Source organism: Ostrinia furnacalis, unplaced genomic scaffold, assembly GCF_004193835.3.
Source record: "Ostrinia furnacalis isolate ACB-3 unplaced genomic scaffold, ASM419383v2 OfSCF7044, whole genome shotgun sequence".
NCBI lineage: Eukaryota > Metazoa > Arthropoda > Insecta > Lepidoptera > Crambidae > Ostrinia > Ostrinia furnacalis.
In genome coordinates, this window is record NW_021137283.1 from 2,075 (window position 1) to 146,253 (window position 144,179).

Below are 144,179 nucleotides of genomic sequence, written 5' to 3' on the forward strand. Positions count from 1 at the left end.
ACGTTCCCATTTTATGCATTGAGCATACTCATTTTCTTTCATCAGAATTGTAATAAATTGAAAACCGATAATCAAAACAAATTTATACCCTTCCAGTTTTTAATTTACTTTTAAATTATAAGTAAATATCTTGTATTTTGTTAAATGAAACGGTTGTCATAATTAAAGGCACTAATTAAAAATTATACATAAGAAACTGATTCCTCAATTACAAGAACAACGGAAATTGTGTCTTTTTGTTATTTTATGATAAAAATGTTATAATTCACATTTTCAGCTCAGAGCTTTTCTCACACCTAATTAGCATACGTAAATAATCAATATTAAATATTAAATTCCACCTAAAAAAATGTTCAATGAAAATTTTATCACTTTGTATATTGGGGTATGATTGGATGAAAATAAAAATAGTTTGATTAGTTAATAATTAACAAAAGGACGCTGGTAGGTCAGTTCAGTAGGTAGTTAATCAAAGATTGTACAATTAAATAAATGATTCAGTATGAATTTAGTATCAGGGGGCTTAGTGCGAGTTTACATACAACGTATTCGCTAGTGACTGCGTAAAAAATTACATTAAATGTATGACGAATCGAATTGTACAGCGTCCCTAGCGGATACATTCAAGAACTAAAATCTTCATAGATTTTTTGACGCACTCACTAACGACGACGTTCAATTCAAACTCGAACTAGGCACACAGCAGGTAGGTAGAAAATACAGTGTGAAAAACAATTCTTATGAATTACATAAACACAGTACCTACATTTTATGCGTTTTAGTATTTTTATGTAGAGTTTTTGTTTGTAGTCGTTTTACTTTATTGTTTATCAATTAACTGGCTGTTCTTTTTGGCTTATGACGACACTGAAATATCGTGCCGTGTAGGTATTCAAGGTAACACTTGTAATATTGAGTGTATTAATTTCTACCGACGGCAAAGGAAATAGAGTTTTATTGGAAAACCTAGACATAACGTTTATAGTCTAGGTGTTCCTAGGCTAGGTTAAATATTAAATAGTGGTTGTAAGACTGCCAGCGGACTACAACTTTTAGTCGGCCGATAGTTGGAATAATCCACTAGCTATTATTCACCTAGGTGAAGATAATGGAATTTTAAGTGTTCTTATTTCACCTCGGAACCATTTCATCCAGGTGATATCGCCCAGGTGGATTGATTCCACTAAAGCAGTCGCCTTTGCTCACCTAGAAATTGATTCACCCAGGTCTTCATATCAGCTATTAACAAGGGTAATTAATTCCTAGATGAACAAAGGCGACCGCTTTAGTTGACTCAATTCACCTGGAAAATAAAGCTAGCCCAGGTGATCAAAGTAGAATAATCCGGGATACTATATGAAAGAGCGCACAGTACACCGATTTGGTATCGGCCGATTCTTCATACAAATTGGAAGCCGATCCAACTATCGGCCAACTGAAATTGTGTAGTCTGTGTCGCTTTTTAACTACAACGCGAAAGCTCTTGGCATGCATCTCACCTGATGAGAAAGATAGAACACTTTACGTCACATTTCACTTAAAAATTCATAAATTTAAAGAAACTGTAGGATTGGTAATCGAACTTGGCTATGCCTGAGCAATGAATTATAACTCTTTTCAACTGAAAGTCGAACCATTGCTGCACAAAAGCCTTCCTATTTATTACTTCTTTTATCGGAAAGCAATTCACTTTAATGAAAAACGCGTAAACTAGTCCACAACATAAACTAGGCCGTAAAATGACCATTAATGATTTATCCCAGTTAGTTTTCTTGGAACGTTTTATATCTTTCTTTTATGGTGTTTACCACACATGTGCTAGAAGTAAGTAAGTATTGGGAAAATATACACATAGCTGGGCATTAACTCGTTAATCCGTTAATCGTTAATTAACGAAGTTAACATTTCTATTAACGGATTAACATTTAAGTTAACTTTAAAAAATGTTAACGGACTCGTTAACTTCCGTTAAATTATCCTAAGTCCGTTAATCGTTAATCCAGTACCTACTATTTACCAAAAAGATACAGCAGGCACGCTGAAAAACACTAGAATAAAAATTAGCCAAGTGCGTGTCGTGCCATGCGCAGTGTAGGGTTACGTAGTTGTCCGTCATTAACACAGTATATTTCAGAAGCAAGCAATTACTTCATCTAAAGTAACTTTTAATATTTTCTTCTAAGGAATTGTCACTAGTTAAGGAGTTTTATAATACATGAGTTAAATGACTATTACTCTTAATCTAACTGATGTATCTTAACCGCTACAGTTTTCCTTGAAAGTTCATAAAAAGCAGTATATCTTTACGAATTTTACTAGATTTTTAAAGCCAACAGTTTAGTTTTTAAAGGGGGGGGGGGACGTCCTACTCGAACAAAAATTGGCACTTTAAACTTAAATATTTTGCAAACCGATCCCTAAAACGAAAAATAGTCTTAGAAACCCCTTAGTCATTTTTTGACCTATCCAACGATACCCCACACAATGGGGTAGAAGATGAAAAAAAAAATCATCCCCATTTCACATGTAGGGGAGCTACACCAAAAAAATTTTTTTTTTCAAAATTTTATTTTACCGTTTTGTCGGCGTGATTAATATACATACCTCCACAAAATTACAGCTCTCAAGTGACAATAGTTTCCAAGCAAACCCTCGGATAGACAGACAGACATATCGAAACTATAAGGGTTCCTTGTCAGGACTACGGAACCCTAAAATCGCGTTCTGACAAGTACGTTCGAGCTTCCAGAACTTCCAGAACCCAAAAAAACAGTACGAAACGATATAAAAAATGCATTTTTTTATTTATTTACAAGCTTTATATTGACTTCACTTGTTAGTATGATGTGTGGGACAAATCCTGCAACTGATTCTAAGACCAGTTCTCAACCGATAGAGCTGAAATTTGGTACACTTATGTAAGTACGATGAAAATGCAATGTTATGGTACCATTAAGCTGGTCTGATGATCGAGTCAGGAGGTGGGCATAGGAACTCCTAAATGAAACGAATTTGGGTTCGTTGGATTTGTCTTTTCGAGCACTTTAGTACTACATAGATGATGTCCAGGGTCCTGATGATGGAGTCCTGAAGTGGCCATAGGAATTCCTAAACGAAACGGTGGAAACTTATCGAGTTTGGGTTTGTTGGATTTGTCTTTTAAATTGTATTGTAATTAAACCAAGGCTCTGATATTAAGATACTATAGACTAAGAGCTGGTGAAGGCCAGACCTACGTCATTTTATAAAAGCTGAAATTTTGTCAGCGTATGCTCCCAATACAGGTTAGAATGTTGGTGGATTATGAAGTTTGGGTCATCGTTGCTTTGGCAGCTATCCTAAAAAAACTGTCTGGCATGGAGTTGGAACTGTCAAAACTGTGTGGCTGATGAACTTCTAATCATTGCCCAAATATTATACATAAAAATCAGAATTTATGGTAAGGTACCTATAACGTAAGTAGAATTACAGTCTATTGAATATACAGAAAAAGCCACCGTATAAGTTAGGCTTACGTTATACCATAAAAGCTTATTTGCTTTCGAAATGATTTGAACCTTGCATACAAATACTTTTTTCGTTTTAAACATGTGTTAACGGATTAACGATTAACGTTAACTTGCGTTAAATCTTACTAAATGTAACGTTTTAACGTTTAACGAAGTTAATTTTTTTATTAACGGTTTAACGATTAACGAAGTTAACTATTTGATTAACGGTGCCCAGCTATGAATATACACTAGAATAATCTAAGTCTAAGGGTGGATTCGACCAAAGAAGAATAAATATTATTCTCAGAATAAATTGCCAGTTATTTTGACATATTTCCTATACTGAAACTGTCAATGTGCCAGTTATACCAGGAGTTATTCTTGGATTAAAGTTTGGTGGAATCGGGCTTAGACATATTAGTTATCTAGCTGACACTGCTGGGTAGGCGGGCAGGATAAAATTAATTTATGTTGCCTTTTATGAATGTAGGATACGGGACTATTCCCACCGCTGCAACTCCTGTGTAGCCAGGATCTACAGCTTGACGGCCAATAAAAAACCAACCAGTGAAGGTCAAGTTTGTGGAGGAGGAAAGCTAAACTGTCATTGGACCCGCAAGGAATTAATCAGAAGAACATAATGCAGGATAGTGATCCATAAGTTTTGTAAGGGATGCGTATATCGACACTAGTTTGCAAACTCAACTATTTATTTATTTCAAATCCATAAAGTATCTATACGAGTAAAAGCTAAAAACTTTTCAAGAGCTAGAATGAAGTGTTTTTAATCCATTCATGTCTTGGAATCGTAGGAAAATGGTGTCAACAACCCAATGAGGGTTTTCGCGATTGAAAAATGCGCCAGATGGCAATACGTAGACGGGAGGTCCAAATGCTGCATGATTGGTTATTTTTGACATGAAATTGACAGATATGTCAAAATCCACACAATTGGGTTACAATGAGGGTTTTCGCGATTGAAAAATCCGCCAGATAGTAATACGTAGATGCGAGGTCCAAATGCTGCATGATTGGTGGATTTTGACATATCTGTCAATTTCATGTCAAAAATAACCAATCATGCAGCATTTGGACCTCGCATCTACGTATTACTATCTGGCGGATTTTTCAATCGCGAAAACCCTCATTGTAACCCAATTGTGTAAAAACCTACACATTTTGCGGTAAGTATAATAAGTTCTTGTCCACGTTAATGAATAACCAACTACACTATTACTTAGCCGCTGCTATGAATATTCAATAGGACATGCCCCACTAATTAATGGTTAGTTACATTTTATGTTACTAGAGCAAAATCTAGGGTAGTTAGCTAGTAGCTACCTACGTATAATGGACGATGTAATAATATAACTGAAAAAATGGACTCACTTTAGTTGTTATTTCAAGTATAGTTCTTGAACCTCACGAATGCGAGTGAGCTTAACTTGTATGTGTACGTGTACATGCACATAACGATAGTGTAATGTCTGTCAAAACTTTTGAAAAACTAACAGTAGCGAGCCACCACACATGTAAGAGTAGGCGCACACCGTTGATTTTTCGTTGTACCACAGCGTTGAATAGAGCTCTGTGATTGGTTCGTGTGTGTCACACCGCCACTCAAGTATTGTCTATAAATAGGTTTTAATTTAGTTGCGGGTCAAATGACAGTTTAACTTTCCCTCGGGACAAACTTGACCTTCACTGGTAGACATGCTGGCTACACAGGAGTTGCAGCGGTGGGAACGAGAGGTGGGAATAGTCCCGTTTAGCTGACTAAGGTTAAGAGAAAACAACGTAGTTAATGGTTTTAGTGATTGATAACTACCATGTGCTCGCCTTCATTTGTTTCCCATGACGTCTAGACAAATGAATTTACCCAGACGAGTTAGAGACAACTTTTATTTGCGTCGTACAGTTAGATAGTACGAGTATCTCTCAGACATTGGGTCTTTGCCAAAATGGGTAACCTAACCAAAATATTTTTGGCCAGCCAGCGTGAATATGATGGTCATGTTTAAGTTTTAATACTAACATGTCAGCAACATATCCAGTAAATAAGTTAGATGGCTCAAAATGTGCTGGTTGAGTTAGATAAAAATAATGCCTCTCAGGGAAATGCCATTGCCAGTTCTAATGTAGTTAGTTTGATCCCCATCGACTGCTAAACTATAGTTATAAACTGTGTGAACTCAAGCGTATTTAGCTTAACTACATATAAAAAACAAATTCCTTCGCTGCGTCTGTCTGTTCCAGATAAACTCAAAAACTACTAGACTAATTTTCATGCGGTTTTCGCCAATATGATAGTTTATATCCTACTTTTTATGCGCACGGTGTTCATACTGTGACAGATCGATATTTAAGCGAGGGAAGCCGCAGGAAAAAGCTATATAGTTAGTATAATTCTTTATAAAAAAAAACCATTGCTGCAGGCTACGGAGGACTTAAAACATTTTTATCGTTTCTATCGCGGTAAAAACCCTTTGTTTTGTAGTGGACGCAGTTTTTAATTTATGCTAAGCCTTTTCCCATTTAACCTCTATTACTTTGAACTAGTGGGAGCTTTTAATGCGTGTTTTGTAAAGCAATTAAACTTTGACTAGTTATTACCTGTGACTGTGTCTGCAATCTGCTTGTACTTGTAATGCCCGTATTCACGGACATTACTATGAGGTCTCACAGTGCGCATGGACGCGAACTAATCACAGAGATCTATTCAATGCTATGCGTTCTATATGTTGCTTCACTTAATCAAGCATTGTAAATACGGGCGTAAGAGTAAAAATAGGACACGTGGAAATATAGGGTTACAGATTCATATACTGAATGGGGTTCTATCTGTTTAGGAAAAGACTTGACAACAATCCCCCATATTATAAGTAACTCGGATGACGAAACTATAAATCAGTTTAACACATACATCAAAATAATTACATTAGAACAATGAAGATACACCAAGTAGAGTTAGAGCTTATTTATGTAACACTTAAGTATCGGGGTTTGGGAAAAGTGTACCTAAATCACTGCGTGGTTTAAGTAGCTAGTCATTTGTTAAGGGATTCCTATAACCAAAAGAACTAGGAGTCTCCTTGGACAGACACGGGCACTTACACAGGGTGTGCTTAAAAAGTCACAGAGCTCTATCTCCATTTTTGCTTTATCAAGCCTCTGGATGCGGGCAGCGCAGGACCCGTCTTTGTGGAAATCCTTGGGGGAGGCTTTTGTCCAGCAGTGGACGTCATTCGGCTGAAACGAACAAGCCTCTGTGTAGTACCCTACACTACGATAACTTCGAAATCCTTCTATGTTCTTCTGATTAATTTCGGCGTGGGTCCAATGACAGTTCAACTTTCCCCCGGAACAAACTTGGCCTTCACTGGTTAGGTTTTTATTGGCGGTCAAGCTGTAGACCCTGGCTACACAGGAGTTGCAGCGGTGGGAACGAGAGGTGGGAACAGTCTCTTAATTTGTGATGCGTTCTTTGGTCTTAATGATCCTGGCTACACAGCAGTTGCAGCGGTAGGAACGAGAGATGGGAATTATAGCTCCGTGGTTGGAGATATTCATCCTTTGCCTTTATGGGAAGTGAACCCACTGCGTTTAATTCCATTGCGATGCAAATAATACAGTTTGTCAAGGACCTCTCTACAATAAATCACAAGCCTAGCAATTATAAATACATGATACTGTGTTCAACTAATTGGGGTCAGTTTGCAGTGAAATGTTTCATAATTTCCATAATACCACATGGTGTAGTATGATAATATTGTAATTAGCATTAAAACGGTCGTTGGTATTCAGTACCGCAGAATTGCTAAAATCAAGTGGCAGTGGGCGGGGCACATAGCTCGCAGAGCTGATGGCTGCTGGGATAGAAAAGTTCTCGAGTGGCGACCACGGGCCGGAGGACGTAGTTTAGGCAGGCCCCATTAGGTGGACCGACGATCTGGTGAAGGTCGCGGGAAGTACCTGGATGCGGGCAGCGCAAATCCTTGGGGGAGGCCTTTTTCCAACAGTGGACGTCATTTGGCTGAAACGAACGAATAAAGGCGCTATTTTGCAACAAAATTGTGCAGTTTAAATTGCTGCTGGCTGTTGTACGTTTTGTTAGAACAACGATAAACCTATGTAATAAATTTAGATGAAATACCGTTGCAACATAATCTATGACGCGTAACATGCAACGTCTGTTCTCTAAAAATATACCATCGGAGTTTAATAGTATATTTCATTTATATCGCATGCGCGCGTAAAATACGTGTAAGCTCTATATTTTATTACAATGTTTGGAGTTTCTTATGCTATTTTAGCCTTTTCAGTATTTAGTTAGTATACATCTACTTCATAGTTAGAGAAAGGACAAAGCTAAAGGCTAAGTCCAAACGTATTTGACAACATTATAAGTGTGTAATATTCGCTTTTACTTAATGTAACAAAATGTTAATTATATTAGTTAAGATCACAAGTAACAACAAAATATCACAACGAACTTTTACAATTAGAAGCCACCAAAGTGCGCAGTTGTAAACAATCGTGCGTAGCTTTTGCGTAACCGCTTTCACGCGTGCAAGTTCGAGAACATTCTATGACTCTATTACTTTTTGCATGAATCCACTAGTTAGTGTAACATCACTACTCTGAAGGTAACGGGACGAGTCTAATCTCACCACTGCAACTCCTGTGTAGCCAGGATCTACAGCTTGGCCTCCAATGGAACCCAACCAGTGAAGGTTGAGTAGTCGGGGCATAGCTAACTGTCTTGGAACCCGCAACGCATTTAATCGGAAGAATAACAGGCAGAATTGAAGGTAACACTAGTGGAACATCACCTTGATTTAAGGGATGACGCACACTTAAATTTACATTAACCTCCACCTTAAGGTGGTCTGAAAAGGTTGCTTTTAGCATAGCTTTTAGACCGACAACGTCAGGGTCTCTCATGGACTTTTAAATTTCCCTGAAGAAGAATCTTTTAGTCGAATAAATTGGAAATACCAAAATTTATCAAAACAAAGAGATACGGTTTTTACCGACTCGTTTGCTACGGCTTCCGCACTCGATGAATGTTTAAAAAAAATATCTGCAATGGTACACTATAACGCTATGGGCTTCAGGATAAGAAACCCATGTCTACGTAATACTTTATTAAACTACAGCTAGTTTAACTGTGCCAAGAATGAAATTGATAAAAGGAAGGACAGTTTTTTTGGCATAAAGAATTGGAATAAAAAAAATCTTCGAAGATCTTTCGAAAAGACAATAAAATAAATGTGTACCTATTAAACTTGTAGATAGGTAGTTATTTAAAGAAATATCTGTATTCTTTAGAACAAAACTAGAGGCAATACAAAGAAACAGCATAAACTAAACTTACTCGGAAGCAACAGTTCCATTGTTTCAATCGCACTTAACTTGGTCAACACAGAACTTTATCAACTGCACTTTATTTTAAACCTTTTATTCTTTAGGAAAAACACAAAAACTGCACACTGCACACACACATCTATAAAAATAACTAAATTAATGTCCCCAATTTTAATTAAAAACCTTTTTATTGCACTATTTTGACACAAAATTTTGCACTTTTTGGCGAAACTTGCTTTTTCTCTAAATTGATATCCGAACTTTTTAAAATGGTCTCAGAGATTTTATTATCGTAGTAATATTCCACTGAAAATCAGTTACAGGAGCTTAAAAGCCGTGTTGAGTCTGCGGAATGCCGCAGGCGACTGAAGGAAAGCTGCAAAGCTGAAAGCTTTCGGAAAAGCTCAGGGTTGCCTGCGAGGGGAAAATAATGGGGAGACGGGTAATGTGGGGCAGTAAATAAGCTATAACTTGCGTAGTATAATGGCGTCTTTTGCCGAGGAAAACTACGTGTTTACCATTGTAAATAAACAAGTCAATGTATTGATAACTTTTTATTACTAGAAAGTAGTTACTAACACGCGGTTAATAAATATGCAGTTGTAAGTACGATTTACAAATAAAATATAATGTTATGGTAGTATTATGAGAAATAATACTTACTATGTCCAATGTCCAGTAATTCGATTTTATCAAAGTTAATTATTTTCTGTATAAATGATAAAAAAAAATATAAACAGGTATTAACGCTATTTATATTAATTACTTAAATTATGCAACGTGAATTTTTAAGAAACGTCGGAAAAAATGCAAAATTCCGACTAAAATAGGCGAAGACAACTGAACTGACGCATCCTTTTCATTGCTGTATCGTTGAACCTGTCCATTGGAATAAATAAATAACCATCCTTTTGGCGCAGTCGCTATCCGATAAAAAGTAAGGTAAACTGCATAAAGTAGATGCACACACCTGCATAATACTGCAGGTACTTCCTACACGATTTATGTGACAGCCCTCGAGAGATTCGCTGTTATTTACTATTGTAACCTTGGCTTCATATGTATGTGGTTTGCTACTTAGTTAACGAAGTTGGATTCCATTTTTCGAAGTATGTAGGTATGTAATTCGAATATTTTCTAGATATCTTTTTATCCACAACGGGGAAACTATTACATCTCACCTGATGGTAAGTGATGATCAGACCGAAGGTGGAAGCGAGCTTCACCCGGAATCCTCAACCACGGAGGAACTGGCTATCTTACCTTTAACTGCCGGAACACAACAAGTTATCACGGTTGTTATGGCGAGACTTAGAAAAGATGGTAGTCGCTAGCCAGGCGGACTTAGAAGAAACCCTACCACCAACCAAATCGAGCAGAAAATTTACCCGCTTAGCTCATGGAACGTAAGTGGTCGCAAGAGACCGCTTTCTTTCTAAAGCGCATGGACACAAAAATTATTTTTTTTAAACTGAAAACAAATCAGCTTTTCCTAAGTATCTGGCTATAATTGCTGCGTTTGAAGTTTATTTGTACTTTTTTCGTACATGATCGCTTCGTCTATCTGTAAACAAACTTTTGAAAATAATGACTAGATTTAAAATTTAGAGCACTTTATTTAAAAAAAAATCGGAACTCAAATTTTTTTTCATATTTTTTTAGAGATAGTACATTAGTAGAGCTACCTCCTCTAGCAGTTTGATTCACCCATTCTGGCACACCCTGTATGTTTATCCACAACGGGGAAACTATCTCATCTGATGGAAAGTGATGATCAGGCCGAAAGTGGAAGCGAGTTGTGCTGTACCCGGAATCCTCAACCACAGATGAACTGGCTATCTTACCTCTAACTGCCGGAACACAACAAGTTATCATGATTGTTATGGCGAGACTTAGAAAAGATGGTAGTAGCTAGGCCAGGCGGACTGAGCAAAAACCCTACCACCAACCAAATCGAGCAGAAAATTTACCCGCTTAGCTCATGGAACGTAAGTGGTCGCATGAGACCGCGGTAACAATTGATTTCTTTGGATCGATTCGCTGGTACTTTAAGGGCTACAATCGAACCCGAAACCTCTGGATCTGAGACAGTTAGGGCTATATTTCACCGGGACACCATGGCGGCGCAACCAGTCGCCGGCTACCAACAAAATGTATGCAGCTTTGCGCAACCAAACGGACACCAGGTGAGTAACTCTCCTATAGAGCTGTATACATTTTGTTGGTAGCCGGCGACTGGTTGCGCCGCCATGGTATCCCGGTGAAATATAGCCCTTAGTCTTACCACTAGACCAGAGGTGGTTAAAAGACGAATGGGCGACTAAAGAAGCTATTATAAAACTACCGCCACGTAACGTTCGCCCAACAGGATGGGCACGAATTCAATATGTCGTTTCTTAATGTTAATTTTGGCTCGAGGTGCTGAATATAGATTGTTTTAGGATTAAGTATCTAATCATTGTTTTTTGTTTGGGTGATATAAACTAGTAAACGCTTGCGTTTACTTCTAGGTATCAAATAAGCTACCACCATCATATCAAGTTTGTCGCTATATCGTTTCGGTAGTTGAAGCACAAAATAAGAACCCTAGCGATGCAAAGCGAAGTACTTAATTATGAGTTTACCTTCTGTCTTATTTTGTGGTTGAGGTAAGATAGCCAGTTCCTACATGGCGAGGTTTCCGGGTCAAGCTCGTTTCTATCTTTAGCCTGATCATTACTGCTATGGCTAAAACGATAGCATTATTTTATTTGCTATCTTATTATCGCAAAAGCTTTCGTCAGCGTAAGAATTAAAAGTGGCTTACTCATCATCATCATTTCAGCCATAGGACGTCCACTACTGAACATAGACCTCCCCCAATGCTTTCCACGTTGATCGATTGGTAGCGGCCTGCGTCCAGCGCTTCCCTGCTACCTTTATGATGTCGTCGGTCCATCTCTTCCTCATCGTATTACTCATTTACGTATTTCTTACTCATAGTATTTTCATATTCAAATGTAAGTTTTATCAAAATCGGTCCAATCTTTTAGTGCGAGGGAAAAACAAAATTTCGCGTTTACAATTGAGTTAGTTAGACATAAAAGTATAAAATGTCACCGTAATGTGTCTCCGGTTGTNCTGGTTGTGGTAGGTCGTGGATTCAATTCCCACTTTCAAGTTTTTGACAGTCTCAAATGCTAAGAATTTTAATAACTTTACGTTTAATTTTTAAATGAAATAGATAATTGACAATTTGCTTATAAAATGATAGTTGTTAAAATGTTACGAAGCACGTACGTCCATTCGATCTCTACAAAGAACAGCTGTGACTAAAATTCGCAAAATGCGAGCCAAATTCTTATGCGATGATTTTATTGTTTTTTCACGAGTTGAGAGAACAATTTAGAAGACGAACGAAAAGTTAGTCGATGTTAGTTTTCTGTTAAACATAATACCGCAACTTTTTTAAACTTAACTCCTTTACCTCCTGAAAGATCTAAAATGATATTATTTTTTAACTCAATACTGGCTGGTTACTAAGCTCGCATACGCCATAGAAAAAAAAAGAAATATCTAAATTTTTCGAATGCGTTAAAATCAAAGAGCAGGGTTTATTTTTAATTTGAATTCACGGCTCTGGGTTCGAAGCCTTTTGAGCTACTTGTAGAGTTAGAGCAGGTATAAAACAGTCTAGATTTTTTCAATCTGAAATTGATTGATTAATCTAATTAATTTAACTAAACAATTTAGCAATCGTCCTTTTAGTAATGGATATCAGACCTTTGGAGATTTGCCTATAGGTAATTAATTTAATTGTGACTAAGCTTCGAGATGCTTTTCATTACTTTTAATGTGGCGTCAAAATTGCCTTGATCTTATTATTGTCATTCTAAATCAATCAGCTACCGCCTAGATCATTGACATGTCAGTTTTGATGCATCTAGAATCGGCGCTCTTCCAATTTAAGTATAATTAAACAATTACCTAGGTAACTACCGTATTCCGTTATATAACTAATACATTGTGGCCAGATGTTCTATTTCATGACACACTATACTTTTGGTGCTGGAATTAAAACTGAAAAACTTACCTTACGGAGAAAGCGTTAGAGATGAAAATCGTTAGTGATTAAAAATAATACATACCACATGCGTTTTAACGCACAAACATCCTTTTAACGTTGTACGCACTGATCACACATTTTCTCACAGCACACACGGTAAAAAATACACTTTAGTCTATGGCCTTTCCAGTCGTTGTCGAATTTTGAAAAAAGAACCGATTTAAATTTTCGAATCGGTCCGGCCGCTCGAGCGCCGGACTTGAATATAGCACGAAATCAGTTCGCACGGACGTTAGCTATTTATAATTTCGCTGGGTGAGCCGCGGTGGCCAGCGGTTTGGGAGCTCCTTACAGATAGTGCCCCAAGGATTTAGTGGCGTGAATCTTTGAGATGTAGCTCAAGGTATATTGGCTGGCGGCTTTATATTTTGACTGAGAGGTTACACACACCCGGGCCGACTTTCAGCTTCCTCGATTGTGTCAACGGCCTACTGAATGGAGAAAAAAATTACAAACATATTTTAAATTTTCTCATTGCCAATCTTGTTTACTTGTTATAACTAAAAGCTATAAATATACCGCTAGAATGCCACGTTGCAATGTGATAGGATTTGGGACAGGCAGCAGCTAGAAATAACGTTGATTGACATACAATACTTGCCTATTGTTTATTTCGGTTAATGTTAGGTGGCTCAGCTAATTGCACGGTTTAAGACTAAGAATGTTCTGGGTTTTTTCTTTCGCTGTAAAAGATACAGTGTATGGAGACTGAAACGTTCATCATCATCATCATCATTTCAGCCTGAAACGCTAATTTTGGATAAAGATTCGTTATTATGGTGTACTTTTTAAAGATATTTTAGACTATCTATTGAATATTTAAAACAAGATTGCGTTAGATAAATAATACAAAAACTTCAAGGGTTCAAAATAAATATATTTACTGCAATTATAACAACATGTGATTACAATATGAATTACTGTTCAATATTTTCTATTCTATAACACAATATAGGCACGGCTTACAGACAAGTCGCTTTTATTATTAATGTTCAATTATTAAGGGGTGTAAATGTTTTCTCTATCTCTCTCTTTTTATTTTAAGGTATATCCGTAATCGGTACGTAGATAGAGCGTACGCACTGTCCTGTATTTTTCATACAAATAAAACAGTAAAATTGTGTCTGAACCGCACATGTTAAAGATAATTCTTTTTGGCGATAATTTTATGTTAAATCAAATGATTCTCGCAATAGTATTTTAAGGGTAAGATAAAATTAATTTATGGTGTTTTGAAATAATATTTGAAGACGAATATTGAAAAATATGTGATTATGAAACGCTTTAATTTCAATAGATAAAATTTGAAATCAGTGCCATAAGATAATTAATTAATCATTGAAAGAAAAACCTTTTCCTCTTAATAATAATAATTTTAATTAGGTTCGATACAATTACAAGGATAAATTATAATTATTAACAAATCACAGATCATGCACACAAAATTTGTATTTAAAATTAACCTAAGAAATAAACTAATGAAACGAACATACGCCACGGAAATTATGATGATTGAATATTTTCATTCGATTTTGACCTTATGATAAGCGAATAATGCTCAAAATTCTAATTATGGTGGCAATATTGGGGCAGAGCCGTATAAAGGATAAAATGTGCAGATTTGGAATCAAATCACTTTGAAAAATAAGCTGTGATATTGAAATACAGTGATTTATATGGCGTATGTCACCAACAAACCTACAAGTCGAAATAATTTTAATAATATTCAAGGAACTATAAAGCATTACAACATTTTTTGACCATACAAAAATCAAGAGAAAAGCAGTGTCATACTTGCATTAGAAGGGATATTGAAAGTATGGCCATCTCTTTCTAATATGAAACAAACACAAAATCTGATAATAATGCTAGTACGGTATTGGCATATAAAGAAGAGTGACATTTCAAGTCACTATAATAATATTCATCACAGATGCGTATTATTGATGTTTTATCTAAAGCCCGGTCTCCGAGCACGTAGAATTTTGTCCAATGACCCCAAGCTACCCATCCTTATCGCTCACGCGTAATTATGACGCTGTTGCGCTCGCACACACACTGCGGGCGCCCGTCGCACAGTCGCGACTGCGAGGGATAAGGATGGGTAGCTTGGGGTCATTGGACAAAATTCTACGTGCTCGGCGACCAGACTATAATAATAAATTAGCGTTTGCTATGTTGTCAATAATAATAATGAATTTTCAAATAATTGTTTAAAATATGATTGAAATTGACCCAAACGAAGTGGCGAAACTTAATAATACGATGTCTCTACATAATAAGAATAATAATATGAAAAATCACAGTATTTACAATGCGTGTAACTACGAAAAAATGTCTTAACCCATCAAGATAAATACGTGCAGGGCTAGCTGTTTTCAACCGACTTCAAAAAAGGAGGAGGTTCTCAATTCGACCCGTATGTTTTTTTTTTTCTATGTTTGTTACGCGATAACTCCGCCAATTATGAACCGATTTGAACAAATCTTTTTAAAACGTTAATTTGACACTGACAGTTCTTTGTAGAATCGCCAGTTAGCTTGAGTCCTTTATGTCCTTAGTTTATGGTTGAAAATCAAGTAAAAACAATGAAATGTTGCCTCTTTTGTACTAATGGGGCATGTATTTTTTCTTGATGGACGTTATTTATTATATTATCGATTTGAACTTTTATTCATGACTTATGTGAATAAGTAAGAAAAAATTCAATTAAACATGACGATAGCAGTATTTTTGAGGATTTATTCGAATCATAGGGAAAAGTAATTAATTTAAAATTGATTATTCAAGATACAAGACTTTACACCCTAACCATCAACAATAATTAAAGATTATTTTGTAATCATTATTATGTAATAATTACAAATCATAAAATCGTTGTATCAACATTGTTTTATACAAATTGCAATTACAGAATTTTTAGAAGTCTTTAAACACATAGTTTTATATCAGAAATTTCATTTTTTATAATTAAAAGTGTAATTGATATTGTCTTCGATCCAATTTCTGATATAACACTATTTCTTCCCGAATATTATTTCTCGTCGCCATCTTGTTCAACTGTCAATTGACCCGTATCCAAGATGGCTTCCGCGCTCGGTATGACAATGACATCTGTCACGTTTTTGGCACACACAACGTCACACACGTCTTGATTCTCGCACGTATCGCACGCTACAGTTTCTGTTTCACTTTTTCCTTCAACGCATTTGACCATATTGTCGTTTATGGTCTCCATATGTTTCGCCACATCGAAACCCTCGTGAATATCTCTTATACCACTTGTACTGCAAAAGTTTTCAATTTCTGAGCATATCCTTTTGACACTTTCATCGTGGCACGTCTCACAAACTTCGTCGCCATTGTTGCTTGATATTCTGACCAGCTTTTCTGATTGTAGGTTGATTAATTTTGTATCTTCTCCCAATGTAAATATGACTTTTTCTTCGGAGGTTTCCGAGGGTTTTTCTTCTATGTGTGTTGGTATTTCGGAGTCGGAATTGTGAGTTTTGAGGAGGGAAGGTGGCATATCAGCGCTGTTGGCTTGGGTTAGCTTCATGTTGTAAATGTTGGGCTCACTGCCCATGATCGATGTGGTCGACGCATCCAGATTTGGCGACTCCTGTTAAAAAAGTCGGGTTTAGTTTAGGGTGGAGAAAAATAAGGTCTAACGCAGAATTTGACAACAGAACATCAATATCCTTATTGATTTGAAATTCTTCAATCAACTGACAACTTTTTTCTCTATAGCTTATTTTACTTTGAAATTGTTTTTTTTTCTTCTGGTTATAGCTTTTTATTTTCGTTTCAAATGATCATAATTTAAAAAGCTATTAAAGGTATCCGATTAGGTTTTTGTATTAGTAAGCGTTAGACCTTTTCCCTGAAAATATATACAGGCAATGGCATATAAATAGGCAGTCACGTAAAGCAAGCTAAATAAAACCGTTAAAAAAACATGGAGTTAAAGCAGTTAGTAAAAAGAAGCCCAAAATATAAGAAAAAAACTTACACCAACCAAAAAACCACTGAGCAGCCAAACAAAAAAAAGAAATAATAAAAATATTGCGGAAAAAAAAGTTGATTAAAAACAAATGATAATTTGAACGCCACTGTGTTTTTACGTTTAAGGTTTTTTTTATGTTAGTAACTTTTAGTTGGCAGGCAAATAGGAATGGGCATGGGCTAGGAATCATAATACAAACAGGGCCGTGACGTCACATCTGGAACGGACGGGGTGGACGCGGAAGTCACAACTCCGACTTGTGCGTTCGAGCACAGAATAATAATAAGTACTACGTACAGAAGGTTTACTTCGCGAAGGTATTTAAAAGAAATTATGCTCAATGTCGTTAACAATATGGTGTAATTTACTTGTCTCAAGAGTCAAGCACCATTTTGTTGACAAACGTCAGTGATCGGTACTGCGCCGAAGCCATAGGGCTGACTTCGATAAAATTATGTGTGACGTGAGGTGCCAAACTGCAGAAAATGGCGGAGGAAATACATGATTAGGCATGAATTATCGAATAATATTAACAACTTATTTACCTCTCAGTGTCTTCATGCTACTTAAAAAGTACATTATGTTTTTATTACTGCACAATATTTAGTACACCATTTTCTCTATTTTTTTCCATCATACACAAGAATACGCGTGCGTGAGTCAATGTTTGCTCGTATGTGAGGCCTTGTCGAATAGTAATCCTGTAGGGGGCCATCGGGCGTGTTTTGTTTTCGATGTAAACTCGCGGAGATGAACAGGTCTGATATGAGTGCGAAGGAGAGTCGCATTAAAGCGAGGTACGCAGTAAGACCGATTGGGTTGTAGAAGGACAAGGAATTAATGTAATTGAGAAGGAATTTGGGAAAACAAAGGGATATTTTTATTGAAAATTGACACAACAAATAATCATGCAAAGATGGATTGTGTAACAAACCAGAACCAGACGCTTGTGGAATGAAGATATCGATTAGAAAAGCCGTTTTGGTGTTAAAATATTAATACATCAAATGCAATTTAGTATGTCAAACACACCTAACAATATTGTTAGTTTTCTTATGTTTTCAACTTTTATTAAGACGCATAGTAGAATAGTTTTTTGCAAATGAAAATTGGTGAAATTGAGTAGGAAAAAAAACACAAAGAATTGTTGAGCTACAAAGAAATTATAGAAAAATACTATGTCAATGTTGCCCGTTCTATCAAAATGATAGTTAGTTTTTTAATACTATGTATCAAATAATATCCATATCGATTACTTTTTTGACAGACGACTTTCATCACAGAACTGGAATCAAAAGTTATTATTTATCTGACAGATAAGTTACTATAGTCTATCCAATATAGCTTGATTAGAATGACAGCTGTCATCAAAAGTAACGACATAACTTTGTAGTAGCGATCAATGAGAGCTAAATATTGGCGGACAAGAAATAATTCACGTCTGACCTACAAACAATATTTTCGACGACAGTGCTTCCAATAAAACTGATAATTTCATGTAAATGCAGCGTTAAATTACACCAATAAGTAGTAATTCGAAATCATAAAAATCAAGCTAGAGTATTAACGACGTCTCTACAAGGTTATCTCGAGTTACAAAAATGTTAGTGTTGGGACATATCGACAAATGTCATATAAAATTAAAACTATTCTTTTAACATATTTAACAATTTCTTTTTCTAACTAATTTTTTAACATATTTAAGTCAAGTTATACGTTTTTCTAAATGTTCACTATTAAAAACCAAAAAACATTTCATTCTTAAATAATCAAACATCGGAAATCAATCACCGGTAATTTTTTNCAGAGGGTTTTTCTTCTATGTGTGTTGGTATTTCGGAGTCGGAGTTGTGAGTTTTGAGGAGGGAAGGTGGCATATCAGCGCTGTTGGCTTGGGTTAGCTTCATGTTGTAAATGTTGGGCTCACTGCCCATGATCGATGTGGTCGATGCATCCAGATTTGGCGACTCCTGTTAAAAAAGTCGGGTTTAGTTTAGGGTGGAGAAAAATAAGGTCTAACGCAGAATTTGACATCAAAACATCAATAAGGATGGCTCTGAAATACATCAATCAACTGACTTTTTTTTTCTTTATAGCTTATTTTACTTTTAAATAGCTTTTTCTTCTTCTGATTATAGCTTTTTATTTTCTTATCGAAAGAATAAAATTGATCTAAAAAAATAATAATTAAAAGGTATCCGATTAGGTTTTTGTATTAGTAAGCGTTAGACCTTTTCCATGAAAAATACATACAGGCAATGGCATATAAATAGGCTGTCACGTAAAGCAAGCTAAATAAAACCGTTAAAAACAACATGGAGTTAAAGCAGTTAGTAAAAAGAAGCCCAAAATATAAGAAAAAAACTTACACCAACCAAAAAACCACTGAGCAGCCAAACAAAAAAAAGAAATAATAAAATATTGCATAAAAAAAAGTTTATAAAAAACAAATGATAATTTGAACATCACTGTTTTTCTGTTCAAGGTCTTTTAAACGATGTTAGTAACTTTTAGCTGGCATGCCAGTGGGATAGGAATAGGATCGAAAAAAATACAAGGACAAGGATTTACCATTAAGTAATGGAAAAGGAATTTGGGGCCACAAAGTGATATCTTTATTGAAAATTGACACAACAAATAATCATGCAAAGATGGATTGTGTAACAAACTAGAACCAGACGCTTGTGGAATGAAGATATCGATTAGAAAAGCCGTTTTGGTGTCAAAATATTAATACATCAAATACAATTTAGTATGTCAAACACACTTAACAATATTGTTAGTTTTCTTATGTTTTCAACTTTTATTAAGACGCATAGTAGAATAGTTTGCAAATGAAAATTGATGAAATTGAGTAAAAAAAAAAAAGAACTGTGTAGAGAAAATCATAGAAAAATACTATGTCAATTTTGTCCGTTCTGTCAAAATGATGGGTGGTTTTTTATGTTTTTTTTACCAGACATCTTTTATCACAGAACTGGAAACAAAAGATATTTGTTTATTTAAAACTTTTTTGCACACACAAAAACAGCACAAAAGGCGAACTTAATGTCATATAGCATCTCTCCCAGCTAACCTTAGGCATAAAGTTAGTGTTTATCTGATAGATAAGTTCCTGATAGGTTATCAAGGACTTTGGTAAAGCAGGCCCAGATAATGGCAACAAATGCCACTGCTTTTATACATTGTTACACGTGTTAATGATTTTATCATGACGTGTTAGATCAGTGGTTCTTAACCGGTGGTCCCTGGAGGCATTCCAAGTGGTCCACGAAGACATCGTAATAAACAAGTGATGTGACGCGATCAGTCGAGTCAACATAACGCAAACGGCGCACAGTGGGCGAGAAATCGACCTCCCCTTTCATAGGATTTTGAAAAAAAAAGTGGTGGTGGACTTAAAGGTTAAGAATCACTGTGTTAGATCATACAAAGCATAAAGCCACGCCACGCCACGTCACGTCACGTCACGCCACGCCACGTACCTGGTCATCATGGTAGCTGCCGACGCTCCGCGAGTGCCGGTGCCTCTTCAGAGCCACTTGAGGCGCTTGCCCGTCGACCGCGTCCTGTCAGGACACACAGTAAGACCACCAGGCTCTGGGAACGGGGCTGGGTTACTGTGTTAGTTTGGGGTGTTGTCTTCCGATCAATAGCAACTGGTATACTATGGTGCGTATTAGAGATGTAAGCTCATAACTCAAATTAGACGATTTAAGCCAGACTAGTCGTTCGTTTGCAGTACCACACACGGAAAAATGGTTTGACGCAGACCGTCCCATTCGCAAAATTTTCACATTCAGATAAAAATTAAGCCTACGCATAGACCACCGACTTTTAGTTTGCTGATAGTTGGCTGTTAATCAGTATTACCAGGCCTNAATTTTTTGGGTATTCATAGTACCGTTGCTCTAGAAGAGATGCCCACCGCCCTCTAGCGAGAGGAAAAAACCACTGAAGAACACCGATGATAATGACTACGACTTAGGTTGTACATCTACTTAGGTTTACTGTCTTTAAATTTAAATCATAATTGTCATTTTTATGAATAAAGATATATGAAGATAAATTGGGTGCATTTTTTCATATCATTATTTCGAAAACTTATCGATACATCTATGTGAACCGTACGAAACATACCCATCACTAGTCACATTCGTTTGACAGCCGTCATTCCAATCAAGCTATATTGAATAGACTATAATAGGTTATCAAGAACTTTACCAGCAGCATTTGGTAAAGCAGGCCTAGACAACGGCCTGTTAAAAGTTGCGCTGTTTTATATATTTTAACATGAGTTAACGATTTCAATTTCAACCTGTATAAGACCATACAAAGCATAAAGATCATAACAGACTTATCAACTCGTAAAGGGATCCACACTTTATCGCCTTTCGCGCGTTCTCAACCGCGAGCCGAGGCGTTTACGTTACGGTGCAGATAAGTGTACGGAGTTTCATACAAATAATACTGACCGCCTCGAGTTGATACGGTTACGATCCGTTTCCGGGTTGATAAGTTGATAAGCAGTGGACGTCATTTGGCTGAAACGAACGAACGAACGAACGAAGTATACTGTGTGTGATAAGTGTACGTCGTTCTTTTTTATGCAAGACAAGGCAGTTATTTGACCGCAATCGCATCTGGTGTTAAGTAAGATGCAGTCTAGGATGGTACATATCTGCCCTGTAAGTGCCTATTCACTCTCGCCTTGAATAGTTAGTCCATACTAAGCATAAAGCCACGCCACGTCACGTCACGCCACGCCACGCCTTGCCACGCCACGCCACGTACCTGGTCATCATGGTAGCTGCCGACGCTCCGCGAGTGCCGGTGCCTCTTCAGAGCCACTTGAGGCGCCTGACCGTCGACCGCGTCCTGTCAGGACACACAGTAAGACCACCAGGCTCTGGGAACGGTGCTGGGTTACTGTGTTAGTTTGGGGTGTTGTCTTCCGATCGATATGTAACTCGAAAATGACCCGACTGGTAAACTAAGGGCTGATTTTTAATCGTGAATCGTCTTTTAACTGAAGAATAAACTTGTCATTTTGACATATTTCCCGTACTGAAACTGTCAATGTGCCAAACTTTGACGGTAGAAAAATCAGCCCTAAAAGGCGAAGCTCAAAACTCAATTTGATTTTAAGCATAGGCGAAAGCATGATTGGTTTAATTTGGGTAGTTGACACCAACACTGAACTGGAGGGAAGTTTAACCTTAATTTCGAACTACTCCAATGTTCTTCTGATTAATTTCGTTACGGGTCCAATGACAGTTTAACTTTCCCCCGGGACAAACTTGACCTTCACTGGTTGGGTTTTAAAATTTCAACTCTGTAGGTCATTTAGTTCCGAAGTTAAGCGAAAGCAAAGTTTCGCATTTACGACACTCACTCACTAGTCACACAACATTAACTATAATAATAAAGAACTCGCAGTAAGGAACCATAGACTTGGCACGACTTTGTCTAGATTTCATTACTTTTTAGAGATAAACAAGCAGCTCCATCGAGACTTGGCTAGTTTTTTACAGAATGTTTTTGGTGGGATTTAACATACTGAATATAGCGTAGGACCGGTCGTCGTGGAAATCCTTGGGGGACGCCTTTGTTCAGCAGTGGACGTCATTTGGATGAAATTAACGATCGAACGATGCAATATATGCGAACATCAAGCCTCCTGGGACAAACTTGATTTTCACTGGTTGGGTTTTTATTGGCGGTCAAGCTGTAGATCCTGGCTACACAGGACTTGCAGCGGTGGGAACGAGAGGTGGGAATACATAGTTCCGTTAGTTGACACCAATAACCAATTCCAAGATATGACTTCTTTAAAACAAACACTTAAATCTAGCCCGAAAAATCGAGTTGACTTTAATTTGGTACTCGATTAGTACAACTCGATTTTAGTTGCTTTTAAATCAATAAATTGTTATCAATTGAGTTCGCGAACTGATGATGCAGTAATTGATGATTTCCATATAAAATCTGAGGGAGATATGATTTTTGACACCAGTGTCAACCATCCAAACAGACCATAAATGTTACCTGTAAATACTTATAGGACAAAAAGCTGGAAGACGAACACATACCATTACCACACAGTAACACAGCGCCACCGTAAACTTAAGCAGAAATGTATAACAAACACTTTTTAATATAACAGTCAGTTATTCAACCCTGCAAAAAACAGTATAATAAGTCATATAATTTAAGCAAATAGGGGTATTTTCCCTTTTGGTTAAAACGATCGAACTTTTGATCATCATTTCAGAACATAGGCCTCCCCCAATGATTTCCAGACCGCCCGGTTGGTAGCGGCCTGCATCCAGCGCTTGTGGGTGGACATTCTACGATGTATGTACGAAAGAACAAAATTCCTTAATAAACATTAGCGTCTAGTGCTTAAGGCGATTATCACACTGCGCCGCGCTCCGCCGCGGTCCGCATGATTTCATATAAAAAATCCCGCGCGCAGACGCGTTGTCAGTGTGTTGTGCCGCGCGTGTTTTCTATACAAACTGAGGTACTTGCATACAATGATTAAATCTGTCGTCCCGCGTACCGCGGCGCAGTGTGATAATCGCCTAACTCAGTGTCTGGGATATGATAGTGGCACGGGAGGTGATGAGTGATATTGACATATTATTATGACGTACAAAGCAAATAATTTTGAAGGCTATAGGCTCTCCCTAACGTTTGACGTCACAAAAACACCCTCCCCATACCTCAGGCACTAACTCAGCTAAGTACTACCTACAGTTTTGACTAGTATTTACCTTAAACCTGTTGAACTGCCGAAACTTCCCCCTATCGGTAGCCACAAGACTCCTTAGCGATTGCGTCCGTGGACACTGGCTATCGGCCAGCCAGCGATACGTGCCGAATAGTTTCGAAGTGTCGGCGCTGTGGAAACAAAGAAAAGTAGATTATTCAAAGTATAGATGGCATTCATAAGTATTCATGGCATTAAGCTCGCCTGTTGTACCACTGTATTTTTATATGTGCAATAAAGATTTTAAATAAAATAAATAAATAAATAGAATAGAATAATGTTTTATTGAGTGCTTTCACTGAACATAATATCTTACAATCAATGGAAGTTGTGGATTTTATAAAGCTTACTTTTAAAATGTAGGTATTTTGTGTGATTTAAAGTAATTTGTCTTTATTTATGCTACTCGTATGTTACCTTTCAATCTATCATTGCTTGGTTTGGCCCATTTAAGCGATTTTATGAGAGATCTTGTCAGACACTGAGTACCCTACATACAGCCTAAGTTTAAACACATGGTGGCTGATGATTGACTAAATAATCACAAATAAATAGCATCTGCAAGTTAATCCAACATTATTTCAATAGTTTGATATATCTGGACCGCCGCTGGCGCCATCTGTGAAAAGCTTTGCGTAGAACCTTTTTTTTAACTTACAAGTTACTCGGCGTAGTGAGAAGCTTCTGTAGATTGGCCAGAGTCGGTCTCAGGTCTTAGACGTGCATTCCATAGAGCCCATAGAGGCCCCATAGAAGTTGAGCGATGCATTTGTTGAGGAGAAACATCATCTTCATCATTTAACCGCCTCTGTGGTCTAGTAGTAAGACTACCTACTTCAGACGTAGAGGTCCCGGGTTCGATTCCCAATGGGAGCAGATTTTTCTGTTCGGTTTGGTTGGTAGTTGGGCTTGTTCTAAGTCCGCCTGACTAGCTACCACCATCTTACCTAAGTCTGTCGCCATAACAACAATGTTAACAGCATTGTTGTGTTCCGGCAGTTAGAGGTAAGATAGCCTTAGCCAGTTCCTCCGTGATTGAGGATTCCGGGTGAAGCTCGCTTCCACCTTCGGCCTGATCGTCACTTACCATCAGGTGAGATACAGGCCAAGAAACCTCGTTGTGGATAAAAAAATCATAATTTCAGCTATAGGACGTCCACTGCTGAACATAGGTCTCCCTCAATGACTTCCACATCGCCCGGTTGGTAGCGACCTGCGTCCAGCGCCTTCCTGCTACCTTTATGAGGTCATCGGTCCACCTTTTAAGTGGACGTTTCATGCTGCGTTTTCCAATAATGACAGAAATAAACACTTACAAGTTACTCGGCGTAGTGAGAAGTTTCTGTAGATTGGCTAGAGTCGGTCTTAGATCTGAGACGTGCATCCCACGGCCCCATAAAAGTTGAGCGATGCATTTGTTGAGGAGAAACATCGCGTAGAGGAACAGAGTCGAGTCCCCGCCCCGGGCAAATAGGGGTATACTGAAAAATAGGTAATGGTCAAATGTGTTAAAAATACAGTTAATAAACCACTTAGAATAACTAAAGCCTGGTCCGTGAGCACGTAGAATTTTGTCCAATGACCCCAAGCTACCCATCCTTATCGCTCGCGCGTAATTATATTGCTGTCACGACTGTGCGACGGACGCCCGCAGCGAGTGTGCGAGCGCGAGAGCAACATAATTACGCGCGAGCGATAAGGATGGGTAGCTTGGGGTCATTGGACAAAATTCTACGTGCTCACGGACCAGGCTTTAGATCCATGAATAATATGCCTATAGCAACTGCTGTTACAACAGAAAATTATTTTATAATCAATTTGCGTAAATAAACAATATAATTATTTGGTCAACAGCAATGCTTTTTTTTTCATTATTTTCGCAAATCAACAGCAAAATTCTTGTTTATTGTGACAGCAATAGATGCTACGTTGTCATGGCAGTAACAGCTCATGAACCAAACCGTAAGGATTTTCAGCCTTGAGTCTTTTCAGTCCTTTGAATCTTTTCAGTTTTTTTGTTCGTTCTGCATAAAAACTAGTCCCTTTAGTATAAGCCTAGGCGGAAACCACCGATTTTTTAGTCGGCCGATAGTTGAGTCGGGCTTGTAAGTAATCAATATGGAGATGTCGGCCAACTAAAAGTAAGGACTCAAGACTTACAACCTTAATTTCGAACTCCTCCTATGTTCTTCTGATTAATTTCGTTGCGGGTCCAATGACAGTTTAACTTTCCCCCGGGACAAACTTGACCCTCACTGGTTGGGTTTTTGTGGCGGTCAAGCTGTAGATCCTGGCTACACAGCAGTTGCAGTGGTGGGAACGAGAGGTGGGAATAGTCCCGTTTAACATTAATTCCCGCCGTGGCAGACGGCTCGTGGGCTGTTACCAAGTACAAGTGCAGGCAGAGCAGGTAGTAAAGGCGCGCGCGCACGGGTGACTTTTGTCACAGTATGTCAACTACTAATTACTGTCATGGTGACAAAAGTTTCTGTGACTGACTGTACGGTAGTCAGTCACAGAAACTTGAATTTTGGGCACATTAGAATAATAATTTTTAACCAAGGTAGATAAAGTTAAAAACGGGATTACTTCCAAAAAAACAAAAATTGTCGACAAGTACAGCAAAAATTTACCAAGTGTTATACCATTTTGGAATCCTTACTAAATGCGCCAAATTATGACGTCACTTGCCACACTCGCGTAGTACATTTTTTTTTCAGTACAGTCAGTTTAAACTAGGCAAAATTTTTATTTTGAAATTTTTTTTGGGAATAATGTATTTTTTTCATCCAAGCTGGAGCAGCTGGTTTTGTAATTTTGATGACAATTTAGAGAAGCATTATTCAGGGTTACATAACAAAAAAACATTTGGAAAAAGTGAAGATTTGTGGCAACACAAGCAAAAGGACCGACACCTGGAGTAGAATTTTTTGATTTTTTTTAAATGCCTATTATTTTTAAAATATGCCACATAGATTTTTTTTTATATTTTTCTGATAACCAGCACAACTTGCCTCAACACCCAGTTCCGGCTTGACGTTACATTACGGGACACCCTGTACATATAGCTCGCAGAACTAATGACCGTTGGGTCAGAAAAGTTTTTGAGTGGCGGAAAACGTAATGAAGGCAGGCCTTCTACAAGGTGAACCGACGATCTGGTGAAGGTCGCGGGAAGCAAGCTGAGTAAGAAAGAAATAAAAACTTACAAGTTACTCGGCGTAGTGAGAAGTTTCTGTAGATTGGCCAGAGTCGGTCTCAGGTCTGAGACGTGCATCCCACGGCCCCATAGTAGCTGAGCGATGCATTTGTTGAGCAGAAACATCGCGTAGAGGAACAGAGTCGAGTCCCCGCCCCGGGCGAATAGCGGTATACTGAAAAAAATTGTGATGGTCAAACTAATGTTTCTTTATATTTTTTCAAAACTTTCATGGTCACTAACAGAATGTATAATGATTATTGACAGGATTGCTATCATGTACCCGCCAGTTTCCTCAGTTACACCGTGATCGTGGCGCTTGTAACAGTGCCGAAATATCTATGAAATGAATTGCTGTTCGTTAGTCTGATTAAAACTCGAGAACGGCTGGGTAGTAGGGAATTTAGTGCAAGAACCCCTCCACTTTGGTATAGAAGGCTCATTTTTGCAACAGTGGTTCTTTGGGTGCTCCTGAGTGGATTTCCGTCGGTAGACATCGGGAGCCCCCCCTGTGGTAGCAGGGGGAGGGGGGGCAAGTTTCCTTCCGCCGCGCTTCACTTTAAGACCCATATCTTCAAAACTATGGGTATTAGGGCAAGTGTGGTATCATTTTCAGATAATTAAAGGATGGCGAATTCATTTCTAGAACAAACTTTTTGCCTTTTCATACAAATAAATAGAGATATTGAACAAAATTCATAAAAACCAAAAAGTATTTTTTTAAATAAACGTCGTTTACTTTTAAACCACTACAGATAATCTAATAAAAAAAATATGACCTGAAAGCTACATTTATCAGGATTATAAAAATATGACATTGTATGGTACTTTCTTCGCAAAAAGTAGGTGAAAAAAATTTTTTCTTCAGGACACAGCGGGCGAATTTTATTGCGCATCGGAAAAAAATATTTATTTTATCCATGAATTCATACTATTTGGTTCATAAACAAGCAAGGATTATTATTTTAGAATTTATTTAGAGTTGCTGGCACATCAATCTACCATGATTTGTATTTTTTCGTCAATTCATTTTGAACTCTATGTGTGAGACTTAAGGTTGAAAATGCTTTAAATACATTTTAATATCGAAAATATCATAAGAAGAAAGCACTAAATAAAGAACTTTAATTTGTCTAAACGTCTTAATTATTATTATAATTTTAATTAACACTTTTATTTCTACATACTATTGTACCAGTGATTTAACGGAAAGCTAAGTGTGAGGAAAATGACATTTTTAGCACAAAGGTTACGGCTGTGACCGTTTTAGTTGTTTTTTTCAGACAGCACCACACCAGCTACTGCACTACTTCTTGCACTTACATCTCACCATTTCCAGGCAAGCCTCGGCAGCTACGGGCAAACCGGTCCATGTAGGCTCCATGTTGCTATCGACTCTGGTCCAGTCGGGTAAAGGGAAGACTGAGTCGGTTGCTTGCACCGACCAGTCGGGTAAAGGGAAGATACCACCCCCAACCAGTCGGGTAAAGGGAAGACTGAGTCGGTTGCTTGCACCTGATCCTATACGCGAATCCCTTAATATACTGCCAGTAGCCAATGCTGATACAAAGCTGCTGCTGCTGTCTGGGTTATCTTATGTAGGGCCTAAGCTAAGCTAAGCTAGGTCTAAGCGTAGTCCACAGCGACCCATTAGGATCTTTATGCTCCNCTATAGAGCTGTATACATTTTGTTGGTAGCCGGCGACTGGTTGCGCCGCCATGGTATCCCGGTGAAATATAGCCCTTAGTCTTATCACTAGACCAGAGGTGGTTAAAAGACGAATGGGCGACGAAAGAAGCTATTATAAAACTACCGCCACGTAATATCCGCCCAACAGGATGGGCACGAATTCAATAAGTCTCATAGCAATGGCTTCTAAAACGTTAATTTTGGCTCGATGTGCTGAATATAGATGATTTTAGGATTAAGTATCTAATCATTGTTTTTTGTTTGGGTGATTTAAAACTAGTAAAAGCTTGCGTTTACTTCTAGATATCAAGTAAGCTATCACCATCTTATCCTCAGATCATAGAAGGGAATAGATGTGAAACGGGGGCGTGGCGCGTGTCTCCGCGATATGCCCAGAAACGAACATCGGCCGCGTAGCTAGGTTAGTCGCGATTCAGTCGTACTAAGGAAATGTTCTCCGATATTTTGGATAATGCGTCGTTACGTGCAATAAAACAAGTGAAAAGAAGAACTACAGGAACAATGGAGTCATTTATTAAATGTAATTATTGCAAATCCATTGGTATTTTGCTTATAAATAAAAAAAACTAAACATTTTTACGAACGAATTCAGTGCCGTAACAGTTACTGCGATATCGAAATCAGTGGTGATAANGATATATTACCACTTCGTTTACTTTTAAAAAAGGATCCTAATTTTCGATATGGTGATACTTATAGATATCGTGGTAAGTTATTTATATTTATAAATATATTTTTTTACTTATCTATGCCATCTTACAACTTTTGAACGTCATTTGTCACTGTCAGGTAATGTCAAAGTCAACCAAACGGTTTTGGTGTGAAAAATTTCAAGTTTTTAGCGCGCGTTTTTGGTATTTTTGAAACTTTGTTCAACGAAAATTCTGATAAGTGTTTTTTCGATTCAAAATCCTAAACTATAACATTTATTGTATAGTCTCACTTATAGGCAGCGTCTGCAATTGATTTATTCATATAGTTTAGACATTTTAAAGAAGTGGTAAATAGTTTACCACTGTCCGATCCCGTCTTGACAAAAGTTTGATGATATATAAAAATAACTGCTGTTTTTTGTATGTGCATAAATAAAACTAAATAAATATTTGGAGAAATTTTAAGTTATTTTGATAACTGTTTACGCAACGTTTTGACATTACGTAATTAGTGAATTTATTGTTAGTTTCAGACTCAAGGTAAGCATAACAATTATTATAAATAACTAAGTATGTTAATTGTAAGCATAATGACCAATATTAATAAATATTATTTTTATAAAAACAATATTATTTCATTCCCAAAATATTTAATAAAATATAGGTAGAACCAAGAGGAAGTCACTAGTCAAGAACCAAAAAAAAACCAAAACGGACAATGGTAACTATTTTACCATCAACATTGAATAATTTTAAGTCATGAATGGATAATGGTAAATTATTTACCACCCAAAAAACTACCCCTTCCCCTACTTTTTGATAAATTTTGATCAAAAATATGAAATAAGTGACCCACAATTACCCAAAATCCACTTCAACTTTGTAAAAAAAAATGCATACCAGCTCGCATTTGAATAAGGGTTAAAGCATTTAAAATTCAGTGTGAAAATTCGCCATTTTGTAGGTTGATCTGCTGTCGACTGACGTGTATTTATTTGGCTGAAATTCTCGAGATTGCTTTCTTTGATGGCTTGATTGAACGTGTTATAAATGTACAAAAAATATTCAAAATATGTTTTCGTGGGAAAAATGAAAGCTCGACTTTTATGAATGTGTAAAAAGTAAATTTGGTTTGGTAGACAAGTTTTTTTATTAAAATAAAAACTGATTTATTATTTTTTCTTTTAAATTGTTATTTCTTGTTGTACATTTCAGTACAGATATATCAATATAAAAGTATTCATTTATTTTCAGTGTGTAAAGAAACTAGCAGATATTATTAATAGAAAACAATACAGTATATCCTAAGTAGCAGCTTAAAATTCTGACGCCCGTATTCACAAACATTACTACGTGGTCTCACAGTGCGCGAGGACGCACAGGGTGACATACGAACCAATCACAGATCTCTATTCAACGCTGTGCGTTCGATTTGCTGCACTTAAGCAAGCATCGTTCGTTTGTGAATGCGGGCGTAAGAAGCGTTATACATAGATCGCTATGCAAACAGACCTGACCTTTTTGATTTCAGACTAAACCTCGTATTTTTATCGTTTCTTCAAAGGAAGTTATAAATTCTTATTTATTATTCATAACAAAGGAAAGGAAATGACCGCATAAATCTCTCTGGACAAAGTACAGATCGATGTCATGAAAAATAAATCTTTTTACAATATGAATAATGTTGATATCTGTATTTTAAATAATCTGCACCAATGGTTTTGAGAATATTCTATAGATAAGTTTGTCATCAAGTTATATACTGATATCAATCATGTCGTTGTATTGTAATAGGTAAGATTTTGTTTTAGTACAAATAAAACGAAAATTCAACTTTCCTAAAAAAGATATTGTACAAGCACTTTTAATATTGGACACTAAGGGTGGATTCGACCAAACAAGAGTAAATATTATTTTCAGAATAAACTTGTCATTTTGACATATTTCCCGTACTGAAACTGTCAATGTGCCAGTTATACCAGGAGTTATTCTCGGATAAAGTTTGGTCAAGCACCACTTGAACATCTATAAAAGATCGAAAAAATATCGCAACTGGATATATTTTACATGCCTCAGTCGACTAAGACTGAGTTGCATCCTTTACATTTACCGTAATTATAACCGTAACTAAAACGATAACTGGTGTTTTTGTATGGACTTTGACAGACTTATGACGTCTGTTATAGTTAATGTAAGACGGTTAGTTGTTAAAAAACATTGCAATAGAAACACTTTCAAACTCCATTACATGACCCAAGTGTCCAAAGAATGGAAGTTTCCCAACTACGTTTGTATGTATTTGTAAACCAATCATCATACAGAGACCATCAAGGGATACTGAAACATAAATCACCAGAAAATAGAGGCCATTTTACTGCATTCGTTGTTTTCTTAAGCCGTGTTTGCACTAGCCGAGTGAATTTAGTCGGGTGACGAGTGATAGTACCTAAACGTGTTCCAACGTCAAAAAATTTTTCGAGTAGGTTACTAAATTGTTAAATCAAGCCAAAAGTCGAACCTTAACTTCGAACTCTTACACTTACAATTTTTTAAAAAAGACTCTTTATCTGGTCTTAAAACTTAATTAATTTTTAAATGGTTGCACTTTAATTGAAAAAAGTAATTTGAGTTGACAAAATAGTGACGTCACTTGCTTGTATTGCCATACAAAATATATGGGAGAGTATCATTTTGACAGTTTAAAAAGTAACGTCAACGGTGTCAACACGACCCACTACAACGAACTGTCCTATGACATTGACAGGGGCCGCCACCGTCAATACCGGATCGCTGGTTCCGATTTTTGCCACGTTCGCATTGGAAACTTTAGCCCCCCTGCCAATGAGTTTGATGGGACAGTTCAGTGTAGTTTATCTATATTACTCGACTAGTGCGAACAAGGCTTTACACCAATGGAAGGACAAAGTTAGGATCTTGTTGAGACAAGTTCGGCGATAGAATAACTTCCATCGACATGTCACATCAATATTGTTTTTGTGTTATACATTAGCCACTTATCCGAGGCTATGTAGCAGATAATACGACAAATTGGAAGGAAAGATAATTTTCTTTCGCAAGAAGAAGAAAAGAGATAACCAATATCGTAAATGTGAAAAACATGCTTAGTGCTTACAAAGAAAGTACTCGTAATTGATTTGTTAATGAAGTGACTATCGCCCGTATTCACAAACATTACTATGAGGTCTCACAGTGCGCGTGGACGCACAGGGTGACACACGAACCCATCACAGAGCTCTATTCAACGCTGTGCGTTCGATTGGCTGCTTCACTTAAAAGCAAGCATCGTTTGGGAATAGATCATGAATAAAGAATGTCCTACAACTTTACCTTAGGTTTGTTGTTGTATTTTCTTGCACTGCTCAAGTATTCTATTTTGTTAATCGGATCTTAGTAAAGTTAATTTTATACGTCATAAAATAACTTTAAAATATTTATATCGAAAGGCGACTCTTAACGCCAGAAAATTTTATAACTATGGTTCCAATTTAACTGTAATTAAACGAAGGCGTTAAAATCACAAAGTAAGAAAAACTTTTTGCTGAAGTTCACAGACACTATTCAAAAAGTCTCATAAATTCACACTGCCTGTTTCATAGAAACTTTACATGGACTGAATAGAAATTTTCCTCAAATAACATCTTATTTGGCAACTCAGAAGTTCGGTAATGGACCGCCAACGGCGTGAAGGTCGCCAAGTGTTGTCTATGGTAATATAAGTAAGTAAGTAAGAAGACGATTATTTTTAGAATTACATCTAGGTAATTATTTATTACAATGGACATCACACAAATACAGGCAATTACATGACAGTGGCACATAATAAAGGAAAAAATAAATAAAAACAAGAGTAAACTGAGCAGTGCCACCCATTCACAAATAAGATGCCCACTGCAATGGGACCTCACTCATATGCCGTGGCCTACGGTGATAAAGGCCACGGCGCTGGTTTTCAGTGTGCCCCAAGCTGAGTGAGGGTCACGGACCATTTATAAAATAATAATTCAAAATATACTTTTATATAGATCTGAATTGCCTATTATTTTAATCCAAAACAAATTTAGGTAATAGTGTTTACCTATCTGGGGGCACGGCAGTGCCCCCGCCAAGTCGAGCGCGAAGCAAACACTGCCGTACCATCCTTTACTGGAACCATTTCGCCGCATTTTCAGGCCCCTATTTGAGAACCTCTGGATAAGANTAGAACCCTTAGTTTTGCACACAATTGCTTCTACTCTTTCACAGTTTATCGATATCGATAGACTACCACCAACACTAACCTGCTCGATATAGAATATCTGGTGTAACTGAGTCAGCAGATCGCACCGCAAACTTTATTGCTTCTTCTCTTTCACAGTTTATCGATATCGATAGTCAACTACCACCAACACTAACCTGCTCGATATAGAATATCTGATGTAACTGTGTCAGCAGTTCGCAGCGTAAACTGGCCAACGCAGCGTGCGACCGCGCCGCTAATTCCCTTACCGCGGCACAGGATTGCTTCTTGTCTTTCACTGTTTCAGTCCGACGGGATAACGTGTGGTAGTCTTCCATCAGTTCTGACCCTGGAATGGACAGTTGTTGAATTTTGGTATTTTTGAAGGCAGGTCACGGAGGAGCCGAGCAAGGACCTGTTTATCACCAGGACCTCACGAGTAGTCGCAGTAACTGGATCGCGCTGCGCGAGTTCGCGCACTCCTAACACACAATCAGGCGAAGTTACGAGAAGAAGTGATGACATTTATCAACGATAGCAGCCCGACGCGAAGTACCGTATTTGTGGTGTCAAGCCCCAGAAGGGGGAGAATTGACTATGAGAAGGGACATGGATCAGAGTTTGTAGGGAGTCAAGCAAAGCGCCCGGGGAAAGGAGCCCAGAGCAAATACCCGCGCGCTCTCCTGAGATTCGGTTCGTACGCCGTGAGGCAGGAAGAACCATGGGTGGTGGTAGGGCGGTCACGGACTTGTTAAAATGTTTGTGGATAAAGGCTGTGGTGGGAATTTGTTGTACAGTCAACTGTCAACAGCACATAGCTTAGGTAGATCGTTTCATCCACGAAGACGCGCCCCACCAATTTTTGGTCTCGGTCGCGCGGGGTGCGGGGAGTTTGATCCGAGCAATTCGAGCGTCATTATTGTAGTGTGCGTGTGCACTCATGGATAATTTTAGCGTGTACCGATAACACTAAAAAATTCGCGGAAGAGTAGTGGGGCGTGTGTTCGTGGATGAAACGATTTATAATAGACTATACATTTTAAGGCAATAAACGATTGAATATTGAAACTGTCCTCCATTTTGGTCTTTGCAAAATTGTTCAAAAAATAATCGAGACACGCATATGAAAGAACTAGTAGTTCCCGAGATTAGCGCGTTCAAGTAAACAAACAAACAATCAAACAAACTCTTCAGCTTTATAATATTAGTATAGATATAGCATCATCATAAAGGTAGCAGGAAGGCGCTGGATGCAGGCCGCCACCAACTAATCTGGAAATCATTAAAGGAGCCTATTTTCCGCAGTGGACGTCTTATGACGATGAAAGAAAACTTCCAAAAACATCTGTACAAAATTCTTGACAAACATCTTGACAGGCGTCTTTGAGATAAATTACTTAGATACTATTTAATTATGGTTTTGTGCGGTTAACAAAACACTCACCTATGTCTTGGTTCTCCTCAAACAGCTTAGCACGTATTTCTTTCAGTCTTCTAATGTTGGCCAGCTTGCTGTCCCTTTCATCCGAGAGTATTATTCGCTTAAACCTTAATATTTCTAATTGTTTTGTTAGTCTTATATGCTCTGACCTTTGGAAAGGCGAGGGTTTTGACTGAAAGAGAAAGAATATAATGATAACAGTAGTTTAAGGAAAGATTATTATAAAATATTGAGAAAGAAAGTATATTTTTATCTTATCAATAAGTAAGGGAGCGGCGCGATGCGTGTTATTGGGACCATAAGTCAGCAAGACTTCAGGTGTGCTTCAGATAAATTTTTCAAGTCGTATGTCACCCCTCCCGTGCCGCTGCCTATAGCAGAACTCTACTGTTGATTTTTTATGAAGATACACACCTTAAAAGACAGGAGATCATTCAATTTTAACGCTAATCTTGGTCCATTAGAGACTGGAGGTTTCTCCTCCTTAATCCTACCATTTTTGACCGTCAAGTCACTCTGAGACGACGACTTCTGTTTGTCCAAGCCTTCATCATCAGGCGAAAAGAGGTTCTTTTGAGACCTGCTCTTGTATCTTAATCTAATCTCCGACTCATCGGGCTGAGACCAACTGTCATTGGTCACCGCAGACTTCTGGTATATTCTTTCCTTAATTTCCTGAACCGCCTCTTGTCTTTTCTTTATAGAATACTGTAGCAAATGCAACTTTTGCAGCTTTGTTGCGTTATAACTCGGCCGTATCTCAGATTTTAAGAAATTTAAAGCCAAGTATCTGTATTTGGGTGCGCCATCCATTTCGTTCCTCAAATCGTAATTCTCAGCGGTCTCACTCAAGTCGATGTTACTGCCCGCTAATTCTTCTGCAGATGCGTTTTTGGAAAAACCATTAGTCATTTCCTTGACGTCTAAATTCTCTGGAGAATGCTCGTAAATGTAGTTCGGATCGACTTTTTTTGCCTCATTACCATCTCTGCATCTATCAACCCGCTGGCTTGAACCTATGTTCATACTGGCAGAGTTTCTTATCGCCGGAAAATTCTGCTTGAAAGTTCTTTCAACAGGGCTGTTGCTTTTCGAATACTCCTTTTCGTACCGTTTGGAGAATTTGCTCGGCGATACCGACCTTGATTCCTTCAGATATTTATGGTTTTGTATGAACTTGGGTTCTAGCGTCACGCGGGATAGATTCGTTTTGCCTGAAGAATCTGATGACAACGAGCCATGTTCCAATTCATTTTCCGGAGGTATTATATCGAGTTTGAGACTTTTGTACGAGCAGAAATATCCTCCGTGCATTTGGAACACTAGTGTGTTGCTTTTGAAGCAGTCTGAGGTAAAGTTAAGAGCTAGATTTGCTCCTATATACCTTAGACCCGTGAAGTAGACCCCCCATGTTTGAATTACGGTGTCTTGGGTTGGCTCGGTCTGGTCGCTAGGGGGCATGGTGTGACACCATATTCTGATGACGACGTTTGTTGAGGACATGCGGTGGGTTAGTTCTGTAAAAAAAATAGTTTATTCAGTACATAGGCCCTTTCCAGGGCACTTATACACGTCCCAAATAGAGCTTGCCCTACCAACACTTCGGGATAACATATGGGCTGGTGCTGAGAAGAAGTGGCGGGAGAAAGTCACCTTTGTAAAGAAATAAAATTAAAACGATGTTAATTAAAATGATTTAAGTGTTGACTAAAAATAATGGATTGAGTCATAGTTTAGTGATATTTAATATTGACAAGAACATTAGTTGATGTTGAGTTACCTATAAACAAGGAACCATTTTGTGATACAATCTTAATTAATCATACATAAACATGTATGTATGTCATAATAATAAACATTAAAATGATGATGAATTGTTATTCTTTCAAATTATTGGACGGGTGTATTGATACTTTATTGTAATATATCTAATATACCAAATTAATGTGATATTTAAACTTAAAAATAAGTCAGTTAACAAAATATCTCAATAAAGAAAGATTGGTTTTAGACTTCACGAGAACGAAGTCCCATCTGATAGTGAGAGAACATAATCATAATATTATTTAATTACGAATAACAACTGCTTGTTTACAAAAACCGAAAAGTGTTTTTTATCGTGAATGATAAAATGTGTTGGCCACTTTAGATGATAAACATTTGCACTTTAGGAATGCAGCGAGTAAAAATAGATTCTTTAGTATCTTCTTTTGCTTTTATTTTTTCTTTGCCTTATAACAAAATGTATACAGGGTAACTATTACGGTGTATAGAAATTTCATCATCATTTCGGCCACAGGACGTCCATTGCTGAACATAGGCCTCCCCCAATGATTTTTACATTGCCCCGTTGGTAGCGGTCTGCATCCAGTATTGACATTCACAGGGCTTGTAGGTATGTATCTTAGACTGCATCTCACTTAACATCAGGTGTGATTGCAGTAAAAAACCTGCCTTGTTCTGCATAAAAATGAAACAAAGAATTTCAACAATAATAATAATATGTAAAAAAATATGCATTGGCCTAGAAAATTCAAAATTGCTTGTGGACCTAAAGGCAAAGACATAAGACATAATGTCGTATAATTTAGACAAATCAAAGCTGAGTTTTGACTGGAACTAATGCATCACTCAATAGATAAGAACAATAACACGCGTATGAAATAGTACAGTAAACAGACCATAGTTCGAATGGCATATCGAGATACACATGGGCTCTTATACCGTTGTAATAAATGCCAATTTAGAGCAAAAATATAGTATTATTTGCTGTCTGTTGTACTGTAACCCTATTCCAGATGTACTGACACACATTTAAAAGATAACTGGTTTATCTACTAAACAATATGAATCATTGTGAGACAGAAGTTCAGTGTTTTTAGGATAACGGACCACAATGCAGGTTAGTCTCTCAATTAGGTTAGTCTTTTTATCAATTTTGGTTGATGATTTTTCTTTAAGCTGGGTCCAGACAGGTGTAACGCGTAATGGGAATGTGTCGTGTAATGTAATGGAAATAGTAACGGCAGCACGTTACATGTAATTATCGTAGAATTCTTGTTACATTACACGGTGGATTACATTACACATTACACTCGTCTGGACCTGAGTTTAGACCGGTCCTGTGCTGCCCGCATCCAGGCACTTCCCGCGATCTTCACTAGATCGTCGGTCTACCTAGTGGGAGGCCTGCCCATTCTTAGATTTTGCATAACAATAGAAACTTAAGACATCAGTTGTTTGTTTATTGACTTTAGTTGCAATGAATATGGTTTGCAGGGCAGAGATTTTCATTTCTATGACATATGCAATTAAAAAACGTGCTTGCCTATTATAACAAATATCAATATCCGGTAGATGCTAATACCACAGCTAATACTCGTATTTGTCATTAAGTACATTTCTCATTAACTTAAATTTATCACTAACTAGAATTTAAAGAGTAGACACATTAAACATTGATAAATAGCTTTAAAATATACATTCTATGAATGTTATGTAGTATTGTTGGGCATGTATTTAAATGATCTTTTTAAATTAGCAAAAACGGTAGATAAAAAAATCTAAATGGTCATCTATTTTAATGATTGATCCTCTTTCTTTGAGACATAAAATAAATAAAATCGATCGATATTTTAACCTCTATTGAACTACGCAAAAAAAATTGAGATGNCCAGGAGATCTTTAACGTTTTACATAAATATATTGACTTGGCCATCGCATGAAAACACGTGTAAATTTAATTATTTAGTGCGATGGCCAAGTCAATAATTTATATAAAACGTTAAAGATTTCCTGGCCTGGACTTGGTATTACATGGATCTCACAACTTTTTACCGTAGAACAACTGAGTTGCGAGACTTGGTTTTTTTGACAAGTATTGTTTTTGATGGGATAGACATTTACAGGGCAGGTATGTATCCTAGACTGCATCTCACTTAACATCAGGTGTGATTGCAGTCAAAAATCTGCCTTGTTCTGCATAAAAATGTAACAAAGAATTTCAACAATAATAATAAAGTAAAAAAATATGCGTTGGCCTATAAAATTCAAAATTGCTTGTGGACCTAAAGACAAGGAAATAAGACATAATGTCGTATAAGCTGAGTTTTGACTGGAACTAATGCATCACTCAATAGATAAGAACAATAACACGCGTATGAAATAATACAGTAAACAGACCATAGTTCGAATGGCATATCAAGATACACATGGGCTCTTATTCCGTTGTAATGAATGCCAATTTAGAGCAAACATATAGTATTATTTGCTGTCTGTTGTACTGTAACCCTATTCCAGATGTTGATATTTTACGTTACTGACACACATTTAAAAGATAACTGGTTTATCTACTAAACAATATGAATCATCGTGAGACAGAAGTTCAGTGTTTTTAGGATTACGGACTTATTTTAGTGTCTCATTTAGGTTAGTCTTTTTATCAATTTTGGTTGATGATTTTTCTTTAAGCTGGGTCCAGACAGGTGTAACGCGTAATGGAATGTGTCGTGTAATGTAATGGAAATAGTAACGGCAGCGGTATCCTTCCGTTTGGCCAAATTACTTTTCGCCAAATTTCACTTCGCAAACAACTTATCGCCAAACTTTCATTTCCCAAATGAACTTTTAGCAAATGTACTTTTCGCAACTAATTCATTTGTTCAAATTATCATTTGGCAAAATTTTACTTGGCAAATGTTTATATAGCAAATGTTTTACTATGCCAAATATTATATCCCAAATAATTTATTTGGTCAAATTGACACTTCACATGCTTACTCACCGTTACCCACAAATCAAAGCATAAGGCAGATGATCATGGTTTTCACAATAATTTTATGTAAAACAAAGAGATTGCAGAAAATAGTATGGATGCAGAAAGTAGGTATTGCAGAAAATAGTAGGTTAGGTTAGGTTAGAACAGTGACCCTTAACGCGCGAAGGCGAGCGAAGCGTGCCGCGGCAGCGGCCGCCGAGCGCTAGAATCACCTCTATTGTTAATTAATCATTTGGTTTCGATAAAAATAATGAAATATGAAAATTAATTTAGAACAAATTTTATATTAACTACCCAGTAAACAAAATAGTAACCACAAGCTAATTTGTAGGTATTCCATTCTATGCACCAATCAAACTATTTTGTAAATAGTTTATTGTGAAAAATTTTTGCCAAATGAAACATTTGGCAAAACATACTTTGCCAAACAATAATTTGCTAAACAATAATATGCCAAAAACGACATTTGCGAATTAAAAGTTTGCAATAAGTTGTTTTGCCAAATGAGAATTTGCCAAATGAAAATTTGCGAAACGTTGTTTGCGATGTGATAATTTGGGAAACGTTTTTTGGCCAAACATTAGTAATCCAACGGCAGCACGTTACATGTAATTTTACTAATACGTAGGGCTGTGGTCAATCTGGTTGTTTTTACATGACCTAGGTAGGATTAATAATACTAACACACACATGCACATATAAATTACATACGCAACACACACTTGAAGAGCACTGTGTTATTTATTTTTTTGTTTTGTGTAATACTTAAATATTAATTTCTACCCACTTGATATGGTTGCCACAGAATACCAGCGTTATACTCTAGGTCTTGACCTAGGGCATAGCACATGCTGAGTGGCTGCCATTTTGGTTCAAATTTAACTACTTAGTAATTATATTGTTGTAAGTAGTCTAAGGATGTTTGGACTACCTAAATAAAAATATTTTTCTTTCTTTCTTTCTAATTCTCGTAGAATTCGTGTTACATTACACGGTGGATTACATTACACTACACATTACACTCGTCTGGACCTGGGTTTAGACCGGTCCTGTGCTGCCCGCATCCAGGCACTTCCCGCGATCTTCAGCAGATCGTCGGTCTACCTAGTTGGAGGCCTGCCCATTCTTAGATTTTGCATAACAATAGAAACTTAAGACATCAGTTGTTTGTTTATTGACTTTAGTTGCAATGGATATGGTTTGCAGGGCAGAGATTTTAATTTGAATGACTTATGCAATTAAAAAACGTTCTTACCTAATATAACAAATATAAACATCCGGTAGATACTAATACTCGTATTTGTCATTAAGTACATTTCTCATTAACTTAAATTTATCACTAACTAGAATTTAAAGAGTATACACATTAAACATTGATAAATAGCTTTATACATTCTATGAATGTTATGTAGTATTGTTGGCTAACAAAAAATTATCTAAATGTTTGAGTGAGTTCTTTTACAGTTAAATATTGTGTAATATTATGTACTTTATCATTAACTCAAATAACATAAATATTTTTAACTAGCTGACCCGGCGAACTCGGTTCCGCCTTAAAGGCAATAAATAAGCAAATCTTTTCTTATTTGCTCACCGTTTAGACCTACCCTGGACTACGACAAACATTTTAACACCAAAATCAGCTCAATCGGCCCAGCCGTTCTCGAGTTTTAATCAGACTAACGAACATCAATTCATTTTTATTTATATAGATTTAAGGTAGTTGAACTGATTCTTTTTATATGCATGCTGTGCTTATGTCGAGTAGGGTAAATCAGTGTGAATTGATTTTACATTAATTACTTACTTTTGCATGATATTTGATTGTACCCAGTTTTAAATAAAAAAAAAAATAACAACTCCTTAATAAACAATAAATCATACCTGAGTCTATTTCCTTCCACTTAGGGTGTGGAGACGATATCCTCTCACTCGTATAGAACGGTGCTGACATGGTTGTGTGATGCAAGGTGAGATAGAAGCTGCATTGGACAGTGCTTCCCTCTGGTGGACGGATGTTGTAACCGACAATCTGAAAATTACAAATTCGGTTTATCATGCGTTCAACCAACCGTGAAAATGTAAGGTCATGTCAAGGTGGAATTTATTAAGTGATTATTATTTGTTTGGAGATGAATGTGTAAAATGTGTACCAAAACCAGACACATTTTATTTAAGGTCAAACAGTTGTAGTTTTTTTAGTTCATTGTTATTCATTTATGCAGAGAGATTCATGCATTAAAAGAGAAGATTATTTAGTTTTGGATAGACTATGTCTATAAGTTTAAAATTTAAATAGACAATAAGTCTGAGAGACGTAGCTTAACCCAGATACTCCTGAAACATTTTATTATCTCCAAAGTTAATGATCTTTGTATATGAGGCTTAAAAACTGACAAATAACATGGGAAAAATAAGAAAAACAATATTTCCCTCGTGGAAATTCGGAAAAGCGGTGTCGTTTATAAACAACAGTAGTAAAATGCACTACTATGAGGTATGCATTGCATAAAGTAAACCATCCTTTATTTTATTTGGCTTTTGTGACAAAACTGAGTAATATTACTTTTGGTATTATCTTTTGTTTCTTTAATTGTAAAAATGCATAACGTAAGATAGGTAACTCGGTATTTCCCTGCATTGCGCACCTTTTTGAGGGATATCGAACTCGAGTCTATGTCTCTTCGAAAGGATGTGCGATGCCAAAAGCAAGAGCGTCCGAGGAAGACCAGATTCTTGACATATCCTTACGAGAATGTCAGGATAAATGCTGAGTGGGGAGCCTATTGGGGGGGTCATTCCACTTTGTTCACCTAGGTGAAGAAAGTGAAATAGAAATATTTATTTGTCTTTTTAGTGTCCTCATTAGGGCTTGCAATATCGGATAGTTTTCAACTCCGGAACTGATTTCCGATATTGGGCACTCAACTCCGGAATTCCGGTTCTAGTTCCGGAGTTGGTTAAAAAAAGTAAGCGCCTCTCGACAAACANGTATTGTTGGCTAACAAAAAAATATCTAAACGATTGAGTGAGTTCTTTTACAGTTAAATATTGTGTAATATTATGTACTTTATCATTAACTCCAATAACATAAATATTCTTAATTTAAGATGGTTAAACTGATTCTTTTTATATGTGTTACAGGAAATGTATGAATTCTAGGAATTNAAAATGTCAAAACAAGATGACGCGTCTACGTCGCGAAAAAAAGGTGTTAATATGGAAAAAAACAATAAGAAAGCATTCTAGAAACAAGGGTTTATCGTATGTTAATACAAAAAATAAAGAAGTGAGTCAAAAAAGGGAGCCAGGTGAGGTATGTGTGACAAATTTTTTAAATCATTGTTAAAAAATGTAAGCATAGTTTTATCTAAAATATATTACATAAATTTACATTACTTTACCCTTGTTATTATACACATATATTATTTAGTAATAAAATGGTGATAAAAACATTTTATTCGAATTGTAAAATTATTTACTTTGTTGTAGGTTTCTTGCAAATTCTCGTGTACCTGTTTAACATTAGAATGCCGTAAAAAAATATTTCATGAATTCTGGAATCTAGGAGATTATAACGAGTAGCAGATTTACGGAAATTACTCATAAATTTCCTGTAAAAGGTCACACATTTCTCGCATGCGATCGTGATTTTGCGATCATTGAAAAAGCGAAAAAGCGTGCAAAGCCATTGATTCCAAAAGACCTTATTGAAATTATTACAAATGCTTGCAAAAAAAAATCCATGCGTGGTAGTGGATAATAAAACCTTTTTTGGTTGGATGAATCTAGCTAAAAATATGATTAATACCAAAAAGCTACAGATATCTTCGGCAAGGATGATTTTGGTGTCATTTTTACAAAGGAAAGCTATGGAGAATTTGCACCTTGGATATCGACTCCAGTGCTTAAGCCTGGAATTACTAAGGCGAGTTTTGAGAAACTACGAGTTGACATGATCGAGACACCTGTATCTTTATCTGCCGAGAAAAAGAAATACATTAGTGCCATGTTGCCGTATTTAGCCGGAGACAGCAAATTGTTTTATGAAAACATTTTAAAATAAAGATATTTAAAGTTGAGTAATGTGCAAGTACTAAAACACTTACAACGTTATGACTTGCATAAATAATGGCACTTAAAACGTTTTGTTCTTTTATTTTTTTTCAGAATTTAATTAATATTATTTCCTTGTTTTGAAAGAATACAAAAGTTGTGTTAAATTATGAGTAATAAATGATAATTCGATAATACATTCTTTTTTTATGGAAATGCTTTTTCTTTTTCCAAAAAAAATGTTTTTTGTATCTCCTGAAAATTTAACTTTCTGGCACTTGAAACGTTATGGTTTGGCACCCCTCACTTATCTTGAAAAACTCATCGTTGAAAATGGCTAAATAAACTTGTAAATATTAATTATAACCTAATGAATTATTAACATTTGCCACATAGACTAAGTCGACAAAGCCTTCCCCTGTCAAGTAACATAAATAAATAAAAACAGAAGTACCTACATATTCTCCAATATTTTTTGTTTCTACGTGTTGTTTTAAAACGACGGTAGTATAAAGTGGGTTGATGTAGGCAGTACGCACAACCCTAAAGTTTTTTACAGGTTTACTCTAAAAAGTTTTCTCTAAGGCACACTACACCACTGATAAGTCTTATTTTATTAAACAGTCATGAGAAATAGGGACTGTACTCAGTACTTATAAACCATGTTTACTTTAAATGCTTACATCATTTTAGTTGTAGGAAGTAGATGATAACAATCAATACACAACTGTCTGTGGGACCAGTGTGAATTCTTATCATTTGTCCATAGTGACGTGTTGATTTTTCAGGCATAGGATGCACAAAGGTGTCAGGAATCGGGATGTTTCTAGAGATCTAGATAGCAGAGGAGGCGAAGAAAATCGGCAAGACTTGGAGCGAACGAGATAGAGGACTGTTGTGGACGTCCTTTGCCCCATCTAGGGGACATAGGACCTTCAGTCAAGTAGAAATCTACATGAGAATGTTGATAGACGAAGACTGCCGAAATGAATTAGGTTTGTACTATTCTCTACTCTTTTTAGAAATGAGGTGTGATATTAATTTCAGTTTTCGGTGAACTCACACTTATCTTGACTGCAATAAAGATTGAAGCTGATTACTTAGGAATTGTTACTAACTCTTTGACATCAACAAAATAGCTGCTCAACTTTATTTATTAGTAACTTTCACTTCGTAAAATCAAAGAATTGTTTTTTTGATAATAAAATTAACAGACAATAATAATAAACTTCAAAAATAAATTAAATAAATAAATAAGTACCTATTTTTTATACTGAAATAGAAAACAGAAAAATATGTTGTAGTAAATATGTAACTGTTACATTATGTATTATCTTGTATCTTTAATTTTACAGGTCTGTGTGACCTATCAGTATAAACTTATATTTTAAATATAAGTATCGACACAGTAACAGTAATGCCACAGGCATAAAGGTAGTAAAGAATGATACAACAAATGCCTATAGACGTAATAGTTTTTACTCGTTTTACATTGACACTACGCCCATAGGCAATGTATGTGAATAAGTAGTGTCATTTGGGTAGTAATTGTACTGTCCACCAAAGTGTTAACTACACCACACATGTTTGTGAACTACACAGTAAGAATGTAACTGTAAAATACACATAGAATGATGATCGCTGACAACTTGCTATCTGTAGATTAGGCAAAAAATGTGAACTTGACCAATTCCCATGGAATTTTAAGTTTAGCCAATGCTGTTAAATCTTTCCACACTGGACACTAATCCAGGAATTTTATAGCAAGTTTCTATTTTTATAAATAGTGACTAAATGCATTTGTTATCATCAGATGGTTCAATTCTATGTCAACCAATCGTGCACATTCCATGGGACAATCCGAACGAGTTCGGGAAGCATCACGTCATTTTTATTATGACATCCAACCCACACATTTCTGGAGGATGTAGGCGTATGTTAGTAAACCAAAAGTCCTCGGAATTTTTCTACATTACTAAGTTACCTGAATAAGGCTCCTCAAACGAAGTTGCTGCGTTGCAAGAGGCGTCCATTCCCTACACCTCGGTCTACCAAACATCGCTCAAATTCTACAAATCTAACACCAAAAAAAAACTAAACATCCAAACAATGGAATTCTCTTCGCGTACGGTATTTACGACGTTAAACGTGATTCTACATTGAAGTGCTCGCGTAACTGATACTCAGTTATTAACGCACCCTTCCACAACAAATAAAACTGCAATTTTGTTTGAGATTAATAAAAGTAATTAACACTTTTCTGCCTTTTCAGCTGACTCAAACGTCAAATCAAGTCAATCAAGACAAGATCAACGCTAAATCCAGTTGCCAGATTAAAACTTTAAAAACTACTATTTTCTAGTGCAAGTGCAAGCTGTGTGCAAGATAACTTGTAAAAATTCGACAGAATTTGAATCTAAATGAAATTAAAGTGTTGTATGGGTGCAGTTCCTGTATGCAAATATTAAGTCGTCCAGTGTGGTGTGTGAGGAATATACAACCCGGTCGAGTCAACCTGGGCCCCTTTTGCGCTAAAAAAAATTATCTTCAACGCGCCCGGACGACGAACGAATATCAGTTGTTTTGACAAATCCGTATCGCGGTGTCGTTTTGGCAGCTAGTTGAAACGAAGCATAGACGTAATTATCTCATGTAAAAATGAAAATACTAGGAAGGTACGTCCTCTCGCTGCGTGACCGTACGTAAATCTACTAAAATTTGTTTTTTTTTTAGCTAGCAACATTTTCTTTTATTTTTAAAAATTGTAACGGACAAAGAAATCTAATCACATTAATTTGGATTCCTAATTTTTATATTCAGCCAAGAAGTGATGTCTACGGCTGGACATAGGGCCACCCAAAGTCCAACCCTGCTCACATCCAGGTTCTACCCACAACCTTCACCGATCGTCGGTCCACCTACTTAGTGGGAATAGTGGGATGCCTTCCCACACAACTTCCGGCCCGTGATCGCCACTCATGAATCTTTCTGCCCCAATCTCTATTAGCTCTACAAGCTATGTTAGTCTTTGAAAATAAAAAAAAATATATTTATTAACCAACATTTTGTAGAACGCTCATGAGTAAGCAACATTGCTCTTAAAGAATTTTCAGGCGTTACATTAAAATTAACTTTGATTTAAAGAAAACAAGCGATTAATTTATAATATTTCCACAATAATAATGAAAAGGTATATCTTAATATTTCCATAAGTGCATTATTTTGTACTGTTTCTTTTTCCAATATAACATTTTGAATCGTTAGGTATATTGGAAAATGCTCTCTACGAACGTCAACCGAACTTAATGTGATTTATCAATCAAAACTAATAAAAAACAAACCAATTAACTTTTGGTCACACTCGGTTTATTTCTTAATCCAGCAGCAGTCTAGAAAGATGGAGTTAACGTGTACTTTAATATCTATTATGAGTTTTCTTATGATTTTACCAAGGGTAAGTACGAATACCTCGATAATAACACCGTTTTCTACAGGACTCTTATCTTTTTAAATACTTAGAGGTTGGCTTTTTTGTGAGGACCTTAAAATACAAGCGAGCTCAAGTAAAATGGGGTTGTTAATTAGTAAAAGATATTAATTTTCATGATGTCATTTAATAAGTTTACAGAACGTTTTTTCAGCCCTGCATGTCCTATTTTTCTAGCGGGGAAGGTAGTGCTTCCGATGAATTCAAATATAAGCTCCAGAAATTACGGAACGTGAAACCCGTAAGAACATTTTATTCTTATGTCTTACCTACAAACTAGCTTGTCATTTTGCAAAAGGACTATTATCGGTGTCGTCTATTATTCTTTATTCTACCCCTACTTACTCACCTCAGGGGAAGCACCTGAATGCGGGCAGCGCAGGTCCAGTCGTAGTAGACATCCTTGGAGGAGGCCTTTGTCCAGCTGTCTACGTCGTCCTCTGATTGAAACAAACCCCTACTACTTATTTACTACACTTAATCAAAGCATGTAGTGCAGATTCTGCTGAATCATATCGATAGACTTTTTAATGGGACTACTACTAATACCACAGAATAATAATAAGTACTCTAATACTTTATACTATACTATTCCCACCACTACAACTCCCTTAAAGCCAGAATCTACAGCTTGACCGCCAATAAAAACCCAACTAGTGAAGGTCAAAGTTTGTCTCTGGGGAAAGTTAAGCTGTCATTGGACCCGAAACGAACTTGATTAGAAGAGCATAGGAGTTCGAAGTTAGCTTCGACTTGCTCCAGTGAGATATCCATAGACTTAAAAGGCTCAAAGACTTTTTACGTGACCATTTTAGGAGAAACACGACGTACAATATGGACCAGAGAAGAATGCAGGAGACCCTGCCGATGTGTTTGCCTCCAACCCGCACTACAGATATCCTGAATATTACACCGACTTCAGCAGGAGATTTGTCCCCGTATATCCTTATACGGAAGTGAGTAACACCCTTTTACAACCTGATAGTGCTAACTGCGCACCTCGCTGGAATTAGTGTTGCCGATCGAAANAAATATATTCGTCTAATAGGTGTAAGTGCCAAGGTTAAGTACCTGCTTCATTAAAGTTTGAAATTCATCTTAGTTGCGTGTACTATTAATGTAATAACGATTGTAGGTACCTGCCTGTGCAATAAAATGAACGGTAAATAGTTATTAATTTAAATTTATTATAGACGTGTAATGTTAATGTAATGGTGTGAGTAGGTATTATTTTGACGACTTACGAGTAACGTACGCTTAGGGTTAGTGTTGGGCTTCTGGGTTTGGTTGTACACATAATTAATAGTAAACGCGATTAATCCGGTAAAATAAATTGTTTTAATTAATGAATAATTTTATTGTTTTAGGTAAAAAATGTCACAAAAGGAAAGTCATCCGATTTGGCAATTTTTTAAGAAATCTACAGCTGACGTTTCAAAAGCTGTGTAACAGGTCGTTTTCACTTGGTAGCCATGAGCCTAAAAAACAAACCTTGCATGGTCTAAAACAACATTTATCAAAACAGCACGAAGTCGAGCATAGGTAGGTTTTAAAACGACAGTCCGAATTGAACGAAGTAAAAAACGAAGCCAAATTAAAGAAACAAGAACAAAAAATTCCACAAGCATATGCATCGACCTCTAGTTGTGATAATCAAAACCTTGTTCAAAGCACGATTCCAGGTTTAATTTCTAGACCTAAACTGACTCAATGGCCAGATGATCATGAAATTTCTAAAAGGATAGATAAAGCCATAATGGATTTGATAATTGTAGACATGCTTCCATATACGTTGGTTGAAGGTGAAGCATTCCGGCGACTAAATTTTACTGACCCGCACGCTGTTCATAAGTATAGATCAAAATCCGAAAAGTATTTCAGAACATCTTTGATGCCGAAAACGTACGAAAAAATGAAGCTTAAAGTAAATGAATTAGTTGCAAAATGTACTTGGCTTAGTGCTACCACAGATATTTGGAGCAACGAGAGTAAAACCTGTTCACTGCTGAGTTTCACAGCCCATTTTATTCTCGAAGAAAAGCGTCTGAAAGTTATTTTAGGTGCATGTGTGCTAGAACAGAGTCATACGGGTGAATATATTGAACAAAAATTTTCGGAAATGGTTACAAAATGGAACCTGTAAGGAAAAATATTTCTGGTGTTGCGTGACAATGCACCTAATATGAATAGCGCTATGCGTAATAATTACCAATCGATTGGATGTGTATCGCACAGTCTGCAGCTAGTTATTAACAATTCGCTTTTTATTGATGCCTTAGTCAAAAAGACTCCACAGAAGTGTCGAAAGATTGTAGGCCACTTTCACCATAGTGAGCCAGCTACCAAAAAATTGTCTGAATGTCAACATCAATGTGGAACCCCGAAACATGTTTTGGTGCAGGATATCGAGGTAAGATGGATGATGTTAGAGAGGCTGCTAGAGCAAAAAAGTGCAGTGAACTTGTATAGTGTAGAACATGGCAAGATTGAGACGCTAACTTCTGACGAATGGGACCTCATAAAACACCTAACGAATGTGCTGAAATTCTTTTACGAAGCGACACTTGAACTATCATTCGACAACGCCTGCATCTCAATAGTAATCCCTCTGATATCGCTGCTTAATCGAAAATTACAAACACAATCAGAAAATGAAGCAGAAGCGTGCATAAATATGAAGCATGCTCTCCTAGAATCTCTATATAATAGATTTTCTTTTGTGAAAGGACATCCCTTACTAATGGCTGCAACTTTACTTGACCCAAGGTTTAAATCCAAATATATATCCACAGACGAAGTTAACATTGCCACAAATGAGATCGTTAATTTTCTGGTAAGGTACAGCAAAAATACTCACAGTGAGCAAGAGAACGACATAAATGCGACATTGTTCTCTGAAAGTCAAAATATCCATAGCCAAATATAGTCTTTGGGATACACACGACCAGTCAAATATCGAGCAGATGCACACCGATGAAAATCTTGACCCAACAGCGACACTCAGACAGACTCTACAATGTTACCTATCAGAACCCTTATTACAGCGTAATGCTGATATTTACTCCTATTGGAACTCCAGCCCATATCCTTTATTACGAAATGCTGTTCTAAAATACCTGTCAGCACCACCGACAAGTGTACCTAGCGAGCAGTTGTTTAGCGCTGCTGGACAAATATATGCTGATAGGCGAAGTAATCTGCTTGGAGAAAATGCGGAAAAACTATTGTTCTTGGCATATAATACACCGTGTTACTTTGTATTCTTGCCATATTCACAGAGATAAAAGTAGGGAACAATACCTATTATTTAAGATAAACAAGAGACTCCCATAAAGAAAGTACACTAAGATTTTAGTAAATTTGGTTTTGGAATAAACCAATTTTGTCTCGCACGTTCTACAGGTGCAAGTGGAATAAACCTAGTGGGCGTGGCCTAGTTCTTAATTTTATAGCTTTGGGTACCAGCCTTTTTATCCAGTCATAATAACTATTTTAAAATACTCTTCAGTTGATTTCAGATTTTCCTTTCTACTTTACGGGCTTAGGACCGTCAATTAAATTACAACATTGTACCCTATTTTTACAAATTAATAAATTAAGTATGAAATGAAATCACCTCATTCACAATTAATTATTTATTCATAAGTTCCTACTTACAAAGTTTACGTACTGCGAAGCAAGTGTTCAAAGTGTCCTCCGTTCTCATGAAGGCACAGTCTAGGACGGCGAAGCGTAGGTTTTTCGCTTTAGTTTTCGCAACACATAAACGTTTTGTATCACAGTTTCACTAAAACAATCCTTTCATGTAACGCGTTTACACTGGGACCTAATATTTTGAGATGTGCATTTATTGAATGCCTTGTATTCTAGAATACTATTTATGTGATGATTTACCATTTTTGGAATATTATCATATCTGTCTTTAATCAATTTTAATGCCTCCTGATAATTGTCACCATTTAAAGTCAGGTTTTTGACAATATCCAAAGCCTCTCCCATTAAATATGAGCGTAAGTAGTATAATTTTTCGCATGGGGTCAAACTTTGGTTACTGTCAATCACCGATGTGAACATGTTAATAAAAGGATAGTAATCCACAATGTTGGAGCCATTAAAAGGTTTAATATTTATTGGTGGAAGACGACTGTACTCACCTTTTTCTCTTTGTATACCATTATTTTGGCGGTTTAGTCTGGCGTCCAACAACTCCATGCACTCGTAATATACATCCTCAACCTTGCCGACGTCCTCGCTGTCATCGGCATTGGTATACAGGATACTTTTGTTTATTAATTCATATTCTTTAAACAGATTAATTAAACGTTCTCTTTTTAAGCGGAGAGCGTCGACACTTGCGGATTCGAAAGAATCCGAAAAACAAAAGTGTTTTAGGCGTGTGATTCCTGCCTTCACGTACCCCCTTCCTAATGTCTTTTCGGCCATGGCTTGGAAATTGAACCACGACTTTATTTACTAAAATTTTATCCAAAATCCCGAAAAGACAAATTTCTAACGACAAGTTAAAATGAAACGAACGAATGAAAGACAGTTGACAGATCGATGGCTCCTACGTATACTGGCGTAAGTGAAAAAAGTNGCGAGCAACAATACTATCGATAGTATCGATAGTATTGCACATATTCAATAGTATTGCCTCGTTTTGTGCTATCGATAGTATCGATAGTATCGATACTATACATATATAGGCCTATCGATGGAGAAGGCTTTTTTGAATGAAAACTATCGATAGTTCGGCAACACTAGCTGGAATGCGACTCTCCCTGGCACTTCTCATTCGCCCTGTTCTACCAAAGCATCGATGTGACGTCACGGCTACCAGGTGCGCAGCTAGCTTGATCTGGTTGTATTAAAGTAAATTAATCTGGATTATTTTTTACTTATTGTGACCTGGCTCGGTGGATCATGTATGAAAAAAGCAACTGAAACACCCTATAATTATTATTATTTCCCTTGTGTATTTTATTCTGTGGTGATGTTTATCATGTTACTGATGTTTTTGTTACAGAAAAAGCCTTCGAAAACTAACGGGGAATCTCAGGTCAGTACTTAATTTAAGCGTAAGAAGTCACTTAGGTTCATTTATTTGGGCGATCTAACAAGTATGTCTGAAAAATAATTTATTCTTATTCACTTCCACAGGAAAATAGGAATCGGGAAATAATTCCAATAAAAGTAAGAACTAATATCTAGCCTAGTCCCTACCAACTTGCTATTTTGTAAATGGTGCGCTAACCAATGAAACATGTCATTGTCTAGTTACCTAGTTACTTGCGTTCATCATCATTAACCACATACCTCCATAAACCTTCAAATTAATTCATAGTTGATCACAGTTCTGAACATCGGACTTGTCACTGCATCAAGTCCGTTGTGGTAATTTTTTTCAATATTTTCAGTCATCTCCCGAAAAAGTGATCCAAGTGGCGATGCAGTCAGCTTTAGAGGCTGCCTTAAACCCACCCAATGACACTGAGTCAGTCAAGAAAGAGGACATGCTGAGGAGCGGTGTATGTATCTTAATTACTACTAATATTATAAATACTAAAGTAACTCTATCTATCTGTTACTTTCACGCCTAAACCGCTGAAATGATTTTGATGGAGTTTGGTATTAGAGATGTTAGTGTCCCGGGAAAGGACATAATAATATGATAGTTTTTTTAATCCCGGTTTTTGAAACCGGCAAGCGCGCTTCTCGTGGGCCAAAGCTTATTAGGCTACTATAAAATAGAAATGAAACTTAAAAGTAGCAGTAGGGGGTGATAATTATGGAAGACATGCCTATTACTTACGTGGCAGCAGCAGAACTTACGCCCGTATTCACAAACAAACATTACTTTGAGGTCTCACAGTGCGCGTGGACGCACAGAGCATCGTTTGTGAATACGGGCGTTTGATAGATGTTGATCTACCTATTTTTTCAGGATTATTGGAATTCAGTGTGGGTTGAAGAAGTAAATCCCAAAAATGTGTTGAGAACATACCAAAATAAACATTCGGTATGTAATTTTATTAAATGCTTCTCTAAGATGTTTTTATGTCATTGATGCTTCTATCAAATACATTCACTTAAAAGTCATCATCAAAGGATGTATGTACCTACTTGCATCGAATACATAATTATTATTTCTGTTACAGAACCAGGATAAGAAATACAGATCTTCTGTTCCAAAGCTGGTGAGATACTAGAGATTTGATGTTTTACTAATTTGTTCGAAGTAATAGAAGTTTCAAATATGAATTAATATTTTTAGGGATCCGTACGAGCGAAAATAATGCCGGGTTCCAAACTTTACCAGCTAGTGTCAGTTCTGCGGCAGTTCTCGCCGCGGTTACTCTACGTGATCAATACTAACAAATAAATACGTTATTAAATATTTTGTTCTTTTATTCCATAACCCATTTAAGTTTTCAATAACCTCGACAAGGGTTTCCTGCCTTGCGTGCCCAAACAACTGCACGCAGGAAGATTTAATAAAGGCTACTGCAATGATATTAAAGGACTATAGATATGTTACGTTTAGAGATGAAACGGATATCCGGCAACTATCCGGTAGGCCGGATATCCGGCCTAAATTTACTATCCGGCCGGATACCGGATAGTAACTCACTATCCGGCCGGATACCGGATATTAAAAAACTACAACAATTTCCTATTAATGAAATGAAATACTTTAATCTTAGAGGTAAACATCAATAAAATGGCTTACAATAATGACGGCTTTTATTTAAAGTCCAAAAAGTTACAAAAAGCCATAATATTAAGGCCTTTAAAAAAAGTAATTTCTTTTTCTGGGCTATTCACTCTAATGACGAATACATAAATAGTAAATATACAGGGTGGCCAAAACAGTGAGGCCTAAAAGAAAAATTTAGATTCCTTACATCAAGGTGTATCTAAATCACCCCCATGTGTATAATACGATTTTGCTTAGTTTAGGAGATAGAGTTAATTTTGTGATATTTTAAAATTCTATGACCTAGTAGGCTTTAAAAAAAATTATCTTATTTTTGGGTTGATTTTTCTCAGATTTCTTTTTTTTTTGACAGATTCGTTATTAATTGCAGATATTTGAAAAAAATAATCACCTTCCTATCTTTGATGCAAGATACAAAAGTTTTGCTAGAAACATTAAAATTATGCTTTTAGCAGAACACTTAAAAGTTTAAGTAAAAAAAATATTATTCGGAAATAATAGGATTCCCAATATTAATTCACTCTAAGAAAGTCAAATACATGTAACGGAATCTCCGACTTACTACTTTAGTGGAGCGATTACAGGAAATAGTGGCCCATTAAGTACATGTTTTTTTGTATTATTATGAATGTTCAGGAAACGGCGCAGTTTTTGAAATGGTTTTGGACCTATGGAAGTAATTTTTTTTACTTAAGTTGAAAGTTTGACAGTGTTCTGCTAGAAGCATAATTTTAATGTTTCTAGCAAAACTTTTGTATCTTGCATGAAAGATAGGAAGGTGATTATTTTTTCAAATATCTGCAATTAATAACAAACTGTAAAAAAAAGAAATCTGAGAAAAATCAACCCAAAATAAAGATATTTTTTTAAAATAGAATTTTAAAATATCACAAAATTAACTCTATCTTCTAAACTAAGCAAAATCGTATTATACACATGGAGGTGATTTAGATACACCTTGATGTAAGGAATCTAAATTTATCTTTTAGACCTCACTGTTTTGGCCACCCTGTATGTTAAGTAAAAATATTGCCAAATAAAATAGGCGATCATTTTTCACTGATGGTCTGATGTCATGATGATGCAGTTCGTTCAGATTACGCAGCAAGTAAACGAATCACACACTCACGAAGGCAACCGAAATCGCCCGAATTTATCTGCCCCCTAGACAAGTGGCAAAATCTGACATTCTATTCGGACTGATTCGATTTTCGAAAAGTGTGACTAGTCTAGTCTACTAATAGACCCGCTGATCGCGTTCGAAGCACCTGTGCGGCGCTAAACTCGTCACGACATGCAACGAGACAATGGGCCAACTATCCGGCCGCCGGATATCCGGCTATCCGGCCTAGCAGCTGGCCGGATATCCGGTATCCGGTATCCGGCCAAACTACTATCCGTTTCATCTCTAGTTACGTTCATAGAAATTACGATTNGTGCCAGGGTTTTTATGTTCCTGGTCAGGCTATACTGATGTTTTTGTTACAGAAAAAGCCTTCAAAAACTAACGGGGAATCTCAGGTCAGTACCTACTTAAGCGTAAGTAGTTAGGTACTTAGATTCATTTATTTGGGCGATCTAACAAGTATGTCTGAAAAATAATTTAATTCTTATTCACTTCCACAGGAAAATAGGAATCGTGAAATAATTCCAATAAAAGTAAGAACTAATATCTAGCCTAATGGTGCGCTAACCAATGAAACATGTCATTTTCTAGTTACCTACTTGCGTTCATCATCATTAACCACAGACCTCCCATATAAACCTTCACATTAATTCATAGCTAGTTGATCACAGTTCTTATCATCGGTCTTGTCACTTCATCAAGTCCGTGGTGGTAATTTAATTTTAATGTGGTATTTCAATATTTTCAGTCATCTCCCGAAAAAGTGATCCAAGTGGCGATGCAGTCAGCTTTAGAGGCTGCCTTAAACCCACCCAATGACACTGAGTCAGTCAAGAAAGAGGACATGCTGAGGAGCGGTGTATGTATCTTAATTAAGTACTACCATTATTAAGTACACTTACGAATATTATAAATACTAAAGTAACTCTATCTATTTATTTATTTATATAAGGCACAGCTACAGAGAACAAACAATAACAATACAATTAACACAACAACATAGCACAATATTAAGTCTGAACTCCGATTACCTATCCTATCCTATCTATCCTATCTGTTACTTTCACGCCTAAACCGCTGAAATGATTTTGATGGAGTTTGGTATTAGAGATGTTAGTGTCCCGGGAAAGGACATAATAATATGATAGTTTTTTTAATCCCGGTTTTTGAAACCGGCAAGCGCGCTTCTCGCGGGCCAAAGCTTATTAGGCTACTATAAAATAGAAATGAAACTTAAAAGTAGCAGTAGGGGGTCATATTATGGAAGACATGCCTATTACTTACGTGGCAGCAGCAGAACTTACGCCCGTATTCACAAACAAACATTACTTTGAGGTCTCACAGTGCGCGTGGACGCACAGAACATCGTTTGTGAATACGGGCGTTTGATAGATGTTGATCTACCTAATTTTTTCAGGATTATTGGAATTCAGTGTGGGTTGAAGAAGTTGATCCCAAAAATGTGTTGAGAACATACCAAAATAAGCATTCGGTATGTAATTTTATTAAATGCTTCTATCAAGTCATCCATCAAAGGATGTATGTAAGTAGTACCTACTTGCATCGAATACATAATTATTATTTCTATGTTACAGAACCAGGATAAGAAATACAGATCTTCTGTTCCAAAGCTGGTGAGATACTAGAGATCAGATTTGATGTTTTACTAATTTGTTCCAAGTAATAGAAGTTTCAAATATGAATTAATATTTTTAGGGATCCGTACGAGCGAAAATAATGCCGGGTTCCAAGCTCTACCAGCTAGTGTCAGTTCTGCGGCAGTTCTCCCCGCGGTTACTCTACGTGATCAATACTAATAAATGAATATTTTAATAAATATTTTGTTCTTTTATTCTATAACCTAATTTAAGTTTTTAACAATCACCTCGACAAGGGTTTCCTAATGGCGCCACTGGCAAATAAGGTCCTGTCCTTAAGGGGGTAGTGTGAGTTTACGTTACGTCAAACGCCATGGATGTCGACTGCGTAACAAAGTGATACTAAATGTATGACGGTCTGTACAGCGCCCCTAGCGGAAATTTTCATACATTATTTTCAATTAGTCTGAAGTAGGTACACACGGCCACACTGTTCCATTTCCGTTTTTGCTCTCGCTCTCATCATGGTGATTCTTTGCGATAGAACGAGACGACATAACAGGCAATGGATAGTTAACACTGTTGCCGATGGTACATCTAACCCATTAGTCCGTTAGCGCTGCGTCGGTCGCGTCATCCTACTATATAATATTATAAATGCGAAAGTTTGGATGTCATGATGTCTGGATGTTTGGATGTCTGGATGTTTGTTACTCCTTCACGCAAAAACTTCTGAACGGATTTTGTTGAAACTTTACAGTATTACGGTTTATAACCCAGATTAACATATAGGCTATAATTTATGACGATCTGTGACATACCAAATTTCACGCGCGTGAAACCGCGCGCAAAAGCTAGTAAAAAATATATGGAAGACGTCGCTGCGTGCCAGTGACGTAATAAGGCCTCACCCTAAGAGTAGGCGCACACCGTTGATTTTTCGTCGGCCGATAGTTTAGTCGGGCAGTTGATCAGTATGGGCATGTATGGGAGTGCGCACACTACGCCGATTCGATTTGGCCGATTCTTCATACAAATTAAAATCGGGCACAACTATCGGCCAACTAAAAATCAACGGTGTGCGCCTACTCTAAGAAGAAGTCTCTGACGTTTGACGTCACAAAAACTCTCCCATACCTCAGGCACCAAGTTAAGCGCTAGACCTATAGTAGTGTCTAATATCTAATCCACATTTGCCTCTGGTTAATTAGGCTGGTTTTAGAATCACGCTGACGCACGCTGAACCGTCAGCGCCGACAGCCGAAATGTATGAAGCGTCGGCGCCGAGCGATCAGCGTCACTCAGGAACGTTCTTTTTAATTACATACATTTTGATTTGTCAGCGCCGACGATCAGCGAGCGGTCAGCGCGATTCTAAAACCAGCCTTAGAGAAGGCCATGCTTCTGTAGTGGAGTTTCAAATAATGATGATGACGATGGACGAATCAAAATAAAAATTAATTAAATAGAAAAATATTTAGTTACATTTAATCAATTGAACGTCTATGTCCGTCGCATAAGATTTAAAATCAACTGATGAATCTCCCAAAAACTTTTAACTATTATTCTCTATGAATTTCCATTTGTAAGTCTTCGAAACGGGTCTAATTTTTGTGTCCGTCATTAAAGGGGTCTCTGATAGTGTTTATCACAAGATTATTCGTATCATACTGCTTCCAAATATCTCCAGGCTCCTTAGCCTTCCTTTTCCTCATCTCTATATAGCAATCGAGAACTTCTTTCTTCTCTTTCTCACGTCCAGGCAATTCTAGCCACTCTATCATATTCCTTAAGGGCCCTTTCACGCTGCGCTGCTCTTTAATCCTTTTCATTTCCTTGTAAAAATACAGGGTGGTCATCATATGATCCTTCATGAATTCGTTGATTTCCTTCATTCTTTGTTTGTGCTGTTTTCTGACCAATGCCGCTTTTTTCCGTTCTTGTTTGTCTTCCTCTATGGCGTTCAAGGTTCGGGCAATGTTGCGCATTTTGTAGTCGTATTTTCTGTAGTTGCTGGAGTCTACTATGATTATGATCTTGGGGTTTCTCTCACGTCTCATGGATAGACCATAAGATGGCTCGCGGAATTTGCCCGTCACACTGGATAGCAGAATTGTTGTCTGTAAGATCAAATAAAACTACGAGGTTATTTACATCTTTATTTTTAAATACACGATAGCCGAACGGTGAAGGGGTCGGACTGGCCGACTCGTCATCCGATGAACGCGGGTTCGATCTCCGCTCACCCTCGACTATTGTGGTGAGCCCACTCGTACGGTACTATTAGTAGTTTTTGCAAAAACCAAGTGCTAATATTCTTTAAAAAAACCCTGATCTGACGATGATTTATTTTCAGCCAACTGTAGATTATGAGAGCGCTAAATACGCCATTACACTACGCAGCGAGCATTTTCATAAGAATTTTGCGACGGGGATGTATTTTAAAGTAACTGCAACGAATTGTGAGCTATTTTATCGCACAATGTGCGTCGTAACATATACATACATATAATATGTACATTTCAAATAAACAAACTTTTTATAGCAAGATATTTTAATAAATACAACGGACCTACTAAAACTAAATAGCCCAATGGTGAAGGTGTCCAACAGTACAACTGGCCGATTCTAGATAAGATAATACACCTTTTTTCCATACGAGTTAAAGTAATTTGGTTTGAATATAATGTTAACAATGTTAAGTGTGTCAAACTCACCATAATAACATTCCTAAGTAAAAACATTAAATTCATTTTAATTTAATTCCTCATACCGAACGGATACGGTCTTCAAGCTTGTTAAATACAATAACGATTGGATTGTAAAATTGACTTTTTATGGCGTAGATAAAATAAGGTAAGTGTATGACGTAAAGGAAATATTATGAGAATATTGACGACATGGCTTTGCTTGGCAGTTTTTGGATTGATAATAATTTATTTATTAAGATAACTTGTCCCAAAATTGTTTAAATATTATGAAAAAAGAAGAAAAAACATTAAATTTAGTACCAGAAATAAAAGAATACTTTTAAAAGTTATAAATATGATTTTTAATTCCTATTTAATACAAATTTTTTCATGATGTTAGTAGAGATATTTAATTTTGTTAGCTGACATGTTTTAATTAAACAATAATGTTATCCTTTAGTTGCTCAAATAATGTATTTTAAAAAGTACACCCTGTATGTAACTTACTTACAAATTCAAAAACATTGTACATTCATAAATGTATAGTCATTCAGTAATACACTTTACTAGTCAAATAATGATATTTCTCTGTATTTTGACTAACAATGTTTTATTTATTTAATAAATTATTGGTTATCGTTACGCTTTTCAATCAGGTATTTGAGTTTACAAAATTATTAGCTTCGTTGATTTTGATGAAGAAAATGCGTGACTTTTATGAATTTACGTAATATTTTATGTAAGAAGGCTTAGGCCTTTTAGTGTTTTTCCACTGTAATATTTTCCATCGATGCATATTTTTATGGTCAGCTATATCTTCTATAATTTATTATAGCTGATTTAAAAAACAAAGCAAAAATGAAAAATAAATATACATTTAAATGGAATATTTCTCGTTATTCTGTAGTTGTTCATGAACTCTAATTTCATGTACTTGTTTTTAAAGTTCCAAACCTTGTTGTTATTTATTTCTTGTTATCTTTCTTACAGATTTCAGCGTTACTAAGATCTGAAATACCGCCTCAGTTCAGGTTTATCAACTTCCCGGAATACAGATACGAACTACCTAGGACTAGAGCTCCATCAAGACCTCTGTCATCAATGCCGTATAGGAGGAGACTGTGATTTATACAGGAATAGCGCAAAACTATGATATATCATATACATATGAGTATGTTTTTCCTGTAGTGCAGGCACTCTATTCCATCAAAAGGGTGTTTTTGTAATGATCAATGCAGCAAAACCTGAAAGGTGTATGTGATGCAGTGACAGTTTTGTTATGTTAGAAATAACTCATTGCATTGCACCACTAATGCTGGAACCTATTCAGTTATGCACTATTACTGTATTATTAATTATTAATTTATGGCGTTTGATATAGTAAATAAATAATATCTTTTTTAATGTCTTGAGTAGGCTTTACGTAAATAAAAATAAAATGTGTGTCTTATCAATATTTTTTTTGTTATAATATTTTTCTAATTTGTTATTACAAGTAAAAATAATAACAAAAGTTTCATTTACCATCAGGGTTATCCCCATTCTGTAAATTCAGCACTTTTAAAATCGTCCATTTTCATCCTTTTAAGACTTGGAGGCAGATTTTCACCGTAGCTGTCGAATAAATTGTTGTAAGTCCATGGAAGGGAATGCGTTAAGCCATTGCTGTCGTACAATACTGTGGTATTATTGTCCGGTTCGGATTTAGCCTTTTCATCTTGAAGTTTTTGGTATAGGTCATGGAACGATGGTGGAGGCTTGATTCTGTCCATTTTCTTCTTGCATGCAACTGTAAAAATAAGAATTAAATTATTTGTACAAGTTTTCCAGAATTATTGATTGTTAAGGCTTTTCAAACTTTATTGCAATATTCAAATTCAATATTTAACATAATCTATATATATAAAAGAAAGTCGTGTTAGTTACTCCACTTATAACTCAAGAACGGCTGAACCGATTTAGCTGAAAATTGTCAGGGAGGTAGTTTAGAGCCAGGAGAAGGACATAGGATACTTTTTATCCCGTTCGAAATATAAAAAAAAGTCTGCTTATTTATTGCCATTAAGGCGGAACAAAGTTCGCCGGGTCAGCTAGTAAATTATATTATTAACTATCACAGAAGTAGACTTGTTACATTACATCATCAAGCAAGAAGTGTGGTTCTATCAGAGTAGAATAGCACCATCCTCAGTCTTCCCCTGGATGCTTAGTCACCTTACTAAGGCTGAGTTGCACCACCTTATTTTAACCGTAACATTGACAATAACCGGTGATTTTTATATGGATTTTGACAGATTATTGACATTTTGTCAAAGTTAAAGTAAGATGCAGTGTGGTGACGGCAGAGTAGAATACATTTGTCACCAACCCCTACTCTTCCCACGGGTGTCGCAAGAGGCGACTTAGGGCCTACACATAAAGAGAGAACGGGCGACAGCGCTCTCTGAAAAACATCAATCCTTTAAACTGCGATCTCCAGCCCGCCTGCCACGCGTGGGGATTATGGCAAAACCTTCCACTTTAGTGGAGGAGGCTCATAGTCCAGCAGTGGACTGTAAAGGGCTGTTGATGATGATGAAAGTAAGATGGTGCAACTCAACCTATGTAATAAATATGTGAACATTAGGCCATCTCATCTGACTAGCATAGGGAGTTTAGGCCAAATCCTCCATTTGCCTCTAGAAAATTAGAGAGGATTATACTCCTGCAGTGGCTCCTAAATGACCTGATAATAATGAAAAAACTCATATCTAAATATACACCACTAAATTTTAATCACCGAAAAAAAAAATTCTGGGTAATGAGTTATTGATACTGATCCCATTTGTGCAAAAAAAAGAGTAAAATAAAGTGACTCAAAATATTCTCCTAAAATTGGTAATTTATTGACACACGCGTCGCTAGCACTATTTAAGTACGATAATGTAACACTTATTAATTGGTGTTAACTGGTCTAAGTTAGCTAAGTATGTAATAATAACACTGGAAGCGTGGTCGAGGCGTGAGCGAGACAGACAGATCGATGCAACGTGCGAGCGCGTACGACTACTCTAGCGAGCAGCGGAGTGACCCAGCTGTGACGCGTAAAATACGGACTAATTTAATAAAAAAAATTAACTTCATGAAAACCATTTCTTTTTCTTTTGCTTTCAATATTCCACACGTTTCTACATAACCTGTTAAAATTTTTTCGGTGATAAAAATTTAGTGGTGTATATAATAACTCAAAGGTGACTGACTGGCTGACTGATATAGTGATCTATCAACGCACAGCCAAAACTACTGAACGGTCGGGCTGAAATTTGGCATGCAGGTAGATGTTAAGACGTAGACATCCGCTAAGAAAGGATTTTACGAAACTCCACCCCTAAGGTTGTAAAACGAGATCCACGCGTACGAACTCGCAGCCGGCCGCTAGTTTTATGGTAAAATGGAATAAAAAACTTACCATACTCTCTAAGAGCATCTATTTCTTCCCTGGAATAGTGGGAATATCGGCAGATGCCTCCAAATTTGCATTCCCCATTTTGAAACCTAAGACAGGGCTTCTTGAATGCCTCTTCTGATAATATCATTTCTGGATCTGAAATTTTTATAATTAAATTACAACTTTACCATCTTAGCTTTTCATTTTCAACCTTATTATTATTCTGTCTAATGGCTTCAATGGTGCGAATAATTTGAGAAGAAAATAATTATTCAAAATGTGGTAGCATGAAGCTCGATAAGTCCTTATAAAAGTTATTTTGGGTTTGATTAAGCTATTTTTTGTACATACCATTTGAGTAAGTCTATAGTTGAAGGTACCAGACAATATTGGTTCTTTCTAGATAAACAATTAAATCTAAGATACAAACTATCGTAGCGTTAATAAAACAAGTTCGATGAATAGAAATCAGAGATATTTACCTTTGTATTGGTGGTAGTGTTCCCGCACTAACTTTTGATGTAAAACACCATTATTGTGAGTTCTAACAATTGCTGGAGCCGACACCATAGTTTTGTCACAATACTCGCAGTAGTATCTTTTACCCATTGTAGTTTTATTGTTATTAAAATAATAAATAAAAACGAAACAAACTGCAAAGCAGCCAGCAAAACAAACAAAATGTCAATTGATGTCAATGTCGCATTGACTTTGACAAGTTTGACATTTGATTGTGACAATTATTCAGGGTTGCCATAATAAAAAAAGGTAATCAATATGTTTTTTTAAATTTAACGCACTGGGTAAACCGAGATTAACCAATGCTAAAAAACAACCAAAAAAGCTAGTACGCGTATAAAATGTTGAAGCGGACGCGGTCGCTCACGTACTCACACTGACGTAATATGTGTGTTCCTACCACAGATATGGATTGGTTCCTACTCACAACATATAAAGTCATTCAAATTCAAATATCGAATATAGGATTCGAGCTGCGCAGGATCAGTCGTAAAAATCCTTGGGGGAGGCCTTTGTCTAGCAGTGGACACAAGATGCCACAATGATACAAATTCAAGATGCTATAGCATCTTAGAAGCAGTGTCGTCCGTAATATAAAATGAAATACCTTACACTGTTCCAATTGAGGTAAATTACCTCTAGAAGGTTAATAAAATACCATTGTATTTGTACAAATTATACTTTAAAAAACTTTATAACTTACTACAGTTGGTCTATAATTACAAAAAATAATTATAATGTTACAGAGTGTACCGTAGATAGTTGGGCACACTGTAAGTAACCTGTAATGGTTTAAAAAAGTTAGGAAACTGCTGAAGGTTGTCTTGAGGTCTCACCTCTAAAGGTTTGGGCAGTTTATTGAAGAATTCCTCGAAGTGAGGCAAGTTCGACAATGGGCTTACACTTGTTTGGGACGGTTGGAATGGGTAAGAATTGAAGTTATTGAAAGGTTTTTGTTCGTATGAATTCAAAAAGTTTTTCTGTAAAGGTGGGATGTTTGGAATAGGCAACGGGATGGGTCTGAAATTGTTTTGTGTGGTGATTTCGAACATGGGAGGCTGTAATGGCGTTGCAGGCCTCAAAAAGAAGTTTTGCTTGTTCTGTAAGGGTAGAGACATCAGAGGCGGAAGAAGCGTTTGACTCGCAAGATGTCCGAGGCTATCTGAAACAAAAGTCGTGGTTATTCACATAAAATTATTATTATAACAAATTCATAATAACTAATTACTCAACGGCACAACAGAATAATAGCGGAGGGTCTTGCATTGCGTCTAGTTAGCCTGCGTCAAATTTTACATCAGGGAGTTGGACAACTGGACAACTGAAGTAAATATCTTAAAGCTAAAGTTTCAGAGGGTATTGATGTCTGTTTAATTTTTCAGTAAGTTTCAGCTCTTTAGAACAAGCAAAAGAAGCTTATATTATATGGAATGGTCATTTAATGATCCCACCTCTGGGAATTGACAATAGATCAAGCAGTCTACGCTTCAATTGGGTGGGCAGGGAACTGAAACGGGCACTGCCGTTGGAGCGAGACAGCAGATGTAACACCGGATAACGCTCTGGATCTGGAGCAAAGAAGAGCTATTACACAGGCTGATCTTTTTGGGGAAAGAAAACCAATGAATGGTCTATGATTAGCAACTCTGCGATAGAATCCAGAATCGGCCCGGAATAATATCTCCGTGGATAAGTAATGTATGTTCATTTCTTGCCTGTGATGTTAGTATTTTATTGTATAGTTGGAGCTTCAAATTAATTTTGGAATGATTTGGGTGCAAACATATTATTTAAATTAGTTTCATAGTGTTTTATTTGTGTAGGTAGGTAATAATCAAATTTCTTGACCAATTTTGTTTTAGATGTTTGCGGATCTTAAATAGGTACATTTCGTTAAGTAGGTATGTAGTTTGATGGTTTACGTACCAAAAGAGGATCTGAAAGGTTCTGCAGCTTTAGAGAAGTCACCAGACCCAAATATCGCACTCGATTCATCGCTGAAACTTGCTTGACTCCTGGATTTGTCTCCAGCTCTTGCTTTAGTTTCGACAAGCGTTTCTAGTGGGTTCGACATTCTACGCGTAGATAGTTTAAAATCACTTTCACTTTCAGATACTAACGAAGACACATCATCAGATTTAGCAGCTTTCTCCGTATCTTCTATTTTGTCTTCATCTGCACTTTTGACTTTAACCGCCGACTTTTCTTCTGCAGCTGCATCATCAGCTCTTTTAACTTCTGAACCCTTCTTTTCAACTTCTTCACCTTTTTTTGACAAATCATCATCTTCAGATACAGTTTTGGTCTCTGCTTGATCTTCTTCAGCTTTCTTTTCGCTTGCCTTATCAGATTCAGCAGTTTTTACTTCTGCATCTTCTTTCGCAGATTTCGGGGTTTCATCGTTTGATCTCCTGTTGTTAACGTGTTCAGTTTCAGAAAAAAGTTTTTCATCTTCACTCAGTTTTAAGTCTGCATAGTCATCGAAATCTACATCACCTGTAGTGGCTCGTTCAATTCGTTCTTGTTCTTCTTTGTGTTCATCAGCTTTTCTGACAGCTTCGCTTTCAGTTACTGCATCGCCGACTACTTCTACTGGAACTGTGTAAGATTCGGCTTCACGGTTGACTTCTTCTGCTGTTTGAGCGGCTTCTGTATTTGCACTTTTAACTTCTGCTTCTGTAGCGTCCTACAAATTCAAAGAATAACATCACCGAGTGGGCAAACATCTCGTAGTACTGATGGCCATTGGGACAGAAAAGTTTACAAGTGGCGACCAACCACAGACTGGACAATGTAGGCTAGGTACCTCTCAATCAGTGAAGGTCACGGGAAGCACCTGGATGCGGGCAGGACAGGACCGGTCGCTGTGGAAATCCGTGGGGAAGGCCTTTGTTCAGCAGTGGACGGCATTTGGTTAAAACAAAAAATATCACTGGTAGATAGAAGTGTGGCTAGACTCACTTACTTGAGCATCTTTGTCCTCAGCAACCACTTGGCTAATTAACAAAACCGTTAAAGCTAATGTTATTCTCATGATTGCGTAATTGTTCTTTAATTGTGTTAACACAGTGCCACAAAGGCTGCAACTAGATGTAGTCACTGTTGTTCTTATGGTTAGGTGACCGTGAAATCGATTTGGTGGATTGACTTCAAAATGGCACGCGTAAACAATTCAGTAAGTAGTGTTTATTTCAGTTTACTGCTGATTAATGTTTACGCCTATTAGGGCAGTTCAGCGTCGATATGGAAGGATGTGGAGCGAGAGTCGACACAATGGAATATCTATCTTCAATGTAACTGAAATGAATTACCGTAAAGATACTGTTTAGGTATAGGAAACTTAACAATGCCAGTTTCAGATAGGCATCTTTTGAGGCTATATCAAATCCCGTTGTGTAACAAAATTCAAAGAGAAAATTTCTCAATGGCTTAAAATATGGGACAGATTAAGGAGGAGGTAACATTTTCAGACTTTTAAAATTTTAGCTAAGTATTAAACTAATATTTATAGTTAAAATGTCCATTGTTCTAAAGGGACTAGACAGTTAATTTTATTTTCGTTCTAGAGGAAGGTGATTGAAAATTATTGTAATTTAGGCCATAATCTGGCAATCACAAACATCAAAGGAATTGAAAAACCTACAAACATTATTTTGCTCCCGCTAGGATTAGAACTCCCAGCTCTTGTTCTAGTCAGGCACGTGAACCACTAAGCAAGCGGGTGGGGCGTATACAGGGTGACAGGGAAACTCGACCTATTCCTTGAAAGGAATTATACTAGAGGTCATTAGCTACAAATTAAGTCCCGTGAACCAGGGATTTTTTTTAGAAATTACTGATTTTTGCCAAAAACAATTTGACACCATTCCCCAATAATTCGAAATCACAAGTTTTCTAAAAAGACACTTCATTCTGGTCTTAAAAACTTAATTAATTTTAAATTACCTGTAAATTACGATTTTAATTGAGTTGACAAAATAGTGACGTCACTTGCTTGTAGTGCCATACAAAATCAACACGTCTATTGTGAATAAACTACTCCACTCTAAACATTGAATCCCAACGAATAGGTCTAGTTTCCCTACTGTCACTCTGTATTATGGTCTAGTGCCCCCAGGATGTTCGACTACACCGATTCGAAGATGATACATAGCTGTTGTTGAGTACTTATACAGTATATTGGTAATTTGGTACTTATCCATGAGCTGTGATACTAATCGCACCCCCCAAAACTAGTTTTGTATCTGCAAGCGGCTATAAAACTACTTTTACTTTCATGTATCAAAACACGATTTATGAATCACCCTGTATAGAAAAGATAGTGTCCATGTTTTAATTAAAAACTCTAATGCTGGTGAGCAAAAACAGAATAATTTCAACGTCAAGTCATGACAGAAAAGATGATGTTTAGACATTTTTATAAGATGAAGAAAGCGTAGAAAGTTTTATTTTTTGTATCAGTATTTGTAAATATTTTACACACTGATTGGTGCTTAAAAGTACTGGAATGGTATGATTTGATATTGTTGCACATTATTGTTTACTGTCGATAACTCATTAACTACGTTTGTAGCCTACACCCTTCATGTACCAGTAGTAACAAGGCTGTTCGAACAAGTCTATACAACCCGATCAAACTAACTGCGAGCTACAAGGTGGACCGACGACATCGTAAAGGTAGCAGGAAGGCGCTGGACGCAGGCCGCTACCAACCGGGCAACATGGAATGCATTGGGGGAGGCCTATGTTCAGCAGTGGACGTCCTATGGCTGAGATGATGATGATGAAGCTTACGTCGAACATTGCTGGAATGCAACTCTCCCTTACACTCGTATAATTTCCTGCGTTCGCCCCGTCCCGTACCAGAGCGTAGATGTGACGTCACGGCTACCAGGTGCGCTGTTAACTCTTTCGGGTTGTATTGTATCTAACTATAGTTTCTACACGCGTAGCTTTTACCGTGAGAAAAATCAAATCTAAAACGTATGAACTGGACAAATCCAGGCTAAGTACCTAGTTATAGTATGTATAATAACATTTTGTCTAGTCATTAGGTACCTACCTACTGGTCAGAAATGAGTGTATTTGTTAAAATATCGGCGATGGCTCATCACTGCGATCTAAGGTCCTAACAGAGCCATCTGTTAGCTGCGTAGGGAATGTCGGAATGGTTCAAAGAATGCCTTAGAAGAAAGTCACAAACAACCACGAAAGTTCAAGCGATGGTAGCAGTTGTCAATCATCATCATCATTGTCATCGCAAAATTTTGTTAAAGTATGACCTATTTTGATGAAGGTCGCGGAAAGCACTGGTCTCCACAATCCTTGTCCAGTATTGGACGTCTTGGCTGAAACGATGACGATGATCAGACCTATCTTAAAAATGGAACTACAAGATTAGTCCTATTATCAATAACTTCAAGTTAATTATTTATTAAGGCGGATACAAAAGGGGGCGCCACCGGCGGCCGAGGGAACTTCAGGGTGCTGAATCAAACCCAGGCTGAAGAGGATGCTTTCGACTACGTGTCGCTTCGAGACAATCCTCATCCCACCGGGTGAGTTACTAGATTTTTTACAAAAGAAGTTGGAGTGAGGTGCAGGACTCTTTTCGAGGATTGTTTGTCCTTAAGTTCTCATTTTCATCACAAAACAGAAGGTCGTGGCAGAGTAAATACAAATGAGTAGGTTATCTTCACAGAAACGCACCGAGCGCGGTTTGTATGTGAGAGGGCCAATACGTATGCGGCGCGCACGCACACACTGACAAAATTTATCGTGGATTATCGGGGAGTCAGTCGTGGTTGTGGTGGTTGGCCCAAGGTGTACCCTTAGTGCAGCACAAGGTAACAACTGGCGTTAGGACACAAGAGCCATTGAAGCAGGAAAGCCAAGGTCAAACTCCTCCGCAGATTCACATACGCTTCGCGCACTTTCTTTCGGCTCCCTGCAGCTATAGATCGTGTCATCCACGAAGACGCACCCCACCATTCTTCCGCTAATGTTTTGAGTGTTATCGGTACACGCTAATTTATCCATGAGTGCACACGCACACTACAATAATGACGCTAGGATTGCTCGGATCAAACTCCCCGCACCCCGCGCTTCCCTCGACCAAAAATTGGTGGGGCGCGTCTTCGTGGATGAAACGATCTATACTGAATTTTTTTTCTTTTTTCTTTCTGTCATCGTAGGATGGTAGCAGCAATAGCCCACATGGTGAAGGGGGCCCTTGGAGGCGGCATCCTGGGAGGCCACGTGGCTTACTCCAAGGCTGGGCTCTATGTTGCTTTGCCTCTCCATCTCTTCTTTGGGCTGTACATAACCTACTGTCTATACGTAAGTATCCAAAGATTAGTCCCTTACTAATATAACTTAGACGCTCGTTGAAAATGACATTTAGTATGGAAATGCCATTTTAAAACGGTGTTCAACAAGCATATTTTATAACTTTTTATAGTGAAGGGGATAGCATTAACTCTTTTTGTTCTACGAGAAAAAAACATCCTGTGTAGGGCGATCAAAATAGATTTATTGAAGAATAGATTTATTGTTGTTAACTATCTAAGATACAAATAGATTTTTTTTAACCATTCAAAGACTTAAAGATATGCCTTGAAGAGGCTCCGATTGAAATTGGGTAGGACACAAGGAAAGAAGTAGTGAGGGCAGGTCCCCCAATAGGTGGACTGACGATCTGGTGAAGGTCGCAAGAGGTGCCTGTGACCGGTCGTTGTGGAATACCTTTGCGGGAGGCCTTTGTCCAGCTGTGGACGTCATTTGGTTGAAACAAACAATGGCTAAAGAGGAACATGCATTAAGAAGTTTCCAATTTTCAGCTGCTGGTTGAGTCCGCTCAGATACTGTACAAGCGGACGAAGATACCCTCCATGTCTTATCCCGACGTGGGAGAGGCCGCCATGGCCTGTCATCCGAACCCCAAGGTCGCGAGAATGGCGAAATGGTTCAGGTAACTGCAGTAATCTTGAGATGTAACCTAAGGGAGCTCACAGACGAGCGACAGTACCTATATCGGCGACTGCTTGCTAATTAAGTCGGCCAGTCGTCGATATTCAATTAGAAGACCGTCGCCCACGCATCTCGGATACCGCGATGGTATAGATCGTTTCATCCACGAAGACGCGCCCCACCAATTTTTGGTCGAGGGAAGCGCGGGGTGCGGTGAGTTTGATCCGAGCAATCCTAGCGTCATTATTGTAGTGTGCGTGTGCACTCATGGATAATTTAGCGTGTACCGATAATACTCAAACATTAGCGGAAGAATGGTGGGGCGCGTCTTCGTGGATGAAACGATCATACCCGACAGTTGCTGTTGCGCGGAGTGGAGCGGAGAGATGTAGAAAAAATTCAATCTGATGGGTTCAAAACATTTCTCTCGGTCTCATTTCTGTCTTGGTGGAAACTGGGCCTTAGAGTCTGACATTTCCAATCGGTGTCCTCCAAGACATCGCATCACGTAATGCAGTGCGAGACAAATGTGGAACTTGTCATTTTGCAGTATTGGCTTTATCGAGTCATAATAATAATTGTATTTTTAATATAGATATTCGATAGATGCAATCATCTGCCTCGACCTGTTTGGTTCCTGTGCGTGCTACCAGCTCATAATAGCTAAATCTTTGAAGCAACTGGTAGAGAATACTCAGACTACGTCCATGGACGGGATGTCAGCAGGTATGTCATTTTTGTTCGTTTATCCATCCATTACCATTCACGACCTCACCTATATTTACGAGTATAGGGTTGAACACCATACAGATCCTTGTGGGTCGAACTGCTAGAAACTATGCTTAGAAAGGTTGAGTATAAATGAATACATTTTTCAGGTTACCCCTCGTTGCGAGTGTATATGGCAATCATGATCGTGCCTATCATCTTGATCTGCCTTATAAGGCATCTGAAGTGGCTGGCGCCGTTTTCCATTGCAGCCAACCTGTTTATAGGTGAGTAAAGGACCATAGCTGATTGCTAATTTTTACCATTATGAAGCTCCTAACACAATGAGCATTGGGGGAGGCCTATGTTACAGTGGACGACCTATGGCTGAAATGATGATGATGATGATGAACACAATGAGCAGATTTTCAGCGTAACCAACACATTTTAGAGAGTCCCTGCGCTCCCTGCGCGTTCGACCGCGATGTTGAAATTATTGTAACAATTTGAAATAGCAGAATCGACTTCACAAGAAGCCACTTCATCATCATCATCATGTCAGCCATAGGACGTCCACTGCTGAACATAGGCCTCCCCTAATGCTTTCCACGTTGATCGATTGGTAGCGGCCTGCGTCCAGCGTTTCCCTGCTGCCTTTACGATGTCACTTAGTCACCTATTATATTACTGGTGCTAAAATACTTAACATGCCCGTTTTCACCATCTGGAATTCTGTTTTCAAAGGGGTCACTTAAAAATTAGGAATTGATGGGGAAAACGGGCATTTGTAGGTAATCTGCAAAGCCTCAAACCAAGCTTTGGAACTAGGTTAAAGGGTACCTAATTGCATCAACTGTGTTTGAACTGTATTTTAACTTATTTCCCAGTGATTGCTCTCGGCACGGCTGTGTTCTATGCCATCAAAAACAATCCCGGTTTCACTGGAATGAAGCCGTACACGAGCTTCTATAATTCACTGGAGTACACTGGCATGGCCGTGTTCAGTATGTCGTGCGCCGGAGTCGTGATACCTGTGGAGAACAATATGAGAGATCCGAAAAAGTTCAACGTTTCTCTTGTGATCGGTATGTGGTCTTTCTACTTCAAATTCAATTTAAATAGTAACCTGAGCCATGTGGTTACGACAGAGTAGAAAATTACTACCCTTACTCTTCCCGTGGATGTCGTAAGAGGCGACTAAGGCTCCTCGCCCACGGCGACTTTTTGTAGCGATGCAGTAGCGATTCTGTCGCGCGTCTGTCGCGATGCAATACTGTCGCGCTTCTGTCGCGATGCGAACGCGATTCTGTAACCCTCCCTCCGTTCTCTCCCCGATGTCTTCCGACACGGTTGCGCGTTTGCATCGATACAATCGCGCTGCTGTAGCGCGTTAGTATCGCTTTGGCATCGCTTTTCTGTAGTCCGTCGTCCGGGCGTTTTCAAGGCGAGAGTGAATAGGCACTTACAGGGCAGATATGTACAATCCTAGACTGCATCTCACTTAACACCAGGTGCGATTGCGGTCAAATACCTGCCTTGTTTAGCATAAAAAAAAATGCGACTAACGCGCGTTAGTAGCGATGCTGTTGCTTGTTTACGAAACGCACGACAGCATCACTACAAAAAGTCGCCGTGGGCGAGGGGCCTAAGGGAGATATGCGAACATCAGGCCTCCCTAACTCGTGGGGAGTGTAAATGATTTTAGAGAGGATTATCATTCAGTAGTGGAGATTAAAATAATCTGATGATGGTGAAGTAATAACAAATTAGATCATAATATTTTAAGTCCGCCTGGCTAGCTACCACCATCTTACCTAAGTCTGTCGCCATAACAACAATGTTAACAGCATTGTTGTGTTCCGGCAGTTAGAGGTAAGATAGCCAGTTCCTCCGTGGTTGAGGATTCCGGGTGAAGCTCGCTTCCACCTTCGGCCTGATCATCACTTACCGTCAGGTGAGATACAGGCCAAGAGCTTCCTCGTTGTGGATAAAAAAAAAGAAGATTACTTGATATCTACTATACTTCTAGAATGTCTGACTGATTTCTGAAGACCACTGGAAAATTGTGTTTCATCCACGAAGACGCGCCACACCAATTTTTGGTCGAGGAAAGCGTGGGGTGTGGGGGAGTTTGATCCGAGCAATCAAAGCAATCCGAGCGTCATTATTGTAGTGTGCGTGTGCACTCATGGATAATTTAGCGTGTACCGATAACACTCAAACATTAGCGGAAGAATGGTGGGGCGCGTCTTCGTGGATGAAACAATCTAGACGATCTATAGTTGTCTTGTTGTTTACATAGGAATGACTATAATCGTGATTGGAACTGCGACGGTGTCGTTCTTCGGTTATGCTGCATTTTTGGACAAAAGCGAAGCGCCTATTACTGTTAACTTTCCTATGTACTTGTGAGTATTCGCACTAATGTTTTGCTTATTCGCTGTTGGTGTAAAGGAGACTACTTGGTGGGCTGAGTGTGAGTGTGAGCGCGTTTAAAAATGTATGAAAATTTTAGTTTTTGAACGTTTCCCGCTAGGGGCGCTGTACAATCCGTCATCGCACTCACTAGTGAGCGCGTTTGATGTAAATTAGCACTAGGCCCTCAGAATAGTGTAATTTGCGATCTTCTTATTTATTATCATCACGGTATTAATTTGAATAATGATGACAAATTCGTGTACATAGCTGCATGATGATTGTTTGTTAATTTGTCTCTTACTACACTAACGCCCGTATTCACAAATATTACTATGAGGTCTCACAGTGCGTGTGCGTGGATGTACAGGGTGACACACGAACCAATCACAGAGCTCTATTGAACGCTGCGCGCTCGATTTGCTGCTTCACTTAAACAAGCATCGTTTGTGAATACGGGCGTAAGTATTTACAGTAACCTTTACTTGTATCTTCACCAACTTTAAATTTTCAGGTTCCTGAAAATATTGAAGGGTTTGATTGCGGTCATGATTTACGTCACCCACGCTCTGAACTTCTGGGTGCCTTTCAACCTGTGCTTCTATTACATCAAGCCCTGCCACAAACAGGAGAAGATTGTCATGTGGGAGCTGTTCTACAGGGCTATCTTTGTCGTTGTCATTAGTGTAGTGGCGATTATATTCCCGAACATCAACGCCTTGATGGGATTTGTAAGTATTATTAATTGGTATTTTCTTTTTCTTGTGTGACTCATCATCATCATCATCATTTCAGCCACAGGACGTCCACTGCTGAACACAGGCCTCCCCCAATGATTTCCACAAAAGCTCGTTGGTAGCGGCCTGCATTCAACGCCTTCCTACCTTTATGAGGTCGTCGGAAGGTTGTGTGACTCGCAAATGGCAGAAGTTTCATGTCTACCGCGGTCACTATTCTTGATAGTAACTCACGATCCAAAGTCATCTTCTTGAATGAAGCGAGTACGCCAGGCTCGCCTGCTTGCAGAATGATTTCTGAATTTCTGAACTTGAAAGATCAAGGCACTGGTTGGGTTTTATTAGCGGCCAAGCTGTAGATCCTAGCTACACAGGAGTTGCAGTGGGAACGTTAGGTGGGAATAGCCCCGTGAAAGTGATTATGTTGCTGCGCATCAAAGGAGATTGGCCATGTCAGATGTAGTTAATGGTGTATGACTCTTGGAGTTGTTTCTATCAACCCACATGATAGAAGAAAACCAAAATGTGGGAATAGTCCCACCACCACCCATGGTTCTTCCTGCCTCACGGCGTACGAACCGAATCTCGGGAGAGCGCGCAGGTACTTGCTCTGGGCTCCTTTCCCCAAGCGCTTTGCTTGACTCCCTACAAATCTCTGATCCATGTCTCTTAGTCAATTCTTCCCCTTCTGGGGCTTGACACCACAAATACGGTACTTCGCGTCGGGCTGCTATCGTTGATAAATGTCATCACTTTTTCTCAAAACTTCGCCTGATTGTATGCCAGGAGTGCGCGAACTCGCGCAGCGCGATCCAGTTACTGCGACTATTCGTGAGATCCTGGTGATAAAAATGTGGGAATAGTCCCGTTGTAGGATGATTAATTCTGCTAACTAATCATGAATAAACATTTTTTCTTTCTTTCTTTCTAACGTTTTCTTTTTACAGCTGGGAGCCTTTTGCTTATCCAACATGGCGTTTATCTGGCCACTGTTTATCCATCTGCTGGTGATTTGGCATAGACCTGGCCTTGGCAAGTTTCGGTGGAGGCTGTGGAGGTGCGCCGTCTTATTGGTCATCGGATTCTTCCTCCTCTGCTGTGGTAGCATCGTCAACTTATACGAGCTCGTATCTGTATTCAAATAGTCATTCTTAGTCATCATTATTAGGATCGCGATAGAGTGTACAAATCGTTGTGATACTTTTTATCTTTATTAATTTTTCACTTACTTTTGATATATCGGGCGGGTATTTGGACTTGGCGTTTAGTCCGCAAATTATTATTTATAAATTTTTAATGCTGGTGAAGCATTTATAGAAGTACATTGTATTTTTAGTAACTTTACAAGATATTGTTATTATGAATTTTCATTGCGAATTTGGACTGAAATAAAAATTTATTATTTTCTACTTTCCTCTTTTATTTTTCATTTGCTATCTTCGTTATTATGTATTTTATTATTTTTTCTAAGAGGTTAAACGATGGCTTTGCAAAAGAATACGTTTTTAGTGTAAATATTTTATTAACTGGTAAACTTACTTAAGTACTTAAATCACAAATTAGCTATCAATCCCTTAAGGTTAGAATAGGTACCGGCTATAAATAATAAAACTCCTATGAATAAGATGAAAATATTCTTCCACAAGCGCCATTTATATCGTCCAAGTCCTGGAGACTCCCACACCACCAGAAGTTCGATCAGGGATGGGAAAATGAAACCCATGTTTGACAAGCAGAATGCACCAAGCTGGAAAGAAGAATACTATTTTATAAACCTATGTATTAGGTATAAAATAAATAAATAAACAGGTGAAAAATCAGAAACTAAAACCAATATTTTAAAATGTGATCAAATAATCATTGAATTCAAGCTGATTGACCTAAGAAACAAAGAATTTCATACTGCGCACATAAAAGTTCTAATGAAGCAATGTCCAGATGCATGAACGTCAAAATGACGGGACCTCACCAGGATTTATGAGGTCAATAAAGTCCAGGGATTTGAAAAACAACGGTTCATTCCCAGAAGTACCATTTGACAGTTCCAAACAAATTAAGTTGCAGACGAAGTAATCGGAAGAAAAAGTTCCATTGGGATCTTTAGAAGAAAATAATGTCAATTGGTACTTCTGGAAATAAGGGTAACTAAAGATAGAACTACGTTAGAAGACCTTGAAGACTTACCAGTCCCATCAAATTCCCAATATTGGGGAAAGCAATAGCAATAGCCGTGATGATAACGATGAAGGTTGCTCTGTACACCCTCTCCCAAATCCAGTGCTTCTTCGGGTTGTGTTTCTTGGAGATGTAGTGCCAGACCAAGTTGAAAGGCGCCCAGAAGTTTAACGCGAACGTGACGAAGATCATCAGGGCCATGAGACATTTGAGGACCTTGGGAAATCTGAAATGTTAGAGATAGTATCTACATTATTTGAAAATCTGATCAGCGTGATGTTTCACGGAAACAGGAAACCATTAAACATGAAGATGATTAAATTAATAATGTGATTGGAGCTTTATTTCGTGTGGATAAGGGTTAAGTAGCTGCAAGAAGTCTCATCACCGTTTCAGCCATATGACGTCCACTGCTGAACTTAGGCCTCTCCAAAGGCAAGAAGTCTAAGTACCCTGAATTCACTAGTAGATGTAATTGTTATCTTGCGTTATCTTGCAGCTTTTTGTAGCTCTTTGAGTATACTATGCTATAATAAGTTAACTTTCTGTTCAAGTCCATCAACTGGTAGCTTAGTTAATAATTAATCCAATGCTACTCACATCTCTGATGGGAAATTCAAAGTGACTGGAGATATACAATTTTCTCCATAGCCCCAATAGCCGAAGAAACCCACAAGGATGAGGAACGACACCACAATGCACATTGCTGGAAAAGCACATCAAAAATTTAATCAAGAAAAATATCTACAGAATACAAAATCAGATAATTATTCAAGTAGGTATCTTACCAGCACTGAGCACCAAAGGGAATTGCTTGGGGTTCTTCATATTATTTTCTATTGGCAATGAAACCCCTATACCCTCCATACTGAAGATGGCAATGCCGCAGAATTCAAAGAAACCATAAGGGTTCTTCCAAGCTGGCACTTCTGATATCGGCGGAGCTTGCCTTAAGCTGTAGTAGACTGTCGCTACTACGCATGCCACTGTGAAAGAAATTAGTACAACAATTTACAATTTTAACTGGATTAAGTCTTGGAAAAGTACTGCGTTAGAAACGAAGGGCCCTATGAAGATTTCTTTTCGTTGTCATGTACATGTAGATTTATCAGGAGTACGAGTTAATTCCTTTAACTCCTTTTCGGTCAATCTCGTAAGGTTACAGGATAAGCTTCTTGATTTGGCAAGGGTATTGCACTTGCAATGCCCATAACAGTGATTTTATAACAAAAGGCTGCTCAACCTTTTGAAGAGTCGTACCAAACGGTGGATTCAGTCGTAAACGATGGGCCATTTACATTTCATATTTCAGTTACTCTCAGGACGAGCGCAATAAACACTCAATTATTAAGATCAAACCATACTTGCGCGGGTCACTTAAAATTATTTCCGTGGGCCTGGGGTTGAGCAGCCTTTGTAATAACATTATGTTCCAAACCATATGTGTATCAAATAATAAAAAAGAAAACCCCCTGATCAAAAGAACCGAACTCTTAACACTTGACAAAAAAGCAGGACAACAACTTAGTTCCAATATCTGATTCTATAAATAATAGCATCTTACCAATGAAAACGTCCGCCAGCAAAGTGAAAGGCGCCAAATACTTCAGCGTGGTAATCATACACATCAGCAGTATAGGCACCAGGAGTGCCAGCACGTATAACCTCAATGATGCCAGGTCCCCAGAGTCAAACTCTTTGGTGTCTTCCACCATCTGCATGATGGTTTTCGCTATGATGATCTGGTAGACGCAGCAGGCACCGAAGAGGTCTAGGCAGATCGTTGCGTCCACAGCATACCTGGATTTATCATTGTGGAAGAAACATGATGATGAAATATCAGAGAAGAGTTAAGTAAAAAATCTGCATTTTGATAGCTAAGTAAGCAATCGTTATTCAAATATCTTAGCGAATAGAGTCGCTTCTCAAACAAAATTTTAAATGGTTTTAATGGTCAATGGTTCGTGGGTTCGAGTCCCGCCTTAGGCCGGCAATACACGGACAGCTCGAGCAGTTAGTCAGTGATCAACATACACAGACCGCTCTTGCAGTCAAGAGTCAACAGCTTGAAGCTGCCAGTGATAACTGCTCGAGCAGTTGGTATTAACTGCTCAACAAAACACAAGCGCGCGCGCCGTGGAATAATGAAAGTGGGCGGAGGTAACTGCGCGAGAGCTGTCGACAGCTCGAGTAGTCAGTGTATGGCTGGCGACTGCTTGAGCGCACGATGAAAATTCACCGTGCTGTCGACCGCCCGTGGTTCGTGTATGTGCGTCCATAGAACTCTGCAGTTCACTGTGCAGTCGCACCTTGAAGCTGTCGACCCTGACTGCTTCAAGCGTTCCGTGTATTGCCGGCCTAAGGAAGCAGGTCATCGGGGCATTATTGTTGATATCAAGTATGAACTACCTACTACAGATCTAGCGCTTAACTGAGGCAATGTCTGAGGTATGGCGGCTGCACGGGAGGAGTGACATATGACGTCACAGAGCATACAAGTCTGAAGCACATCCCCTTCCATCATCGGGGAACCAGACGCAGGTTAGCGTACCATCCCTATACTGTTGACATTCCACCAGCTCGCACTAAGCGTTTCGATGACTCTTTTATAATGGGAACAGCTAGGGACTGGAATTCGCTGCCTGCTGCTGTCTTTCCCGAAGACTATAATCCGGGCATTTTCAAGGCGAGAGTGAATAGGCACTTACAGGGCAGATTTATGTACCATCCTAGACTGCATCCCACTTAACATCAGGTGCGATTGTGGTCAAATAACTGCCTTGTAATGCATAAAAAAAACAGATGTCTCGCTGAGGTCACTAAACAACCCTACCTCAGGCAACACTCAGCTATGCGCTAAACCTATAAATGAAAGATTTTGTTAAAAAAATATTTGCCATCGTCTTTACAAAGCATGAAAATTGTAAGTTTAAATCCAAAGACATACCTAAACCACTTACTATACTTTCGTAGCTTCGGGAAGGGGCCTACTTCCAAAGACGCTTCGGCCACGTCTGGGTACGACATCACTGGGATATGAAGCCTCTGACATAGCACTTGTGCTGATTTTACTAATAACTGGAATCAGGAAAATTAAAGATAGGTATTGTTGACTAGGATACGGGAGTATTCCTACCTCTCGTTCCCACCACTTTAATGCCTATGCGGATATGCTCCAATAGTTAGTGCGTCTCTCTATTCAGAATTCATCGGTTAAATTCTTCATAAGTTTAAAAAACAAAGTTCCCAATTGTATTATAGAAATAGAAATAAAAAAACTTTTTTGATACAATAGTATTGTTAGGGCATCACAGATTTAAATTAACCTCATTGCGCAAAAATGAATAATGATTCAGTGCTCCTGAAGGCACGATCTGAATGAGCCAAGTCAGACTTCCCCTAATATTTGATATAGATGACCCACGCTGAACTGTCCCACCAAACTCAATGACAGGGGGGCGCTACCATCGTTCAACTATATGGTTTCCAACATGGCAAAAATCGGAACCAGCGATCCGGTATTGACGGTGGCGCCCCACTGTCAATGTCATCGATAGGACAGTCCAGTATTTTGGAACTATACCAACCTTTTTTCTCAGTGGCTACAGACCACATGAGAGAAAAAGTACAACCCGATCGAGGTAACTGCGCACTGTGCACCTATCTGGAATGCGACTCCCTCGCACTCACCTGAACATCTCCCCGCTTTCGCCCCGTCCATACCAGAGCGTCGATGTGACGTCACGGCTGCCAGGTTGCTTCATCATCATCATCATTTCAGCCATAGGACGTCCACTGCTGAACATAGGCCTCACCCAATGCTTTACACGTTGATCGATTGGTAGCGGCCTGCGTCCAGCGTTTCCCTGCTACCTTTACGATGTCGTCGGTCCACCTTGTAGGTGGACGTCCCACGCTGCGTTTTCCGGTACGCGGCCTCCATTCCAGAACCTTGCTGCCCCATCGGCCGTCAGTTCTGCATACTATGTGCCCTGCCCATTGCCACTTTAGCTTGCTAATCCGTCGGGCTATGTCAGCGACTTTAGTTCGTTTATGGATTTCCTCATTTCTGATTCGATCTCGCAAAGAAACAACAAGCAAAGATAGTTGCTTATTGAAGACTTTATGCAGAACAAGAATAGGATAATACTCACATGAACACAATAAGTGATGTAAAACCCGAAGATAATGGTCATGCCCAAGGAGGTCCAGAGCCCGCCCTTCATGAAGGCCTCGTGGATGCCCAGCAGCCCTCCGCCCAGGCATCCTTTGATCAGGTGTCCAGTGGACTCTAGGGCACTGAAAAAATAAAGAAAATCGGTTCAAAATTGATGCAGAAATCGAAGAACATTACAAAGAAATATAATTATATTGGTATAGATCATTGGTTCTCAAGGTGGGGGGCGCGCCCCCCGAGGGAGGCGCAAAGACCAAAGGGGGGGCGCGGGCCATCTGTGTACTTAAGTATAAAAAACCTGTGACCGCTAAGAAAATGCATTCCAGACTGCTCGATACCACCAATAAATAATCTTGACTGGAGAAGGGGGGGCGCGGAATTTTTGTATGGTAGAAAGGAGGCGCGTCCCAAATAAGTTTGGGAACCAATAGTATTANGGTCACTAAACAACCCTACCTCAGGCAACACTCAGCTATGCGCTAAACCTATAAATGAAAGATTTTGTTAAAAAAATATTTGCCATCGTCTTTACAAAGCATGAAAATTGTAAGTTTAAATCCAAAGACATACCTAAACCACTTACTATACTTTCGTAGCTTCGGGAAGGGGCCTACTTCCAAAGACGCTTCGGCCACGTCTGGGTACGACATCACTGGGATATGAAGCCTCTGACATAGCACTTGTGCTGATTTTACTAATAACTGGAATCAGGAAAATTAAAGATAGGTATTGTTGACTAGGATACGGGAGTATTCCTACCTCTCGTTCCCACCACTTTAATGCCTATGCGGATATGCTCCAATAGTTAGTGCGTCTCTCTATTCAGAATTCATCGGTTAAATTCTTCATAAGTTTAAAAAACAAAGTTCCCAATTGTATTATAGAAATAGAAATAAAAAAACTTTTTTGATACAATAGTATTGTTAGGGCATCACAGATTTAAATTAACCTCATTGCGCAAAAATGAATAATGATTCAGTGCTCCTGAAGGCACGATCTGAATGAGCCAAGTCAGACTTCCCCTAATATTTGATATAGATGACCCACGCTGAACTGTCCCACCAAACTCAATGACAGGGGGGCGCTACCATCGTTCAACTATATGGTTTCCAACATGGCAAAAATCGGAACCAGCGATCCGGTATTGACGGTGGCGCCCCACTGTCAATGTCATCGATAGGACAGTCCAGTATTTTGGAACTATACCAACCTTTTTTCTCAGTGGCTACAGACCACATGAGAGAAAAAGTACAACCCGATCGAGGTAACTGCGCACTGTGCACCTATCTGGAATGCGACTCCCTCGCACTCACCTGAACATCTCCCCGCTTTCGCCCCGTCCATACCAGAGCGTCGATGTGACGTCACGGCTGCCAGGTTGCTTCATCATCATCATCATTTCAGCCATAGGACGTCCACTGCTGAACATAGGCCTCACCCAATGCTTTACACGTTGATCGATTGGTAGCGGCCTGCGTCCAGCGTTTCCCTGCTACCTTTACGATGTCGTCGGTCCACCTTGTAGGTGGACGTCCCACGCTGCGTTTTCCGGTACGCGGCCTCCATTCCAGAACCTTGCTGCCCCATCGGCCGTCAGTTCTGCATACTATGTGCCCTGCCCATTGCCACTTTAGCTTGCTAATCCGTCGGGCTATGTCAGCGACTTTAGTTCGTTTATGGATTTCCTCATTTCTGATTCGATCTCGCAAAGAAACAACAAGCAAAGATAGTTGCTTATTGAAGACTTTATGCAGAACAAGAATAGGATAATACTCACATGAACACAATAAGTGATGTAAAACCCGAAGATAATGGTCATGCCCAAGGAGGTCCAGAGCCCGCCCTTCATGAAGGCCTCGTGGATGCCCAGCAGCCCTCCGCCCAGGCATCCTTTGATCAGGTGTCCAGTGGACTCTAGGGCACTGAAAAAATAAAGAAAATCGGTTCAAAATTGATGCAGAAATCGAAGAACATTACAAAGAAATATAATTATATTGGTATAGATCATTGGTTCTCAAGGTGGGGGGCGCGCCCCCCGAGGGAGGCGCAAAGACCAAAGGGGGGGCGCGGGCCATCTGTGTACTTAAGTATAAAAAACCTGTGACCGCTAAGAAAATGCATTCCAGACTGCTCGATACCACCAATAAATAATCTTGACTGGAGAAGGGGGGGCGCGGAATTTTTGTATGGTAGAAAGGAGGCGCGTCCCAAATAAGTTTGGGAACCAATAGTATTAAAGTCGTTAAAGCATTCATTGACTGGACTACTTGGGTACTGGCTGAGTTACTAGACCTATAATTTCTATGTAGGTACCTTTAGATCGTTTCATTCACGAAGACGCGCCCCACCATTCTTCCGCTAATGTTTGAGTGTTATCGGTATACGCCATGAGTGCACACGCACACTACAATAATGCCGCTCGGATTGCTCGGATCAAACTCCCCGCACCCCGCGCTTCCATCGACCAAAAATTGGTGGGGCGCGTCTTCGTGGATGAAACGATCTAAAGGTACCTACATAGAAATTATAGGTCTAGTAACTCAGCCAGTACCCAAGTAGTCCAGTCAATGAATGCTTTAACGACGGTGTAGAGAGAAATCCGTGGAACACAATTTCTGACCTCGGGACTTTATTTAGACTAGTTAGGAGGTGAACATGGCAAAAGTCCCCGCCCTTAGCCCTTAATCCGGCGGGGAGAGGGTAAAGGTTAAAGGTACTACTTTTCGGTTTTTCGCTTAATTCTCGGAAACTATGCGTCCTAGTGACATGACTACTATGAACCAAAAAAAGCTTATTCGATTTGCTACAGGTGAGATAGTCAAGTGAGTTAAGTGCTAGATCTANCGTCACTAAACAACCCTACCCCAGGCAACACTCAGCTATGCGCTAAACCTATAAATGAAAGATTTTGTTAAAAAAAATAATTTGCTATCGTCTTTACAAAGCATGAAAATTATAAGTTTAAATCCAGACATACCTAAACCACTTACTATACTTTCTTAGCTTTGGGAAGGGGCCTACTTCCAAAGACGCTTCGGCCACATCTGGGTACGACATCACTGGGATATGAAGCCTCTGACATAGCACTTGTGCTGATTTTACTAATAACTGGAATCAGGGAAAATAAAGATATTGTTGATTAAGGATACGGGAGTATTCCTACCTCTCGTTCCCACCACTTTAATACCTATGCGGATATGCTCCAATAGTTAGTGCGTAGTTAGATTCTTCATAAGTTTAAAAAACATTGTTCCCAATTGTATTATAGAAATAGAAACAAAAAAAAACTCTTTTGACACAGTAGTATTGTTTCATCACTGGTTGAAATAATTATCCTTATTGCGCAAAAATGAATAATGATTCAGTGCTCCTGAAGGCACGATCTAATGAAGCCAAGTTAAGAAACTATACAGGGTGGAAACGATAAGTGATCTCACTCGATTATTTCTAAACTACACAAGATATCGAAGAACTGGTTACTGATCCTAAAAGTGCTTCATGAGCTCTTTCTAACGGTATCAGTAATAGGTTACAAAATTAACTGGATCTATCCGAAAATTAAATGTTTTTAGCCTCCATACTAAATGTATGCCAGCCACACAATATTAGAAGTGTTATTTTTTTATTAAATAATAAACACTTAAATTGAACTCGTAAATTGCATTCTTATTTAAAATTATTCATGGAAAACTTTGGTTTTAGGCTTTACTTGCTATAATATTATCAAGACATGAGTGCCATGACTGTGGCAGTACTAAATGTATGGAAGCTGGAAACATTGAATTTTTGGATAGATCCAGTTTATTTCGTATCTTATTTTTGGTACCGTTGGATAGATCTCGTGAAGCACTTTCAGGATCAGTAACCAGTTTTTCGATATCTTGTATAGTTTAGAAATAATCGAGTGAGATCACTTATCGTTTCCACCCTGTATACACTACTTACTGGATGCGGGCAGCGCAGGACCTGGTTGTTATGGAAATCCTTGGATGGCCTTTGTCCAGCAGTGAAACGAACGAAGTGCTTATAAGATTGACCTGAACCTTTTGAACCTTTTATCTCGGTGGCTAATGTGGCTATAAACCCCACGAGAGCAGAAGAAGACAACTGCTCATACTGAATGATGACCTACTAATCAAGAATCACTATAAAAAAGTGAAAATAATACTCACATGAACACAATAGGTGATGTAAAACCCGAAGATAATGGTCATGCCCAAGGAGGTCCAGAGCCCGCCCTTCATGAAGGCCTCGTGGATGCCCAGCAGCCCTCCGCCCAGGCATCCCTTGATCAGGTGTCCAGTGGACTCTAGGGCACTGAAAAAATAAAGAAAATCGGTTCAAAATTGATGGAGAAATTGATGAACAATTGAACATACATAGAAAAAACAATTATATTGGCACAGATCGTTTTAGGCGGCTATCACACTGCGCCGCGCTCCGCCGCGGAGCGCGTGATTTCATATGAAAAATCCCGTGCGCGTTGTCAGTGTGAAGTGCCGCGCGTGTTTTCTATACAAACTGAGGTACTTGCATACAATGATTAAATCTGTCGTCCCGCGCTCGCGGCGGAACGCGGCGCAGTGTGATAACCGCCTTATCCACGAAGACGCGCCCCACCATTATTTCGCTAATGTTTGAGTGTTATCGGTACACGCTACATTCACACTACACGCACACTACAATAATGACGCTCGGATTGCTCGGATCAAACTCCCCGCACCCCGCGCTACCCTCGACCAAAAATTGGTGGGACGCGTCTTCGTTGATGAAACGATCTATACATAGAAATTATAAGTCTAGTAACTCAGTCAGTGCCCGTACGGGAGCGGGCACGGGAGGGGTGACATTGACATACTATGACGTAACAGGGCATAAAAATGTCCTTTATTCCATTTAAAGCCTGGTCCGTGAGCACGTAGAATCCCGTCCAATGACCCCAAGCTACTCATCCTTATCGCTCGCGCGTAATTATATTGCTGTCGCGACTGTGCGACGCGCGCCCGCAGTGAGTATGCGAGCGCGACAGCAACATAATTACGTGCGAGCGACAAGGATGAACAGCTTGGGGTCCTTGGACGGGATTCTACGTACTCATGGACCAGGCTTTAGTCCTACCAGTAGTTCGATGGTCGAACTGTTTCGACGTTTGGCCGTCACAAAATCACTCTCCCGTGCCGCTGCCATACTTCAGGCACTGACTGAGTAAAGTCCTAGATCTATAGGTGCTCCTTTTTCGAAGTCGGTTAAAAAGTAGTTCTAATTCATTAGGCTGATATCAGTTAATTGATTAGGTACCAGGCTTTACAAATTATCACGACATGTTTTATTGCTCTTAAGTTTGAAATCGATTAAGCAAGATTAATCAATTTATTGCATTTAGAGTAAATGTAGGGTTCGTAGAGAATGATTCACACAACCTATGATTCACACAGAACTGATAAGAGTTAGGAGCTTGCCTCTACATAAATCAATCTGTGCCCCGATTACGCTAATTTTTAACGTCTCCAATACAGACGCGCTTCTTCGATTCTGCGATACGGATTTGTCAAAACAGCTGAGGTACGGGCACGTTGAAGATGAAAATTTTTAGCGTAATCGGGGCCCTGGTATGTAAAACTTTTTTATGTCAGATTTAATATGTCAGATTTTGGGGTGATGGACTGGGTCTTAGGCTGAGTTGCACCATCTTAATTTAACTTTGACAAACGTCAAAAGTCTGTAAAACTCCATAAAAAACATCGGTAATGTTATAGTCACGGTTAAAGTTAGTTAGTGCAACTCAGCCTTAAAGATCTTTGTTGCTGGTACCTAATTAGGCGAATGGAGATATCGAATTGGACATTCAAATGATATAACCTTCGTTTCTATTGAGTCAAGTGCGCGCGCGCCGAAATTAAGACTAATGATGGTGTAATGTAGCACTAAGAATAATTGTCTGGTTTTAGAAGTAAATAGACGTTGGTTGGTGGTAAGGCTTGTTCTAAGTCCGCGTGGCTAGCTACCACCATCTTATCTAAGTCTGTCGCCATAACAAGAATGTTAACAGCATTCTTGTGTTCCGGCAGTTAGAGGTAAGATAGCCAGTTCCTCCGTGGTTGAGGATTCCGGGTGAAGCTCGCTTCCACCTTCGGCCTGATCATCACTTACCACCAGGTGAGATACAGGCCAAGAGCTTCCTCGTTGTGAATAAGAAGATGATGATGATGATGACGATGAACTTACTTCGTGGGCTTCGGCGTGCATCTGTGGGCTACGAAGTCGTAGGGCTCCTTGTCTGAGTGCAGCACAAATTTCCTCTTGGTGACGCCTGGTGGCGGTTGTGGAGGAGGCTTCAGGTGAGGGTCTTGTGCTTCAGTATCGGTTTTTGTGTGGTTTATCTGCAATTATCGAAGTATGGTTCAGTATACCTATCATCCGCTTTGTATTTGAGGACTTGACGAGACACGGGTCTTAACGCGACTTTAATCTATCCTATGTTCTGCTGATTAATTTGTCCAATGACAGTTTAACTTTCGCCCGGGACAAACTTGACCTTCACTGGTTGGGTTTTTATTGGCGGTTAAGCTGTAGATCCTGGCTACACAGGAGTTGTTAAGAGTGTAACATGTTAATGATATCAATGCCCTACACAGAAAATTCCCTTTACAAAAATGATTCAGTTAATGTTCACGCATACAAACGTTTTTATTGTGCGAGAATCGAACCCGCGACCCTTGGAGTTACATACTTCGGTTCTGAACGAAATCTACATTCAGAACCGAATAAATTATACTTTTATCTAGAGTTAACCAATGAGATATTAAAATAATGATAATTATAAAGAAAACCCCAATCCAGCAAACGCGACTCACTTGGCCTAGGCCCGTGAGTCAGCCGTCAATACCGAAGAATTTATCTTCGAGGTAAATAAAAATAATCTACTATACAATAAGTCGGGTTTTCCTCCCTGACGCTATAACTCCAGAACGCACGAACCGATTTCCACGGTTTTGCATTCGTTGGAAAGGTCTCGGGCTCCGTGAGGTTTATAGCAAAGAAAATTCGGGAAAAGGGGGTAAAACGGGATCCACGCGTACGAAGTCGCGGGCGGCCGCTAGTTACCTATAATAATAAAGACGATTTCTCTGTCAAAAATTCACGTTTTAAACAGCATGAAGTTTCTGATAAGCCAATTAACTAATCACAGAAGATAAAAGATGTTGCTTAGGAGTTTTCCAACATAAATAAATATGATAAGAAGGTAAAATTATACTTTTCAATGAATGCAAAGAATCTTCGCCAATCTGGCTATAAGATTGCGTACAGCAAATATTATAGGTAGGTACCTACCTACCTATTGCTGTATTTACCTAGTAAGTATAAATTATAAATATAATGTTAGTTTCAAACTACATTTGACTCAGTTAAAGGAAGGGATTGTAGGAGAATCGTGTTGCTTCAGGCCTTAGGCCTCAGACTAAGCTTAACGAGTCATCATCATCATCATCATCATCATCATCATCATCATCATCATCATTTCAGCCACAGGACGTCCACTCTCTACTGCTGAACATAGGCGTCCCCAAATGTCTTCCACATCGCACGGTTGGTAGCGGCCTGCATCCAGCGCCTTCCTGCTATCTTTATCAGGTCGTCGGTCCACCTTGTGGCTGCTTAACGAGTAACCAACTGATAAGTACATAGGTATAAGTTAGTCGGAACCAACATAAATAAACTTAAAAGGTATAAATACCTAAATAAAGTCAAATGCCTTGTCTTGCATAAAAATAAACATTTCACGTGCCTTCCAAAGCACGAATATGCTTTTTAAATGCCACTAAAATATGGTCCCCAAGCGGTTTGGCCACCGTGGGTGGTGTACTCAGGCCAAATCTTCCATTTGCCTCTGGTACACCGCCGCTGCCTCTGTGGTCTAGTGGTAAGACCACCTGCTTCAGACGCAGAGGTCCCGGGTTCATTTCCAGCGGAAGAAATTTTTTCTGTTCGGTTTGGTTGGTGGTAGAGCTTGTTCTAAGTCCGCCTGGCTAGCTACCACCATCTTACCTAAGTTTGTAGCCATAACAACAGTGTTAATAGCATTGTTGTGTTCCGGCAGTTAGAGGTAAGATAGCCAGTTCCTCCGTGGTTGAGGATTCCGGGTGAAGCTCGCTTCCACCTTCGGCCTCATCATCACTTACTATCAGGTGAGATACAGGCCAAGAGCTTCTTCGTTGTGGATAAAAAAAAATAGAGAGAGTTGTGCTCATGCAGTGGAGACTAAAATAATGATCTGCTGATGATGATGGTTGAAATGATCATTACATTATAATAAAAGGAGTAATTAATTCCAGTTTTCAATATAATTAATTCCAAGCGGGTCTTCCAAGTCTTTTGACTGTTATTCTTTAGAAACATTAAAGAAACATCTGAAAGGCTGCCATTTAATTAATTATAGGATTAACTTTAACGAAGGTTCAAAAAATATTTTTATAAAGAGCCAATGTGTAACAAGGCCCTAATTAAATTTTAAATTTATACACGAGTCTTGTCCAGTGCCGTTGACTTTTATCTAAATTGTATTTTACATTTACCTTTAATGTGGCAATTAAGTAAATGTTTGTATTAATTTGATAAAACTTTAAATATCATGTCAATAACATTACAAAATTCTTGAAATTATATTCTTTCTTTCTCTTTAATTTTTAAGTAGATTTTTGAAGAACACTTTTACTTATTTCAATTATTTTTGTAACCGTATCACTGCTTCGTTCGTTCGTTTCAGCCGAAAGACGTCCACTGCTGGACAAAGGCCTGCTTCAGGACAATAAAAATACCATCTTCTATGGGCCACTCCTGAAAAGAAGCAGCGTTTTAACTCAGTCACCAAATGTCAGCCTCTTTTTCATAAATTCTATTAACTTTACAAAATTGATAGTTAGCTAGGCAGTTTCAATTGTTTTGTTTTCTAATAAATAATTTATCTACCTCGTATTAAGTAGCCCTTTTTCATTAGGGTTCAATTTCTACGCGAAATACTTATCTGAAAATCGGATTTATTCAATACAATGCTCGATACTTTGAAAGAAACACATTTTGAGCTGTCTACGCCACGTAATTAGTTTGCGGAGATTAATCTATATAAATATTATAAAGCTGAAGAGTGTGTTTGTTTGTTGCTTGAACTCGCTAATCTCAGGAACTACTGGTCCGATTTGAAAAATTCTTTTAATGCTGGATAGCACATTTATCGAGGAAGGTTAGTATCATCCTACAGCCAATAGGGGCGGAGCAGTAAAGAAAAAACGGTGCAAAAAAGTTATTTTCACGCGTACGATGGCGCGGGCACAGCTAGTCTGTGATTCAATGAACCGATTCCCGAAATTTTCTATTTGGGGATCGATTTTATATAATTTACTTAGTAGTACTTATCAGAAACTAATGATCCGTTCCTAGAAATTTTCACTTTGATTCCTAAACTTTGATATTACTGCTACGTTAATGTCTTTACCGAATTATAGATTTTGTTAAGTGCGTACTTACTTGAAATACTTTATTGAAAAGGAATTATTACGTATCTAAAAAGCCTGCTTACCTATATAGCAATAATTTTCACCAATAAAATACCGCACATTTCCATAATGTATAACCAAAAGAAATATTTAAGTATGTTTATATCCGTTGTGTAGTACCCATAGTACAAGCTTTGCTTAGTTTGGGACTAGAATCTTGAGAGAGACGCATGTGATAATTTGTTTTAAAATTTGTTTTTTAATAATAGGCAGGCATTGATTTTTCTACAGCGTTACATCGCGCACCATTGGTAGGAATATTTTTTCAGAATGTGATATATGTATTATTGCTTCTTTTAATTGTTACTCAAAAGAATATTTCGTCGATGACGTAGATTGTTAAAGAACTACGTTTGTGAATTGTTGCAATTCACGAAGAAGGCGAGTGAGTTTTACATGTGTGGTGGCTCGCTACTGTTTGTTTTTCAAAAGTTTTGATAGACATTACACTATCGTTATGTGCATGTACACGTACACACACAAGTAAAGCTCACTCGCCTTCGTCTTCGTGAGTTGCAAGAACTAAAATAACTAACTATCCGTACAGTCACGAGCACGTAGAATGAACACACTTTTTGTTGTAAAATAAGTAGTATGTTTATGACCACTTTGTTTGTCTTTGAATCCTTCTTATCAAGAACCTTACATTTGTTATTATTTACCTCCAAAGCCTAAAAGCCTTATTTATTTATGCTTATCAATAAATTACTTACATGGTTAGAGTTCATTTCCATATTAACTTTCTCACAACACGACTGTTCTGAGCTGCCTTCACTTCACGTATCAATTATAATGAGACAGTCGACCATCTCGCATGATGACCTTGTTGTACACTCAGCATTCATATTCAATATTAAATTCTATTTTTTTTATCCACAACGAGGAAGCTCTTGGCCTGTTATCTCACCTGATGGTAAGTGATGATCCGAAGGTGGAAGCGAGCTTCACCCGGAATCCTCAACCACAGAGGAACTGGCTATCTATTTTTTAATGCAGAATAAAGGTCATTGCAGGTGAAGCTAATCGGTAAGGGATCAACGCCGTGTCACCTTTCGCGAGCGCGAGCTGTCATCGCCTTTCGCGCGCTGTCAACCGCGAGGTGAGGCGGTTACGTTACGGTGCGGATGGGTAAGGCCCAGAACGCAACTGCAACGAAACTGCAACTTTCTGATGATTCTGATGAATGAAACTGAAACTGAAAGTTTCAAACTGGTCGCGTCATGTGTGGTCTCTCAACGGACGCTATGGCAGAAACTTAGATGCAACTCAAAAGTAACTAGCAATTGCAGTTTCGTTGCAGTTGCGTTTCACCGTCTGTTCTGGGCCTAAGTGTGCGTTGCATCGGGGAGTTTCACACAAAGAAAAATGACCGCCTCGAGTGTACTTAAGGCAGGTATTTGACCGCAATCCCACCTGATGTTTAGATGCTGTCTAAGATGGTACATATCTGCCCTGTCAGTGCTTTTTTACTCTTACCTAGAAAAGGCCTAGATTATAGTGTTCTGGAAAGACAGCAGCAGGCAGCGAAATTCAGTCCCTAGCTGTACGCATTATAAAAGAGTTTTGGATATTCATGTTCATGCATAGAAGCGTACTGTGGGCAGGCCCCCCACTAGGTGAACCGACGACCTGATGAAGGTCACGGGGAGAATCGGATGGCGGGCAGCGCAAGACCGTTCGTTATGGAAATCCTCGGGGCCATTGTACAGCAGTGGATCGTCATTTGGCTGAAACGTATTCATGTTCTATAAAATTAGCATATATTTTTTAAAACAAATATAGTTTGTTACATTGTTACAAAAATAATACAAAAAGTCACGTTGTTGTCATTCTTTAGTGAAAAAATTAATGGAACAATATCACAATACCAGAAATGAGTGAAAAAGTCTAGTAAGATATTTTGTACAGTTTTTAGGTTTTTTTTATTTCCATGTTGGCTGGTTAGAAGCGTCCTGCATTTATCGCTTTCCTTTAGGCCCGATTTTTACTAAAAATAGAGGGGAGAGGAGATGTAGAAATAATGAAATCTGCTTTGTTGGAAACCTGACCTATAATTTTATAAGTCTTAAAAAGAAATACCTAAAAATCTTCATTCGATTGACAGGACAGTAAAAATATACCTAATGCATTTTTACTTGACTGTACCTACAGATTTTAAAAACAAATTATAAGTGCATAATCNTTCTCGTGTGACATTGACGTATTGTCAATGTCACTATGACAGCATCTCATTGGCTATAACGATACCGCTATTTTAACGTTTTAGATTTTTCATAATTAACAGTATAAATATAATGTTAGTTTCAAACTACATTTGACTCAGCTAAAGAAAAGGATTGTAGGAGAGTCGTGTTCCTTCAGTCCTTAGGCCTTAGGACTAAGCTTAACGAGTCATCATCATCATCATCATCATCATTTCAGCCACAGGACGTCCACTGCTGAACATAGGCATCCCCCAATGACTTCCACATCGCACGGTTGGTAGCGGCCTGTATCCAGCGCCTTCCTGCTACCTTTATCAGGTCGTCGGTCCACCTTGTGGCTGCTTAACGAGTAACCAACTGATAAGTACATATAAGTTAGTCGGAACCAACATAAATAAACTCAAAAGGTATAAATAAATAAAGTCAAATAACTGCATTGTCTTGTATAAAAAAAAACATTTCACATGCCTTCCAAAGCACGAATATGCTTTTTTTAAATGCCACTAAAATATGGTCCCCAAGCCGTTTGGCCACCGTGGGTGGTATATTTAGGCAAAATCTTCCATTTGCCTCTGGTACACCGCCGCTGCCTCTGTGGTCTAGTGGTAAGACCACCTGCTTCAGACGCAGAGGTCCCGGGTTTGATTCCCAGCGGGGGCAAATTTTTCTGTTCGGTTTGGTTGGTGGTAGAGCTTTTTCTAAGTCCGCCTGGCTAGCTACCACCATCTTACCTAAGTCTGTAGCCATAAAACAATGTTAACAGCATTGTTGTGTTCCGGCAGTTAGAGTAAGATAGCCAGCCAGTTCCTCCGTGGTTGAGGGTTTCGGGTGAAAGCTCGCTTCGCACCTTCGGCCTGATCATCACTTACCATCAGGTGAGATACAGGCCAAGAGCTTCCTCGTTGTGGATAAAAAAAAAATAGAGAGAGTTGTGCTCATGCAGTGGAGAGTAAAATAATGACCTGCTGATGATGATGGTCGAAATGATCATTACATTAATAAAAGAGTAGTTAAGTAATTCCAGTTTTCAATATAATTATTTCCAAGCGGGTCTTCCAAGTCTTTTGACTGTTATTCTTTAGAAACATTAAAGAAACATCTGAAAGGCTGCCATTTAATTAATTGTAGGATTAACTTTAACGAAGGTTCAAAATATATTTTTATATTTTATAAAGAGCCAATGTGTACTTAACAAGGCCCTAATTACGTTTTTTTAATATTATACACGAGTCTTGTCCCGTGCCGTTGACTTTTATCTAAATTGTATTTTACATTTACCTTTAATGTGGCAATTAAGTAAATGTTTGTATCAATTTGATATAACTTTAAATATCATGTCAATAACATTACAAAATTCATTAAATTCCATAAATTCTTTTCTTTCTTTCTCTTTAATTTTTAAGTAGATTTTTGAAGAGCACTCTTACTCGCTCCAATATATTTTTGTAACGGTATCACTGCATCAGGACAATAAAATTACCTTATATGGGCAACTCCTGAAAAGAAGCAGCGCAAGAAACTCAGTCACCCTCTTTTCCATAATTTTATTAACTTTACAAGATTGAATATCTTCCGGTGTTAGCTAGGCAGTTTCAATCACATATTATTATTCTGTTTTCTAATAAATATCATCTACCTCGTATTAAGTAGCCCTTTTTCATTAGGGTTCAATTTCTACGCAAAATTATCTGAAAATAGGATTTATTCAATACAATGCTCGATACTTTGAATGAAACATACATAGATGTATTTTGAGTTGTCTACGCCACGTAATTAGTTTGCGGAGATTAATCTATACTAATATTATAAAGCTGAAGAGTGTGTTTGTTTGTTGCTTGAACTCGCTTATCTCATGAACTACTGGTCCGATTTGGAAAGTTGTTTTTGTGTTGGATAGCCCATTTATCGAGGAAGGCTTAAGCACTTAAGGCTGTTTAACATCACCCTACAGCCAATAGGGGCGGAGCAGTAAAGAAAAACGTTACAAAAAAGTTATTTTCACGCGTACGAAGACGCGGGCACAGCTAGTCTGTGATTCAATGAACCGATTGCCCGAAATTTTCTATTTGGGGATCGAGTTTATATAACTAATTTACTTAGTGGTATTTATCAGAAACTAATGATCCGTTCCTAGAAATTTTCACTTTGATACCCACAAACTTTGATATTACTGCTACTTTAATGTCTTTACCGAATTATAGATTTTGTTAAGTGCGTACTTACTTGAAATACTTTATAGAGAAGGAATTATTACGTACATAACTAAAAAGCTTACCTACCTAGCAATGATTTTCATCAATAAAAAACATACATTTCTATAATGTTAATGGCAGGCATTGATTTTTCTATAGGCTTACACCGCGCGTCACTAGTAGGAAATTCCTACGAGTGACGCGCGCGCGCGGTGCAAAGGAATAGTTTTTCAGGTTGTGCTATATATTTATCATTATTATATGCGTTTATTGCTTCTTTTAATTATTACTCAAAAGAAATTTCGTCGAAGACGTAGATTGTTAAAGAAATACGTTAGTTAATATTAATTATTAGTACCTAGTTGTTGCAATTCAAGAAGGCGTGTGAGCTTTACATGTGTGGTGGCTCGCTACTGTTCGTTTTTCAAAAGTTTTGATAGACATTACACTATCGTTATGTGCATGTACGTACACGCACACACACAAGTAAAGCTCACTCGCAAAATAAGTAATTAGTATCTTTAAGACCACTTAAGACTATAGTTTGTCTTTGAATCCTTCGTCCGATAAAAAAATAACTTCTTATCAAGAATAACAAATGTAAGGTACATTTGTTATTATTTTCCTCCAAAGCCTTATTTATTCATGCTTATCAGTAAATTACTTACATGGTTAGAGTTCATTTCCATATTAACTTTCCCACAACACGACTGTTCTGAGCTGCCTTCACTTCACGTATCAATTATAATGAGACAGTCGACCATCTCGCATGATGACCTTGTTGTACACTCAGCATTCATATTCAATATTCAAATTCTGTTCATTTTTTTATCCACAGCGAGGAAGCTCTTGGCCTGTATCTCACCTGATGGTACCTATAAGTGATGATCAGGCCGAAGGTGGAAGCGAGCTTCACCCGGAATCCTCAACCACAGAGAAATTGGCTATCTATTTTTTAATGCAGAATAAAGGTCATTGCAGGTAAAGCAAATCGATAAGGGATCAACGCCGTGTCACCTTTCGCGAGCGCGAGCTGTCATCGCCCTTCGCGCGCTGTCAACCGCGAGGTGAGGCGGTTACGTTACGGTGCGGATGGGTAAGGCCCAGAACAGACGGTGAAACGCAACTGCAACGAAACTGCAACTTTCTGATGATTCTGATGAATGAAACTGAAACTGAAAGTTTCAAACTGGTCGCGTCATGTGTGGTCTCTCAACGGACGCTATGGCAGAAACTTAGATGCAACTCAAAAGTAACTAGCAGTTGCAGTTTCGTTGAAGTTGCGTTTCACCGTCTGTTCTGGGCCTAAGTGTGCGTTGCATCGGGGAGTTTCATACAAATAATAATGACCGCCTCGAGTGTCCTTAGGGCAGGTATTTGACCTCAATCTCACCTGGTGTTTAGATGCTGTCTAGGATGGTACGTATCTGCCCTGTAAGTGCTTATTCACTCTTACCTAGAAAAGTCCTGGATTATAGTGTTCTGGAAAGACAGCAGCAGGAAGCGAATTTCAGTCCCTAGCTGTACGCATTATAAAAGAGTTTTGGATATTCACGTTCATGCATGGAAGATGTAGTGTGGGCAGGCCTCCCACTAGGTGGACCGACGATCTGATGAAGGTCGCGGGGAGTACCTGGATGGCGGGCAGCGCAAGACCGTTCGTTATGGAAATCCTCGGGGCCATTGTACAGCAGTGGATCGTCATTTGGCTGAAACGAATTCATGTTCCATAAAATCAGTATATTTTTTTAAAACAAATGTAGCTTGTTACATTGTTACAAAAATAATACAAAAAATTGTCACGTTGTTGTCATTCAAATTTAGTGAAAAAATGAATGGAACAATAGGTACCTATTATCACAATACAAGAAACGAGTGAAAAAGTTTAGTAAGATATTTTTTACAGATATTAGGATTTTTTAAATTTTCATGTTAACTGGTTACAACTTAGAAGCCTCCTGCATTCAGCGTCTTCCTTTAGGCCTGATTTCCACCAAAAATAGAGAGATGCAGAAATAACGAAATCTGCTTTGGTGGAAACCTGACCTTAAATTTAATAAGTCTTAAATAATAAGAAATACCTAAAAATCTTCATTTGATTGACTTTTTAAACACAAGGGCCACGACGAAGGACAATAAAAATATAATGTTTTTTTACTTGACTGTACAAATTTTAAAAACAAAATCAACAAAACTGGGCATAATCTTAGTTCGTTGTCCTGATTTTTTTTCTCAGTCCCTCTCGTGTTTTTGCGTGTAAAGGTACGAAATATTTTGGTTGTTGTATTCGCGTGTTAAAGGTCTTTTTGTAGTTTATTTTCTGTCCAGAATTATGTATTATTATGATGCAAAAATAACGTAAATAAAATACTGCAAATTATTATTTTAGAACAGTAACTGGTTTAATTAGGCTGATAGTGATTTTGACCTTTACATCGTTAAAGGTGAGGTAGATCTCTTTAAGACGCAGTAAATACTAATATTCACTAGGTAAACCTAGTAGACAGACGACCTTATAAATTTTCAGCCAAACCAACGCGTGCAGATCGTGTCGGCGATGGCGATCACTGCGCGTGCATAGGTCAATGATAGGACGCGCGACCAATGACAGGACAGGCGACCAATGACAGGACGCGCGACCAATGACAAGACGCGCGACCAATGACAGAACGCGAGACCAATGACTGGACGCGTTTAAGAGTTACAGGAAGGCGCTGGATGTAGGCCGCTATCAACCAATCGCTAAGGCCGCGTCAATCTGCAAATCATTATGGAGGCCTATGTTCAGCAGTGGTCCTGTGGCTAAAATGATGATGATGAAATTTCTAGGACAAGTTTTATTAGGTGAACTGTACTCACTAATACCTTATGTATTTAATACAGTATTTTCTTATCTAAGAGATGTTTTGCATTATCTCAAGATTTGTTTACCTTGTGTATTCCAGTTTGTTCAATATGAAAAAACATCTTAACATCACATTTTATTATTAAAATGTCTTTACACATAAGAAAATCTATATTACCACTATTATCAAAATTAAAAGGAATGTGAGGGAGGTTCTAACTTTCTTGTAATCGACTGGTTTTATCATAAAATATTATTTAGAACCTTAACAGAAAAAGTAGTTAGTTAAATGTCTATTAATTGAACTAATTAAGATATCATAAAGATTGTCTAAAGTCCAAAACTAACACTTCCAATAACCTTAAATGATTAATTATATTAAAAAGGCCTTGCTTTATGAAATTATGTAGTAATTGATATCCTAATTCCTACTTAAACATAACTTTAACGACTTAAATTGTTAGGTATTTGGAGCACAGGTAAGTTATTAAACATTTTAAGTAGGTAACGAGCATTGTTCACTTTGGAAGTCTTTGGAACATCTTTACATCTACTTTGTTCAGAGAGAGCAATACCCTAAGTACCTACCTATAATTTCTAGTTAGGTTTTAGTTAGGCCCTATTGTTTTCGCCGCTACGGTCCATATTCGCTACCATCGATCCCGTTTGGTCGAACACAGAAATAGGCTGATTTTATTGGCAATATTAGTTTGCATAAAGCAGTGATTGACAGAGTGGCACCGAGCCGCTTGTTCATTGTACCAATGACGTCTTATTAGGTTCAGATGATAAGACTGCTGTCTACTGGAGCGAAGCGAGATGGAGGATATCCCTAGTACCTACGTTCGACAACACAGTTGACAAAGGCCTCCCTCAAGGATTTCCATAACGACCGGTTCTGCGCTGTCCGCATCCAGGCCTTCACCAGATCGTCGGTCCACCTAGTGGGGGGCCTGCCCACGCTACGCCGTCCGGCCCGTGGTTGCCACTCAAGAACTTTTCTGCCCCAACGGCCATCATCTCTACGAGCTATGTGCCCCGCCCACTGCCACTTGATTTTAGCAATTCTGCGGGCTAAATCGGATATCAGATCTGGATCAATCTCTTCATTGCTTGGTGCATTAAGTGGACTGTCAGATCATTTCAGCAGTTAGAGTAAGGTAGCCAGTTCCTCTGTTGTCGAGGTTTTCGGGTGAAGTACTCCGGCCTGATCATCACTTTCCACGCGGGATGCACGACAAGTTTTCCCGTTCTGGTTAAAAAGTACGTGGTAAAATTTCGAGAAAAGCTTTTAGTAGCATTTGCTCAGCAGACAGCTCACCTAACTACTTCAAAACTGTATTGATAAAGAAGACATTATTGGAATCATTCTGAATCTCCGACGCAGTATCGTAATGATTTTCTGTTGATGTAATTTATTTAATTCGTGATTACACGTGTCGTCACAGTGTGTGTTTTATGATTGATTTTGAGAAGAGAGAACTACATAGAGCACATCTAGATAAAGGGTACAACTCAAAACAATTATTTTTATAAGAACAGCAAGTGAACGTGGTTTTGACGCTGATTCCGATAAAACCGCAGTAATTTGCTTTTGGATCATTTTCAGTTGTGCCACTCTTTATCTAAATATACAAATTGTGCGATAGGATAGTGGTCTAGGTACAGACGACAGCATATGTATAATACATTTCTGTTTCTAACTTCGAACTGCTCCTATGTTCTTCTGATAAACGTTGCGGGTCCAATGACAGTTTAACTTTCCCTCGGGACAAAGACCTTCATTGGTTCAACTGGTTGGGTTTTATTGGCGGTCAAGCTGTAGATCCTGGCTACAAAGGAGTTGCAGCGGTGGGAAAGAGAGGTGGAACTAGGACTTTATGAGAAACGTCCCTTTTTTGGTTAGTTGGTACTAACATCAATTGACATGTTTTTGCAGTTTTTATGAGCTGTACACGTTTATTATTAACTAGCGGCCGCCTGCGACTTCGTACGCGTGAACCCCGTTTTTCCCCCATAGGGGCTGAATTTAGCAAAATCCCGTCTTAGTAAGCACCTACGTTCTAAAAGGAACCCCCCATGCAAGAGACTCCTAGCACTTGTAGTTTCTGAGATTTTGTGATGAGTGAGTGAGTGAGTTAGTGACCTTTCGCTTTTATAGATATAGACAATAGATAGATTATAATTTAAGCAATTGAATATTGCCAAAACAAAATTAAATGAACATCGCAACAACAAGACGTGATGTCGTGGAAAAAACTAGCTAAAAACCGAAAAAACAAATGAATCAGGAAAAACAAGTAAGATGGATCATGAATGTACAGTCAACGGTACTGCAGTGCAGTCAATTTCTTAATGAATATTTTTGCCACAGGAATCATAACTTTATTTCTTTAGTATTAAAGATTACAAACATTGTATTTGTAACGATTTGCTATTAGGCATTTAATGTGCTGTGGTGTGCATTAATTGATGAAGTGATAATCTTAATTAGGTTTTTCATTATGTCTCTTAAATACTAACCTATACTACTTATTTTTGTGGTCTTGATGATTATTATCATGGCAGAACTTCTTAAGTTCTCAGTATCATCTATACTAATATTATAAAGCTGAAGAGTTTGTTTGTTTACTTCAACGCGCTAATCTCAGGAACTACCGGTCCGATTTGAAAAGTTCTTTCAGTGTTAGATAGCCCATTCATCGAGGAAGGCTATAGGCTGTACCATCACGCTACGAGTAATAGGTGCAAAGCAAAAATGAAAAATGTTGCGAAAACGGGTCTTCACGCGTACGAAGTCGCGGGCACAGCTAGTCCAATAATATGTTGTCTCGAAGTGGTGGTAGGGCAAGCTATAAATGCCCTGAAAAGGGCCCTTATACCTATAGGTCTAGCTTTAAACTCAGTCAATGCCTGAGGTATGGGAGCGGCGGGAGGGGTGACATTGACATTTAATTGTATATAGTTCCAAAATACTGAACTGTCCTATGCATGACATTGACAGTGGGGCGCCACCGTCAATACCGGATCGCTGGTTCCGATTTTTACCATGTTGGAAACCATGTAGTTGAACGATGGTAGCGCCCCCCTGTCATTGAGTTTGGTGGGACAGTTCAGCCCCCCTAGACAAAACGCACTTTTTGATCGAATCGAAAATCGAATCCGTCAAAACTCCATACAAAAAAGGGGCATTTCGACCACTTTTCGACTGGTTTGCGATTATAATTTGCACTTTGTCTAGACCCACAGCGTGGGTCATCTATAACGTGACGCTTAAAAACTTGAAGGAGATCTGAAGTTTCGCTGACGTTACAAAAACACCCTCCCGTGCCGCTTCCATACCTCAGGCACTGACTGAGTTACGAGACCTATACGTATACGGGCCCACAAGGTGGACCGACGACCTGATAAAGGTAGCAGGAAGGCGCTGGATGCAGGCCGCTACCAACCGTGCGATGTGAAAGTCATTGGGGGAGGCCTATGTTCAGCAGTGGAGAGTGGACGTCCTGTGGCTGAAATGATGATGATGATATACGTATACGGGCCCTTTAGACCTTAAAACAGGCAGCAGTAATAACAAAACATGTCATCTATATTCGTAGAATCCATATAAAAACATCGACAAAACCCAACCAGAGCGGATCATTAAAACTTTTAGCCGATTGTCCGCCATTAGGCAAGTCCAGCGGAAAGTCCCGTATGTCAAATAATATTGACCGGCAACCCAGTTTCTATCTTTGAGTGCAATTGATGAGTGGACCGACGACACAGAGCAGATAGAACAGCCACTTCTTGGGACAAAAATAGAATAAAAATTATGAGCATAATGAAACATACATATATAAGTGATATAAAAATGAATCGCAAAATGTGTTGGTAAGCGCATAACTCAACAACGCCTGGACCAATTTTACCAATTCTTTTTTTAAAATGTTTGTTGAAGTCCAAAGATGGTTTTTACAGCGAGAAAAGTTTGAATAATTTCCGGGTAAACCCTGAAAAACTCGAAACTTCACCCCTAAGGGTAAAACGGGTCCACGCGTACGAAGTCGCGGGCGGCCGCTAGTAAGTGATATTTTTAAATAAATAAAACATTTTTGAAGCTTTTTCATTTGAGCCGTTAAATCAATCCCTATTGTTTGATCCATATTTACAGGGACACTGTATAATCCTTAGGCTTTCAAGGTACCTACTGGAGAACAGGAATCGGCTGCCTGAGGTTTTATGTTGTGAAGTTCACTTTAATAGCTCTTAGTTATTTGATGATTTTAAATGCTATAAGCAGTCCGAACAGTCCGTGTATGCCTGGCGATTGCTTGACAACTGCCCAAAGCAGTCACAACTGCTCGAGCGGTTCCGTGTATATGTTACGGTTAATGTGATAAATTGAAAATTATTAATAATAACCGGTTATTATGAATAATTACCGACAGTCGCGGTAAAAGTGATAAATTAATCACATTTAACAGTGATTATTTAATAATTCAACCTTAGTAGGTAACAAATTTCATAAAAGAGAACAACATCTTGTGTACGTGCTGGTGTACAACCAAACTTTTGAACGTTTTGATATCATATATTAATATAATTTGGCATAATGACTTTGGAATGTTTCTTGCATAATATTACTTTTCCATGATGCCCATAACATAATGTTTTGATTTAAAGTGAAAAATAGGTTAAGGTGCGGCGGGGGTGGCCCTTGGGCCACCCCTAAGCCGCCTATTTAGTTTTATACAGACATAAATTACCTCATATTAATCACATTTACCAAATCATGNGATTTGCTATTAGGCATTTAATGTGCTGTGGTGTGCATTAATTGATGAAGTGATAATCTTAATTAGGTTTTTAATTATGTCTCTTACTAACCTATACTACTTATTTTTTTGTTATCTTGATGATTATTATCATGGCAGAACTTCTCAAGTTCTCAGTATTATCCAATAATATGTTGTCCCGAAGTGGCGGTAGGGCAAGCTATAAATGCCCTGAAAAGGGCCCGTATACGTATAGGTCTAGCCTTAAACTCAGTCTATGCCTGAGGTATGGCAGCGGCACGGGAGGGGTGATATTGACATTTATAACGTGACGCTTAAAAACTTGAAGGAGATCTGAAGTTTCGCTGACGTTTGACGTTACAAAAACACCCTCCCATGCCGCTTCCATACCTCAGGCACTGACTGAGTTACGAGACCTATACGTATACGGGCCCACAAGGTGGACCGACGACCTGATAAAGGTAGCAAGAAGGCGCTGGATGCAGGCCGCTACCAACCGTGCGATGTGGAAGTCATTGGGGGAGGCCTATGTTCAGCAGTGGACGTCCTGTGGCTGAAATGATGATGATGATATACGTATACGGACCCTTTAGACCTTAAAACAGGCAGTAGAAATAATAAAACGTCTTTTATATTCGCAGAATCCATATAAAAACATCGACAAAACCCGACCAGAGCGAATCATTAAAACTTTTAGCCGATCGTCCACCATTAGGCAAGTCCAGCGGAAAGTCCCGTATGTCAAATAATATTGACCGGCAACCCAGTTTCTATCTTTGAGTGCAATTGATGAGTGGACCGACGACACAGAGCAGATAGAACAGCCACTTTTGGGACAAAAGTTCAGAATTAAACTAAAATAGAATCAACATTTTTGTAGCTTTTTCATTTGAGCCGTAAAATCAATTCTTATTGTTTAATCCATTACTTATACACAGTATAATCCTAATAATGCCTTCAAGGTACCTACTACGTCAAGGGTTCACTTCAACAGTTCTTTGTTATTTGATAATTTGTATGCTATATCGTAGTAGGTACCTAGCTCAAAGTTGCACAGCGTGCTATGGAGAGGGATATGCTTGGTGTTTCTTTACAAGATCGAATCAGAAATGAGGAGATCCGTAAACGAACGAAGCTGTGGCTAAAGTGGCAATGAGCAGGGCACATAGTACGCAGAACTGGCGTCCGATGGGGCAGCAAGGTTCTGGAGTGGAGGTTGCGTACCGGAAAATGCAGCGTGTGATATCCACCCACAAGGTGGACTGCCGATATCTTATCGGTACCAGGAAGACGCTGGACGCAGGCCATTACCAACAGGGCAACATGGAAAGCATTGGGGAGACCTATGTTCAGCAGTGGACGTCCTATGGCTGAGATGATGATGATGAAATACTATAAGCAGTCTACAGCACGAGCAGTCAGTGTATGCCTGGCGACTGCTTGACATCCGCCAGAATCATATACAATTGCTCGAGCGGTTCCGTGTATAGATCGTTTCATCCACGAAGACGCGCCCCGCCATTCTTCCGCTAATGTTTGAGTGTTATCGGTACACGCTAAATCATCCATGAGTGTGTGCACTCATACTACATTAATGACGCTCGGATTGCTTACAAACTCCCGCACCCCGCGCTTCACTCGTCCAAAAATTGGTGGGGCGCGTCTTCGTGGATGAAACGATCTATATTTGTGTACGTAGAATACTGCATAGATGCGATTTACTTTGATAACAGACACAAGTATTACTTAAGGTAAATATGATAAATAAATATGTTTTTAGGCAGCCTGGTGGTACTATTTGCACTGTGGTATCAGTTTCCATTCTGATAATAAAAACTGATCAAATATGAATGGACGTTATAGGCTCTTTTTACTCCGCTTATATAAATAATATTCGGTTGAAGTATGGAGCGAGTTATTATAATGTAGTTTAAATACACTAAACAATATGAACAGTAAGATTAAAATGGTCTTATCTATAAGTAATCACTTCCATACTTAAATTCTCAGTTACTCGTACTGCATTGTTATCTGCAATTTAAAGTCATCTAACAACAAAGGTAACTAATGAAAGGTTAAATAAATACCTGAATTACGCAAATAAAGAAATTTGATTTGATTTGAATGTGTAGGTATCCGAGAACTTTGAAACCAAAAGATATAATTTAAATGATATGACTGGTTTAGGTTCGTATTTATAAAATTTAGTACGGATATTGCTATTTTGTAGGTGGGTGAGGCACTGGGGTGGTGGTTAGGGTCTTACAGTCAGCATCAAATACACTGGTCATCAGAAAAATCGACCCTCCCGCGACAAGCACTTTCAAACGTATGCATCCCCACTTCCCACTAATATTGGCACCATTTAAAAGCCTAGTTCTAAACTTCATTTCATTAAAGGAAAGGTTTTTACCCCAAAAATGTGTCTGTAGAAGAATCCAGAGTCACTTCTTCAAAAAATAGGTAATTAATACGCTTGAGCCAACTTTTATGGCTATAAAACTGTTAAGTTGGGATTAATCGCTATCCATCTGTTAAACATGACACGTGAGATCATTATTTGGTTTTATAACCATAAAAATTGGTCTAATTGATCCCAGAGGTGAGCCCAAAGTGAGGTCTTTTTTCAAGTCCCATTTATTGTATATCGCGTTTATGTTAATCGTTTATTATGAAATTAAATGTGTTTTTCTTTAAGGATATTATTTTATTGGGCTTTCAAATAACACCAATATTGTTGGGGCACCATGATTGTGTCAGTAGAAACGAGTTTTCCTGTAAAACGTAGGTGGGCCGATTTTTGTGATGACCAGTATAGTTCATGATACCCAAAGTGACCAATAAGTTGATAACACAACCTTATTCCAAGTTACAAAGAGTTGCGAACTTCTTGGTTACTTTGGGTGTCACGAATTACTTGACGCTGACTGTCCAATGAAAAAATTCAGGAATCTCTGTAAGTCCCTCATGCCCCNGTTGAACTTTAATCTTTTCTTTTGATAGCCCAACTATCCCTTGTGATGAGGAAAAAAACTAGATTGAAAAGTATCCTCATTTGTAGAAATGGCATGAGAAAAAGTAATCGCAGGTGGCAATTTTCTCAAAATGCACAAAAACTTAAAAATCTTGAAATCGGTGATATTTTTACTGGGGTCAAAAATGGACGTTAGGGAGATCATGGCGAGGCCTATCGATGGTTACAGGGTTATCCATTGTTTTTGGGACACCCTGTATAAATAATATTCGGTTGAAGTATGGAGCGAGTTATTATAATGTAGTTTAAATACACTAAACAATATTATGAACAGTAAGATTAAAATGGTCTTATCTTTAAGTAATCACTTCCATACTTAAATTCTCAGTTACCTGCATTGTTATCTGCAATTTAAAGTCATCTAACAACAAAGGTAGCTAATTAAAGGTAAAATAAATACCTGAATTACGCAAATAAAGAAATTTGATTTGATTTGAATATGTAGGTATCCGAGAACTTTGAAACCAAAAGATATAATTTAAATGATATGACTGGTTTAGGTTCGTATTTATAAAATTTAGTACGGATATTGATATTGTGTAGGTGGGTGAGGCACTGAGGCAGTAGCGCGGTAAGAGTAGGCGCACACCGTTGATTTTTCGTCGGCCGATAGTTTAGTCGGGCAGTTGATCAGTATGGGCATGTATGGGAGTGCGCACACTACGTCGATTCGATTTGGCCGATTCTTCATACAATTTAAAATCGGGCACAACTATCGGCCAACTAAAAATCAACGGTGTGCGCCTAATTTAATACTATAGTAGTTAGGGTCGTACAGTCAGCATCAAATAGTTCATGACACCCAAAGTGACCAAAAAGTTGATAACACAACCTTATCGTGTTGCGCACTTTTTGGCTACTTTTCAACCGACTTCAAAAAAGGAGGAGGTTCTCAATTCGACCCGTATGTTTTTTGGTGTCACAAATTACTTGACGCTGACTGTCCATTCGGAAAATTCAGGAATCTCCTTAAAACAAAACCCCTCATGCCCCTTTGTGCCTTAAGGTTGTTTAATAACTCAATACTTCGACGGCTTAACCTCCCGTTACCCGTTAACACCGGCTTGCCCATATAAAACCTCACGAATTAATTACAAAGGCACCCATTAGCGGTGTTGCCAGTATCGTAGAATGGAAGTGCCCATTTCTGAGCGGTTTATGGCGTTTTCATATCGTTACAGCCGGCCGAGGGGTGTAGATGCCATATAGATGCGAATTCGTCCGCCTAGTAATGTGGGGGTACGGGACTATTCCCACCTCTCGTTCCCACCGCTGCAACTTTTGTGAAGCTTGCCCGCCTATAAAAACGCAACCAGTGAAGGTCAAGTTTGTCCCTCGGAAAGGTTAAACTGTCATTGGACCCGCAACGAAATTAATCAGAAGAACATAGGAGGAGTTCGAAGCTAAGGTTCGACTTCCCTCCATTGCAAAGCGGATAACATGTGAGAAAATTATGTGTGGGGTAGCCCAAGGGTTATGTGGGTCCCTCCCTGTCACTAAGGCCCAGTTTTTTGATTCTTAGTTAAAATAACTAATTGTTAAATTTTGCTACTAGTTAAANTAATGGTTAAATATTAACAAAATGTTAACTAATAGTTAAAAAATGTACTAAAAGCAAGCTAACCATTGTTCGAAAAACATTTTTTTCTGATATTTAACTACTTGTCATTTGACATCTGTCAAATTTGACCATTGGTTATTTTAACTACGAATCAAAAAACCGGGCCTAAGGGATCCTCCGCGAAATGAAGTACGCACAGGGATGGAACTACCTATGTCAGATTGACTGATCTACTTTATTCGGTAGATCTTAATTGGAAGTTCGGCTACAAAAGCCAACTTCGGGCAAACCAAAGACTCAATACAGTTAGGAATAGATGTGGTCGCCATGTCCGAAATCGGTCGGATGAATCATCATCATAATTGGGTAGAGAAGACTAGATTTTCGTTGAACTGACGATCTCAAAGAAGATTGTTGGAAGAAGATGAAAAAAAAAACGAGAAGAGTTCGTGCTTCAAAGCGCTGTCCCTGCCGTTGAACTGCCATGAGTCAAAATGATGGATAAATTAAACATCGACATCAAAATGCGACTTTATTCCAACTACCAAAGCCCTTGTGACCTCAAATATCCAAATAGAAGAAAATACGCAGTCTGCAATTCTGTGGCGCACCAAGAAGTGTTGATCCCGCAAACCGGGGAATCCACACGAACATTGTAAGGGTGACTAGTCAAATTGGACGTTGCGGTGCGACGCGGCGCAAAATTGATGATTCCACTACCCTCCGGAGGCCTCCGTCTCAAGATGCTCAAGTTAGTTGCAGACAAACTTTTGATTGGAAGCTAGTGCTTAGTGCGCTCTAAATTTTGGACTAAGCACGAGTTATGTAAAGATTATACTAACGTGGTCCTTGATAGAAAGATTTTTATAGTAAGAATATAAAGATATAAAAAATTACAAACAATATATTAAGGTCTACAAGGTGGAAATGACGATGATGATGAATGTAATGTCTAAAAGTAAGGTCCTCATTCATATCCTTTTGCGAAAAAAACTTTTTGGTAAACGAACAGGAAAATGTACAGTTGATGTCGATGACGTCTTGATACCTATGTTCTGTCTAAGGTTGGGGTTGGGTTGCACCATCTTACTTTGACTTTAACAAAAGTCAGAAATCTGTCAAACTCCATACAAAACACACCGGTTATCGTTATAGTTATTGTTAAAGTTAGATGATGCCCAGCCTAACTGTTTTAGGACACGAAACTTGGGGTTTCCGTTTTGCATTACTTAATTTAAATGAAATTTTTCCTTGTGCATTGCTCAATGCACCAATGTTTTATCCAAACGAGTACCTACTTGAGTTGTTGAATCGTTTACTTACCTACATTACATCGATCAATTACGTGAATAAGATCAGAATAAATTGAGAAAGAAGGGATTGTAGTAAATAATTTATTCTTACAATATTTTACGAGTAAAATATACTAGCGGCAAGTATGATTCCTATGACTATAATAAGTATGTTTTTTAAAAATCGCCATCTGAAAAAGAAAAATAAAATAATACAGATATTTTGTAATGTAATCATAATAATCCTAACAAAATAGATTAACCGATTTAAAAGGTCACCATCATCATCATCATCATCTCAGCCATAGGACGTCCACTGCTGAACATAGGCCTCCCCCAATTTTTTCCATGTTGCCTGGTTGGTAGCGGCCTGCGTCCAGCGCCTTCCTGCTACCTTTATGAGGTCATCGGTCCACCTTGTGGGACATTCAAAAGGTAGTTTGTAGAAATAATAGAGGAATAATCACCTAAACCTCCTTTTTCGTGGCTCACTCCAAAAGACAAGACTTTCAACAAACGCTGGGAAAATGAAAGCTATGAAGGCCAGGAAGAAGTTCCCGAGCTGAAACAATAAAGATTTATAGATTTAGTTGACATTAGACACCCACAAGGTGTACTGACGACCTCATAAATGTACAAGGAAGGAGCTGGATGCAGGCCGCTACCAACCGGGCTATGTGGAAATCATTGGGGGAGGCCTATGTTCAGCAGTGGATATCCCAGGCTGTGGCTGAAATGATGATGATTACTTATTATACTCATTCTATTCGTTTGTTTCAACCAAAGGACTTACATTGGACTGGACAAAGGTTATAAAATAAGGTACAAAATTGTCTGCTTCAGAGTTAAAACAAGAAGAAGAAATACTTACAAAAACCATAATTCGGATCAAATTAGGGTAGGCAACGGCAAGACCAGTCACAAGGATGACATGGACACCTCTATAGAATCTTTCCCATATATCTCGTTTTCTGAAAAGAAACATGAGCAGAATATGGTATGGTCAATATGGAAATCATTGAGAGAGGCCTATGTTCAGTAGTGGACGTCCTGAAATAACGATGAAGATGATGAATAATACAGATGGTACCTACGCCACACTAAAACTGTAAATGTTACAGAGATGCCTCTGTAGTTTGAGGCAGTCTACTGTCGGATATAAGTAATTAACTTGATCAAAAATGTAATCAGAATAATCATAACTCATACATTAATGTAACATTATACAAGAAAAATATTACCTCTTATGTTTCCTACCAATGTAATGCCAGACTATCCGGAAAGGCACCCAAAAATTGACTGCAAATGTGACAGTTAAAACAGCACACATCAAAAACTGTAGCGTGATGGTGACTCTGCAAACGACGAAAAAACATTAAAGTTTGTATTCGATAAAAAAGAAAAAGTTAATTAGGTTAAATGAATTTCGTCTGCAGTCTCTTACTAAGAATTTATGAGAATTAAAGCAACGTACGTTCCAAGAGGCATGTGAATCGTGATAGGGCTTTTACAGGTCTCGCCCCATCCCAAGTACCCAAAGAATCCTGTCAAAGTGACAGACAGAATCACAATCGACCACCCTGGAACAAAGATTTCATACTCCAAACGTCAATATTTTAAAATAAGAGAGCCACCAGTTTGCTGTGACCACGGCTATAGCAACAGCCTAAACGTGAGCTATAAGTACTCTGTAGATACTACATAATAAAATTAAATGTCGTATTTTAGTCCCGATTCTATGGCCTACATGGAAATCTTTAAATAGACTTCGGACGCAGGTCGGCCGTAGTAAGGACAATCTGTTCATGTGGGGATTCTTGGATGGCTCAAACTTGGAGTGCAAGTGTAGTTTTGTTCCCCAGTCGACGAAGCACATGATGTCGTGCCCTGCGTGCCCAAACAACTGCACGCAGGAAGATTTAATGAAGGCTACTGACAATGCTACTCCTGCGGCGAAGTTTTGGGCTGACGCTGTGTAGGTTTTTTGTCGACACGACAAGAAGAAGAAGTCCCGATGCTCTCAGTTTGGAAAAAAAAAAAAATTCTTCCTTACCAATCTGCAGCACAATAGGGAATTGAAGCGGCTTCTTCATATTGTTCTCCACTGGTAGAGTGATACCCACTCCATCTATGCTGTACAGAAGAACGCCAACGAACTGTATCAGACCGTGTAGACTCTTGAATGCCGGTCGGTCGGCGATGTTGCCAGCTTGCGATATGCTGTAGTACATCGTTGTTAATACGCAGATGGCTGAAAATATTCAGATTAGGCATCATCATCATCATTTCAGCCACAGAACGTCTACTGCTGAACATAGGCCTCCCCCAATGATTTATAGATTGGCCGATTGGTAGCGGCCTGCATCCAGCGCATTCCTGCAGTCTTGGTAAGGTTATAATTTCGTTTAGTAAGTTTTCTAAATAAATCATGTGGTATAAAGGCGAAAGTGCCTGAATGAAAATGGATATTTTAAAGGCAATACACGTTATAAAAACATTGCTATGCTTTGTGTTGGTAAATGAGAACGCAATCGATTAGTTTATTAAGGTTGGCTTTATTGTTTAGTTTAAACGTTTCATGTTGGCAGCACTTTTTTCTCTCTCTCGCCATCTTTCTTCCTGTAAACATGTGAAGTCTCGAATATAATACGTTTGTTAATATTTCCGTGTTTCAATGGTTTTCCCCGAAATATCAACACTTTGAAATAGTAAAGATCTTCCAACTGATTTAATTTGTTTTTGCTGCCAAATAACATCGATGATTTCTCTTAATAAAAGTATAGATATTATTGATATTATTTACCTACAAACAAATCTGCCAATAATGAGAATGGAGCCAAATACTTTAGATTTCGTATCATGCAAAGGAAAAATAGAGGTACTAAGACGATCAGGATGTAAATCCTAATGGTCAAGTTCATATTCTTCATTGTTGGGGATACGAGGGCGGCACTGAAAATTTCGGGAATCAAGGAAGTGAAACAACATTACTATTTAAAAATGTATTTATTGCTTTTTAAAGTATTCTCCGCGAAATTTGACACATTTTTCCATACACGAAACCAATCATTGAAGCAACCATTGCATTCGGGAGTTTGGGTCTCCAAAATGGCCGTTTTGTAGGCTTCCACAGCTTCTTCAGGTGATGAAAATCTCTGACCACGCAATTTATTCTTTATTTTGGGGAAAGTATAGAAATCATTAGGCTTTAGGTCNAATGTTGATTTAGTCGATTTTCTCCTGATAGGAACATATAAGACAAAAATAAAATTTCCAATTTTATAGACCTCCTAGAGCAGATGCCGCAAAAACTAACAAGATATAGAAAAACTTGACGGTCTCGCCTGTAGCAAATTGAATAAGCTTTATTTAGTTCCTAGTAGTCATGTCACTAGGACGCATAGTTTCCGAGGATTAAGCGAAAAACTGAAAAGTGGTACCTTTAAACCCCCCTCCCCCCGCCGGCTCAAGGGCTAAGGTCGGGGACTTTTGCTATGTTCACCTCCTAACTAGGCTAAATAAAGTCCCGAGGTCATAAATTGTGTTCCACGGATTTCTCTCTACACCGTCGTTAAGGCATTCATTGACTGGACTATTACGTGAATAAGATCAGAATAAATTGAGAAAGAAGGGATTGTAGTAAATAATAATTTATTCTTACAATATTTTACGAGTAAAATATACTAGCGGCAAGTATGATTCCTATGATTATAATAAGTATGTTTTTTAAAAATCGCCATCTGAAAAAGAAAACAATAATATTTTGTAATGTAATAATTTTAATAAAAATAGATTAACTGATCCAAAAGGTAGTTTAAGAAATAATCACCTAAACCTCCTTTTTCTTGGCTCACTCCAAAATACAAGACTTTCGACAAACGCTGGGAAAATGAAAGCTATGAAGGCCAGGAAGAAGTTTCCGAGCTGAAACAATAAAGATATAAAGATTTAGTTACACAAGGTGTACTGACGACTTCATAAAGGTACAAGGAAGGCGCTGGATGCAGGCCGCTACCAACCGGGCGATGTGGAAATCATTGGCGGAGGCCTATGTTCAGCAGTGAACATCTCAGGCTGTACGACTTTATACTGCTCCTTTTCGTTTGTTTCAACCGAAGGACGTTCATTACTGGACAAGGCCAGTAATCCTTTGAGGATTTCCACGGCCCTTACTATATGATTGATCCATCATCCACATACAATAGAGATTCAGAATGAGTAATACTTACAAAAACCATGATGCGGATTAAATTGGGATAGGCCACAGCAAGACCAGTCACTAGGATGACATGGACTCCTCTATAGAATCTTTCCCATATATCTCGTTTTCTGAAAAGAAAAGGAACATGAGATGAGTAGAATAAGATAATTTTCATTGATAATGTATACAAATAAGCCTATGTACTATAACTATGAAGGGGGCAGATGAAACAAAATAGGCGCCAGGATGATAAACACCACTTATTTAGTGTCAACCACCACCACCAGTGGCAAGCTCGAAGGGGGTAGATGGGAATAAAGGAATGATATAGGAATACACCAGACTAAAACTGTGAATATTGCAAGTTTGCGCATCTCTGCAGTTTGCGACAGCCTACTGTTAGATTTAAGTAATTTTAACTGGCTCAAATTTTTGACCTGAATAATCATAACTCATACATTTTATAAGAAAAATATTACCTCTTATGTTTCCTACCAATGTAATGCCAGACTATCCGGAAAGGCACCCAAAAATTGACTGCAAACGTGACTGTTAAAACGGCACACATCAAAAACTGTAGCGTGATGGTGACTCTGCAAACGACGAAAAAACATTAAAGTTTGTATTCGATAATAAATAAAATGTTAATTGGGTTAAATGAATTTCGTCTGCAGTCTCTTACTAAGAATTTATGAGAATTAAAGCAACGTACGTTCCAAGAGGCATGTGAATCGTGATAGGGCTTTTACAGGTCTCGCCCCATCCCAAGTACCCAAAGAATCCTGTCAAAGTGACAGACAGAATCACAATCGACCACCCTGGAACAAAGATTTCATACTCCAAACGTCAATATTTTAAAACAAGAGCCACCAGTTTGCTGTGACTACGGCTATAGCAACAGCCTAAACGTGAGCTATAAGTACTATGTAGATACTGCATAATAAAATTAAATGTCGTATTTTAGTTCCGATTCTATGGCCTACATGGAAATCTTTCAATAGACTTCGGACGCAGGTCGGCCGTAGTAAGGACAATCTGTTCAGGTGGGGATTCTTGGATGGCTCAAACTTATAGTGCAAGTGTGGTTTTGTTCCCCAGTCGACGAAAAACATGATGTCGGGTCCTGCGTGCCCAAACAACTGCACGCAAGAAGATTTAACGAAGGCTACTGACAACGCCACTCCTGTGGCAAAGTTTTGGGCTGACGCTGTGTAGGTTTGTTGTCGACACAACAAGAAGAAGTCCCGATGCTCTCAGTTTTGAAAAAAACTTCTTCCTTACCAATCTGCAGCACAATAGGGAATTGAAGCGGCTTCTTCATATTGTTCTCCACTGGTAGAGTGATACCCACTCCATCTATGCTGTACAGAAGAACGCCAACGAACTGTATCAGACCGTGTAGACTCTTGAATGCCGGTCGGTCGGCGATGTTGCCAGCTTGCGATATGCTGTAGTACATCGTTGTTAATACGCAGATGGCTGAAAATGTTCAGGTTAGGCATCATCATCATCATTTCAGTCACATGACATCCACTGCTGAACATAGGCCTCCCCCAATGATTTATAGATTGGCCGATTGGTAGCGGCCTGCATCCAGCGCATTCCTGCAGTCTTGGTAAGGTTATAATTTCGAAGTTTTCTAAATAAGTCAGGTGGCTTAAAGGTGAAAGTGCCTGATTGAAAATGAATATTTTAAAGGCAATGCACGTTATAAAAACATTGCTATGCTTTGAAATAAGTAAAGATCTTCCAACTGATTTAATTTGCTACACTTTTTTGTGTTTTTCTGCCAAATAACTTCGAAAAGTCTATTATTGTTATTATTTACCTACAAACAAATCTGCCAATAATGAGAATGGAGCCAAATACTTTAGGTTCCGTATCATGCAGAGGAAAAATAGAGGTACTAAAACGATCAGGATGTAAATTCTAATGGTCAAATTCATATTCTTCATTGTTGGGGATACCGCTTCCATAATCTGAAAAAAATATTTCAACATCTAATTAAATCAAATCAAATTAAATAGTTTATTCAGTACATAGGTCCTTTTCAGGGCATTATTTATACATGTCCCAAATATAGGTAGCTTGCCCTACCACCACTTCAGGACAAGGTTGGGTTTTTATTGGCGCTCAAGCTGTAGATCCTGGCTACACAGGAGTTGCAGCGGTGGGAACGAGAGGGAGGTATAGTCGCGTGTGTTAGTAGAACGTATTATTATTATCTGTGGTAGAACTTACGAATCTTCGGATTTATCGCTCGTACAGCTTGAAAGGGATAAAAATGACGATAGAATCTGATTAAGCAGTATAAAATATAAATTGACATACCTGTTTCAGTGTCTGGGCAATCACAATATGGTAGATACAACATGTCCCGCAAAGTTCTATGAATAGACATACATCTATTGAATATCTGGAAAAGAGAAAGAAATCATCATCATCATTTCAGCCAAAGGACGTCCACTGCTGAACAGGCCTCACCCAGTGATTTCTACATTGCCAGATTTCTACATTGCCAGATTGGTAGCGGATTTCATCCAGCGCCTTTATGAGGTTGTCAGAAAGAAATGTTCATACTTTAAATGATGAGGTAATTTAAAACACCATAAACCAATATTTTTACTGTTCGTTTCGATTTTTAGTAACTTTGATCATTAGTTAATGAGGGTTTTCGCGTATGAAAGATCCGCTAGATGGCGGGACGTGGATGTGGGGTCTGACTGTTGCGTGATTGGTGGATTTTGACATATCTATCAATGTCATGTCAAAAATAACCAATCATGCAGCATTTGGACCTCGCGTCTACGTATTGCCATCTGGCGGATTTTTCATACGCGAAAACCCTCATTGAGTTGACACACTGGTGACGTCATAAATAATTATCTTTGCCATAGATTAAGATCTATTATGACGGCTCATAAAGTATGTCAATAGACTATAGGTTTATCGCTTACTCAGTCAGTGCTTGCGTTATGGGAGCGGCACGGCAGTGTTTTTTGAGATTTTGATTGAATTTTGATTTTGATTTTGAGACGTCATACGTCAACGTCAACCGTCAAATATGCTTCAGTTTTGTTTGTCAATGTCCCCTCCCGTTTCGAGTCGAATTCGAACCTTAATTTCGAACTCCCCCTATGTTCTTCTGATTAATTTCGTTGCGGGTCCAATGACAGTTTAACTTTCCCCCGGGACAAACTTGACCTTCATTGGTTGGGTTTTTGTGGCGGTCAAGCTGTAGATCCTGGCTACACAGGAGTTGCAGTGGTGGGAAAGTGAGGTGGGAATATTCCCGTATTTAATGTCCCCTCCCGTGCCACTGCCATACCTCAGGCATTGACTGAGTTACGCGCTATTATAGTGTGTCAACTGGGTCCTGGGAAGCAAATAACTTTTCACAAATTCTGTAAGATAGTGTAGCTTTAAAAGGCCTTTTCTGTTAATTAAAGCACATTTTTGATCAACCCGGAAAGGGATCGTAACCGTATCAACTTGAGGCGGTCAGTATTCCTCCATACTGCAACGCACACTTATCGCTCCGTAAACGCTTCCTCCTCGCGATTGACAGCGCGCGAAAAGCGATGACAGTTTGCGAAAGGCGATACGGCGTTGATCCCTTTCCGAGTTGATAAGTCTGATGAACCTTAATCTGTCATCTCATACTATAGAGAGGGATTAAAATTTGTCGCCACTGTTAGAAGTTAAGCCTGACTTCTAGCCGGTCTTAGCGTAAATCTACTCATCCAAACTGGATGAGGCGAGTTCATATAGGATAAACCATAACTTGTTAGTTAACAGTCAACAATACATGACTCTAGTATACAATGTTTCCCTTAAATTTAGCTAGTAAAACATAAACTGTGGAGGGAGCCAAGTTGCGGTATTGCTAGACAATAGGGCTGTTAAATTATTGGTTATTAGTTTCAGACGTACGACAATTTACATGTCTGAACGCCTCTTAAGAATTGGGTTCGATAACATTGGGTGCAGGTGGTGAAAGCATATTGAAAAATACATAATAGTTTCTAATTTGGTTAGGACGTTCAGGATTGCTCTCTAATGTAACTCATTTGAGAAGAATAACGAAAAATATATTTAGATGGAAGAACTGAAGAATGTACTCGTATAAAATATGTTCATTTGTTGTGAATTTCCAAATTAATTTTTAAAATACTTTGACCCTTTATTTTGATTCATTACATGACTAAAATAACTAAATATTTTAAATTGCGGTTTGAACTTAAAGTTGCAAAAACAAATACGTGGGCGATCTAATTGGGGTTACATTTGGGGGCANACTTTTAAAGTTACTCTCAAGTCTCAACCTTAGAAAAGCAGAATTGCAGCAATAAAATCATTCAGGTTGAAAATGAATGAATTAATAAGAAAATGTATTGAAAATTTAACATGACATAATGAACATTATAAATAAATTTCTTAATCTTATTCTAACCAAAAACATCTTGGCGCAACCGTTTACCGTGCGCCCTTTTACAAGCAGTTCGAGAGAGCTTACGGCGCGAAGTTAGTTCTAGGTTCTAGTGGGTGAGCTACTTGTAGCAAAACAATGTTGTTAGTGCTGTTAGTGCTTTATTCCTAATTAGACTAACCTGAAAGCTTTCAGGCGAAGCTTTTCGTTGGACATTTCTTTGAGGTGATTATTTATCTCGTTGAACCACTATAAAGAGGTAAAACGAGATAATGAGTTTTAACACTAGAAGTGCCGAAGATTGCGACCCCCCTAAAAGCGCCGCTGGGTCAATTTTGTCCCAACATATAATTTGTAACATTTTTTAGTTCCAGGCATGAATATTATGGTTAAAACTATTTGTAGTATCCTTAATAAAAGGTTTATCTATGTAGTTAAATCAATATGTACTTATTTCTTTAAAAATACAATTAATGTATTCAATTTTAATTTTGAATTATTAAAAGTTCAGATATTTTTGGTTTCTTTTAAAAATAGTCACATATTACGTGATGTTATACAGTATGAAAATAATGAAATTAGTACTTTAACTAGTCATTATTATTTTTAAAGGAAAAATTAATATCTTACAAATAATAGTGCCCATTTTGCACAATTTTTTTATGGTGTTTTGTCTCTCTGGTGTACTTTGTGCTTAGGAATTTTTATAGGTATGGTTATTTTTCTGTTATCTGTACACAAACAGTGAAGTTTTTTACCAATTACAATGAAAATTATGTACGTTTAATTTTCAAAATTTTATAAGTCACACATTTTAAAAATGTATCAAATCATACAATGTATGAACTGGCTTATGTCTAGAAGCCACCTTCCTACTAATATTATAAATGTAAAAGTTAATAAATATTGATGAATTGAAGGATGGATGGACTGATGAATGGATAGGAAGGATGAATGGGTGGATATATGCCTGGAACTTGAACTAAGTGAGCATGGATTCATAGTTAAATCGATGGATGTTTTTTCACTCTTTTACGCAAAAAATACTAAGCCGATCTTAATAAAACTTTGCAGTTTTATTGTTAATACTTCAGAATAACATAACATAGGCTATAATTTACAATAATATTCAGTTATTTGGTCAAAAAACAACGATAAGTGTCAAGAAATTAGGTCTTTCTATGATAAACTTAATTTCTCACGGGCGAAGTCACAGGCAAAAACTAGTACAATATATTTACATTTCTGCATTGTCACGAGTCACCTAAACTCTCCTCACCTCTCCACTTTCGTATCTCCTCGAAACAAGGACTCTTCATCGAATTATTGTGGCAAATACCAGGGTGGGACAAAAATGACCCAGTGGCGCTTCTAGGTAAAACCGATTTTAAAAAAAAATCTATTAATGTTATATTATCAAAAACATTAAAAAATGATAAAATTCAATAAATCAGTAAAAGTCAAAAAGTTTCATGGACTTTCGTTAAAAAATAAAAAAGTTAGAGACGATCAAACTCGCGAGTGGGACAAAAATGGGACGGCGGCCTTTCTAGTGTTAAAGCCAAATGATTTTAAATGTCGCAGTTTAAATTAAGTTTTAATGAGAATTTTAATAGAAGACTTTTCGCGATGCTTGTTTTTGTGATTATGAATTTATTATTTACCAGCAGCCGCCCGCGACTTTGTACACGTGGATACCGTTTTACCCTTTTAGGTGTGGAGTTTCGTAAAATCCGTTCTTAGTGAGCACCCACGTTCTAAAAGGAACCCCCATGCAATATTCGAGACTCCTAGCAATTGTTTCTGAGATTTCGTGATCAGTGAGTGAGTCCGTCAATCAGTGACCTTTCGCTTTTATAAAATATAGATGGTGTATCCTTAGATATTGAATTTTTTTGGAAAGCATGCATGGAGTACGCACACCTTCATTTACATCAACTTCATTTCACATGGGCCGTGTTGACATAAATCAAATCAAATCAAAGAAAGAGATCATACATTCGGAGGTGCTACATCATAATGGCGTGCAACAGAATATTTTTTTCCATAATTTAAGATCAGAATTAGATTTAAAAGAGAAGGAAAGATACCTGAAAGCTTTGCTAAATCTTCTGCAGAACTTCAAGGGTCCAGTTGCTACCGCTGCTTCCACCAGGTCAGGGTACGACAGCCTTGGTATTCGCAGCCTGACGTACAACTTCTGAGCTGAAGCGACAAGCATCTGAAAATATGTGACGTAGTAGGTAGGTAGCTTATTTATTCTGTCATGATAGATCCTAACAATAACAACTGGAAGACGCTGATTTCTGGACTGGACAAACTTTTTGAGATGCTGTTTTTCAACCAAAATGCCATCCTTTTTGGGGGAAACCCAAGGATTTTGACATCGACCGGTCCTGCGCTGCCTGCATCCAGGTGATTCCCGGATTCCCACGAAGTTCAAAGTCATCGGTCTATCGAGTAGGAGGGCTGCCTAAATTACGCCAAATCTCAATATTCGATGTATAAATTACCTTTTTTTACAGTTGCTGTCATTTTGAGTTGTCGCTTACCAATCTTTGCTTAGTTTAAGATCTCTTAGATGACGNTGAAAAAGGGAACTGCTCTTTTCAATTCGTCATCATCATTAATCAAGCCACGATAGCCGAACGGTGAAGGGGTCGGACTGGCCGACTCGTGATCAGGGGAACGCGGGTTCGGTCCCCGCCGCCGCTCGACTATTGTGGTGAGCCCACTCGTGACACAAGCATATTTAGCTTAGTACGAGGGGCTACCGGGAGTATTAGTAATTTGTGCAATAACAAATTACTAATAATCTTAAAAAAAAGTCTAAGGATAGTCCACAGCTGGATGGTATATGATACGATCTCTCGCTTTTTCCATCAAGTCGCTACCAGTCATATTCTTGTCGTTGGTCCATCGAGCAAGTGGTTGTTCTACGATACGTTTGAGACGTGGTCTGCATCCGAGAACCCTTTTATGCCATTTTTCGTCTATTCTACAATAATGTCAGGCCCATAGCCACTTGAAGTCACCCCAAGATAATAATAAAGTTCTTATAAGGGTACTATCGAACTAAAAGTTTTCAGCAGTGCGTTGAAATAAACATTACAATTAGCAACAGTCAGTATACGACCTGCTTAAAACGTCTAATTTGANCGCATAGTAGGACGTCCACCTACAAAGTGGACCGACGACCTCATAAAGGTAAGCAGGAAGGTGCTGGGTGCAGGCCGCTACCAAGCGGTCATTATGAAATCATTGGGGTACAGGCCTATGTTCAGCAGTGGACGTCCTATGGCTGAAATGATGATGATGATGATGATAAAATGTTGCTTTCTACGCTAAAAATTATCCATTTGTATTTAATGCCACTATGCAGTCCTAGTTTAACTATTACGAGAAAAACTCATTTTTGCAGTTTTCATACTAGTTGCTATTCAAGTAGCCATAAGATAAAAATAATACAGAATACATACATAGGCTTGTGATACCTTTTTAGAATCTCAATTAACCAAGAAAGTTTTTAAGGTAATGGGTACGATGGTCTTCCTACATTTTTTTTACACGACGGCTGATCAAAAGTGCAAGACAATGAATTAATTTTTCCTTCTTCTCTGCAATTTCTTAAAATTTTCATACTTTGAAACTAGTTTGTTGAACTTTAATCTTTTCTTTTGATAGCCCAACTATCCCTTGTGATAAGGAAAAAAACTAGATTGAAAAGTATCCTCATTTGTAGAAATGGCATGAGAAAAAGTAATCGCAGGTGGCAATTTTCTAAAAATGCACAAAAACTTAAAAATCTTGAAAACGGTGATATTTTTACTGAGGTCAAAATTGGACGTTAGGGAGACCATGGCGAGGCCTATAGATGGTTACAGGGTTATCCATTGTTTTTGGGACACCCTGTATGTGTGTATGTATTTTATAAGTTTTATGTTGAAGTAGGCAGTAAAAAACATCCTCTCTGACTGCCTGCTTATACACAAAGCTTCTAGGAAAACGCCTAGGTACTTACATACATAGTGTATGGCACCAGAAACCCTATGAAGGCAGTGGCTCCCAGCGAAGCCCATAGCCCTCCATGCATGTAGCCTTCGTGGATGCTCATGATGCCAGCTCCTAGGCAGCCCTTCACGAGATGGGACGTGGATTCTAGGAAGCTGGAAATGAAAAAGGGAACTGCTCTTTTCAATTCGTCATCATCATTAATCAAGCCACGATAGCCGAACGGTGAAGGGGTCGGACTGGCCGACTCGTGATCAGGGGAACGCGGGTTCGGTCCCCGCCGCCGCTCGACTATTGTGGTGAGCCCACTCGTGACACAAGCATATTTAGCTTAGTACGAGGGGCTACCGGGAGTATTAGTAATTTGTGCAATAACAAATTACTAATAATCTTAAAAAAAGTCTAAGGATAGTCCACAGCTGGATGGTAATAACAAATTACTAATAATCTTAAAAAAAAGTCTAAGGATAGTCCACAGCTGGATGGTATATGATACGATCTCTCGCTTTTTCCATCAAGTCGCTACCAGTCATATTCTTGTCGTTGGTCCATCGAGCAAGTGGTTGTTCTACGATACGTTTGAGACGTGGTCTGCATCCGAGAACCCTTTTATGCCATTTTTCGTCTATTCTACAATAATGTCAGGCCCATAGCCACTTGAAGTCACCCCAAGATAATAATAAAGTTCTTATAAGGGTACTATCGAACTAAAAGTTTTCAGCAGTGCGTTGAAATAAACATTACAATTAGCAACAGTCAGTATACGACCTGCTTAAAACGTCTAATTTGAGAGAGCCCTTATAAGATGGGAAACTGAACATAAATAAAACATACTTGGTAGCGTAAATATTCTGCCGTTCCACAGTGAAGTCGTATTCGACCCTTTCAGCGCCAGGATAAACTTCATGGTACTCCACGCTCTCTCTCCGTACCATGTAGTCTGACAGTTCTGCCTTCAACGTGTAGAGGGAGGTTATATCTTCATTCTAGAACAAAAATTTATCACAATTAGGATTAGCAAGCTAAAGTGGAAGAGCGCATAGTACGCAGAACTGACTGTCGATGGGGCAGCACGGTTCTGGAGTGGAGGCGTAGACGTCCACCCACTAGGTGGACCGGCGACCTCATAAAGGTAGCAGGAAGGCGCTGCGCTGGATGCAGGCCGCTACCAACCGATCATTATGGAAATCATCGGGGGAGGCCTATGCTCAGCAGTAGTCGTCCTATGACTGATTATGACGATGACGATGATGATGAGACACTATTTTTAATCATGGGAGGGACGCATGTGAACGCTTTCGTGTTGTTTGATAATTAATCATCATCACCATCAGATCATTTAGTCTCCACCACTTACTTATACAACCTGTTTAATAGTTAGAGTAATAGAATAATAATAATTTTGCTAACCTCTTCATCCTCGTTTTTTTGTTCAGGTTTCTGAAACAAATGAAAAAATGATTTTCTGTCTGAAATTCGTAACGAAACATTAATTTTAGTTCTATGATGTACCTTGAAGTTATCAATTGTAGGTTTCTAAGTGAAAAATAAGTAGTTTTTTTTACATAAAACCATTGGCTAAGAAATTTTTTAAACTATTCTATAAATCGATGTTACAAACTTACCAATTTTTCTTCTTGAGATGCTATTTTATTCAACTGTCTCTGAAATATGCAATAAAAATGTTGAATTTGAATTTGAAAGTCGTAATTCATTAAATACGTTACGTTACGTAATAAAAAAAACTTTCTTGTTTTTACCTCATTAGAATCATTTCTTTGCTGGTTTGACTGAAAAAAGAAATAGTAAATTTAGTACACCGACTTTTTTACATTATTCAGTCTAGATTTCAGCTACTTTTTTCAAGTTCACCTTTGTTTGTTTATTTTATTTTTTATTTATTTAATAGGACAACCAACAAGACATACACTAGAAGACAATCAATATTTACAACGTATTTGTTCTTAGCTTACCTCATTAGTATCATTCCTTCTTTGACTTTGCTGAAAACAGAATACGTAAAAAACTATAAAAAGTAAATACAAACTTAAAATAATAGGGTATAGAATTGAAATATTTATTTGTCTTTGAATAGGGTGTACAGGAGGTGGAAATCCTTGGGGGAGGCCTTTGTCCAGCAGTGGACGTCTTTCGGCTGAAACGAACGAACGAACGAAGGGTGTACAGAATGTATAGTTTTTCAGAATCACATACCGATCCCTCTCTTGGAGTTGTGCTCCTTTCTGAACGTTTCTGAAATATATGAATCGCAATTCCTTTGTTGATTTAAATTATTAAAGCAATTTTATAAATTTATTGTAACTAAAAAGTATATGAGCGACTTTGGAATTCCAATAATTAACATGGAATGTAGCAAGCTGCTCAGGAGAATATTTGTTTAAGCGCTGTGCAGAGAAACTGCTTCTTTTGAGGATATCACTTATATTAAATTGTGGATGAATACTTAATATCTTGCTTTGTTTGAGTACAATTCTGTTTGCCACAGTAAAGATACATAGATGATTTTTAATGTAGTTAGAGTTTAGGTCTTTACCCTGCAGGATTTTTGGCGGTTTTTTTATTATAGAGAGAGCAGAATGGATAGATGTATAAGGCCCAGAACAGACGGTGAAACACAACTGCAACGAGTTTGAGTTGCATCTAAGTTTCTGCCATAACGTCCGTTGAGAGACCACACATGACGCGACCAGTTTGAAACTTTCAGTTTCAGTTTCATTCATCAGAATCATCACAAAGTTGCAGTTTCGTTGCAGTTGCGTTTCACCGTTTGTTCTGGACCTAAGAGTATGGATACGCCTTCATTGGATACGCCCTGGGTCATGCGCTCGAGAATATAAGGTCTTTAAACTGAAAACATAAGTTTCTCTCAAAAACTTTTGATACGTACGTCCTCCACAGGTGCAGACATTTTTGTCCTCAACTTTACGAAGATTTACTGCTATTATTTTTCTATTCAAATACCTAGCTCAGCAGTCTCATTGTTGAATTCTAGGCTTTATCAATTTGATAACAAAATGTCACATAGTGAAGTGTGTCAAATTTCTATGACAAAAGTTTGTGTAAAAAGTTTTAAAATATAGTAACGAAAACTCTTTTTTCATAAACCTTTTTTGTAATTTTAAACGATTCAGACTCATCCTCCACTCTAAATAGAGATATTGTAGTGTTTGTGAGTTTGATGAAGGATGTAACTAGAACTACTAAACCGATTTTTAAACTTCTTATATCAGTAGAGAAAGCTAAGTACATTATTCCTGATAAAATTTTCTCCTATATCTATGAAGCGAATCTACGGGTAAAAGTTACTACAGAATGAGTTAATTTGCAAATGTTTATTTAACATCTACTACATCCAGGTTTTTCAGTAACCAGCGTGATACCCCTAGTACTGCCTGTGCATGATGGACGTCCACAGTCAGAGTTCTCGTTGCAATCATCGCAAGGGTCTTCGTAATCATCCTCTTCCTCACACTCGTACCTTTGCTCGCACAGGTCCTCACAATCGTCCTTTCTCTTTGGAGGATAATTATTGCAGGTTTCTTCGCATTCATCTCTAGCATTGCAATTCAGAGATCTTAGCAAACTTTTGACGATTGGGATCTGAGCGCTGGCACTGCCTCCACTTGGAGGATCAACTCTGTCTTGGTCTACTCGGTCTCTCCTATCTTGATCCCTTCTATCTTGATCTTTCCTATCTTGGTCTCTCCTATCCTGGTCTCTCCTATCTTGGTCTCTCCTGTCTTGATCTCTTCTATCTTGATCTCTCCTATCCTGATCCTGGTCTCTGCGATCTTGATCTCTCCTATCCTGATCCTGGTCTCTACGGTCTTGGTCTCTCCTGTCCTGGTCTCTCCGATCTTGGTCTCTTCTATCCTGATCCTGGTCTCTCCTATCTTGATCCTGGACTCTCTTATCTTGCTCTTGATCCTGTGTCCTCAGCCGTGGGCGTTCTCTGTAGTATGTATACCTATCAGTCTCTCTGTATCTATCTTCTCTATCCCTGGACCTTTCTCTTCTATCATCCTGTCGGTATCGGTCTCTTGTTTCTCTGTACCTTTCGATTCTGTTTCTATCTTTTCGGTCTCTTTTGTCATTGTATCTATACCTGTTTCTGTATTTTCTATCGTAAGATCTGGGTCTATAGTAGCTGTCTCTGTCTTTTCTATCATGATGCTTATGGTCTCTTGAGTGATGCAGCTCATGTGAATCGTCCTGAAAAGAAAATCGTTTTATTATCAACGTCATCATTTCAGCCACAGGACGTCCAATCCTGAACATGGGACTCCCCCAATGACTTTCAAATTGACCTTTATGAGGTCGTCTCTTGAAAAAACTGACACAAAAATAGCACAGTGCCTAAAGGTGCAACCAGTGTGTGTTGCCAGTGATGACAAAATTTGGATTGTAAGTTGTTGTCAGTTGGGGGGTTATTCCGAAGACTATAAAATGACTTACCTGTAGCAATTTCTTCAGATACTCGTATGGTACAGACTTCCCATGATTGCTATGGTCATGCCTATCTTCTCTAGATAGGACCTTATCATTCCGACCTGAATTGCCTAAAACCAATACCACAGGTCGGTTTTTATCGGTTTTCTTCAGGAGTCGGGCGAGGACTCCAGAGTTGTCTGCCTTTGTTGAACTGATGAACTGTAAAGAACAAAAAATGCAATTATAATGGCAGGATTTTATGTAGGAAATAATACATAAGAAAATGGCACGTCCGATAAAACAAGTATTAAAATATTCAAAATAAACAAAAAATTTGAACTTTCTTTTGTAATTTTTTGATAACATTTCAGTGACAAGTAGAAGTTCAATGAAAATCGATTGAAGAAATAATTATGATTGTAATTTTAATGGATATGTTAACCTGTGGGACAATTTAAGCCATATTAGGTGACTTTTAATGAAGTTCTCCAGAGTTTGGGAAGCAAATAAGGGGAAGTTACATAGCCGAGGAAGCCTACACTATCGACAAAGATTTCAATAAAGTATTGAATAATTTTATTATGAAGGTACTGAAGACTTAGGTACTTACATTAATCAAGATACAAATCAAAATGTGGAAGCGTATAATCCTTCCCTGCTTCGAAACCGCCATCTTGTTGTACACAGAATGGCGTCTACTGAAAAAGTAAAAAATACAATCTTCATTTCTAAAACGTAAACTTTCCGCTTAGATTACGTTTACTCAGATTAATCAAGCGTGTTTATATTTCAGTATCCTGTTTATGTTTTATTAATTAATTCTTGGAAATTATTTATCGGTTTAGTTAGGTATGGGCGTAGGGTTAGCGGAGAGCGGAGATTAACCTTAGATTTGAGGATTTTAGGTCGAACGTAAAATAACTCATTTTCTAATTCCGAGAATCCTTATATTTTAGGCTTTTTTCGTTTTTTTTTAATATTATGTACTTAGTACATTGTACTAGCTTTTGCCCGCGGCTTCATCCGCGTGAAATTTATTTTGTCACAGATCGTTATAAATTATAGCCTATATGTTATTCTGGGTTATAAACAATAATACTGTAAAGTTTCATCAAAATGCGTTTACTAGTTTTTGCGTGAAAGAGTAACAAACATCCAGACTTCCAAACTTTCGCATTTATAATATTAGTAAGTAGTGTTTTAAACCAATGACTTTATCTGATATTTGCCACTAGGTGGACCGACGTTCTCGTGAAGGTCNTTGTCTCTGTCTTTACTATCATGATGCTTATGGTCTCTTGAGTGATGCAGCTCATGTGAATCGTCCTGAAAATAAAATGGTTCATTAATAAATATATATTTTTTGACCTTTGAGTCGTCGTCAACCTGGGGAGTGAAAATCAAATCTCCTTTTTTTGTCTTTGGTAAATTAGAGAGTGTATTTTTCCTGCAGTGGAGACTTGAAGAGAGGAGGAGAGGAAAAAGGGTTCACAGAACATATATTTGCAAAACCAGTTCTTTTTACTTCTCTATGATCACATCCTTGACCTAATATAAAATCTTCTTTAATTTTAATTGAGTTGAAGGGGTTATTCTGAATAGTAAATTATCATAATATGACTTACCTGTAACAATTTTTTCAGATACTCGTAGGGTACAGACTTCCCATGATTGCTATGGTCATGCCTATCTTCTCTAGATAGGACCTTATCGTTCCGACCTGAATTGCCTAAAACCAAAACCACAGGTCGGTTTTTATCGGTTTTCTTCAGAAGTCGGGCGAGGACTCCGGAGTTGTTTGCCTTTGTTGAACTGATGAACTGTAAAGAACAAACAATGCAATTATAATGGCAGAAATTTAGGTAGGATATAATAGATATTGACACTAACATAAGAAAATGGCACGTCCGATATAACAAGTATTAAAATATTTAAAAAATTCAAAGCATTTTAACTTTCTTTTGTAATTTTTAAATAACATAAGTAACAAGTAAAATAAAAGTCGAATGGAGAAGTAGGTATCATTGTAATTTTAATGTGCATGTTAACCTAAAGGTCAATTTGAGCCATATTAGGTGACTTTTAATGAAGTTCTCCAGAGTTCGGGAAGCAAATAACGGGAAGTTGCATAGCCGAAGAAACCCACACCATCGACAAAGATTTCAATAAAGCATTGAATAATTTTATTATGAAGGTACTGAAGACTTAGGTACTTACATTAACAATCAAGATACAAATCAAAATGTGAAAGCGTATAATCCTTCCCTGCTTTGAAGCCGCCATCTTGTTGTACACAGAATGGCGTCTACTGAAAAAGTAAAAAATACAATCTTCATTTCTAAAACGTAAACTTTCCGCTTAGATTACGTTTGCTCGGATTAATCAAGTGTGTTTATATTTCAGTATCCTGTTTATGTTTTATTAATTAATTCTTGGAAATTATTTATCGGTTTAGTTAGGTATGGGCGTAGGGTTAGCGGAGAGCGGAGATTAACCCTTGATTTGAGGATTTTAGGTCGAACGTAACATAACTCATTTTCTAATTCCGAGAATGCTTATATTTTAGGCTTTTTTTTTTAATATTATGTACTAGCTTTAAATTTATTTTGTCATAGATCGTTATAAATTATAGCCTATATGTTATTCAAAATGCGTTTACTAGTTTTTGCGTGAAAGAGTAACAAACATCCAGACTTCCAAACTTTCGCATTTATAATATTAGTAAGTAGTGTTAAACCAATGACTTTATCTGATATTTGCCACTAGGTGGACCGACGTTCTGGTGAAGGTCTCGAGAAATGCCTGGATGCGGGCAGCGCAGGACCGGTCGTTGTCCAGCAGTGGACGTCAATTGGCTCAAACGACGCGAAGTATAGAAATTCTTGGGCAATCGTGAAGTTCCACAATTATTTACCTTGATTAGCTATCATCTATCAGTACCTTCTAAGTACATTCCTCCTCTAGGTTTCACTAATACAATGTACCTACCTAACACAGATTATATTATGCTAACTTGTAAGCGTAACCTATACATTTGAATGCTAATTTTGTTGAATAAATATTATTCTTATTGTTATTATTCAGTAGCAAAGTGATAATACTTGTATACTGATAAATAGTTACGATTCTATCTATTTAGTTTAGCATGCATTCCGCGTCACCCTGGTATCATAAAAACCAAACCTGATGTCCACCATAAGCCTATCCCCGATTCTTAATCGTTTCTATTCTCTCTATAAATAGCGTATCTACAAATAAACGCTCTATAAGTATGAGATATTAGATTTTTTTAAGAATTACTAAGATCATCAAATTCATTGACATCTTCATAGCGTTTTTCTACCGAATCGTACGATACTTAGTTGAATTCGTTAGAATGCCACGTAACAATGATGTCTACTTGAACGGTACCTATTAAAGTAGCATTTCATCAAGTAATATAGTAGACGACAATTTGTACTTAGTTACGTATGCTTAAATCGTCAAATTAAGCGTGATGTAACAACGCTTCTCTCAAAACGAACGAATTCACAAAAAACGTGGCCTAAGCTGGCCGATCGCAGTCTGTTTTTGTGACCGATAAAATAAAAAATAACTACCATCCCTCGTTCTGCACCTATCCTTGTAAAATCGGTATAAAATTCAAATATCCGATCCAGAACATTATAGGAAAACAATCTACATTGATACCGTGTCTTTCGCAGACGGCGAAACCACAATATGCGAAGGTATAGAAGGCTCACTCGTCTCATCATCATCATCATCAGCAGCCTTTAGATATAATCGAGTACCTTATTAGTAGTCTATGTTGGACGTAAGTTTATCCCAAGAATTGTTAAAGAGCACAAATCGTTTTTTATTTAGGGATTTGAATCTGAACAGGATATCTCTCTTCTTGCTGTCTAACATGTCTAGTGCTAGAATCTTCTAGCACTAGGCATGCTACACTACGACGACGACGTCTAGACGTGGTCACTTGAGCCAAACCAAAAGCCTAGCCACACATTTATTAGGACAATTGACATAGTTTGATCATAAAATCGTGACAGAAGCAACTTAGCATTAGATTTGGAAAGTATCACCATATTAAATAGTCTCTTCGCCATTGCAACAGAGCATTGGCATTTCTGTGAATTATACCAAGGGCAAAGCAATAACTAAAATCTTTTATAAAGTAACCTAATCAATAGGTACCTACCTACTCTATCTAGACAGTCATCACATCAATGGTGTAACTAAATATGTAGGTATTTATTATGTCATTTATTTAATTTTTAGATAAAAGATTTAAGATTGGTATAGGTTCAAATCAGACCTTCCCTCATTCTCTACATTGTGGTAGAATGCCAAGTGGAATTCAGCGATCGACGGCACATTTTAAAGGCAATTCAAAGGGATTCCACGCAAGATGTAAGGAATCCCTTATGCGATGAATTGCGAATAGTGTCCGACCGAATGTTCGGTTTCGGTTTCGTTTTCGGTTGAGTTTCGGTAAAAACACGAGTTTCGGTTTAGTTTCGTTTTCGGCGGCAAACTTGCCGAAACTACGACCGAAACCGAATGTGCATTCGGGAGTTTCCGCGCTGTTATCGGTCATGTTCGGCGCGTTGAATGAGCGAATGAATCCGATCAGAGCCAATGTCCTGATTCGCTCGCTTGTTTGTTTGGTGTTAGTTTTGTTTTGTTGTGGTGGCGAGTTTTCGAGTGATTTATTTTGAATTTGGTAAGTTTTATTTCGTTTTATGTCGTTATAACATAAGAGCAGGTAGTAAACATAAAAAAAATATTCGACTTCGCGCGCGTGGACTACATTATCTACATATTTTACGGAACCCTATTTTTTTCCAAAATAAAATTTAGCCTATGTTACTCGTCGATAAAAGCTTTCGAATGGTGAAAGAATTTTTTAAAACGGTCCAGTAGTTTTTGAGCCTATTCATTACAACCAAACAAACAAAGTTTTCCTCTTTATAATATTAGTGTATATTTTTTTTTGGTTCCCAAATGCTATTACGTAAACAAACATTAGTTAGGTAGTTAGTAATGACTATACCTAGTGCATTTCATGGTGATAATATTATGGATTCAGAGTTTCAAAGTTCATTTTAGTATTTATCACCTAGGTATCCAAGTGGCAAGTACAGTAGATACTAACTTTGTATTGAGAAATTATTAAGGTAAAAGACCCGACCNAGGTATGTTCTCTTGGGCATTATTACTATAGATCGTTTCATCCACGAAGACGCGCCCCATTCTTTGAGTGTTATCGGTACACGCTAAATTATCCATGAGTGCACACGCACACTACAACAATGACGCTCGGATTGCTCGGATCAAACTCCCCGCACCCCGCGCTTCCCTCGACCAAAAATTGGTGGGACGCGTCTTCGTGGATGAAACGAGTATAACAATTATCGAGCTTAGTTCAAAACCCTGTCTCTCCTCGCTTGAACCTCACAGCGAAATAAATTCTATTTAGATATTTACAGCGATCCAAGTCTGTATGATACTCTCATCTTTCATTTTCATGAGTTATGAATAATTCGCGGAAACGGTGAGTTACGACCGCAATTTCGCGAAGTTTTTAAAGAAAATAATTCAATTTGCTTTCGCGACAAATGGGACATTGAATGGATGGGGAATTACGCGGTTATTAGTTGTAAGGGATTAGAACATATTATTTTGAGATGGGTTATTAGAAGTTACGGGTATTTAAGACGTGTCTAGTTTGCGGTAAATAAAACTAAATGCGGTAATTAAAGTAAATAAATAATTAGAGATGCAAATAAATTACCGGATTTAAAGTTATTTTGTGACTAGAATAGAACGGGGTATGATTCTATGATAAAAGAAATCACAAAGATCTACCTAAGTAAATAACATATAAATAAATAAATATCCCATGACATTTTACACTACGTTTCTAGTCCCAATCTAAGCAAAGCTTGTACTGTGGGTATTAAACAACGGATATAAACATACTTAAATACTTTTTTTTTGTAAATACATAAATTATACATAGTAAACCCAGCCCCATCACAGAAATTAAAATTCACCATTTCAATTTCTTCAAATAAAAAATAAATTTACTAAATAATAAATATAAATATTATTTATTTTATTCAAACTTACATTTATTCATTTTACTCAAGCCGAACATCAAGTACCTACCTAGGATCAAAATTAAAAAATACATTACACAAAAACGAGATTCCATCTCAAATTGAAAATGGAACAAAACAGCCCCCAAGTCTGCCAACATTAAAGCATTAAAGCGGATATTAGCCACTATCCGAACCCCGATTGTGATGGCGTATTCATTTAGCACCGGAACGTGTCGTGTTACGTTGGCATTCGACTGGCCAGATTTAATTTCCTGTATCCATACGTTATTAGAAAAGGTGAGGATTGAATTTCATTCTGGAACTCCGTTTTTGAATTCGAACGATAACTTTTTAATTTGCTTGCGGCTGGTTTTAATTTAAGAATGAGGTTGCCAATGGATCGTATTGAATTTAAAGGTTAGTATTTTATTTTGTGGCCAGTAACATATACCTATTTTAATAAAAGGGAAACAAAAGAGAGTCTATATCGTTTTCACGTAACATTTTTAACCTTCTTTTCAACCGACTTCAAAAAAGGAGGAGGTTATCAATTCGACCCGTATGTTTTTTTTTTCTATGTTTGTTACGCGATAACTCCGCCAATTATGAACCGATTTGAACAAATCTTTTTTCTGCGTATAGGTAATACCTCAAGGGTGGTCCCATTTAAATTTAATAATAGAAAAAACAACCCCCAAGGGTGGAAAATTGGGGATGAACTTTTTTATACGCAATATCTCCGCCGATTATAAATCAATTTGAACGATTATTTTTTTGTTGAATAGGTATTATCAAAAGGGTGGTTTCATGCGAATTTGAAGAAAATATTTCACCCCCAAGGGTGGAAAATTGGGGATGAGCTTTTTTATACGCAATATTTTCATTTTTAATTTTTTTTTGTGTTCACGCATTTGAAGTCGGTTTTATTTTTTTTAAAAGTTAATTATTAGATCCTTAAACTTGAAACTCAGTCTTCAAATACTAAGATTTTATAGGTACATTTAATATTTTCAAGCTGAAATAAACGTAGTAAACTAACTGTTAATGGCGCTATAAGCCATACAAATGCTTTGAACGTTTAACGGTTTCGAACCAAACGGTTCTCTTTCAAACGAATAAAACGTCAACACACATTTTCTATTTGAGCAAACGAAGTATTGTATTACTAAATAAACTAGAGGGAAAACTGTTCATACGTTTACTTTAAAGCATCTTGTTTCGGTAAAATGAAACGTATTTGTATAGTTATAGAGTCGATATCGATGGATTTTAATGCGGGTAGGTTATTTTTATTAGATTTTCCATAGGGTAGGTCGAGGGAAGCGGTTACCATGGCAACGGCACGGTTGCGTCTGATGGACGATGATGTTCCAACAGTTTTATGTCAACTAACAAATAAATGGATCGTAGAATGCAATGCCAATAGAGTATTATGAGTTGGAAAGAATCGCCACGAATCGCTTTGTAGTAGGTTGTCGTTTGTCATGTTATACATAGGCCTTAAAAGAGGCGCGACAATATAGTAGCATGAACAGGGGGTCTAGATTTGAATCCTTAGGTAATGAAACGAAACGTTGTAGTTTAGGTTTAGCTGCTATAATAATAATAAATTATGCGATTCACTCTACCCAATAAATAACGTTTACAATAACCCTATTTCTGGCGCAGTCGGGTAATAAAGTGTTTATGGAAATTGAGTTTTGGAAACATTCTTTTTCCTTTTACTTATCTTTTTACAATTCCACCAATTTTTTGCGCAAACTTTGGGAATTTCAGTCAAAAAAATAAAATAGACAACAAACTACTGGGCACCTGTACCTACCCTACTAAACTTGGTTCATTTTCTAAAAATGACATCAACACAAACAAAATTCAACAGATTCAAAAGTCGGTCAAATCCCATATAAAATACACCAGTTATCGTTATAGTCACGGTTAAAATAAGGTGGTACAACAGTCTTATAACGGCAATAATGCTTAAAATCTAATAACTGACATCACAGGAGATTTATACAGCGAATCACATCAAAACAACGCTGAAAATACTGTACCCCCAGTGAAAAGGGATCTAACTCGACTTAGATCAAAATTGACTTTATAACATAATGTGAATCTCTGAAAAATTAGCTATTNTAATTGCGAATCTGTAAACCGCTTTTCAGCTAACTCTCGAATGTTAATTTTCTATTAACTTAAGAGATTACATTCATCATCAAATAATTTGAAAAAATCGAACTGTCTAAAGCGGGAATCGAACCCACGAGCTTTCGCTTGCCGGGTGGTTCTTCTAACGGAGCTACTTAGACACTGAATGATTTTAAATGCTAAAAAAATTCAATAATAAAATCATCATCATCATCATTTCAACCACAGAACGTCCACTACTGTACTGTACATAGGCCTCCCCCAATTATTTACACATTTCCTGGTTGGTAGCGGCCTGTATCCAGCACTTTCGCGCTACCTTTATGATGTCGTCGATCCACCTTGTGAGTGAACGTCCCACGCTGCGTTTCCCGAAAGAAATAATAAACAGAATAAAAATTATTTTCGTGTGATATTTTCCAGCAATCAAAGAAAGTGTCACATGATTAGACATGACAGAAAATAAGGAACTGGGTAATATTGATAAAGTGAAAACCTTTGTCGAGTGGTGTCACGTGTCAGCTAAAGTTGTAGGTAAATATGATGAGTGACATCGCTAAGTTACCTTTCCTGTTTCATACTTATTTGTAACTTCCTTCAGCCCACGGTTTTGTCCGATTAGGTGTTACCTTTTGGCATGCGTCATAGGTCATAGCGCCATCACCACGCAGGAGTTGAAGTAAACGCGGGTAGGTATTATTAAAATTTATTGGTAAAAAAAAACAGTCTACCCTCTTTTTGTTCCTTTGATTACGTACCTATATTCTCGGTTCCACTGCTCAAAAAGGAACATTTTCACCATAAAGTATTGCACTTAATATTTGGAGGTATATTCCTTCAGTCAATTAGAGAGCGTAGCAGAAATGTTTGATTTGTATGGTAACAGTTAGGTGACCAACATAACGTTTCACCCGCCACTTTTTCTCAGCATCAGCCCATTATGTTGTCCCGAAGTGATGGTAGGGCAAGCTATAATTGGGACGTGTACAAGTGCCCTGGAAAGGGCCCAAGTACTGAATAAATGATTAGATTTGATTTGATTTGAACAAGACCAAATTCACAATTTCGAAATAAAATAACCTTTCGCATCATATTTTATTTAAAACCTCCAACTAGGAGGCATGGTCCTCCCACACTTAGGCTTCTTAGCGCAAGGGTCCGGTGGTGGAGGAGGTGGACAGAGGTTCAAGTTGTCAAACACCTGCTGGCAGTTGATGGGACATGAAGGCTTCCTCGGAGGACACTCCCTCACGCAAGTGTCGACCTTTTGGCAGCGAGCGCGAAGTGCTGTGCGGAGAACTTGCTTAACTGGTTCATTCCGCTGCAGGCTTTCGTCAGAACTGCTGTCGGAACTGCTGCTGCTGGCTGTGTGACGTTTGTGTTGGTCTTGGTGATCCTGGAGGAAGAAATACGATAGCATTTACGACTATAGATACGATGTCTTAAATGTTATAATGGAATTCGCTGCCTGCTGCTGTTTTTCTACACTATAATCCGGGCCTTTTCAAGGCGAGAGGTGAATATACACTGACAGGGCAGATATGTACCATCCTAGACTGCATCTCACTTAACACCAGGTGCGATTGCGGTCAAATACCTGCAATAGTATCACACCTTTTTTTATTAAGATCACCATTCATTAGGTAGGTAAGACTAGTGGAAAGTTATGAGGGGAATATTGAGGAGTTTGATCCCTCATAATCATCTACAGTGAAACTCGATTTCTTATAAGAACAATAATCCAAACAAGAAAAAAATATCCTGTATGATTTTTCAACTTGTGTCTCGCTTGGGAATTGAACCCAAAACTTTCGCATCAAGAAATTCCAACTACCTACCTAGGTAATTACCAGAGGGCCTAGTGTGAGTTTATGTATGACGGATTGTACAGCGCCCCTAGCGGGAAACGTTCAAAAACTGATATTTTCATACATTTTTTAAACGCGCTCACACTCAGCCCACAGACCGCAGAGGTGATGTGACTCTCTGACGTTCTCTATCTTGTTATTTCATAAAATAAATAATACCAACTTACACGTAACAAATGATACAAATAGTACGCATCACTTTCATCAGACGATGATGTTTCGTATCTCTTAGCTCTGTAGCTGACATCATCATCTAAAAGTCCGTCATCACCATCATTGTTGAACAGATCATCGAAGTCTGAGGTCCTGGTGTTCTTGCCAAGATCTAAGATGACCACAAGTGGCTTAGGAGATTTAGTGCCAGTTACACGTTGAAGGAGATTCGATGCTCGGTTAGTGCGGGCATTCTGAAAATAATATGATGGTAGGTATTAAGTTGTTGGTGTAACGACGTAAAAACTATTAGGAGTACATTGTTAAAAGTTGCCTTGTGGTTCCAGAACAGGACCACTTCTTCCCATGGATGTTGTAAACGCCTATTATGGGACCTATATCGGATTCGGAATCCATTTGGCCAGCGTTAGGTGTATATTCTTAGAAGATTAAGGTGCAGATTAAATCATCCATTTGACTTTGGTAGAGACGTTAGCACTTCAAGCTTGACACTGTAGAATCATTGTAGCTACTTTGCAACGAAAATGATGTGCTGTCTGTATATTAAAGAGGGTTTTGCAGTGATTCAGCAATAAATATAATTTATGATCATACTAGCTTTCCGCCCGCGGCTTCGCACGCGTGGAATTTTGTCTGTCACAGAAAAACTTTATCGCGCGCGTCCCTGTTTCAAAAACCGGGATAAAAACTATCCTATGTTCTTTCCCGGGACTCAAACTATCTCTATGCCAAATTTCATCAAAATCGGTTGCGAGGTTTAAGCGGGAAAGCGTAACAGACAGACAGACAGACAGACAGACAGACAGACAGACAGACAGAGTTACTTTCGCATTTATAATATTAGTTGGGATTGTAAAAATGTCGTATTGGTAGAGATAAATAACACAACTAGCTAACAATGATTAAAAAAACAAAATCAACAAGTATTCGAAAACACAGTTCAGAAAAATAGCAGTTAAAAATAACTTACAGCGCCAAAGAACAGGCACAAATAAACAACATATCGAAAAGGTCTGCCTTGCATCGCGCCGTGCGCTGAACAGCTAGTTGTTTACAAAAGCTGCACTTCACTGCGTTTAATCAGCGTTCGAAATTAATAGAAAGCGTTTTTAATACTGGGAGGTATTGGCAATATTTTCTGTAGCAATATGTAAAGGATTCTTTTTAATTTATGCGAGGTACCTACGTGAGTTTATTTTACCTAAAGTAGCTTTAGCGTCAGGCGTCACAAAAAGTGTCCCGCTATTCTAACTGGGTTAAAGTACTGGTTCTCAAACTATAGGACAATAACTCACGGCTCCGTTTCTTAGGGCTCCGGTAGACATCTTCGGGTTTAATTGGGTAATGGGTAGGCCCCGGTGTTAGTGAGCAGGCTGGGAGAGTCCCACATACCCCCTTGGCCGTCCCCATCGACCGATTGTCTATAAATTTTTAATCTATACTAATATTATAAAAAGGAAAGATTTGTACCTATTTTTGTATGTTTGTATGTTTGTAATAAATAGGCTCAAAACCCACTGAACGGATTTTGATGAAACTTTACAGTATTATTGTTCATAATCCAGAATAACATATTATAGGCTATAATTTATGACGATCTGTGACAAACGAAATTTCACGCGTGCGAAGCCGCGGGCGGAAAGCTAGTAGATTATAAAATGTTATGCTACTCTGTTGATGAGATGATTAAATTGTATATTACTTAAGGAACCCTCAGTGTGCGAGTCTGATTCGCACTTGGCCTATTATTTTACCAGGCCTGTTCATCTCCGCGAGTTTACATAGAAAACAAAACACGCACGATGGCCCCCTACAGGATTACTATTCGACATTATTATAGATGACCCACGCTGAACTGTCCCGCCAAACTCAATGACAGGGGGGCGCTACCACCGTTCAACTATATGGTTTCCAACATGGCAAAAATCTGAACCAGCGATCCGGTATTGACGGTGGCGCCCCACTGTCAATGTCATCGACAGGACAGTCCAGTATTTTGGAACTATACGAGCGCAGTACCGATCACTGACGTTTGTCAACATAATGGTGCTTGACTCTTGAGACAAGCTAAATTACACCATATTGTTAATGACATTGAGCTTAAATTTTTTTAAATACTTTCGCGAAGTAAAACTTCTGTACGTAGTACTTATTAATATTCTGTGATTTTATCGTCAGTCATGTGTATTTCACAATCTTGTAAGTTTTTAACATATGAAAACAAGTAACAAATTTCAAATCCTAAGAAACGAATCAATACATCTTCTCTTAACGTGGAAGTTTCGCGAAAATATTTTAATACGAGTTTCCTTTACAAACAAATTACAACGTTTTCTCTGGAGTTCGGAACTTGCAAGAAAATATGGCGGTGTTTTTTCAGCTGCTTCAGGATTGTTGTGGAAGTATACTTTCTTCGGTAACATCGCTTTAGGAAAGCGACAATAGGAACATATTTATAGCCACGATAGCCGAACGGTGAAGGGGTCGTACTGGCCGACTCGAGATCCGAGGAACGCGGGTTCGAATCCCACCGCCGCTCGACTATTGAGGTGAGCCCACTCGTAACACAAGCATTTTAGCTTAACACGAGGGGCTAAGAACGGGACCATTAGTAATTTGTACAATAGAATTGATAAAAATCTTTAAAAAAAAATACATGAAAGATTTCTTTAGGACGTCCACCCACAAGGTGCATCGACGATCATAAAGATAGCAGGAAGGCGCTGGATGCAGGCCGCTACCATACTTGTTATTATGGAAATTATTGGAGGAGGCCTATGTTCAGCAGCGGAAGTCCTATGGCTGAAATGATGATGATTTACGAGTAGCAAGTAGTACCTAAACATAGATTTGATTGATTACAGCTCTGAAAATGAGGTCTAGTTTAGTACTGTAGTTTTCGTTTATTGCCAGCTACGATGCAGGCTAAAGTTTTCAATCTGTTCACGCGATTTTCTAGCACCATGTTTGTGCTATCTGTCCAGTCCAGTGGGTTTGGGTACCGCAGTAGAATAAAATAACGATATTTATTTCTCATTAAAAACAGAGTGTTCTAAATGGTGAGGGACAAATAATGTGAGCATCAGCTCTTCCAAACCTTGAACGTCGTGGAGAATGTAAGCCAAATCTTCCCTTTGCTTCCAGAAGCAAAGTTGCCAGCAACCTTCTGGAACTTCTTTCTTCTGGGCTTTCTGGAAAGTCGTTCATTTTTAGGAGGCTAAATGATATGATGATGATGATGGTACCTAATGATACAGGAAAGGCATGGGGTGGCAAAGCTTTAGCAGTGTGAGTCTGAATCAGTCGTCATTAGCATTCCTTTTTTCCATTTAATTAACGTGTTGCCACAAGTTCACTAATCACTAAGTACCTTCATGCTATCTGCTATCTGCACCTCTATCAAGAACATGCTGCCTTCAAAACCATACGGGACCCCCCAATTACGGCTCAGCACACATTGGCAGTCCCAACGAACGTTCGACGCAAGTTCGTTAGTGTGGAGTGTAACTCACGGTTTGCGTTGTTCGGCGTCGATAGTTTTGTTTTGCGCTGAGATTGCGCCATGCCAGGAAAGGGGGTGACACACTTGTGTTGAGGATTTGTGAGAGATTTGGTACCTTTTATCATAGGGCGTAGGGTGGTATTTCACTTGTTAGTCAACGAAATTGCTAATTATAATGTTAAAAAAAACACCCTTTAACTTCATAAAGATTTAATCAAAGGTTTATGGTAAAGCTTTTTATCTCTATCTTTCGCCGATACTTCTTTACCTAAGGCTAGTTTCACCGCTCCAAAGATTTCATATTAGTTAGGTACTTAATAAGGTTGCTGATTATTATTTATCAGTTACTTATTCTGCCTTTAAAGAATGGACTTCTCTCCAATTAGTATTGGATGTACCAATAAAATGTCCTTAAAATTACTCAACTATACAATGAAACATCATTAGGCTCTTTTGCCTTCTGCAATCGATTTTTCAGTGGACGTCCTATGGCTGAAATGATGATGATGATGAATCGATTTTTCGCGACTCAAAGATTTCTACTTTTTCTATCAGATAAACAGTTCATTGTCAATATTCTTCGATTTTATTCGACAAAAGTCATGATAGTTCCCGTTGGCGCATGCTATACCCTAGTGTGACACCACCTCCAGCTCAGAAAGCTCGTAAAGTCTCACGTTTTTTATGGCCGAACTAATTTTGAGCCTTTACGAGGCTCGAGATGAGAACGACTGATACTCGTCTGTACAATTTTGCGACCGATTTCTGCTTTGCCTACCGCTGTGGCAAAAGTAAAGCTTTGAAAGGTATATTTGGGTTTATTTCTAGGAATAAACCGTAAAAAGCAAGCGTGCAGTCTTTGGTATTATGTTTAGAGCGTAGGTTGATGTTAGGATGAAAGTTGTTACAGGCGTCTGACATAATGTTGGTAACCAAAAACCAAACGATTTATAGTTACGCCACATACCTAGGTAGGTTAAATAAGCATGTGTCTTAATATACAAAAGCCCTATATTCGTATGATCCTTATAACCTAACCTAACCTAATTGGTGCAATAAACTACAAAAGTGACAATTATCTATGTCAAAACCCATTTACCCAGTACATTTTTCTTTGAAAAGTTAAACCACATCATAGGACAGAAGAAGAGAGAAAACAAATAAGTAACGAATCGATAGAACGAAATCTACACAGCGCTTTCTCGTTAGCTTTTAAATTTCTAGCACTATACTTACGAAGATAGCCAACTTCTCTTATCGCCCGCGGTGCAAATTAAATGTAAATTCAACCAGAAGCGCCATTAGTTTCGCGGCTTCAACAAAACCCGCAGGAAAAGGTAGTATAGAAGTCGGGCGAAGTCATCCGCAAAATAAATTATCTCTTGTTTGCAAACTCCGCTCGATCTTTAAAGAAAAGGTGGGGTGGCAGTGCTAGCGGGGAAGGAGGATTATAAATAAATCCTACCAAAAACATTGTCATGAAAATGTTGCCAAGACGGGACATTAGTCTCGCAGACTAAAACAGTACATTATCCGGCTAGCATACTAGCCCTACTTGAAGATTAATGCATAATGAAGTCTAAGGTAATCTGGTAAATCTTAAAACTACGCACGTAGTCAGTGCTATACTACAGATTACTAAGTTACTGCTATGTAGTATTATTATTAATATCTGTGCTGTTATACTCTTGATGCACGCTAGCAATATGGCGCCGCCCGCCATCCTATTTCCTCGCACTCTGTCGGCTATAATTACAGTTATTATAATTGCAACAATAGTTTCAAACTCGTACAAGACAGTTCCAACAAATTATGGCTTAGCAGTTGTATGTCGAACATTATGAAAGGGTTCCATAAGATAGGAAGGCACAGAACATCTGGTATTATGGGAAATCCATGCGCTGTTTTGTGAACTTGAATTAAGGGTATAAAATAGATTAAGACGACTTTTTGCTTTTACTTAAAATCCATAATTATAATAAAAACAAGGTTCAAGTTATTGTTTAGTAAATGTAGGATATAAGATAAAATAAGCAACATAAAAACGTCGAAATGATAGCAAAACCTTTTGAGCGTTCTTTAAATCTGTCAGAGTAAGAAGGTTTCTCATGTGTGTGTATTAAATAACAAAAAGATTTCGGATAATGCTTTCTAAGCTATTGCTGGTAAAAGAGGAAGGAGTTAGGTAAGTGACCATTGTATCAATAAAGTGATTTTTAAAGAACCAATGAAATTTTATGATGCGTTTGCGAACTACTAGGAGTCTTTCGTAGAATTAATTGTCCGTCCATTCTAAATAATCATCACATAAATTCTTACAATCTGTTCAAGTGGGGATTCTTGGATGGCTCAAACTTGGAGTGCAAGTCCACAGTTGTGTTGTGTTGCCCAGTCGATGAAGCATATTATTATGATGTCGTGCCCTGCGTGCCCAAGCAACTGCACGCAGGAAGATTTAATGAAGGCTACTGACAACGCCACTCTTGTAGCGGAGTTTTGGGTTGACACTGTGTAAGTGTTGACTGTTGACACGATAAGAAGAAGATCATAAATTCTCACCTTTTAGCACGTTATCCGTGAATGGAGATACTGCTCACACCACTACTGTGAGCATGTTTACAACTTGTTTAAAATGAGTTGTACGCTGTGAGTGACAATCAAAGTTGGCGGAGTTCGGCGCTTCGTAATTGGGACACGTTATTAGCACGTGTTATTAGATGCTTGACATTATTGTTCTTAAATGAAGTAGGTACCTACCTATTATTACTCGATTTATTTGAGCATTAAAAAAAATTGAATTTAGACGATCCGATTGCGTTATTTGATGCAGATGGTGTCTCATCATAATCTGGTACATTCAGCCTCAAATTAAGTTAAGAACTAGGCTTTTAAATGGTGCAAATTGGTGGGAATTGGGGATGCATACGTTTGAAAGTGCTTGTCGCGGGAGGTGCGATTTATTTGATGTCGAGTGTAGTTCATGACACTCAAAATGACCAGAACTTTTTGGGAACTTTGGGTGTCACGAACTATTTGACGCTGACTGTACCTACCAGGGTTTTTACAACTCACACATCAAACTAAGAACAAGTTTAAAACTAAAACTCAAAGGTGACTGACTGACTGACTGACATAGTGATCTATCAACGCACATCCCAAACCACTGGACGGATCGGGCTGAAATTTGGCATGCAGGTAGATGTTATGACGTAGGCATCCGCTAAGAAAGGATTTTACGAAACTCCACCCCTAAGGGGGTAAAACGGGATCCACGCGTACGTACGATGTTTCTTCATCATCATCATCATCATTTCAGTCAATTTTAGCTGGACGTATTCAAGCTCCAAGGTCCGTCAGAGCATGTTCCCCCGACTTTTGATGCAATGACGGATTTAATGATTAATTTTGAACACTATTTGTTTAAATCTTCTACGATAGTTCGAAGGTGGTCTAAAACACTTGTGATCTGTTTCCTTAAAAATAATCTTAAAATTCATAGTTTCCTCGGTATAAACTTATCTAGGGGTTAAATAAACTGGAAAACGCTGGCCGTAACAGCGTATTACACTTGAAAATTTCGACGGGTTCATCCAGTGTCTAAGTAGCTCAGTTGGAAGAGCAGTCGCCCGGCAAGCGGAAGGTCGTGGGTTCAATTCCCGCCTTAGGCAGTTCGATTTTTTCAAGTTATTTATAATTTTCAAAACTGGAAATCGCTTACAAAATGATCAACAAAAGATAAGCACCCTCTATCGCTGAAAGACGTAAATATAATCGAAAGAAATATAATCCTAATAAAGACAGTAAACCATTCTAACTAACGTCCAAGAGCCATTACAAACAACACGCTGTATAAAGCATTCGTTAATAACGTAACGCACATCGTCCTATACATTTTTATTGCAAACTCGCCGCTATTCCAACTGCATAAGGGACTTATGTGAAGCTTGATGTGCTGCAGCGTACATCCAGTTTGGATTGCCAGTGCACAAACAGCGGTGCAAACAGTCCGTAGCTCAGTGTTCGCGTCTCGTATGAGATGAAGCGGTGTGTGGATGAGCGAAGAATGGAGGAGGTAAATGTAGAAATACTAGAATAAATTAGAATTAGATGATAAACTACGAGTATAGGAATCTAAACTAAAGTCCGGTCGCCGAGGAGGTAGAATTTCGTCCAATGACCTGTGTGCTTACCATGAGTTTACGTTAGGTGTGCTCGCTAGCGACTGCGTAAAAAAATGACATTTAAATGTATGACATATTGTGCAGCGCCTCTAGCGGCTACTTTCAAGAAATAAAATCTTCATAGAATTTTTTGACGTATTCGCTAGCGAGCTCACCTAACGTAAACTCATGGTAAGCACACTGAATGATGATAATTATACGCGAGTAAGGATGGGTAGCTTGGGGGGGTCATTGAACGAAATTCTATCTGCTCGGCGACCGAACTTCAGCTTTTTTTTATGTGACAGGAGGCAAACGAATACGCTACGGAATACGCTCTTTTCAGTCAAAGGACGTCCACTGCGACCCATCCCACCTAGATCGTCAGTTGCGTTTTCTGGCCCATTATTTGCCTAAATAAGTAAATGACGTAAATTATGGTTAACTATTACCAGAATGATAGTGCGTTAAGGGAAAGACTGTAAGCACCTTATATTATTTGAATTTGAGGCGATTTTGCAGTAAATTTTGTTTGTTACAATTTGCTATGTTACTGTAGCATTCTACCGTTGAAATATTTATTAGATTTTAAGTTTATTCATTCCAAACATTTTTATTATTATTTGTTTTTGGGCCTTCATTTGCGCCAGCTCGACCAGGTTTGATCTATTGTGGCAGCCTTTGTGTTCCAAACATACTAAAATACAAATCTTTCCGAAGTGTGATCACAAAATGTACAGCATTGTTTCTAAATTCCAATCCCGTACCGAAACGTTTGACAGCGTTGTTAATAGCATTTGTCCCGATCACTGGTATAATGTGAACACAATTAGGACATGCATAATAGATGCACTTTAGTGACCCCAATGAGCTTTTGGAGCTTTGGCAAGTTGCGTGGTTGGCGCACGCAATAATGTGTACAAGCGTTATAGGTGGTCTATCGTCCAGTTAAACACAGCTTACTACTGTGAAGTTAAAATAATTACCTATTTTGTTTAGTTTAAATTATTTGAAAATAAAAATACTTTTTAAATAAATTAAAATGCAATAGTGCAACAAAAAATATCCAAAACTACAAACCATTTGGATAAGAATGCTATCTAACAAAT

General features: G+C 38.2%; 8 protein-coding genes and 1 long non-coding RNA gene across 13 annotated transcripts; 3 read left to right on the forward strand and 6 right to left on the reverse strand.

The window, feature by feature from the left end:
• Window positions 1-15,154: 15,154 nt before the first annotated feature.
• On the reverse strand, window positions 15,155-46,133 carry Uvrag (UV-resistance associated gene). Its single transcript, XM_028318923.1, has 10 exons — window positions 45,803-46,133; window positions 41,647-41,794; window positions 35,400-36,502; window positions 34,989-35,157; window positions 33,701-33,893; window positions 26,954-27,118; window positions 23,749-23,875; window positions 20,455-20,538; window positions 18,793-18,939; window positions 15,155-16,438 (listed from the first exon to the last, which is right to left on the reverse strand). The coding sequence occupies exons 1-10, from the start codon at window positions 45,875-45,877 to the stop codon at window positions 15,998-16,000; spliced, it is 2,652 nt and encodes an 883-aa protein (XP_028174724.1). The 5' UTR covers window positions 45,878-46,133; the 3' UTR covers window positions 15,155-15,997.
• Window positions 46,134-46,941: 808 nt separating this feature from the next.
• On the forward strand, window positions 46,942-47,578 carry LOC114363255 (uncharacterized). Its single transcript, XR_003656763.1, has 3 exons — window positions 46,942-47,008; window positions 47,083-47,272; window positions 47,460-47,578. It is a non-coding gene; the product is annotated as an uncharacterized LOC114363255 (long non-coding RNA).
• Window positions 47,579-48,120: 542 nt separating this feature from the next.
• On the forward strand, window positions 48,121-53,691 carry LOC114363257 (uncharacterized). Its single transcript, XM_028318935.1, has 7 exons — window positions 48,121-48,261; window positions 52,332-52,364; window positions 52,466-52,498; window positions 52,723-52,833; window positions 53,250-53,324; window positions 53,464-53,502; window positions 53,580-53,691. Exons 4-7 carry the CDS (start codon window positions 52,753-52,755, stop codon window positions 53,685-53,687), a joined length of 303 nt encoding a protein of 100 aa, XP_028174736.1. The 5' UTR covers window positions 48,121-48,261; window positions 52,332-52,364; window positions 52,466-52,498; window positions 52,723-52,752; the 3' UTR covers window positions 53,688-53,691.
• A 4,710-nt stretch (window positions 53,692-58,401) lies between these two features.
• On the reverse strand, window positions 58,402-63,536 carry LOC114363256 (zinc finger matrin-type protein 5). 2 transcript variants are annotated; one of them, XM_028318934.1, is made up of 4 exons: window positions 63,347-63,536; window positions 62,886-63,020; window positions 60,962-61,226; window positions 58,402-58,867 (listed from the first exon to the last, which is right to left on the reverse strand). In XM_028318934.1, exons 1-3 carry the CDS (start codon window positions 63,471-63,473, stop codon window positions 60,970-60,972), a joined length of 519 nt encoding a protein of 172 aa, XP_028174735.1. In that variant the 5' UTR covers window positions 63,474-63,536; the 3' UTR covers window positions 58,402-58,867; window positions 60,962-60,969. The 2 variants fall into 2 exon arrangements, with proteins under 2 accessions (XP_028174735.1, XP_028174734.1); XM_028318933.1 differs by lacking the exon at window positions 58,402-58,867 and having other exon boundaries at window positions 60,881-61,226.
• A 521-nt stretch (window positions 63,537-64,057) lies between these two features.
• LOC114363253 (otolith matrix protein OMM-64-like) lies at window positions 64,058-66,513 on the reverse strand. 2 transcript variants are annotated; one of them, XM_028318930.1, is made up of 3 exons: window positions 66,349-66,437; window positions 65,310-66,069; window positions 64,058-64,545 (listed from the first exon to the last, which is right to left on the reverse strand). In XM_028318930.1, the coding sequence occupies exons 1-3, from the start codon at window positions 66,415-66,417 to the stop codon at window positions 64,124-64,126; spliced, it is 1,251 nt and encodes a 416-aa protein (XP_028174731.1). In that variant the 5' UTR covers window positions 66,418-66,437; the 3' UTR covers window positions 64,058-64,123. The 2 variants fall into 2 exon arrangements, with proteins under 2 accessions (XP_028174731.1, XP_028174730.1); XM_028318929.1 differs by having other exon boundaries at window positions 64,413-64,541; window positions 66,349-66,513.
• Window positions 66,453-75,589, forward strand: LOC114363252 (proton-coupled amino acid transporter-like protein pathetic). 2 transcript variants are annotated; one of them, XM_028318927.1, is made up of 10 exons: window positions 66,453-66,558; window positions 68,823-68,941; window positions 69,578-69,722; window positions 70,223-70,353; window positions 70,948-71,078; window positions 71,231-71,347; window positions 71,948-72,145; window positions 73,363-73,468; window positions 73,990-74,206; window positions 75,160-75,589. In XM_028318927.1, the coding sequence occupies exons 1-10, from the start codon at window positions 66,538-66,540 to the stop codon at window positions 75,355-75,357; spliced, it is 1,383 nt and encodes a 460-aa protein (XP_028174728.1). In that variant the 5' UTR covers window positions 66,453-66,537; the 3' UTR covers window positions 75,358-75,589. The 2 variants fall into 2 exon arrangements, with proteins under 2 accessions (XP_028174728.1, XP_028174729.1); XM_028318928.1 differs by lacking the exon at window positions 66,453-66,558 and adding an exon at window positions 67,799-67,893.
• A 108-nt stretch (window positions 75,590-75,697) lies between these two features.
• Window positions 75,698-95,252, reverse strand: LOC114363254 (proton-coupled amino acid transporter-like protein pathetic). Of its 2 annotated transcripts, none has more exons than XM_028318932.1 (9): window positions 95,180-95,252; window positions 86,790-86,944; window positions 84,737-84,881; window positions 83,542-83,672; window positions 77,952-78,187; window positions 77,176-77,373; window positions 76,988-77,093; window positions 76,397-76,613; window positions 75,698-75,959 (listed from the first exon to the last, which is right to left on the reverse strand). In XM_028318932.1, exons 1-9 carry the CDS (start codon window positions 95,198-95,200, stop codon window positions 75,765-75,767), a joined length of 1,404 nt encoding a protein of 467 aa, XP_028174733.1. In that variant the 5' UTR covers window positions 95,201-95,252; the 3' UTR covers window positions 75,698-75,764. The 2 variants fall into 2 exon arrangements, with proteins under 2 accessions (XP_028174733.1, XP_028174732.1); XM_028318931.1 differs by lacking the exon at window positions 95,180-95,252 and adding an exon at window positions 90,829-90,901.
• A 13,235-nt stretch (window positions 95,253-108,487) lies between these two features.
• Window positions 108,488-110,954, reverse strand: LOC114363249 (proton-coupled amino acid transporter-like protein CG1139). The gene is made up of 6 exons (XM_028318924.1): window positions 110,828-110,954; window positions 110,078-110,275; window positions 109,499-109,604; window positions 109,266-109,379; window positions 108,896-108,995; window positions 108,488-108,586 (listed from the first exon to the last, which is right to left on the reverse strand). Exons 1-6 carry the CDS (start codon window positions 110,952-110,954, stop codon window positions 108,488-108,490), a joined length of 744 nt encoding a protein of 247 aa, XP_028174725.1.
• An 895-nt stretch (window positions 110,955-111,849) lies between these two features.
• Window positions 111,850-123,594, reverse strand: LOC114363250 (proton-coupled amino acid transporter-like protein pathetic). Its single transcript, XM_028318925.1, has 12 exons — window positions 123,574-123,594; window positions 122,291-122,329; window positions 121,500-121,651; window positions 120,676-120,820; window positions 118,745-118,875; window positions 114,557-114,641; window positions 114,054-114,204; window positions 113,507-113,704; window positions 112,938-113,043; window positions 112,705-112,818; window positions 112,254-112,353; window positions 111,850-111,948 (listed from the first exon to the last, which is right to left on the reverse strand). The coding sequence occupies exons 1-12, from the start codon at window positions 123,592-123,594 to the stop codon at window positions 111,850-111,852; spliced, it is 1,341 nt and encodes a 446-aa protein (XP_028174726.1).
• Window positions 123,595-144,179: the final 20,585 nt, after the last annotated feature.

Excerpts from the sequence above, each read along its gene's own strand:
- LOC114363252 (XM_028318927.1), top strand. The coding sequence starts at position 66,538 with ATGGCACGCGTAAACAATTCA. Across the intron at positions 70,354-70,947 it reads AGAATGGCGAAATGGTTCAG|ATATTCGATAGATGCAATCA; the intron begins GTAACTGCAGTA and ends TTTTTAATATAG. Across the intron at positions 73,469-73,989 it reads GTTAACTTTCCTATGTACTT|GTTCCTGAAAATATTGAAGG; the intron begins GTGAGTATTCGC and ends TTAAATTTTCAG.
- LOC114363257 (XM_028318935.1), top strand. The coding sequence starts at position 52,753 with ATGCAGTCAGCTTTAGAGGCTGCCTTAAACCCACCCAATGACACTGAG. Across the intron at positions 53,325-53,463 it reads CATACCAAAATAAACATTCG|AACCAGGATAAGAAATACAG; the intron begins GTATGTAATTTT and ends TTTCTGTTACAG. Across the intron at positions 53,503-53,579 it reads GATCTTCTGTTCCAAAGCTG|GGATCCGTACGAGCGAAAAT; the intron begins GTGAGATACTAG and ends TAATATTTTTAG.
- LOC114363249 (XM_028318924.1), bottom strand. The coding sequence starts at position 110,954 with ATGAAGAATATGAACTTGACCATTAGGATTTACATCCTGATCGTCTTA. Across the intron at positions 109,605-110,077 it reads CCCTATTGTGCTGCAGATTG|GGTGGTCGATTGTGATTCTG; the intron begins GTAAGGAAGAAT and ends TCTTTGTTCCAG. Across the intron at positions 108,996-109,265 it reads ATTGGTAGGAAACATAAGAG|AAAACGAGATATATGGGAAA; the intron begins GTAATATTTTTC and ends GTTTCTTTTCAG.
- Uvrag (XM_028318923.1), bottom strand. The coding sequence starts at position 45,877 with ATGTTTGGTAGACCGAGGTGTAGGGAATGGACGCCTCTTGCAACGCAG. Across the intron at positions 27,119-33,700 it reads GTTAGTGTTGGTGGTAGTTG|TATACCGCTATTCGCCCGGG; the intron begins ACTATCGATATC and ends AATTTTTTTCAG. Across the intron at positions 20,539-23,748 it reads GGCAGTTCAACAGGTTTAAG|GACGCGGTCGACGGGCAAGC; the intron begins GTAAATACTAGT and ends GTGTCCTGACAG.
- LOC114363250 (XM_028318925.1), bottom strand. The coding sequence starts at position 123,594 with ATGTCTGCACCTGTGGAGGAC. Across the intron at positions 113,044-113,506 it reads CCCTATTGTGCTGCAGATTG|GGTGGTCGATTGTGATTCTG; the intron begins GTAAGGAAGAAG and ends TCTTTGTTCCAG. Across the intron at positions 112,354-112,704 it reads ATTGGTAGGAAACATAAGAG|AAAACGAGATATATGGGAAA; the intron begins GTAATATTTTTC and ends TTTTCTTTTCAG.
- LOC114363253 (XM_028318930.1), bottom strand. The coding sequence starts at position 66,417 with ATGAGAATAACATTAGCTTTAACGGTTTTGTTAATTAGCCAAGTGGTT. Across the intron at positions 66,070-66,348 it reads CTGAGGACAAAGATGCTCAA|GACGCTACAGAAGCAGAAGT; the intron begins GTAAGTGAGTCT and ends TTGAATTTGTAG. Across the intron at positions 64,546-65,309 it reads ACCTTTCAGATCCTCTTTTG|ATAGCCTCGGACATCTTGCG; the intron begins GTACGTAAACCA and ends CTTTTGTTTCAG.
- LOC114363254 (XM_028318932.1), bottom strand. The coding sequence starts at position 95,200 with ATGGAAATGAACTCTAACCAT. Across the intron at positions 86,945-95,179 it reads TGGAAATGAACTCTAACCAT|ATAAACCACACAAAAACCGA; the intron begins GTAAGTAATTTA and ends CGATAATTGCAG. Across the intron at positions 77,094-77,175 it reads CCCTTTGGTGCTCAGTGCTG|CAATGTGCATTGTGGTGTCG; the intron begins GTAAGATACCTA and ends GTGCTTTTCCAG.
- LOC114363256 (XM_028318934.1), bottom strand. The coding sequence starts at position 63,473 with ATGGGTAAAAGATACTACTGCGAGTATTGTGACAAAACTATGGTGTCG. Across the intron at positions 63,021-63,346 it reads ACACTACCACCAATACAAAG|ATCCAGAAATGATATTATCA; the intron begins GTAAATATCTCT and ends TAAAAATTTCAG. Across the intron at positions 61,227-62,885 it reads AGATGCTCTTAGAGAGTATG|TTGCATGCAAGAAGAAAATG; the intron begins GTAAGTTTTTTA and ends TTATTTTTACAG.